Source organism: Xenopus tropicalis, chromosome 7 (assembly GCF_000004195.4).
Source record: "Xenopus tropicalis strain Nigerian chromosome 7, UCB_Xtro_10.0, whole genome shotgun sequence".
Classification (NCBI taxonomy): domain Eukaryota; kingdom Metazoa; phylum Chordata; class Amphibia; order Anura; family Pipidae; genus Xenopus; species Xenopus tropicalis.
Window position 1 is genome coordinate 6,877,749 of NC_030683.2, and position 144,179 is coordinate 7,021,927.

At 42.8% G+C, this 144,179-nt stretch overlaps 6 protein-coding genes across 10 annotated transcripts in view; 1 reads left to right on the plus strand and 5 right to left on the minus strand.

Moving 5' to 3' along the window:
• Window positions 1–12,233: 12,233 nt before the first annotated feature.
• LOC619594 (alpha-2-macroglobulin) lies at window positions 12,234–47,335 on the minus strand. Its single transcript, XM_031905385.1, has 36 exons — window positions 47,112–47,335; window positions 45,697–45,880; window positions 42,912–43,074; window positions 42,165–42,217; window positions 41,443–41,463; window positions 40,964–41,117; window positions 40,806–40,890; window positions 40,098–40,224; window positions 39,072–39,189; window positions 38,632–38,741; window positions 38,224–38,385; window positions 37,727–37,918; window positions 37,112–37,178; window positions 36,868–37,013; window positions 32,093–32,242; window positions 31,353–31,499; window positions 30,562–30,655; window positions 29,640–29,778; window positions 24,575–24,800; window positions 23,935–24,061; window positions 22,837–22,958; window positions 22,382–22,442; window positions 21,804–21,887; window positions 20,795–20,971; window positions 20,463–20,544; window positions 19,968–20,124; window positions 19,797–19,871; window positions 19,466–19,628; window positions 18,315–18,523; window positions 17,826–18,041; window positions 17,627–17,751; window positions 17,164–17,254; window positions 16,907–16,975; window positions 13,980–14,082; window positions 13,514–13,555; window positions 12,234–12,275 (listed from the first exon to the last, which is right to left on the minus strand). Exons 1-36 carry the CDS (start codon window positions 47,177–47,179, stop codon window positions 12,250–12,252), a joined length of 4,335 nt encoding a protein of 1,444 aa, XP_031761245.1. The 5' UTR covers window positions 47,180–47,335; the 3' UTR covers window positions 12,234–12,249.
• A 4,673-nt stretch (window positions 47,336–52,008) lies between these two features.
• Window positions 52,009–79,994, minus strand: LOC101735193 (alpha-2-macroglobulin-like protein 1). Of its 2 annotated transcripts, none has more exons than XM_031905387.1 (36): window positions 79,775–79,994; window positions 78,545–78,728; window positions 76,113–76,275; window positions 75,337–75,389; window positions 74,189–74,209; window positions 73,251–73,404; window positions 73,093–73,177; window positions 72,397–72,511; window positions 71,303–71,417; window positions 70,867–70,976; window positions 70,485–70,646; window positions 69,982–70,173; window positions 68,804–68,870; window positions 68,270–68,415; window positions 66,323–66,472; window positions 65,439–65,585; window positions 64,677–64,770; window positions 62,629–62,776; window positions 61,717–61,942; window positions 61,076–61,202; window positions 60,427–60,548; window positions 59,977–60,037; window positions 59,396–59,479; window positions 58,590–58,766; window positions 58,239–58,320; window positions 57,733–57,889; window positions 57,562–57,636; window positions 57,235–57,397; window positions 56,165–56,373; window positions 55,667–55,882; window positions 55,468–55,592; window positions 55,002–55,092; window positions 54,713–54,781; window positions 53,952–54,054; window positions 53,350–53,388; window positions 52,009–52,144 (listed from the first exon to the last, which is right to left on the minus strand). In XM_031905387.1, exons 1-36 carry the CDS (start codon window positions 79,840–79,842, stop codon window positions 52,119–52,121), a joined length of 4,326 nt encoding a protein of 1,441 aa, XP_031761247.1. In that variant the 5' UTR covers window positions 79,843–79,994; the 3' UTR covers window positions 52,009–52,118. The 2 variants fall into 2 exon arrangements, with proteins under 2 accessions (XP_031761247.1, XP_031761246.1); XM_031905386.1 differs by having other exon boundaries at window positions 53,350–53,391.
• Window positions 79,995–85,418: 5,424 nt separating this feature from the next.
• On the minus strand, window positions 85,419–88,504 carry LOC116412052 (murinoglobulin-2-like). 2 transcript variants are annotated; one of them, XM_031905428.1, is made up of 5 exons: window positions 88,415–88,504; window positions 88,126–88,194; window positions 87,365–87,467; window positions 86,763–86,801; window positions 85,419–85,554 (listed from the first exon to the last, which is right to left on the minus strand). In XM_031905428.1, the coding sequence occupies exons 1-5, from the start codon at window positions 88,454–88,456 to the stop codon at window positions 85,529–85,531; spliced, it is 279 nt and encodes a 92-aa protein (XP_031761288.1). In that variant the 5' UTR covers window positions 88,457–88,504; the 3' UTR covers window positions 85,419–85,528. The 2 variants fall into 2 exon arrangements, with proteins under 2 accessions (XP_031761288.1, XP_031761287.1); XM_031905427.1 differs by having other exon boundaries at window positions 86,763–86,804.
• Window positions 88,505–89,204: 700 nt separating this feature from the next.
• LOC116412049 (alpha-2-macroglobulin-like protein 1) lies at window positions 89,205–91,172 on the minus strand. The gene is made up of 5 exons (XM_031905420.1): window positions 91,141–91,172; window positions 90,968–91,042; window positions 90,640–90,802; window positions 89,579–89,785; window positions 89,205–89,294 (listed from the first exon to the last, which is right to left on the minus strand). Exons 1-4 carry the CDS (start codon window positions 91,144–91,146, stop codon window positions 89,631–89,633), a joined length of 399 nt encoding a protein of 132 aa, XP_031761280.1. The 5' UTR covers window positions 91,147–91,172; the 3' UTR covers window positions 89,205–89,294; window positions 89,579–89,630.
• Window positions 91,173–96,758: 5,586 nt separating this feature from the next.
• The window catches only part of LOC101734961 (alpha-2-macroglobulin-like), a 108,032-nt gene continuing 60,611 nt past the window's right edge, over window positions 96,759–144,179 (minus strand). The window contains 33 exon segments of the mRNA XM_031905388.1: window positions 96,759–96,890; window positions 98,055–98,096; window positions 98,703–98,805; window positions 99,468–99,536; window positions 99,756–99,846; window positions 100,227–100,351; window positions 100,426–100,641; window positions 100,924–101,132; window positions 101,995–102,157; window positions 102,322–102,396; window positions 102,493–102,649; window positions 102,999–103,080; window positions 103,350–103,493; window positions 103,496–103,525; window positions 104,155–104,238; window positions 104,736–104,796; window positions 105,185–105,306; window positions 105,954–106,080; window positions 106,595–106,820; window positions 107,508–107,655; window positions 109,319–109,412; window positions 110,081–110,227; window positions 110,904–111,053; window positions 112,878–113,023; window positions 119,835–119,901; window positions 121,013–121,204; window positions 121,516–121,677; window positions 121,898–122,007; window positions 122,334–122,448; window positions 123,457–123,571; window positions 124,153–124,237; window positions 124,311–124,464; window positions 124,835–124,855. Coding sequence (XP_031761248.1) covers window positions 96,865–96,890; window positions 98,055–98,096; window positions 98,703–98,805; window positions 99,468–99,536; window positions 99,756–99,846; window positions 100,227–100,351; window positions 100,426–100,641; window positions 100,924–101,132; window positions 101,995–102,157; window positions 102,322–102,396; window positions 102,493–102,649; window positions 102,999–103,080; window positions 103,350–103,493; window positions 103,496–103,525; window positions 104,155–104,238; window positions 104,736–104,796; window positions 105,185–105,306; window positions 105,954–106,080; window positions 106,595–106,820; window positions 107,508–107,655; window positions 109,319–109,412; window positions 110,081–110,227; window positions 110,904–111,053; window positions 112,878–113,023; window positions 119,835–119,901; window positions 121,013–121,204; window positions 121,516–121,677; window positions 121,898–122,007; window positions 122,334–122,448; window positions 123,457–123,571; window positions 124,153–124,237; window positions 124,311–124,464; window positions 124,835–124,855 — 3,858 coding nt within the window. The 3' untranslated portion in view covers window positions 96,759–96,864.
• pzp (pregnancy-zone protein) overlaps window positions 138,962–144,179 on the plus strand; it is a 37,489-nt gene continuing 32,271 nt past the window's right edge. For 2 of the 3 annotated variants that reach the window (XM_012953700.3, XM_031905160.1), the window contains exons 1-5: window positions 138,962–139,165; window positions 140,460–140,643; window positions 142,972–143,134; window positions 143,850–143,902; window positions 144,109–144,129. In XM_012953700.3, the coding sequence (XP_012809154.2) occupies window positions 139,098–139,165; window positions 140,460–140,643; window positions 142,972–143,134; window positions 143,850–143,902; window positions 144,109–144,129 (489 nt within the window). In that variant the 5' untranslated portion in view covers window positions 138,962–139,097. 3 annotated transcript variants of the gene reach the window in all.

Sequence of the window (144,179 nt, forward strand, 5' to 3'; positions counted from 1 at the left end):
GAAAAGGAACATTCCTGCATCTGTACCTTATGTATGTGTTAGTTTCAGTCTCCCGTGAATCTATGCCCCTTTTACTACAGCTCAATACCCTGTTTGCCCTACAGCTGCTACAGAAGAACAGGAACAGCACCTCTTGTCTTTGTAGATTAAAATGCCTTTATTGCAAAGTTTTCTGGGGCAAACAACAACAGCAGCAACGTTTCAGGTCACATAAGACCTTTTATCAAGCTGGAAAACCGGGATGTTCTTTGCAACATTTTACAGAGTGGGGTCCTTATTTCTGAGGGACCCAGCCTCTCTGGGATGTTCTTTTTACACCCGATCATGTTACAGACATGTTGACAATTAACCTAATGAGTTATAAGATGTTGCACCAAATATTTAGTTCAGCATTGCACAACTTTTCCGATCTCTCGTTGCCTCAACTTTTTATAAGCATCTCAGCCTCTGACATGCCACCTTTGTACTATTTGTAATTAAATATGGGGCTTAAATGGATTGCAAATCATCCCATTCTTTTTTTTATTTGCATTTTCCACACCAGAAAACCTTAGACCATGGGCCCATTCTCCAAACTATGTTCCCTCCACACCTCACTCAACCATTTTATTTTACTAGTCTTATATCATTACATACTATGATCTATTCTTCTATCTATTTAGTTTCTTGGTTCCCATAGAGAACTAGGGAATGCCCATGTCATAGGCCAAATGGTTAGAAGCAGGAGGTCCCACTGACACCTGGGCCCATCAGGAGTTTTCCTGGTATCCCATTGGGCCAGCCCGATACTGTCTATTCCTGTGGGTACAGACCCTCAAGGATCAATGGAACCAACTCATACACAGTGGCGTAACTAAGGAGACAGATCCCGCAGCAGCAGAGGGACCTGGTGACATAGGGGGCGCAGTAAGGACCCATGATCCCTGCTATCTCTTAGGCCAGGGTCTCTTTTCTGTCCCCCTTCTACTTACAATCTCTGTTCGTGCTGCTGACCAAAGCCAACTATTTTCCCCCTTACAGACCCCCTTCCACCTGCCTTTTACATCTAGTACTGGTGCAGGGGTTAGGGGGTAACTGGGGGCCCACAGGAAGGAGTATGGGGGCAGCCTGTGAGTGAGGGTTCAGGAGGGGCAGGTGGCAGATACTACGCCATGTGCTGAAACCTGGTCAAACAAGAAGTGGATGTTCAACCTTATATGGAATCTAGACTAGCCTCCAGCTAGACCCCCATTCACCGCTGTGGGCCAACATCCGATCATGTTACAGACATGTTGACAATTAACCTAATGAGTTATAAGATGTTGCGCCAAATATTTAGTTCAGCATTGCACAACGTTTCCGATCTCTCGTTGCCTCAACTTTTTATAAACGTGTTGCTGGGCATCAAAATCAGTCTCAGCATCTGACATGTCACCTTTGTACTATTTGTAATTAAATATAGGGCTTAAATGGATTGCAAATCATCCCATTCTTTTTTTTATTTGCATTTTCCACAGTGTTCCAACCATTTTTTGGAAGCGGGCTTGTCCATTACTTAAACCTGTCTTTGGGACAGTCGTATAATGTTTATTGCTGGAAAATGCTGGTATTGGACTGGGAACCAAATGGGATCCTACAAAAAATGAGCCACCTGTGCCCAACGTCTGAGAGAAAGAAAGGGACAGTCAAACAGCAAGTGTCACAATACATTTATTTTATTGTGAAATATCTCTGCACAGGTCTGTGTTCAGCTGTAGAATTTGTTAAGGACCAATGATATAGCAGGGCTCATCTGGATCCTATGTTCCATTGCCTGACGCTTTGTCTAGGAAACAAAATTCAGATGAATGTAAATAATTAAAAAACCCAACATATGTTAATCAGTAACAAGAAATTATTCTAGTCTAGGAACCCATAGAACCCTAGTCTATGAACCCATAGAACCCTAGTCTAGGAACCCATATAACCCTAGTCTAGGAACCCATAGAACCCTAGTCTAGGAACCCATAGAACCCTAGTCTAGGAACCCATAGAACCCTAGTCTAGGAACCCATAGAACCCTAGTCTAGGAACCCATAGAACCCTAGTCTAGGAACCCATAGAACCCTAGTCTAAGAACCCATAGAACCCTAGTCCAGGAACCCATAGAACCCTAGTCTATGAACCCATAGAACCCTAGTCTAGGAACCCATATAACCCTAGTCTAGAAACCCATAGAACCCTAGTCTAGGAAGCCATAGAACCCTAGTCTAGGAACCCATAGAACCCTAGTCTAGGAACCCATAGAACCCTAGTCTAGGAACCCATAGAACCCTAGTCTAGGAACCCATAGAACCCTAGTCTAGGAACCCATAGAACCCTAGTCTAGGAACCCATAGAACCCTAGTCCAGGAACCCATAGAACCCTAGTCTATGAACCCATAGAACCCTAGTCTATGAACCCATAGAACCCTAGTCTAGGAACCCATAGAAGATTCAGTGCAGATTGCTTGACTGGGTCACATGATCAGGGCAACAATTTGCCCCAATTACCACACAGATTAAAATGTATATCTTACATGTACAGTACAATGAAGAGCAGTTACAGCCCCGATATCATATATTCTGTACTGTATATAAACATTGAACCCAAGCATTAGCTTTAGGGAAAGATGGCGAAGCCTATTGGAGACCATTTTTATTGAACCCACTTTGGCAGCAGAATTTGATATATTTTACATATTTGAATTGGAAGGTGGTGACTGTCAGGCTGAGCTGCCAGTTAGGGTTTTGGCGAAACAAGTTCCATAAAAAAGGTTCAGGGAGCAAACAACACAGTTCAGTTTCATAAACCAATAATGTTACCAATGGGTAACATAGCGAGCCATTAGTATATAGTACACCGTATCGAGTTCATACTACCGAGAGTTGGCAAACCTTTCACATCTAGTAAATGGTTTATCACTCTCATGGTATTAATCAACTAAAGAACAGATCATTGCTCATATTTAGTGAACATTATATAGTGACCAAATGTGTCAGTAAGGCACCCACTGCACTCTATTATGGTTAACGATCAAAGTCATTCGTGAACTGCACAATAACTATGGTGCCCAGAGCTTTCATGGCTGTGCTGGTGTGAGTTTTAGGGTAAAGGCATCAGGTCTTGGGAAACATCTCCCAGTTGGAAGAGGCCTTGGGTTGATCCTTAGCACCAATTAAAATGCCTGGTATGGCAACTACACAGCTTCTGTGAAATTAGTCTACCCTTTCCTTAATGGGTCAGAACCATACCAGACCAATAATACAAGGACTTTCTCTCCTCACTCTCTGTTTCTTCCTTGTTTAAATTCTACAACTCTAAAGAACCCATTACTAGTACTTCCTGCTGAGAGAAAAACATAACTAGCCTTATAGCCCATAGCAACCAATCAACAGTTTTTAAAGAACAAGAGTAGATATAATAGCAAAACAAAACATCCGATTGGTTGCTATGCAATACAGGGCTAGGGAAACATTTCCTGTGGCTCTGCCTCATTTAATTTTTAGAACACGCACCCTACATGTCCTAATAATCTGATAAACCCATTCATTGGGAATATATAGAATAACTGCTTTTCTTACACCAAAATGGAAAAATCACAGAGTTTGTGGTTCAAAAGCTCAGTTCTTCTCAACTCAGCTTACCAAACACGCCCTTAAGTCTTGCAGCCAATGAAGAGATGACACTGCTGGTTTCCATAGAAACTCTGCTCCAGCTGTGCACCCTGCTGGAGAAACATGTTTTTTCTCCTAACCTCCTGTCCTGAGCTCAGTTTAACCATTACAGTGCTTAGTTCTGCCTGTGTAAGCCTGCATTCTTCACTGCATGAACTTTACAGCCCACTTGCAGATGTTAATATCACTGAAGATGGGTGAGATGGAAAATGGTCGCCTGGTGAAAACTGCTATTTGTTTTAGGAAAATGTGGTGGTGCTGCCAAAAAGAGGGGATATATGCAATTCAAATGGTGTTTGGGTGGGGGAGATGTGCCACACTCGGCGCTTTTACTAGTAACACTGGATCTTATTATGGTAGAGAAGCCCCTTACCTGTCTCATAATAATCATAGACCATTACTGTGGCCGGCTTTAGGTTCTTCACCTCAATGTCTTTTACTACCAGTAATGCGAGATGGACTGTATCACGTCGTAACTAGTGGGAAAAGGTGGAAGAATCATCTTTTGTCCTTGTCATGTGATTTACATCAGGGAAAACAGGACAGAGCATCATAGAAGCAAGAACTGAATGTATGGAGGTTATAACGCTGATAACACCAATTCTACCCAAGGTTTCTGTCCAAGTCAGAAAAAGTGCAAAAGAGTAATGCTGAGACACGGGGTCTGAAGTGACCCACTTCATTCAGGTAGAACATCACCGTATCGGTTTGGATCTCACTCCGCATTATCATATTGGTTTTGGCGAGCTGTGTAAAGGAAACCAAGTCTGAGATCAAGGTCCAAAACACATGAAAGATACCCCAAAAATCCCTTACACCTTACGAACTGATGTTCTGCACAAACCTGGGATCTAGAACAACCGTATCTAGAATGTAATAAGTCATTGAAGGATGTAAAGGAAGGCTTTTTACACAGAATTATAATACAAAAGAGTCAGGAATAATTTGTAAATGATTTCTTAGTAATGTCAACACTTCTAATCGGAGCTTAGTGATGTAATTTGTGTCACATGACTCGCAGAAACTTGTGTATTATAAATAATAATGATCCCCCTGTTGTAAAATATAAGGATAACTCACCTCAGAGTTTCGTGACTTTCTGAACTGTTATTTTTCTTCTGTTTACACAACTAAGGCTTCCTATTTAATAGACCCCATTCTGATAAATTAACCATTGATGGCTGGTTTGAATGAGGTTCAAAAGCAACTAGAACATGTGAAAGTAAATAAATGTCCAGGATCAGATGGTATTCATCCCTGGGTACTAATAGAGATTTGGCAAGCTCTGGGCTTGCCAAACCTCTTTCCTTAACTCCTCAGGATTCTTTAATGTCTGTCATGGTGTTGAGAGGGTATCCCCCTCATCAGTGGTGGTAAAGCTTTGGAGGGGGTAATAAGACATAAGAACCATAAGTTCATTTGAAATGCTGCTATGAGTTTTTGCCATCATGATTTTATGTGCAACAGATCTTGCCAGGTAATCAGAAGCCTAGACTTTGAGGTGGCAGTGGATGTGATCTAATTGGATTTTGCTAAAGAAGTATAGGGGGTATAGGGGTATAGATTCACGGGAGGAGGGCGTTATTATTCCCCTTTACAGAGCGCTGGTAAGGCCCCATCTAGAATATGCTGTTCAGTTTTGGTCTCCAGTGCTCAACCGGGACATTATTGAGTTAGAGAGGGTCCAGAGAAGGGCAACTAAGCTGGTAAAGGGTATGGAAAGTCTCAGTTATGGGGAAAGACTGGCCAAGTTGGGTCTGTTTACACTGGGGAAGAGGCGCTTAAGAGGTGACATGATAACTATGTATAAATATATAAGGGGATCATATAATAACCTTTCTAATACTTTATTTACCAGTAGGGCCTTCCAACGGACACGAGGGCACCCACTCCGTTTAGAAGAAGGGAGGTTCCATTTAAATATTCGGAAAGGATTTTTTACAGTGAGAGCTGTGAGGTTGTGGGATTCCCTCCCCGAATCAGTCGTACTGGCTGATACATTATATAACTTTATATAGGGGCTGGATGGATTCTTAGCAAGTGAGGGAATACAGGGGTAGGGGGGATAGCTCTCAGTACAAGTGAGGGAATACAGGGGTAGGGGGGATAGCTCTCAGTACAAGTGAGGGAATACAGGGGTAGGGGAGATAGCCCTCAGTACAAGTGAGGGAATACAGGGGTAGGGGAGATAGCTCTCAGTACAAGTGAGGGAATACAGGGGTAGGGGGGATAGCTCTCAGTACAAGTGAGGGAATACAGGGGTAGGGGGGATAGCTCTCAGTACAAGTGAGGGAATACAGGGGTAGGGGGGATAGCTCTCAGTACAAGTGAGGGAATACAGGGGTAGGGGGGATAGCTCTCAGTACAAGTGAGGGAATACAGGGGTAGGGGGGATAGCTCTCAGTACAAGTGAGGGAATACAGGGGTAGGGGGATAGCTCTCAGTACAAGTGAGGGAATACAGGGGTAGGGGGGATAGCTCTCAGTACAAGTGAGGGAATACAGGGGTAGGGAGATAGCTCTCAGTACAAGTGAGGGAATACAGGGGTAGGGGAGATAGCTCTCAGTACAAGTGAGGAAATACAGGGGTAGGGGGGATAGCTCTCAGTACAAGTGAGGGAATACAGGGGTATGGGAGATAGCTCTCAGTACAAGTGAGGGAATACAGGGGTAGGGGGGATAGCTCTCAGTACAAGTGAGGGAATACAGGGGTAGGGGGGATAGCTCTCAGTACAAGTGAGGGAATATAGGGGTAGGGGGAGATAGCTCTCAGTACAAGTGAGGGAATACAGGGGTATGGGAGATAGCTCTCAGTACAAGTGAGGGAATACAGGGGTAGGGAATATAGCTCTCAGTACAAGTGAGGGAATACAGGGGTAGGGGGGATAGCTCTCAGTACAAGTGAGGGAATACAGGGGTAGGGGGGATAGCTCTCAGTACAAGTGAGGGAATATAGGGGTAGGGGAGATAGCTCTCAGTACAAGTGAGGGAATACAGGGGTATGGGGAGATAGCTCTCAGTACAAGTGAGGGAATACAGGGGTAGGGAATATAGCTCTCAGTACAAGTGAGGGAATACAGGGGTAGGGGAGATAGCTCTCAGTACAAGTGAGGGAATACAGGGGTAGGGGGGATAGCTCTCAGTACAAGTGAGAGAATACAGGGGTAGGGGAGATAGCTCTCAGTACAAGTGAGGGAATACAGGGGTAGGGGGAGATAGCTCTCAGTACAAGTGAGGGAATACAGGGGTAGGGGAGATAGCTCTCAGTACAAGTGAGGGAATACAGGGGTAGGGGAGATACTCTCAGTACAAGTGAGGAATACAGGGTAGGGGGATAGCTCTCAGTACAAGTGAGGAATACAGGGGTATGGGAGATAGCTCTCAGTACAAGTGAGGGAATACAGGGGTATGGGAGATAGCTCTCAGTACAAGTGAGGGAATACAGGGGTATGGAGATAGCTCTCAGTACAAGTGAGGGAATACAGGGGTAGGGGGATAGCTCTCAGTACAAGTGAGGGAATACAGGGGTAGGGGGGATAGCTCTCAGTACAAGTGAGGGAATACAGGGGTAGGGGGGATAGCTCTCAGTACAAGTGAGGGAATACAGGGGTAGGGGATAGCTCTCAGTACAAGTGAGGGAATACAGGGGTAGGGGAGATAGCTCTCAGTACAAGTGAGGGAATACAGGGGTAGGGAGATAGCTCTCAGTACAAGTGAGGGAATACAGGGGTAGGGAGATAGCTCTCAGTACAAGTGAGGGAATACAGGGGTAGGGGGGATAGCTCTCAGTACAAGTGAGGGAATACAGGGTAGGGGGATAGCTCTCAGTACAAGTGAGGGAATACAGGGGTAGGGGAGATAGCTCTCAGTACAAGTGAGGGAATACAGGTGAGGGAATACAGGGGAGGGATAGCTCTCAGTACAAGTGAGGGAATACAGGGGTAGGGAGATAGCTCTCAGTACAAGTGAGGGAATACAGGGGTAGGGGATAGCTCTCAGTACAAGTGAGGGAATACAGGGGTAGGGGGGATAGCTCTCAGTACAAGTGAGGGAATACAGGGGTAGGGGAGATAGCTCTCAGTACAAGTGAGGGAATACAGGGGTAGGGGGGATAGCTCTCAGTACAAGTGAGGGAATACAGGGGTAGGGGGGATAGCTCTCAGTACAAGTGAGGGAATACAGGGGTAGGGGGGATAGCTCTCAGTACAAGTGAGGGAATACAGGGGTAGGGGAGATAGCTCTCAGTACAAGTGAGGGAATACAGGGGTAGGGGGATAGCTCTCAGTACAAGTGAGGGAATACAGGGGTAGGGGGGATAGCTCTCAGTACAAGTGAGGGAATACAGGGGTAGGGGAGATAGCTCTCAGTACAAGTGAGGGAATACAGGGGTAGGGGGATAGCTCTCAGTACAAGTGAGGGAATACAGGGGTAGGGGAGATAGCTCTCAGTACAAGTGAGGGAATACAGGGGTAGGGGAGATAGCTCTCAGTACAAGTGAGGGAATACAGGGGTAGGGGGATAGCTCTCAGTACAAGTGAGGGAATACAGGGGTAGGGGGGATAGCTCTCAGTACAAGTGAGGGAATACAGGGGTAGGGGAGATAGCTCTCAGTACAAGTGAGGGAATACAGGGGTAGGGGGAGATAGCTCTCAGTACAAGTGAGGGAATACAGGGGTAGGGGAGATAGCTCTCAGTACAAGTGAGGGAATACAGGGGTAGGGGAGATAGCTCTCAGTACAAGTGGGAAAGGGGGGAGATGCCAGTACAAGGGAAGGTAGGGGGATAGCTCTCAGTACAAGTGAGGGAATACAGGGGTAGGGGGGATAGCTCTCAGTACAAGTGAGGGAATACAGGGGTAGGGGAGATAGCTCTCAGTACAAGTGAGGGAATACAGGGGTAGGGGAGATAGCTCTCAGTACAAGGGAGGGAATACAGGGGTAGGGGGATAGCTCTCAGTACAAGTGAGGGAATACAGGGGTAGGGGGGATAGCTCTCAGTACAAGTGAGGGAATACAGGGGTAGGGGAGATAGCTCTCAGTACAAGTTGCCCCAGGGACTGGTCCGATTGCCATCTTGGAGTCAGGAAGGAATTTTTTCCCCTCTGCGGCAAATTAGAGAGGCTTCAGATGGGGTTTTGCCTTCCTCTTGATCAACTAGCAGTTAGGCAGGTTATATATAGGCATTATGGTTGAATGTGATGGACATATGTCTTTTTTCAACCCAGCTTACTATGTTACTATGTTACTAAGTAGTCCATCAGAAAATTTATAACAGAATTTAGCCCCCCAAAAAACAGCCATTGACTATGGGAGTCCATAACGGCAGGTACATTCTATACAGGTCCTGCTTGTGTCCTTTAGTAATGAAACATGATAATACTTTTATTTCTTCAGCCCATTATTGGCAGTTTTGCTGGAGAAGATGGAGGTGTGGGCGGCAGTGGAGAAACCACTCGGTTTGGCTGATATTGTCGTGTGAAGGCATCTGCTGCACCTTATTCTCTGCAGGACTTTGATTTAGCACCTTCTTCTAGTAAGTCACACACCTACTCACTATTATTTGCCTCTGTAACTGGCACTTTGGTCTTTCCCAGTGTCACCTGCTGTACCTCCCGCCCTCTTAGTGCTACTTCCATTACCTTCCACCCCCGCATCATATCCTTGTTACCCTTATATGTCATTTTAAAAGAAAACTCTACCAAAATTCTACCAGAATGAATACGTAACCGACAGACAGTTTTTATCGTATTAAGTGACCTATTAAAGAATCTCCCCAAACTGGAATATACTGTATATATCAGTAAATATTGCCCTTTTACATACTTTCCCTTGAGCCGCCATTTAGTGATGGGCTGTGTGCTCCCTCAGAGATCAGCTGACAGGAAGTGATGCAGCTGCAAATATGAAAATATAATATTTGTTGGATGCCCAAACATGGGTGGAGCCACAAACAGCCAATCTGATTTTACCTTTTGACTTTCAGTGGAGGAAATTCAACCTGCTGCCATTCTCACATTATTAACACCAGGGTCCCCAAACTCTGCACAGTTGGTCACTAGGGGACTGCAGTTGCAGGTTTGGAAAAGTGGGTGGAGCCACCAACAGCCAATCACATTTCACCTGTTGACTTTTAATGGTGAAATGTAAAATGATGTCAGTCCCACAAACAGTTTGCAGAGATGGTCGCTGGGGGACAGCAGTCCAAAAATAGGAAAAGTGGGTTGGGCCACTAACAGCCAATCAGATTTCATCCATTTCATTGGTTTAAATTTAAAATGCTGCCATTCTCACACTATTTATGCCAGGGTGCCCAAACTTTGCACAGATTTTCACTGGGTGACTTCGACTCAAGGTTAGAAAACTTGACTTTTATTGATTATTAAGTTGAAACTGCTGCCGTTCATTAACTAATAATCTTAGGGTCCCTAAACAAGATGAGAGCACAAATATGAGGGGGTAGAGGGGCTTATTCCACCCCCTTGATAATAATCTCCCCAAAGAATGTTCCCATCATTGCCACTTGGGTTGACGGGGAGCTGTATAGCTGTTGGATTCCACAGATAAAGGGAGGTGGGACCTGTAGTTACTTCTAATACTGTCATTGGGTATTTCCAGTTCAAGTTCCCCTTCCAAATGCTTTTTGGCATCTAAAGTCAGAAACATTTTCCTCCAGCGGATAGTCACTGCTGTCTGGTAAGGTTCATGTGCTTCTCTGGAACTATTTGCATTTGCTGTTTGTTATCTAAAGTTGCCTCCTATTTAGGACTTCTTCATAGTAACATAGTAACAAAGACACATGTCCATCAAGTTCAACCTTAAAGGAACACTGTCATGGGAAATATGTTTTTTTTTAATCAGTTAATAGAGCTTCTCTGGCAGAATCCTGCATTGTAATCTGTTTTTCCCATGGGGCTAGCCATATTCTTCATTTCCCAGGGTGCCACAGCCATGTGACCTGTGCTCTGATAAACTTCACTCACACTTTACTGCTACTCTGCAAGTTGGAGTGCCTATATATAACCTGCCTAACTGCCAGTTGATCCAATGGTGTCCTGGCTGTAGGTCAGGTAGCAGTAATTGCCCATTAACCCTTGCTGTCCTTGAAAGCCTACCTGAATGTTATGGGGGTTTCATTGATATCACTGAAAAGGCTACTAATGTTCCCAAGGCAGTGATTGCTGCAGCCCCAAGTCCTGTCCTGCAGCCGGTTCAGACAGGGGCCCTCGACACTGAATTCCCTTATAAATGTTGTGTTTCCAAGAGTCTCTGCCCTGCTGTATCTGTGGACACTCAGATTTTGGGAAAATATGGGCACCCTTGTATTAAAATCATTAAAGCCTTTCCCAATTCTTGTTCTCCCCCTGATTTCCCTGCTGATCAGTCTGCCCAGTTTATGGCTAATGACTGCCAAAGGGTGCGATAATCTGCTGGTGTCCACAAGAGGAAAGCTGCTGTTATAATACAGTTCCTGGTTACCAGGTAGGAGACAGGGTTTGGCTTTCTACTAAGAATGTCCAACCTCAGGTGCCCTCTGCTAAGATAGGACCTAGGTTTATTGGTCCATTAAAAGCTCTTAAATTGTAAACCCCACCAAGATTCTGATTCTTGGATATTCATGTCGGCGTGGCTTGTTTCACCCGTTGTTAATCTGCCCACAAGTGCTCAGTGTTAGCCATCAAGCTGCCTATATACCCCGTGCTATGCCACCATCACAGACCATTACAGGTCAAGCTTGCTCGTTCCTTGGTGCTCTGATTCCTGCTTCCCTGATCCTGTCCCCATGGGACTTCTTTGTTCTGACATGGCTTGTTCCTGACCTTGAGTTGCCTCATGATTCTGCTGCTGTTTTCTGGTACTGATCCGGCCTGCCTGCCTACTTTTAGTTCTGTCCTTACTGGCCACTTCCCTGCAGTAAATGATTGGCTCCCTTGCCTACCCCTGTGGGAGTGCCTGGATTCTCATGAGGTAAGACCTGGTGACATCCAACTAGTTGAGGGCCAGGCCTTTAGGGCTGTGACAGACGGGGAGATTAGTCGCCGGGCAACAAATCTTCCTCGTCGCGGGCGACTAATTTCCCCGGAATGCCTTCCCACCGGCTAGTATGTAAATCGCCGGTGGGATGGCATATGCAGTGCCGCGATTAATCTCCTCATCTGTCACAGCCCTTAATCAGAAGAGCACGCTTAGACAGGAGTCCAGTCACTGGGGTTTGGGTTCACCATATGCAACACCCAGCCCGTGAGTAGGGGACAGATAGAGGGTAAGTTCAGGGGCACCAGGAAGATTTGCCCAGTTATCACATCCATTATAGACATTTTGCTTCATGTTATACTTCAGACACTCTCCTAGTATCCAAGGTGCATAATCCAGGACATTCTTATATTCTGAATATTCTCTGCACTGGAGACACTTTTTATCAAATTGTAATTTTGTAGTTCTACATAAATGCCCACTCTCAAGAAAATAAAAGAGACAGATATGAAATATATTTCATTTTATTATGTGCAAATACACGGTAACATCTCTTTGATGTATTTGTTCAGCTTTTTGACCTGTAATAGGTGCCTGCTGGGATCTCATTTTGCGTTGCCTTTGTCTCCATCTGGGGAGAAACAGAGCCTGGGTGAGTGAGACAGATACTGCCCATACAGCTATAGGTTACTGGGCTGACTCCCAGGGGCCGGGCTGGGCCGGAGAACAACATATAGAATGGTTTAAACATTGATAGATTGAAAGATCCCTGGAGCTGGGCCAAAATGTTTTTGAAATTAGGATTTCAAGAAGTCAAAATTGTAATAATGCATTTCAAAACTATAACTTTGTAGATTAAAATCATCTTTTAATTTCACAATCAGGACTTAAAAAAGTCTGAATTTTGACATAATTTTCACATAGCCGAATGCGATATTTAGCGCGCAAAAGTTATAGTGAATCATGCGATCGTATTCTTTTCAGCACGAGAAATACCGCATGCGAAAATGAAAATACTATGATGAATCGCGCGCAAATGATAGATAGATAGATAGATAGATAGATGATAGATAGATAGATAGATAGATAGATAGATAGATGATTGATGATAGATGATAGATAGATAGATAGATAGATAGATAGATGATTGATGATAGATGATAGATAGATAGATAGATAGATAGATAGATAGATAGATAGATGATAGATAGATAGATAGATAGATAGATGATAGATAGATAGATAGATAGATGATAGATAGATAGATAGATAGATAGATGATAGATAGATAGATAGATAGATAGATAGATAGATAGATGATTGATAGATAGATAGATAGATAGATAGATAGATAGATAGATAGATGATAGATAGATAGATAGATAGATAGATAGATAGATAGATAGATAGATAGATAGATAGATGATAGATAGATAGATAGATAGATAGATAGATGATTGATGATAGATGATAGATAGATAGATAGATAGATAGATAGATAGATAGATAGATAGATGATTGATAGATAGATAGATAGATAGATAGATGATAGATAGATAGATAGATAGATAGATAGATAGATGATAGATAGATAGATAGATAGATGATTGATGATAGATGATAGATAGATAGATAGATAGATAGATAGATAGATAGATGATAGATAGATAGATAGATAGATATGGAAGCACATAGCAATGTATACAATATATCTCAACATGGTACTTTATATTACAGGCCGGCCATACCCAAACAATAGAAATACATTATTCCAGTCTGTTCTATCTATATATGGAGAGCCATTCATTTCAAGAGAATGTATATGAACTCCACAAAACACATGAACTGACATTGGCAGGGGGTTCTTACCAGCGCTGCAGGGGGAGTTGTACTCGGCAACTGTCTCTTCTCCTGGAAGTGGAGCAAGAACAGCACATAGATATAATGTGAAGATATTATTATACACAGCGCTGTACAGTTTTACAATACAGTTAAGGTTTATAGAAGGGAGTCACAGTGTAATGAGACAATATAAATATACAGAGATTATGCACCGTGGGGTGAGAGACATAGGAGGGAGGAGATTCCTGCCCCATAGAGCTTACAGTCTAACAGTCAGTAGGATAAGAAACCCAACATAGAGAATGATGTGATGTGTAATTAAAATAAGTTGCAATTTAATTTTTTCTCAAAGTGAGTTATTTAAACCCAACCCACATTGCACAGAAGGGTAGGGCGGGGGTTGGTTTGACAGATCTCAGCCCATTGTTCACCTTCATGGCAATAGGGGTTTTCCAAGTCCAAAAAGGGTTTCAGTCCCTGAGGAGCCCCTTACCTGTCTCATAATAATCATAGACCTTCACCGTGGCCGGCTTTAGGTTCTTCACCTCAATGTCTTGTTCCACCATGAAGGAGAGATGGAGCGGCTCATGTCCCAGCTGGGGGAGAGTGAGGGAGACACCAACATCTCACATTGCAAATGGACTTAATAACCATAACAGCATATTTTATTCTTGAGTCTACATGATTGAAAGGTGTAAAGGAAGAGTGAAGTAGAAAGTAATGTTGGCCCATTAGATGCTACCCAACTTGTGTTTGTCCCTTTGCTCCCTTAAAGGAGGGCACTACACCCTGTTGCTGCTAAACTAGAGTTCCTAGCGCCCCTAGTGGCTGAATCTTCCACCTATGTGCCCTGCTCATGTGCTGACCCTTACATGGTGGGTCACGAATTGACTTTATTCACAGCCAAGCACAAATCTATTTCATCCCAAGAACCAGTCACAATGACATTGGAATGATGAGAAAGACCAGTTCCCCGTGTGGCACCTATATTCAGCTCATTGACCCCTATACAGTAGGTACTAGATATTATCCCCATTAAATACTATGGGCCTGATTCACTAAAGTGCGATAAAAATTATCGCACACTTTTTTTGCGGTAAAAAAGACGCGATCATTTGCGCGCGATTCATCATAGTATTTTCATTTTCGCATGCGGTATTTCTCGTGCTGAAAAGAATACGATCGCATGATTCACTATAACTTTTGCGCGCTAAATATCGCATTCGGCTATGTGAAAATTAACACCTACTACAGGCAGACGATAATTATACAAAAGTACAGTAAATGAGTTTTTTGCAATAAAATATGGACTTACAGTGTTATTTATTCAAGTCTGTGTTTCCCCCAGAGTGACGCAGCCGCCAGTTTGCAGCGAAATGCTCATTTTTAATACAGTAATTTTCCGCAAGTATTGGCGTGTATGGCTAACATGGCGTGCGTTCATTTGCGCGACTATTTATATTTGGCTACAAGTGCTGAAATGTTTCGCCAGGCATGGATTCGCAGCGAATTTTTCGACGTGCGTTGAATTTTTTCGCGGCGGATTTTTTCATGCGTTGCGCAAAACAATCCGCCAATGGCAAAACGCATGAAAAAATTTGCCACGTAAAAATTCACCGCACGTCCAAAAATTTATACAAGCGTCGAAAAATAATAGTCACGGGCAACAATTTTTTTGCCCGCACAACAGTTTTGCCGTTTCGTGGATCTTTCGAAAGATTTGCTAATTTTTCACTAAAGATAACCAGAACACATTTGCTCATCACTAGTGGCTACTATTTATAAGCATCTACTATTTATATGATACCATTTATATGCTACTATTTATATGCTACCATTTATATGTGGCTACTATTTATATGCTACCATTTATATGCTACTATTTATATGCTACTATTTATATGCTACCATTTATATGTGGCTAATATTTTTATGCTACCATTTATATGCTACCATTTATATGCTACTATTTATATGCTACTATTTATATGCTACCATTTATATGTGGCTAATATTTTTATGCTACCATTTATATGCTACCATTTATATGCTACCATTTATATGCAACCATTTATATGCTACTATTTATATGCTACCATTTATATGTGGCTACTATTTATATGCTACCATTTATATGCAACCATTTATATTCTACTATTTATATGCTACTATTTATATGTGGCTAATATTTATATGCTACCATTTAAATGCTACTATTTATATGCTACCATTTATATGCTACCATTTATATGATACTATTTATATGCTACCATTTATATGCTACCATTTATATGTGGCTACTTTTTATATGCTATTATTTATATGCAACCATTTATATGCTACTATTTATATGCTACTATTTATATGTGGCTAATATTTTTATGCTACCATTTATATGCTACCATTTATATGCAACCATTTATATGCTACTATTTATATGCTACTATTTATATGTGGCTAATATTTATATGCTACCATTTATATGCTACCATTTATATGTGGCTACTATTTATATGCTACCATTTATATGCTACTATTTATATTCTACTATTTATATGCTACCATTTATATGTGGCTACTATTTATATGCTACCATTTATATGCAACCATTTATATGCTACTATTTATATGCTACTATTTATATGTGGCTAATATTTATATGCTACCATTTAAATGCTACTATTTATATGCTACCATTTATATGCTACCATTTATATGATACTATTTATATGCTACCATTTATATGCTACCATTTATATGTGGCTACTTTTTATATGCTACCATTTATATGCAACCATTTATATGCTACTATTTATATGCTACTATTTATATGTGGCTAATATTTTTATGCTACCATTTATATGCTACCATTTATATGCTACCATTTATATGCAACCATTTATATGCTACTATTTATATGCTACTATTTATATGTGGCTAATATTTATATGCTACCATTTATATGCTACCATTTATATGTGGCTACTATTTATATGCTACCATTTATATGTGGCTAATATTTATATACACCATTTATATGTGGCGACAATTTTTATACACTATTTCTATGCTACCATTCATATGTGGCGACTATTCGCGTGCGTAATTTAGCGCATGTACCGGCAAATACCGCATTGAAATAGTCTTCGCGAGTTAAATAACGCATGCAATATCGCGCGTAAAAAAGCGCAAGTATGCTTATAGTGAATCGTGCGAAAAATCGCCAAAATAAAGACGCGGTAAAATTTATAGCGCACACTAAAAATAGCGCACATTTTATCGCACTTTAGGGAATCAGGCCCTATGTGTTATGTGATGCCTATTAACATTAGCTGGGGGTATGGACATATGAACATATACACATATATCTATAATACTATGAACCTAAAGTTAAAGACCAGAGGCCCTAAAGTCACTCACCTCATCTAAGTATAATGTCACCATGTCTGTCTGCATCTCACTCCGCTTTATGGTTCTGCTCTTCTCCAGCTGTGAAAGGAACCCAAGTCTGAGAGCAAAGTCCAACAAAACAAACACTTTGACTACACAGACGTCTGACCCTATTGGTGCAATTCAACCCCCTGAGTAAATGGCTCTCAGGCCTCATAATCATTTGTACCCTAATGCATCTAATAGCATAAACCCATTTAATTGGGCTTCAGAGAACTGGGACTCACTTCTCTGACTGAGCTCTTCACTGGGATAAATCCAGAGAGCATCTTACACTCGATCACCGCCATGTTGGATTTCTCCCGAGATCCTGTATATCTGCATGAATACAAAGAACAAAGAACAACTTTATTAGGTAAATATTAGGGATAATACAGTGGGTTCAACTGAACATCAGTCATTTCTGTACAGAAGAATATACACTTTAATGTCATATTAAGGTTGTTACAGTAAAGACATTAAATGGTAATAATTGGCCGTATTCAGGTGAAGGTCCAAGAACCTCTTCTCTATCTAAACAGTAGACAGGACATGGGTATGGGTAGGCAATAAATAGGAACAGCTGGACACAGAGCACTGATTTACACCATATATTAGTGCATCACATGGCGTATGTAGCATTAGAAATATAGTAATGGCCAACTGTGGGACAGCCCAGTGTAAGTGTAACAATAAAAAGAGAATACTCACTGGGCAGTCACGCTCAACTTCAGCACTTTTAGTGGATCTTGAGGACATTTGTCTGGTTCAGTCTTCACTCGTACTGAGAAGGTGGCGTCACTTCTAGGTGGGGGAATGTTGTATCTCAGGACAGTCTGTGGGACAAGAACTGAATCAGACTGGGAATCTATCAGATTGAGGAATAGTAAGAGAGTGAGTGTCCCCTCACCTGTACATACACACAGCCGTTCCCAGTGGCTGACAGAGAGTACTCCTCAGGGATATCTGGCAGTGAGGCTTTCTGTAGCAGGAGCCGGTTAGTCTGATCCACATGGAACTGTTGATGGAACCCAGTCTTGGAAGTGACTGTGACTGTGACATCTCCCTTGTCAGAGAATGTGGCCTCGGCATACTCAGCAAGAGCCTGTAGCGCTACAACCGTGTCCTTATGGAAGTGTAGATAGATAAAGGTGTAAACAAAAACACAAGTTGCCTGATTTGAAAGAGCTGATGATGAAAGTCACAAACACACAGACACAAAGAAGAAGAATATTATTTTAAGAATGAAGATTTTTGAGATAAATCGGTGCCTGAGTGAGAATCTCAGTCTGGTATTGGGAACATTAGGAAACATTTATAAGATGTGAATAAGTGTTATAAAATGTATTAAAATTGCAGGTATCAGTTAGTACATTCATTTGATGTTTTCCACAGTTACCTGAGTAGAAGAGAACCCCCCATAAGGATTTTGCTGCTTGCTCAGCCAGTTGACTATCTCAGAAGCTTTGCCCAGGTCCTTGTTGGGGCCAGAGAGAAGGGCCAGCAGCACATAGGAGGTTAACTCCACCTCGGCTGAGGGAGCCCGGTACCAGTATGGGAGGGCAGAGGCCTCAGAGGCAGGTTTCCTCTCCCAGTGTAACTGCCCTTCTGTGGATAGAGAAGGGAACCATCTTGCCAGAATGTAAAGCTTGAGATATGGCACAGTAGCTTACACGCACACAATGGGCAAACACCAAAATATTTACAAGATATTAAGTGCCAACTAGGCCTCCGAGTGCAGAATATATATATATGCCTGCATTACAACTATTGCTGTCTTTGCTTGTTCCACCTTAATCTTTGTACCAGTCCATAACCATCTAACAACCCCCCACAGCAGTACACAGTGTGAATTATCTGCAAGTTGGGCCCAGTCTGGCCAATCATTTTTTTCTACTTTTAATGCTGCTCCTCATCCTCCTCTTCTGCCTCATGTTCCTTGTTTCAGTGTGGGGGCTGGTAGCCAGCCAAGAAATGATATTCATCCACTGCCTTCTAGTCCATTTCTATTCTTTGCAGTTTCTGAATCGGTTTATCATTTGGGACAGTTTAAAAAACAATGAACCAAGATAAACTATATGAGCTCCTCAGTCTTGGTCTCCTACTACTACAAGTTGCAATCTGATAGGTTCTAAGTGACCAACCATTTTTGTTTAAATGGTGTCTGGACATGGTGAGATAAAATGTGAGAACTCACTGGCTGCCTCTCTATGCCCCAGGGAAGCCACATAAATTACATTTTCAAAAAGTACCGCTGTAGTCCTTACTGTGATGCCATCTTGTTTTTGGGCTTCTCTTGACATTAAATACATGTATTAAATACATTGGAAGCGCATGTCTGGCGAGTGTAAAAATGTATTGCCACCTCTAGAAGTAGAAGAATTCAGAGTCTGGAGCAAGTGATCTGTTTTACCCCACCAGCACTGAACATCTAATGTACTTAATACAGCTCAGTGTATAAAGAGTGGATTAAAATGTGACCGCCCATTGGTGCACTCTAAAAATACCTATGTTGTTCTGAAATATACAGAGGTAAGATATGCTACATACCATTCCTTACAGCCTTCTCCTCCAGTTTAGCCAGCAGCATCTCCCTGAGTTCAGTATCGTTACTCAGAGTGAAAGTGTAGGCCAGCAGAGCCTGGGTGTACACACTGCTCACATCTTTGGCAGCCTTCCTCAGGCAGGATAAAGCATCTGCAACTACTGGGTCCTACAGAAAGAGACAGGGTTAACAGGATGTTTGTTCATTGCCTGTACAGAGAGAAATGATATAATTATGCCAATATATAGAGCAGAGAGACACCATAGCCATGGAGCACCTTGTAGGAAATAGGTAATAACTTAGGAATAACTCATTTCCTGCATCTGGACCACTTACCTGTACAGGTACCCCGACTTCCAGCAAAGCCATTGTTACATAAGCAGAGAGAGAGGTTTCATCATCTATTCCTCCCTGTAACACACACACATGTTGTTGGTACCATTGATACCGGCACAGAAGCCAACACTATAACACTTGGTACTGGCAGGTGTATCATGGCTGAAGTACCTTCATAGCATTATTGAAGAGTCTCCCCACACTCCGGAAGCAGCCGTTCTTGTTGCGAATTTTCTTCAACAAAGAGAAGGAATGGCTTAGGTGGCTTTCATCTATGAAGATGTAGGGACGAGCCTTGTTGAAGGACTTCACTACAAATGCAGTCAGCCTGTGCGGGGAGAAGGGCACCAGGGAACACACAAAGGAGTCAGAATTCAGAACATGCACAATAGAACTGATTATACCGACATATTCATATGATTACATAATAATATTTTATGGTGAAATTAGGGGCATGGAAAAGCTGCCTAGGGTAGATTCCAACACTTAAGTTTATGGATAGAGTTATATCTGCAGACATGTAATATATTTTTTACTAAAAAAAACCCCAGTAGAAAATGAATGGACAGATATAGTGTGATGTGTAAGGAGTATGAACCAGGCAATATCTTCCCCCCATGAGGTTTATGCCCTTCACAATACAGAAGTTGCTCCCTACGTACTCACCATGTGTTTCCTTCTTTGTCACTCTGCCCAAATGCGCTGTATGAGCCGTCATTGCGTTTGTATGTCAGCTGTCTCTGGTACCCTGAGCAGGAACAGGTTTTATAGCCCAATATAAATAGTTATACATTAGCTCTAATGATACTAGTAACAGGAGACAGCAGAAATGTTCCCTTTTGCTCAATACAGTGATCTTAGCCCCTTAGATCTTTCTTTATAAATAAAACATAACAAACTAAGAAAATGTAACCAGGACCTAATCAAGAAAGAGAGAAAAGGCAAACAGGGCCAGAGCTCAGGGAATAGGGGGAACTGAATGAAACTAAATCCCTCACCGCTTTCAAGGAACCGTTTGGCTTTGCTCTGGATCTCAGGAGTCAGTTGGTGAGTCTTTGTCAGATACTGAAGAATGAAGATATTGGGGGCAAAGAGAACCATGTTCTGCTCCCCACATCCATACGGCATGGCCAGGAGCCGGTCCAGGTTCTGCATGGCTGTTCCCATCAGGTCTCCTGTAGGATATAGATGAGAATCCAGCAGGTGCTTGACAAGATCAACACTTGGGTTAGTCAAGTTCTAGACTTTTTAAAACAAAATTCCAAAAAGAAGTCCTCACCCAATGGGACATTTAAGCTTCTCTGGTAGATATAGGACAGAATAATGGCCAGATAGCCAGCCAATAGGTTTGGCCCCATACAAAGGCCAATTGGTTTCCTAGTTTGGAGTGTTCAAATTGGCAGTGTATGCCCAGTTTATCCTTTGCTAATCTCCACCAATACCACCTCAGCCACACGTTGACCTTCAGAAGCAATTTTTTTTTATTTTTCTTAAAAATGTGCAAATTAAGGTTGAGATTGGGTTTGGGATTTAGCCAGATCTTATGTGGAGGATTCAGTATTTGGCTAAATCTAAAAATGCTACATTTGCTGCACCCCTACATGAAATTAGGGCCTGCTACAGCTCACCTGAGCTTTTTATTCACTTGTGTAGAATTATTATAGGAATATTTATAAAAAGCAAACTCTGTTATTACCCTTTGATAAATATACCCCTAATAATCCCATGAAATGAGAAGAGAACTGAAGAACTCTCTTTGCACTCTAGGAAATATAATCTTTTCTGTAACCCCTTGGAAACATAAAGTGCCTCTTTGAGACTACTAGTACTAGGGAGGTTTTTGGTTCAAGCCCCCACTTTGTCCAACAAATTGATAAAGATGGGCTTCTGGGGGTATCAAGTAGTGCATTCTAGCCACTGCTCTGTACCCCACTAAGGGAGGCGCCCCACAGTTTGAGGACATCAGCTTTGAAACTGTTAGAGAAATAGAATGTAGGGGACTCTTACCTAGGACTGTGGCATATGCTCTTTCTGAATCCTTCAGAATATTTTCAGGAACCTTAAGGGATATCTCCTCTGTTTTAGGGTGTTCTGGAACAAAACATCACAGAAATATTGTATATTCAGGAAAATGGAGCCCAGGCCTCCCATGCACATATAGCAATTATCAACAGTCAGGCACATTATATAGACAGAGCCGCCATGAAAGGTTTATCTGCCTCATACAGCTATGCCCTTTATGCCATATTCTGGGCACTGTGGGCATAAAGATGCTGTGAATGGGATCAATATTGGCAGGACTGTATCACTAATACATTTCTTTCTTCAGCAAATTACACAGCTGAATTTAGAAACTCAAAGAGCTTAAATGTGTTTATAAACTAGAAAAAAAGAGATTTTTTTATAGAAAACCTATGAAATCCTTGGATGTAGCGTGTTTTTCTGTAGAACCTCTAGTGAGAATGTGCCAACTCCCAAACTGGTACTGGCACAAACACTTTGTACTCACAAGAGTGATTTAAAGGGGCGGGGAAACAAATCCAGAACTAATAAACACATTCCCCATTGGCCAATCAACAACTTACCTTCTCCAGCTTGGCAGCAGAGCAGAGAGCTGTGAGATTTCTCTTCCAGGACTCCCCCCGGCTGCCGATACATATATATTAATCAGTTAACATATAGATATAAGAAATGATATACAAATTGAAATATGTTGGATTGACATCTATTATAAATCACCATAAAGAGGAATAAAAATTAATTAAGAGGATAACATGAGTTCTAACAGGACTAGTACATCATCGCTTGTGCCCCCTGTTCCCTATTACAACTCATATTTCCAATGAATTCCTGTACTTTCCACAAAGTTGTCAAATACTGTACATATTCAACCCCTGTGGCCAAAAGTAATCTTTGCACAGAGCTGCCCCAAACAAATACACTGATCCGGATCATATAAAACTCAGCAGCTGCTACAGAAACTCAGAAGATGACATTACGGTTGTACATTTCCAGAACCCAGAGCCCCCAGGAGCCGTACCTGCACCAGTAGGGGCTTAACCACAGTGTCTGACCTCCCCTGCTTGGGGACAATAGGGAATTCATTATTGCACAAGTCCTGAGTATCCAGAGCCTCCGTCTTTACCGTCACATTCACCTCCCCTGGTGACATTGAGAGGGAAAATAATGAGATGGTTTAGAGAATAAGGGAAGAGAAGGCAGAGAGATAAGCAGTGTAACAAGGGCATTCTGCACGAAGAGACCCAGTCCCACATTTACCCCTCCCAGTATATCAGATTTGGTTTTATTGTCATCACAACCATATACAGATACATAGGGGCAGATACATATCAAAGTGTGAAATTTGAGCTCACCAAAGAACATCTCACCCAGGTTGGAGGCTTTAAGGTTCTATATATATGTGTGTGTGAGAGCTCCTGAGCCATATCTCACCCAGGTTGGAGGCTTTAAGGTTCTATATATGTGTGTGTGTGTGTGTGAAAGCTCCTGAGTCATATCTCACCCAGGATGGAAGCTTTAAGGTTCTATATATGTGTGTGAGAGCCCCTGAGCCATATCTCACCCAGGTTGGAGGCTTTAAGGTTCTATATATATGTGTGAGAGCCCCTGAGCCATATCTCACCCAGGTTGGAGGCTTTAAGGTTCTATATATATGTGTGTGAGCTCCTGAGCCATATCTCACCCAGGTTGGAGGCTTTAAGGTTCTATATATGTGTGTGTGAGAGCCCCTGAGCCATATCTCACCCAGGTTAGAGGCTTTAAGGTTCTATATATGTGTGTGTGAGAGCCCCGGAGCAATATCTCACCCAGGTTGGAGGCTTTAAGGTTCTATATATGTGTGTGTGAGAGCCCCTGAGCCATATCTCACCCAGGTTGGAGGCATTAAGGTTCTATATATGTGTGTGTGAGAGCCCGTGAGCCGTATCTCACCCAGGTTGGAGGCTTTAAGGTTCATATATATGTGTGTGTGTGTGAGAGCCCCTGAGCCATATCTCACCCAGGTTGGAGGCTTTAAGGTTCTATATATGTGTGTGAGAGCCCCTGAGCCATATCTCACCCAGGTTGGAGGCTTTAAGGTTCTATATATGTGTGTGAGAGCCCCTGAGCCATATCTCACCCAGGTTGGAGGCTTTAAGGTTCCAGTAGAAGGTCTTGCTTTCCTCTGCACAGAGACAGCTGCTATACTGACAGTCGGCACATGGTTCCAGCTCTAACTCTTGTGAAGGCAGCAGGGTGGTCTGAACCTGTTAGCAAGGAAGAGATCAAATCTGAGGCTTATACCAAAAGAAAATACAATATACAGTAATTTTGTGGAGGGAGTGGCCCTGATAGTAACTCAAACATATGAGTAAATCTTGATGTAACCATTGGACATAAGTGGTTACAGACAAAAAAGTTACATGTCTTTAAATCTATAAATGGGCACTTTGTCCTATGCATTTGTTCCTTGACTATAGGAGTAATACTACCAGGTTATTTAACCAATTCCAATGATAAATCAGTACAAACTGTCAATGTAGTCTACAAAGCCCTCATTGGACATGGAAAATCTGTAGGCACCAAAAACTTTTGGATCGGAGTTATTTAAATGCTGATGCCTTGTGTGAGGGTCAGTCTCGGCCCGGCTGCCCCTGTACCTGCTCCTGATTGATGCTCATTGCCGGGGAGCCTGGGACTGAAAGTGAAATGGCCAAACATGGTGACCGCTAAAGGCTTGGAAGGAAAAGGCAAAGATTAGGCTCAGTGACTTTTGTCACCTTTATACACTGCTTGAGGTAGTTAAACACAGAGGCCTTGAGAGTGAATGACTCCCCTCGCACCACAGAGTACGGCAGAGTGAGCTCCACAAAGAAGGGCTGGAAGGCTCGAAGGGAGGTTGGTGGGGAGATGCCAAACCCACTGGGTCCCATACAGAAAGCTCCTGCATTCCATTCGGTGATGGTGTCTGGGGCTGAGCCATGGACCTCGGCTCTACCCGACTCACTGAGGGAGAAAGAAGACGTTACAGAGAAATAAACGACATCCTAGAGATTTTTCCATAGTTTTGCGCATTTTACGCCGAAGGGAAACGGGACAGATTCGCTCATCACTATGTGCAAGTTTATATGCTTGCTCTCAATGCTGAGCCTTTATTTTATTATAAGGATTTCCCCCAAGTGTCCCAGAGCAGTGAGTTATGGGGCTGCTGTGCTTCTTGGGTTGTTGCTATCTCAGGCCAACAGGGTTACTGGGTTTCTTTTTCTTTATTATAGTACTCAAGTCTCTTCTCCTACTCCCATGTAACTGGAGGGGTCCCAAGCCGGACTTGGATTTCTTACTATTGAGTGCTATTCTGATACCTACTGGGAGCTGCTATCTTGCTCCCTTCCCATTGTTCTGCTGATCGGCTGCTGGGGGTGAGGGGGGGATATCACTCCAACTTGCAGCACAGCAGTAAAGTGTGCCTGAGTCTGAGCTTTCAGAAGGAGCCGGCGCTACACAGTAGAACTGCTTTCAGCTAACCTATCGTTTCTCCTACTCCCATGTAACTGGAGGAGTCCCAAGCCGGACTTGGATTTCTTACTATTGAGTGCTATTCTGATACCTACTGGGAGCTGCTATCTTGCTCCCTTCCCATTGTTCTGCTGATCGGCTGCTGGGGGGGGGGAGGGGGGGGATATCACTCCAATTTGCAGCGCAGCAGTAAAATGTAACTGAATTTTATAAGAGCACAGGTCACATGGCTGTGGCACCCTGGGAAATGAAGAATATGGCTAGCCCCATGGGAAAAACAGATTACAACGCAGGATTCTGCTAGAGAAGCTCTATTAACTCATGGGTTTAAAAAAAAAACATGTTTTCCTGTGACAGTATTCCTATAAAGGACAAGTCAGCCCCCAAAACAATTCTTTGCCAATAAAGAAAACATAATTCCAAGCAACGTTCCAATGTGAATTTTTCTTAGAAATGATATTTTGGGTTGACTTGTCCTTTAAGCACAGTAGCAAGGTTGCTGTTACACTCAGACGGCCACCCCGGTGCAGTAGGGGGCAGACTTGTACATTGGCCCCTCGGTGCCACTGCCGTCTGAAGCAACAGGAAAACGTAAAGTCACATGTGCTTAACCAGTTCTTTTCTTCTGTGTATACAGTAGGGGGAGCCAGTGGGCCAAGTCCCACCCAATAGCTGCACTGTTGCCTCAGCTCCAACTACACAGTGGTTGGCACAGGATATGGTGCTTAAAGGGTTACACACGATAAATGTAAACAAGGCACCTGGGCCAGATGGAATACACCCTCGGGTACTGAGAGAGCTAGGGGCAGAATTGCAGTGGCCCTTGTTTCTGATATTCTCAGACTCTCTTTCATCAGGTATGGTACCTAGGGATTGGAAGAAGGCGAATGTCATTCCCATATTTAAAAAGGGAGTAAGATCTCAGCCTGGCAATTATAGGCCTGTAAGTCTGACATCCGTGGTGGGCAAGTTATTTGAAGGCTTGTTAAGGGATCACATTCAAAATTATGTAGCGGAGAATGGCATTATGAGCAGTAATCAGCATGGCTTTATGAAGGACAGGTCATGTCAGACCAATTTAATTGCTTTTTATGATGAGGTAAGTAAGAAGCTGGACAGTGGGGGGGGCAGTAGATATCATCTATTTGGATTTTGCCAAAGCATTTGATACCGTTCCCCACAAACGACTGCTTTCTAAGCTAAGGTCTATTGGTCTTAGTGAAGCCGTTTGCACATGGATAGAAAACTGGCTACAGGATCGGGTACAGAGGGGGGTTGTTAATGGTACATTCTCTACTTGGAGTAAGGTTCTCAGTGGGGTCCCTCAGGGTTCTGTACTGGGTCCACTTTTGTTTAATTTGTTCATAAATGACTTAGGGGAGGGTATTATGAGTAATGTATCAGTGTTTGCAGATGGCACAAAACTCTGCAGACCAGTCAATTCTATCCAGGATGTGACATCCCTGCAGCAGGATCTTGACCAACTGGCAATCTGGGCAGCTAAGTGGCAGATGAGATTTAATGTGGATAAATGTAAGGTCATGCACCTGGGATGTAAAAATATGCAAGCCCCGTATACCCTTAATGGGACTGCACTAGGCAAATCCATAATGGAGACGGACCTTGGAGCCTTGTAGATAATAAACTTGGCTGTAGCAAGCAATGCCAGGCAGCAGCTGCAAGGGCAAACAGGGTATTGAGCTGTATTAAAAGGGGTATAGATTCACGGGAGGAGGGGGTTATTCTTCCCCTTTACAGAGCGCTGGTAAGGCCCCATCTAGAATATGCTGTTCAGTTTTGGTCTCCAGTGCTCAAACGGGACATTATTGAGTTAGAGAGGGTCCAGAGAAGGGCAACTAAGCTGGTAAAGGGTATGGAAAGTCTCAGTTATGGGGAAAGGCTGGCCCAGTTGGGTCTGTTTACACTGGAGAAGAGGCGCTTAAGAGGTGACATGATAACTATGTATAAATATATAAAGGGATCATATAATAATCTCTCTAATGTTTTATTTACCAGTAGGTCCTTCCAACGGACACGAGGGCACCCACTCCGTTTAGAAGAAGGGAGGTTCCGTCTAAATATTCGGAAAGGATTTTTTACAGTGAGAGCTGTGAGGTTGTGGGATTCCCTCCCCGAATCAGTCGTGCTGGCTGATACATTATATAGCTTTATATAGGGGCTGGATGGATTCTTAGCAAGTGAGGGAATACAGGGTTATGGGAGATAGCTCTCAGTACAAGTGAGGGAATACAGGGGTAGGGGAGATAGCTCTCAGTACAAGTGAGGGAATACAGGGGTAGGGGGGATAGCTCTCAGTACAAGTGAGGGGAATACAGGGGAGAGGGGTAGGGGGATAGCTCTCAGTACAAGTGAGGGAATACAGGGGTAGGGGGATAGCTCTCAGTACAAGTGAGGGAATACAGGGGTAGGGGAGATAGCTCTCAGTACAAGTGAGGGAATACAGGGGTAGGGGGATAGCTCTCAGTACAAGTGAGGGAATACAGGGGTAGGGGGGATAGCTCTCAGTACAAGTGAGGGAATACAGGGTAGGGGGATAGCTCTCAGTACAAGTGAGGGAATACAGGGGTAGGGGATAGCTCTCAGTACAGGGGAATACAGGGGTAGGGGGATAGCTCTCAGTACAAGTGAGGGAATACAGGGGTAGGGGAGATAGCTCTCAGTACAAGTGAGGGAATACAGGGGTAGGGGGGATAGCTCTCAGTACAAGTGAGGGAATACAGGGGTAGGGGGGATAGCTCTCAGTACAAGTGAGGGAATACAGGGTAGGCGGGATAGCTCTCAGTACAAGTGGAGGGAATACAGGGTTATGGGAGATAGCTCTCAGTACAAGTGAGGGAATACAGGGGTAGGGGGGATAGCTCTCAGTACAAGTGAGGGAATACAGGGGTAGGGGAGATAGCTCTCAGTACAAGTGAGGGAATACAGGGGTTAGGGGGATAGCTCTCAGTACAAGTGAGGGAATACAGGGGTAGGGGAATAGCTCTCAGTACAAGTGAGGGAATACAGGGGTAGGGGAGATAGCTCTCAGTACAAGTGAGGGAATACAGGGGTAGGGGAGATAGCTCTCAGTACAAGTGAGGGAATACAGGGTAGGGGAGATAGCTCTCAGTACAAGTGAGGGAATACAGGGGTAGGGGAGATAGCTCTCAGTACAAGTGAGGAATAACAGGGGTAGGGGGATAGCTCTCAGTACAAGTGAGGGAATACAGGGTTAGGGGGGATAGCTCTCAGTACAAGTGAGGGAATACAGGGGTAGGGGGGATAGCTCTCAGTACAAGTGAGGGAATACAGGGGTAGGGGGGATAGCTCTCAGTACAAGTGAGGGAATACAGGGGTAGGGGGAGATAGCTCTCAGTACAAAGTGAGGGAATACAGGGGTAGGGGGATAGCTCTCAGTACAAGTGAGGGAATACAGGGGTAGGGGAGATAGCTCTCAGTACAAGTGAGGGAATACAGGGGTAGGGGGAGATAGCTCTCAGTACAAGTGAGGGAATACAGGGGTATGGGAGATAGCTCTCAGTACAAGTGAGGGAATACAGGGGTAGGGGAGATAGCTCTCAGTACAAGTGAGGGAATACAGGGGTAGGGGAGATAGCTCTCAGTACAAGTGAGGGAATACAGGGTAGGGGGATAGCTCTCAGTACAAGTGAGGGAATACAGGGGTAGGGAGATAGCTCTCAGTACAAGTGAGGGAATACAGGGGTAGGGGGGATAGCTCTCAGTACAAGTGAGGGAATACAGGGGTAGGGGGGATAGCTCTCAGTACAAGTGAGGGAATACAGGGGTAGGGGAGATAGCTCTCAGTACAAGTGAGGGAATACAGGGGTAGGGGGGATAGCTCTTAGTACAAGTTGATCCAGGTTCTGGTCCGATTGCCATCTTGGAGTCAGGAAGGAATTTTTTCCCCTCTGCGGCAAATTAGAGAGGCTTCAGATGGGGGTTTTTGCCTTCCTCTGGATCAACTTGTAGTTAGGCAGGTAATATATAGGTATTATGGTTGAACTTGATGGACGTATGTCTTTTTTCAACCAAACTTACTATGTTACTATGTTACTTGCCGAGATTCCCATTTCCTGGACTGAAACATGGCGGTGGGCACGGGCTTCCCGACCCCAGTGGGGGGAGCTCTTTGCTTACAGTCGATAAGATGGATGCTTGGGGGGGGCAGATTTATTGATTGCTTGCTAATCTCTGTCACATGATAGGGGATTAACCCATTGGTGCCCCTGCCACGTTTCAGTCCAGGAAACAAAAATGTCAGTCAGTTTGATTTTCCCTTATTCATTCCCTGTACCCCATGGCACTCACCCCACAGGCGCCAGCTCCCATATCCACGTCTCTGGGAAGTACGTTCGGATCATTTCAGCCGCCTCCGGCTCTGGTTCTTGGGTCACTCTTGGGACATTGTCACTTTCCATTATGGGTTTCCTAGCAACAGGGAAATCATCTGCAGCACAGGGAAGGGAATAAACAAATGGTTCACAGGCAGGGTTGGACTGGGGGATGCAAGGCCCACCACTGCTTCAGGGGCCCCTGCACCCCACAATGGGCCCCCACAGTAGCCACTGCCCCCACATGGGCCCCCACCACCTGTCCAACCCCCTCCCCCAATCGCGTGTAAGTAAAACTTACCTTTATCGAATCGGGGGTGGGAAACCAGCAGATTGGGGGAGGGGCCTGTGGGCATCGGGTCTGGGATGCAGGGTCCCACTGGGCCAAGTCCAACCCAGTTTACAGGTCAGTAAAGGTTGTTCATTATCCTACTCTACACAGTAGAACTGCTTTCAGCTAACCTATTGTTTCTCCTACTCCCATGTAACTGGAGGAGTCCCAAGCCGGACTTGGATTTCTTACTATTGAGTGCTATTCTGATACCTACTGGGAGCTGCTATCTTGCTCCCTTCCCATTGTTCTGCTGATCGGCTGCTGGGGGTGAGGGGGGGGGATATCACTCCAACTTGCAGCGCAGCAGTAAAGTGTGAAGTTTATCAGAGCACAGGTCACATGGCTGTGGCACCCTGGGAAATGAAGAATATGGCTAGCCCCATGGGAAAAACAGATTACAATGCAGGATTCTGCCGGAGAAGCTCTATTAACTGATGTCTCATGTAACAGAATAAAAATACCTGTGTGTAAATGGAACCCACAAGGGTACAACGTTATAGTTACATGCCATGTGTCCCTGTAGCTTTAAACTCTCAATACATAAGAATGTGTATAATGGCCTTACAATACACTCTGTCGTCATAAATTTCGTAATACAATGGTTCACAATCCGCTGGATTCCTAATCTCGGCGCTGGTGATTATTTTCAGCCGCAGATCCTAAAATTAAGAGGAACAGACAATAAGCAGCTGATAGTACTATATCATATACGGGGGGCATTTTTTCCACAGAATGCAGTGTTTTTTCCCAGAATGCATGTGTCATTTTGGGCACAAGGCAGCCAGTGAATTGGAGCAATCGCTCGAGGGGTTTTGATGCACATTGGGCGCAGTTGTGTTGGATATTGTCAGAGTCTGCCTGGCGTCACGTTCAGGGTTCACCAACGTCAGTTCTGGTATTTGCTGTGCGCAGGGTGTCTGTGCCTGGTTCTTTAGGCGCAAGTGTGTTGCATCTATTGGCGTCAGCCTCTGAGGGAATCCTGGGGCTCCTGCCTGGTCAGGGGGCGGGGCTAGTTCAAGGGTTGGGTGCGTCAATAGGCGTAGCGGAGCCCAATTTGGATCACAATGGAGGAAGGAGTGACTGGCGCCAAGCGCAACTATACGGAGATGTGAGGAACTGACTGTGGAGATAAGGGTGAGTTTACACCAGTGTCGGACTGGGGTGTCTGGAGCCCACCGGGGCTGCCCCCTCAGTCACAGACTCCTTAACATGCAGAATGGAGGGCCTAAGTTGTTGGAAGGGATTGGGTCTGGGTCGGGAGGGCCCACTGGTTTTATCCCGGTGTCCCAGTCCGACCATGGTTTGCACACTGAGGACATAAATGACCCCTGTGAAGTTTTGGGTTGAGCCTGGTACCTTAAAGAGACTGTAGACATCAACTCCCTCTCTGTTACGCCGCGATCGTCTATAGGGTCTGGAAAATCTACTGTGACCCCCACATAGATCATCAGCATCCTGAAGGCGATGGTCATTGTCTCTGGATTCAGGGAAGAGACCACGGATCTAGAAAACACAGAGAAAGAGGGAGGTTACCAGCGATTGTTCTCCGTTCTAGAGTATTTACTGCCGCTGCCAAGTCCGTGTGATGTTCTACTCAGCAGTGTCCGGCATCCTCCCAATATTCCATAATTATATAGAGAGACTTTATATATAATTGTATATAATTTACATGAAATTGCCAACCCACCAAAACTGGTCAAGGTTAAACCCATCTGGAGTTTCTAAATATTTAGGTCTGGTCATATCTTTCATAGGTGGCTCGGCCTTTTTTTCTGATTTTACCTTGAAAATCTAAGCACTTATACAGATACTAAATCACTTAGAAAACTTGGCGCCAGGGAATGTGCACTGATCCAACTTCTTTTATAAAAGTCCAGGTACATCAAAATGGATGCAAATACGGTGCTTATTGATGACACAGAGCCCTGTACATAACATTCACCTTAGCCAGGCTGTAAGTACATTGCTCCCTCTGTGCAGCACCCCTGGGAAAGCTACATTAGGCAAATCATGTGTATTTGTGGTGTGTAAGTGCTCACCCCTATCCCATTGCCGTACTGACCCTCAGGTTATGGGCGGTGAAGATTCCATCTTACCTTATCGGCCGTCAGTTCTTTGTCAGGTTTCATTAACACCACACTCTGATCCACCACTCTCAGGCCACACAGGGACCCGGCGGCTGCCTGGACTTGTAGGGAAACATCAGCTCCTGGGAGAACTTCATCTGGGGAGAACCCAACTGATACCTGGGCAGGGGGACAAATCATTCAAATTTAACCTGACCCAGATATTCACTCTCTTGGTTAAACATCATGAACTCACCCATATCTCTTCTACATGACTCACTGCCAAGTTCAACCCGACTTCTCTTTAGTCACAGTAATAAAGATCTGAGCAGCTTCTAACACTATGGATCAGCCTTTCCTCCTGCATTCTCTTCATTGGGTTGGACACTATGAGGCCCATTTACTAAACCACGAATGACCACGATTAAGTATTTTTGAGAAAAATTCATATTTTTTTTTAATTTATAGAACATTTTATAATTTCCATGATAATTTAGTTAAAATTCTTTTTTGTCGTTTTCTTTAACTTCCACGAAAAAGTCTTACTTTTCACATTTCATTATTCATTGAAGCTTTAGTATCGTGACTATCTTTTCACCAGGTTGGAGCTGCAGAATGCCATTGAGCCCTATGGGAGACTTTCCTTGGGCCGGGTTGGAGCTGCAGAATGCCATTGAGCCCTATGGGAGACTTTCCTTGGGCCGGGTTGGAGCTGCAGAATGCCATTGAGCCCTATGGGAGACTTTCCTTGGGCCGGGTTGGAGCCTGCAGAGTGCATTTGAGCCCTATGGGAGACTTTCCTTGGGCCGGGTTGGAGCTGCAGAGTGCCATTGAGCCCTATGGGAGACTTTCCTTGGCCGGTTGGAGCTTGCAGAGTGCCATGAGCCCTATGGGAGACTTTCCTTGGCCGGGTTTGGAGCTGCTAGAGTGCCATTGAGCCTATGGGAGACTTTCCTTGGGCCGGGTTGGAGCCTGCAGAAGTGCCATTGAGCCCTATGGGAGACTTTCCCTTGGCCGGTTGGAGCTGCAGAGTGCATTGAGCCCTATGGAGACTTTCCTTGGCCGGGTTGGAGCTGCAGAGTGCCATTGAGCCCTATGGGAGGCTTTCCTTGGGCCGGGTTGGAGCTGCAGAGTGCCATTGAGCCCTATGGGAGACTTTCCTTGGGCCAGGGTTGGAGCTGCAGAGTGCCATTGAGCCCTATGGGAGACTTTCCTTGGGCCGGTTGGAGCTGCAGAGTGCCATTGAGCCCTATGGGAGACTTTCCTTGGGACCGGGTTGGAGCTGCAGAGTGCCATTGAGCCCTATGGGAGACTTTTCCTTGGGCCGGGTTGGAGCTGCAGAGTGCCATTGAGCCCTATGGGAGACTTTCCTTGGGGCCGGGTTGGAGCTGCAGAGTGCCATTGAGCCCTATGGGAGGCTTTCCTTGGGCGGGTTGGAGCTGCAGAGTGCCATTGAGCCCTATGGGAGACTTTCCTGGGCCGGGTTGGAGCTGCAGAGTGCCATTGAGCCCTATGGGAGACTTTCCTTGGGCCGGGTTGGAGCTTGCAGGGTGCCATTGAGCCCTATGGGAGACTTTCCTTGGGCCCGGTTGGAGCTGCAGGGTGCCATTGAGCCCTATGGGAGACTTTCCTTGGGCCGGGTTGGAGCTGCAGAGTGCCATTGAGCCCTATGGGAGACTTTCCTTGGGCCAGGTTGGAGCTGCAGAGTGCCATTGAGCCCTATGGCAGACTTTCCTTGGGCCGGTTGGAGCTGCAGGGGCCATTGAGCCCCTATGGGAGAACTTTCCTTGGGGGCCGGGTTGGAGCTGCAGAGTGCATTGAGCCCTATGGGAGCTTCCTTGGGCCGGGTGGAGCTGCAGGTGCCATTGAGCCCTATGGAGACTTTCCTTGGCCGGGTTGGAGCTGCAGAGTGCCATTGAGCCCTATGGGAGACTTTCCTTGGGCCGGGTTTGGAGCTGCAGAGTGCATTGAGCCCTATGGGAGACTTTCCTTGGGCCGGGTTGGAAGCTGCAGAGTGCCATTGAGGCCCTATGGGAGACTTCCTTGGGCCGGGTTGGAGCTTGCAGAGTGCCATTGAGCCTATGGGAGGCTTTCCTTGGGCCGGTTGGAGCATGCAGAGTGCCATTGAGCCCTATGGGAGACTTTACCTTGGGCCGGGTTGGAGCTGCAGAGTGCCATTGAGCCCTATGGGAGACTTTCCTTGCGGCCGGTTGGAGCTGCAGAGTGCCATTGAGCCCCTATGGGAGACTTTCCTTGGGCCAGGGTTGGAGCTGCAGAGTGCCATTGAGCCCTATGGGAGACTTTCCTTGGGCCGGGTTGGAGCTGCAGAGTGCCATTGAGCCCTATGGGAGACTTTCCTGGGCCGGGTTGGAGCTGCAGAGTGCCATTGAGCCCTATGGGAGACTTTCCTGGGCCGGGTTGGAGCTGCAGAGTGCCATTGAGCCCTATGGGAGACTTTCCTTGGGCCGGGTTGGAGCTGCAGAGTGCCATTGAGCCCTATGGGAGACTTTCCTTGGGTCGGGTTGGAGCTGCAGAGTGCCATTGAGTTCTATGGAAAGCTTCCAAAATCCTGCGCAGAAGTTTCAAAGTCCGAAAGTGTTTCGCCACATTTATGATCGGACGGATATGAAAATTTCGGAATGGAAGGACAAAATATCTGTATGTCTATGAAAGGAATTTTTGGATTATTTAGGATCATCAGAAATTATTGTTTTGCTCAAATTTTTGCCAATAATACTTTTAAATATCGGAAATTCAGACTTTCATAAATGGGCCCCTTAAACTCATAATTATGACTTCAAAAAGTAGTCATAATTATTATTACATTTTGATTATTACTTTTGTTTACTTTTTATTATTTGTATATATTATTATGAATATTATTATTTAGTTAATTATTTATATTTAGATAAGTATTATTATTTTTATGTTTTGAATATTATTTTTATTACTACTACTACTACTAATGTTTTGACTATTAATTTAATTCAATTATTTGTATTATTATTATGGGTATTATTATGTTTTGAATATTATTTTTTATTTAACTATTATTATTATTGTTATTATTATTATGTTGCCTTGAATATTGTTTGTATTCAATTATTATTATTATTATTATTATTATTATTATTATTATTACTATTCATTTTATTCAATTATTTGTATTATTATTATTGGTATTACAGGTATAGGACCCATTATCCAGAATACTCGGGACCAAGGGTATTCCGGATAAGGGGTCTTTCCATAATTTGGATCTTCATACCTAAAGTCTATTAATAAATCAATAAAACATTAATTAAACTCAATAAGATTATTTTGCATCCAGTAAGGATTAATTATATCACAGTTTGGATCAAATACAAAGTACTGTTTTATTTTTACAGAGAAAAAGGAAATCAATTTTTAAAATCTGAATTATTTGCTTATAATGGAGTCTATGGCTTTCTGGATATCGGGTTTCCGGATAAGGGATCCCATACCTGTATTATGTTTTGAATATTATTTTTATTCAATTAATATTAGTAGTATTATTAATATGTTTTGAATATTGTTTTTTAACTATTATTATTATTACTATTATGCCTTGAATATTGTTTTTATTCACTTATTTGTAGTATTATTATTAGTAGTATTATTATTAAATTAATTTTATTCAATTATTTGTATTATTATGATTATACGTATGATTATGTTTTGAATAATATTTGTATTCAATTATTATTGTTTTAAATATTATTATTATTATTATTATTATTATTATTATTATTATTATTATTATTATTATTATTATTATTATTATTTATAGTATTATTTTATAATAATTATTATTTTTGAATATTAATTTTATTCAATTGTTATGATGAAAATTATTATTATTATTATTATGTTTTGAATATTTTTATTCTATTAGTAGTAGCAGTAGTAGTAGTATTTTTTTGGGATATTATTTTTATTCAATTATTATTATTATTATTAACATGTATTTATAAAATACCCACATATTCTGCAGCGCTGTAGGGTACCTGCTGCGGTCCGACCGTGGGGCTCCTCTGTGGCACCACCACCGTCTTTACGCCGGCGCACGCGCGCGACTTGACGCGAGCGCGCGTGCCTGACGCTCTACGCATGCGCATTGCGTTTTTAAGGACGCCTGAGGCCTGGGATCACTGCGAAGTGATCTTTTCTCTGAGAAACACTAAGCTTTATCTTCTACTACTGATTTCTTGGATTTTGACCCGGCCCGATCTCGGAATTGAACCTCACTGCCTGCACCGACTCACCGCCTGTCTGACTACGCCCTCTGCCTACTGTTTCTGCTCTGATGCTCCGGTTCAGCACTCCTGCCACTCCTCCACTAGTCCCAGTCCTGTCTCCTCAGTGGGAGGTGTAGGAGAGGTCCTTCCCCTATACGAACTCTTCCAACAAACTCCCCATTGGGTCCTGATAAGCGCTGTGCAATAATCCAAAGCAATCAGTAAGCAATACAAGGGGTAACGTATACCGAGAGTTCAGTATAGTAGAGAATAATGACAAATAGTGGGGGAGAGACTGAATACAAAGGGAAGGAATCAAATATAATAAATATATAGTAAATAACCTACTAAATAACCTTTACAGTCAGAGACCATTTTTATATTTCTAGTTAGAGGAAGTCACAATAGAAAAAAAAATTAAGGACAAAGAAAATAAAAGTCCATTTGTAATATTGCTTATAGGACTTTACTTTATAAGATACTAAACAGTTCTGTTTTGTTAGAATTGTCTTTAATCGAATATTAATATTTCTTATTCTAACTCACCTTATTCCTAAAACACCTTTGTAGCTTGATCGTTGCTGAATCTGCCGCCATCTCCCCCCCAGGGAGTAAAATGTAGGTAAGAACTCGAAGAGTCGGAGAGACGTCGGCGCTGAGATGGAGCTTGATGGAGACCTCACCCCTCAGGGCTGGAGAATGGGAAGAGAGAGAAGAGACAGCTTCAGTAACTGTTGGACTCAGAGGCAAGTGCGGCCCATCAGCTCTATATGATAAAAAACCCTCTCACCTTTCCTGCCATTAGTTACTGGGATTTCAAAAGAGCCAGAATCCTTTATTGCACCTTTAGAAACTGCCTGAAAAATAGATTTTATAAATGTTCTTCTGAGCATCTCAGAAATGACTGTAGTGGGAATAAAGGGCCAATGTGACACATACAGACACCGTATGGACCATTAATAGGAAGAGATTACAGCAAACCTTTCATCATTAATAAAAAGAAAGAAAGAAAGAAAAAACCCCCATTCCAGACTTTAATGTATCCAGTTAATAAAAAAAATTCCCTCTTCCCAGATAGAACTTCTTCAGTCAACTCTTATATGTCCTGAAAACCAGGCAACTCCAGACTGCTGCATAAAACAGGGATCCCCAACCTTTTTTCCTTGTGAGCCACATTCAGGTGGAATAAGTGTTGGGGAGCAACTCAAGCATGAAAAACGTTTTTTAGGGATGTAAAATAAGGGCTGTGATAAAATATATATATATAAATAAATTAATTGGTTGTTTAGATTTTGTGCAGGAATATATGAATAAAGTTTGCTCCATCTGTATCCCATGCACCTTATTTAATCCTCAGTTTTTGAAAATAATGCGTTAGTGGCAATACCATAGCCGTGCTCATTACCAGGTAGTGTAACTCCATGTGCTTTGCCCCCTCTCCCAGCTCAGTGCCCTTGATAAGATATTCCACCCGGACCTCTTGTTGCCCCTGACATGGCAGCTCCCCCTTCTGGGCGTGGAGCTTTAGGAAACTGTTGCTGCGGGAATAGAAGCGTTTGAGTGTAAGATGTGCTGAACTGTCTGTAGGAGTCTTGGCCTGTGGAGGGAACAAAATAAAACACAACTAGACAAACATAAGGGTTTCCTTGGATAATCATTCTTGCTTTCTAGTTGCGCTACTTGTTAGGGGCACTGGCACAAGCAGCAAGAGGGAGATCTGGGCATATTGTCTAGGCTGAAACTTCATTTTCTCCCCATGTTTTTTAAAGCTTCCTCCCCACTCCAAAACCACCAGGGTACAGGGTATTGATTGGTTGTCACACAAAATAAAATGTATTTTTTTGCAAGTTCCTTCCTTGTCATGAACAAACCGACATTACCGTTGCACTGCGCCGTACATACCTGCAGGTACATCTCTGCCTTCCACTTTGCTGTGTTCTCCAGCTTGAAGGGAGCGAGTCCTTTCTGATCTGTCTCCAAGTTCTGGTTCACCTTTCTGTCTCTGCTGGTGAGATACACTGGCTGGTTTGGGATGGGGACGTCATCTACATCTACCACCCTCACCTGTAGGGCGGCAAGGTGTAAAGTTAAGTCTTCTATATAGAACTTACCCACAAAATGTTGCTTCTCAGAGCCCATATAACAGACCTTCTAACATGTGAGGATAAATATTGGGGCGTTCTATGTGATTCCCCCAATCCACACCAGGCACACCCAATAAACCCTGATACGTCACATTCTGCCTGAAACTCTGCCCATTTAGCTGCATCAGGAAGTGATTTATGCCGAATATAAAAACGAGAGTCTTACTGTCCCGCTGTAGGGAATCCCAGGCTTATAAGCATCGTCAGCATCCAGGAAGGTCACACTGATGAGTTGGGTTGAGATTTTGGACTCACCAGATGCAGAAAACTCAATTCCTGTGAGAGAGAGAGTTAAACTCTCCAGGTTAAACTTGCTTTGTGTTAGTTCTTCAGAGCATTCGGGGCAAGATATTTAATCTGATTGTCTCTCCCAGTTTAACCTGTGTAAAATAGATCCTACTTCTCTCTTATTGGCCCTGCTAAGTGTCACACGTTTAACATTTGACAAAATTTGCATTTTGAGAATTTTCCTGCGAAGTGAAATGGGACAGATTCGCTCATCACTGGTAAAAATACCAAATAAAATCAAGATAGATGTTTAATTAAGAATTTGTAAAATGAAACTTGTTCTGCTTGGGAGTTCCATGGGCCCAGTGTGGCTCTCACCTGTCCCGTCTTCTGTAACTGAGCCCGTCCCCTCCACTCTCTTCTGATAAAACCACAACTGAGATAGACTGAGGTTAGAAGGCTTCACATCCAACATGGAGCAGCCGGACTGATTCAGCTGAGGGAGAGAAACTGGATTAAGGACAAGTTGTATTTCCCTGTAAGCCATATACAGGCTGGTCTGCTAAAACTGCCAACAATGTGACCTTTTTAAGTTTTTCCCACAGGGACCATAAATAATTTTCTTTTCTTTTAAGAGTAATATTCAGTATTTTCAACCCCAGTAGGTTTGTGTCTGTGTATTTAAGGGGGAGTAAAGTATATTGGGGTGATGGTTTCAATGGTGCAGGAAGGGCAAGAAGTAGTGATGGGTGAAATGTTATACCAGGCATTGATTTGCAGTGAATTTCTATGTTTCGCCATTGGCGGATTGTTTTGCAAAACGGATGAAAAAATTCACTGCGCCTCCAAAAATTGTAACCCGCATCAAAAGATTTGTCTTGACAATTTTTTTCGCTGTGCGTCATTTTCGCCATTTCATGAATATTTTGAAAGATTCATGAAATTTCTGCCAAAGCGAAACGGGCAGTTTCATTCATCACTAGCCAGAGGGTCAGTGCGGCCAATGTCATGGCAAAGATCAGATCCCAAATACTTCAGGGTACTGAGTTAAATAACAGGAGCACTGCCCTTGGCAGGAACATTAGGCCCCTAACTTGATAAAAAAAACTACATTACTTATGAGCAACCTTCCGCCAGCTATTAGTAAACTACAGTTAGGGGTCACATACCCCACATGCAACATGACTAGGCCATAACATGGGAACCCCTCTGGGTGTGCCAATAATTATTACAAGTGCTTGTTATTTTCAAACTCCCATGAAGACAACGCTAGGGTCCATCAAACTGGCTTCACTTTCTGCCCTAACACCAGAACTTACTGGTCATAAGTGTCTCCAACATCCCCTGACCCCCTGACTAGAACATATTCTTTCCATATAACACATCCGCTGCATGTTTCCTCACCTTCCCACTGAAATCAGCACATGGATCTTCTATCTGACCACTCCATGAGTAAATCTTGAAATATCCGGAAAACCTCTGGCACACATTGACCTTATAGGTTCCCTGCACTGGTTTCCCATAAGTGTACCTGCAGGAAGAAACACAAATCCCTTTCACAATAAAGTCCAACTATCCTTTTAAAAGAATGCATAAATATCTCAATATCCAGGAAACAGACTCCTTGTGAATTTTGCATCCAAATATTACTCATACCTTGGCACTGCCCCTAACTTAGTAGAAGTCGTTAACTTTAAATATGGCAAGAGCTTGAATTGGGTGGGGCTACTTGTGGCGCTGCCCATAAATATTCCAGTTATTAAATCAGGTCTGGTTTCATTTAAAATTGGACTTTCTCTAGTAGAGGTTAGTAGGGGATGCTGGGAATGTCCTATAGGCTAATTCAGATGGAAATTAGGATACATGGTGTTCCAGGTACCAGTGGAAATAGAGTGAGTGACTGTGAAGACAATAGTTCTCATTCTTCTTTGCATTATATCCATGGCTTTCTGTCCCCAGCCACACTTAGGCGGACACTTTATTACTGTATATACAGTATATTGTTAGTAAGCTTGAATACAGTTTAGGGCGGTTTCTGCAAAGGAAGCAAACTATGTTGAATTTCCCAGCTGTGAGTGTATTGGGCAATCCAAGAATTTCCCCAGATCTCACCTGGCACAGATCTTAACAGGGAATTGGTCAACGTTAAATGTAATAACTCTGGGGAGTTGGAGTGTGACCTCAAATCTGGGCAGAACTGTGGAAATAAATGGTATAACTGTGAGAATAAAGTAAAATTGTATGTGAGATAAGGTTGGGCTGGTCCTTACCGTATTCTTCCACACTGAAGCCATGGACAGTGTCCTTTACACGAATGGAATATTCTCCTAATGAGGGCTCGGAAGAGAGGGGCAGTGAGAGCTCAGCGATTCCTTGCTGGAGACTCACGTTCAGCCACTGGCCAATACGGTTCTTCCCTGGGTCCTTGAGGGAACAGCAAATCATCATTAATCTCTAGTATTTAGGTTGGTGCAGCATCAATTGTGGGGGTTCTTGTACATGAACTGTAGCTATCATCCATAAAATACATGCCCCAAAATGCAGGCAGGAAAAGCTGATCCGTTTCCATTCATCTTACAAGTGCGCTCATACATGGAATGGACTACAGCAAGGAAATGCAATAATATGAATCTTCACACCCAAATTCCCTCCTTGTGTGCTCATAGGCTGATAATGTGTCTGTCCTTGTAAGAATCTGGATCTGCAGCCCTATGTGCCACTAGCCCAGTATGTATTGTATTGTGCATACCTGTAATGTGATGGCTGGCAACTGCAAGAAAGAGAAAAAAAAGAGCATATTACAATTATTCTTCAATAACTAAAATTTCCAGCATTTTTGTGACCTGCACTGCCTGCCCCTCCCACTATTACCTGCACTGCCTGCCCCTCCCACTATTACCTGCACTGTCTGCAACTCCCACTATTACCTGCACTGCCTGCCCCTCCCACTATTACCTGCACTGCCTGCCCCTCCCACTATTACCTGCACTGCCTGCCCCTCCCACTATTACCTGCACTGTCTGCAACTCCCACTATTACCTGCACTGCCTGCCCCTCCCACTATTACCTGCACTGCCTGCCGCTCCCACTATTACCTGCACTGCCTGCCACTCCCACTATTACCTGTACTGCCTGCCACTCCCACTATTACCTACACTGCCTGCCACTCCCACTATTACCTGCACTGCCTGCCCCTCCCACTATTACCTGCACTGCCTGCCCTTCCCACTATTACCTGTACTGCCTGCCACTCCCACTATTACCTGCACTGCCTGCCCTTCCCACTATTACCTGTACTGCCTGTCCCTCCCACTATTACCTGCACTGCCTGCCACTCCCACTATTACCTGTACTGCCTGCCCCTCCCACTATTACCTGTACTGCCTGCCACACTGTCGCTCCCTATTCCTCACACTGTCTGTGAGTGCAGTTGTTACCGGATCTTTAGGTCACTATTAATCCTGTTCTTACCTGACTTTTTCCTGGTTGGAGGTTTTCTTTAAGGGAAACCACTCGGAATCTCACTGCAAAGAAAATGTCAAAATAAATCACCGGCCGCATTTCAGTTTCCTCCTAAAGATGAATTTCCATCCAAGCTTCACATTTGTTGAATTGAACTTGGTTCCATCAAACGACAACAAAATGGCCGCATTGCCGCTGGCTCACTTGTGCTTTGTGCAGTGGTTGCAGTTACAACAGACAAAGATGGAGTTAGAAAATGTGTGTTTTATCATTTCCAACTACCTATTAACCTGTTGTATTCATGATAGTTACCATTTAGCTCACTCTGCTCACAAAATGCAGATCATAGCGAGTATGAAGTTATATAGAGATCCGCCATATTGCACCGTGCCAATAGATGGGTAAGATATTGGGCCAACTCTGAGCCCAGAAGCCTTTTCAGAGATAATATTTTGTGACATTTAGAATGAAAGTGACCTGTTGTGACTCTTGGCTAGAGTGTCCATGGATTTCATATCCAGTAAGAAGGCTGTTATGTCCTGTTGGAATCTTATGAAGCAAAGGAATTGTAGTGAAGCCAAATTTACCGGTAACCGTGCCTGGATACATGAAGTGGGCACCATATTGAGTGTGTGATTGGTGGACAAGGGTGAGAGAGATTCAGATAAATACAAAGACAATATTTAGTTACTCATGGCTATGTATCCCAGTAAGCCCAACAATAGCCTGTAGGAAGCTCCCCCCATGGTAGGTTACCTGTCTGGCCTGGTTTGTATACAGCTTTGTCCGTCTGAACAAAAAGACTGGTTCTTGCTCTCTTCACCAGAACTTTACTGCTGTTGCTTATTGTCTCCCCTCCACTCTCAATGGAAACCTGCATGGTGGCCACTTCTTCATTCCCATCAGAGGGAGGCGGCACCTGAATTAGACAAATGGAATTACATTGCTGTTATTATTAAACTTTCTATACTAAATCCCATCTCTCATTTATGAAGAAACTGCAAAGGGAAATTTGCACAATTTGAAGGCATTTGGCAAAAATTATGCAACAAAGGAGACAGACTGGACCCTGCACCACATATTTATGGAGGGGATTATCTATGTCGGCCACAGACACAATTATAGGTTTGGCCTATGGAAACACCTTCTCTAAATTCAAGATTTTACCCTCAACATTAATGGTCATGAAAAGACACTGAATTCTGGGAAATAAATGAAGGATCCTAGGAAAAAAATAATCCCCATCCCTTAATGGAGCTGTACTCTCCTCCAGCTTCTTTTAACAGTTTATTCTATAAATTTATGGATTAGACTTTGCACATGAAACAATCAGTTCCTCATCTAATATTTTTGCCTTTCTGGTTGCTGCTTTGATATGCTTGTAGTATTTATGTCTGTCTCTTCATTCCTATTAACTTTTTGACATCTAAGTGACTACATTTAGAATTATCATGTTTTAAAATCATTTAAAATGAGAGCCATTTTTGTTCTGAGTTATTAACTGACAGGGCCACCATCAGGTCAGGAGACGAGGGACTGTCGGGTCCAGAGAAATCTTGCTCCAAAGTGAGAACCAGGTGTGAAGTGAAAGTAATGTAGGTTGTATAAATTATGTATAGGTATAGGATTAGTTATCCAAAAAACTCAAAATTAATGGAAGGCCATCCTCCAGAGACTATTTTAATCAAGCAATTTTTTAAAATCGATTCTCTTTTTCTCTGTAATAATAAAACAGTACCTGTACTTGATCCCAACTAAGATATAATTACCCCTTATTGGGGCAGAACAGCCCTATTGGGTTTATTTAATGGTTAAATGATTCCCTTCTCTCTGTAATAATAAAACAGTACCTGTACTTGATCCCAACTAAGATATAATTACCCCTTATTGGGGCAGAACAGCCCTATTGGGTTTATTTAATGGTTAAATGATTCCCTTCTCTCTGTAATAATAAAACAGTACCTGTACTTGATCCCAACTAAGATATAATTACCCCTTATTGGGGGCAGAACAGTCCTATTGGGTTTATTTCATGGTTAAATGATTCCCTTTTCTCTGTAATAATAAAACAGTACCTGTACTTGATCCCAACTAAGATATAATTACCCCTTATTGGGGCAGAACAGCCCTATTGGGTTTATTTCATGGTTAAATGATTCCCTTTTCTCTGTAATAATAAAACAGTACCTGTACTTGATCCCAACTAAGATATAATTACCCCTTATTGGGGGCAGAACAGCCCTATTGGGTTTATTTAATGGTTAAATGATTCCCTTTTCTCTGTAATAATAAAACAGTACCTGTACTTGATCCCAACTAAGATATAATTACCCCTTATTGGGGCAGAACAGCCCTATTGGGTTTATTTAATGGTTAAATGATTCCCTTTTCTCTGTAATAATAAAACAGTACCTGTACTTGATCCCAACTAAGATATAATTACCCCTTATTGGGGCAGAACAGCCCTATTGGGTTTATTTCATGGTTAAATGATTCCCTTTTCTCTGTAATAATAAAACAGTACCTGTACTTGATCCCAACTAAGATATAATTACCCCTTATTGGGGCAGAACAGCCCTATTGGGTTTATTTAATGGTTAAATGATTCCCTTTTCTCTGTAATAATAAAACAGTACCTGTACTTGATCCCAACTAAGATATAATTACCCCTTATTGGGGCAGAACAGCCCTATTGGGTTTATTTCATGGTTAAATGATTCCCTTTTCTCTGTAATAATAAAACAGTACCTGTACTTGATCCCAACTAAGATATAATTACCCCTTATTGGGGGCAGAACAGCCCTATTGGGTTTATTTAATGGTTAAATGATTCCCTTTTCTCTGTAATAATAAAACAGTACCTGTACTTGATCCCAACTAAGATATAATTACCCCTTATTGGGGGCAGAGCAGTCCTATTGGGTTTAGTAAATGTTTCTTTAGTAGACAAGATATAAAGATCCAAATTACAAAATAGACCCCATATCTGTATAAAGTTAAAACTTAATAAACCAAAATATTAAGACCAGGGGCACTAATCTAGTTTTAAAATACACACAGTGCCTGGAAAGCCTGTAGTGAGGGTTCATAACTGATTCACTAAATGCCTCTTCCAAAGAACACACTTCAAAAATATTTACCCCTGAGTGCCCCCTGATCCTCACCCACGTAGTAAGAGATGGACAAACAGACATTTGCACAACTTCTGGCTCTTTATCAAGTGAAAAATATACCAAAATCTTCTGTACAAAGCAAATGTTCAGGATGAGCAAAAGACTGATTGCAAGATGCCTATAATGGGCCGACGCTGTAGCGCTGTTACAGGGAACCCCCAATGATGGCTTTAATCCTAAATCACAGATCATTTAGCCCCGACAGGCAGGACACACAGATGCAGCCGGCAAGTTTTCACATTCTGTCTCACCATGTCCAGACACCCTTTTTTGAGTGTTAAATCCTGCCTCTAGATATCCTCCCCTGTGTTAACTGGAAAAGACTGCTTTGCTTTGCAGTATATGGGCTGCCATTCCATGCAGGGTACCTCAAATGTAACGCAGCTGAAGTAGGATTTCTGCTCTGATGTCTTCTCCAACACCGTTGTGTTACGTTTGCCCATCTCCAGGGTGATCTGTATCCTGCTGCCTCCATCTGCCCCCTCCAGGTGCACACAGGCTTGTTCCAAATGGGGGGAGACCATCTCTGAGGGGAAGATGACTGCATATTGCCTGTGGGAGGGTCAGAAGTTATAGGGATTCTGTCAGGATTTTATGGGGCACTTTGTATTTCTAAATGACTCTGTTACACAGCAAATAATTCCCTCTGCCATTTAACCTTTTATTCTTGTACCAACAAATGTATTTGTAGCTGTAATATTGGTGTGTAGGCGCCATCTCAGTGCCTTGTGCCTGAGTCTGAGCTTTCAGCCAGCGCTACACATTAGAACTGCTTTCAGCTAACCTATTGTTTCTCCTACTCCCATGTAACTGGAGGAGTCCCAAGCCGGACTTGGATTTCTTACTATTGAGTGCTATGCTGATACCTACTCGGAGCTGCTATCTTGCTCCCTTCCCATTGTTCTGCTGATCGGCTGCTGGGGGTGAGGGGGGGGATATCACTCCAACTTGCAGCGCAGCAGTAAAGTGTGCCTGAGTCTGAGCTTTCAGCCAGCGCTACACATTAGAACTGCTTTCAGCTAACCTATTGTTTCTCCTACTCCCATGTAACTGGAGGAGTCCCAAGCCGGACTTGGATTTCTTACTATTGAGTGCTATTCTGATACCTACTGGGAGCTGCTATCTTGCTCCCTTCCCATTGTTCTGCTGATCGGCTGCTGGGGGTGAGGGGGGGGGATATCACTCCAACTTGCAGCGCAGCAGTAAAGTGTGCCTGAGTCTGAGCTTTCAGCCAGCGCTACACATTAGAACTGCTTTCAGCTAACCTATTGTTTCTCCTACTCCCATGTACCTGGAGGAGTCCCAAGCCGGACTTGGATTTCTTACTATTGAGTGCTATGCTGATACCTACTGGGAGCTGCTATCTTGCTCCCTTCCCATTGTTCTGCTGATCGGCTGCTGGGGGTGAGGGGGGGGATATTACTCCAACTGCAGTGCAGCAGTAAAGTGAGACTGAATTTATCAGCGCACAGCTCACATGACTGTGGCACCCTGGGAAATGAAGAATATGGCCAACCCCCATGGGAAAAACAGATTACAATGCAGGATTCTGCCGGAGAAGCTCTATTAACTGATGGGTTTCCCATGAGCCCCTTCTCCCTCAGGTACAGTGCACACAAAGCATCATTACATATACATACAGTACCCAGATACAGACTAACAGTGCAGAAAGGTGCAATACATTGTATATCACATTGGGAACCAAAGAGCCATTTACAACACAAGACATGCAGTTTTGTTCCATACACTACAGACTCATAGCCAACTCCATAGAGATACTCACAGCTTTGCCCCCAGTGCCCCAGAGAGCTGCAGCAGGAGGAGCCCCACATGGAGGGCCCTTAGCAGCATTGTGTCTGTAGCTCCGTGCTGTCTGTCCTTCTGGGCCCCCAAACGGCACCGTTCTACTTAAACACCCAGCCCACCCACGTTCCAACACAACTCACTGTCACACACAGGGTGAGCAATGACTGCAGAATGGGAAGCGAGTGTTGGACTGGCCGGGTCAAGGTAATGAGTGGGGCCATGGGGGGGGGGGAGCAGCCAAAATAAACAGAGCTGTGTTATTGCCCTCCTTGTGTACTAAAGGTATCTGTGCAGCACAATAAGCTGGTACTAACTAGGGAGAATAGGCACAAGATAAGGACGTTACACAATAATCAGTTCATATAATCTGTAGATAAAGTGAGGGAATAGGGAATAGTGCCTTCCTCCATCTGCAAAGCCTCCCCTCCCTCTAGGGAAAGTAAATAGGAAATCATTTTCCCACCAGGCATTTCCCAGCGGCGGATTTCTTTGCAAAACTGCGGCGAGAATTCCCTGCAAAAAATTGCCAAAATAAAAAGTCGACAAGACAAAACAGTCGCCACAAAAAACATCCATTGACTTTAATGCGATTGGAGTAAGAAAATAAAAGTAGCAAGTAAAAATGATCCAAAAATAACATCTTTTATTACATATGAGGGAATGTAAAGTACAGGTACTGTTTTATTATTACAGAGAAAAGGGAATCATTTAACCATTAAATAAACCCAATAGGGCTGTTCTGCCCCCAATAAGGGGTAATTATATCTTAGTTGGGATCAAGTACAGGTACTGTTTTATTATTACAGAGAAAAGGGAATCATTTAACCATTAAATAAACCCAATAGGGCTGTTCTGCCCCAATAAGGGGTAATTATATCTTAGTTGGGATCAAGTACAGGTACTGTTTTATTATTACAGAGAAAAGGGAATCATTTAACCATTAAATAAACCCAATAGGGCTGTTCTGCCCCCAATAAGGGGTAATTATATCTTAGTTGGGATCAAGTACAGGTACTGTTTTATTATTACAGAGAAAAGGGAATCATTTAACCATGAAATAAACCCAATAGGGCTGTTCTGCCCCAATAAGGGGTAATTATATCTTAGTTGGGATCAAGTACAGGTACTGTTTTATTATTACAGAGAAAAGGGAATCATTTAACCATTAAATAAACCCAATAGGGCTGTTCTGCCCCCAATAAGGGGTAATTATATCTTAGTTGGGATCAAGTACAGGTACTGTTTTATTATTACAGAGAAAAGGGGCTCATTTTTAAAAATTGGAATTTGTTGCTATGGGACGCCATAGACTAGAGGATCCGGCTTCTGGTACATGACAACTCCCAGCTACTCCCAGAGTGTCAGTTGGAGAACCTGAGTGTAAAGGCCGTGTACATGAACAGAAGCAGCACTGAGCTACACATACACATGAGCACTCTTGGTTGCATTCATTCATAATTTCCTAATAATGAATCTGCCATAACATTTGCCACACTCCAGCGCTGTCAGAAGCACATTGTGATGTCTGTATAGGGTTCAATCAGACCAGTGCATAAGGCCATGGATATTGTCCTCATAGTATGGCTTTATACAGTCCCCTGTGGCTCTCAGGCTACTTGGGTAACAAAAATGGACAACGATACAATAATTTGGCATCAAGAACGCATGAATAGATCCTTTAGGTTCGGGATCCCCAAATTTTTTTACTCATGGACCACAATAAAATATAAAAAGAGTTGGTGAGCAACACGAGCATGCAAAGGGTGTGCATTAATTAACAAAGTGGAAAGCCTTCATCACCCTAGCTCACTTACATGTGTCCCAACAGTGTTTCTCACAATGCAGATGAAGTTTGTTCATGGCCCAAGGCTTGTTGTGACAGTAAATTCTTAGTTAATCCAAGTACAACCCGTGTGTGGCAGCGACTGTTATTGGTTTCCGTTGTTTTGGCCTCCAGCTGCTCTCATTGGCTTCTTACTGTTTTATTGCCAGGACCTTTCCTGGGAATCACGGTGATGATGAAACACTGAAATTGCTGCAATTCACCTTTTATTCTAGTGAATGAGCATCTGTTGGTTTATGGTAAATCAGAACAATTCCAATCCCAGTTTGTAGACCGATATATTTTTGGGTAAGACTTTTCCCCTTGAACCTTATGCCCTCCCCCACGTGCCCCTATTGCAGTGGGGAACAGACATGTTGGGGAAGCACTGTTTGAGCACTGAAGGCAAAAACTGCCCGGCATATTCAGATGGGGCCTTACCAGCGCTCTGTAAAGGGGAAGAATAACCCCCCCTCCCGTGAATCTACAGCTCAATACCCTGTTTGCCCTACAGCCGCTGCCTGGCATTGCTTGCTACAGCCAAGTATTATCTACAAGACTCCAAGGTCCTTCTGCTTTATTGAGCTGCCAAGTTCAGTCCCATTAAGGGTATAAGTGGGGGCATATTTGTACATCCCAGGTGCATGACCTTACATTTATCCACATTAAATCCCATCTGCCACTTAGCCGCCCAGATTGCCAGTTTGTCCTGCTGCACATACTTTATGTGAAAATATGGAAATTGGTAGTGATTTCCTGCTGATTCCTCCATACTCCTGGGCGGCCCACCGGCCTCTGGGTCTTTCTTTTATGTCCAAACTTGGGTTTGATTTACTGATATGGTGGAAAAGATGAAATTTGTTTATATTATGAGTTTAATATGCCTTATCTGGATAGTTTTATCATTTAGCATAAACTTTTTTTTTATTTCATGCTTAAGAACATTAAATGAGCTGAGCGCTGTGATTGCCAAACCTCTTCACTTAATTTTGAAAACTATAGGCCTGTTAGTCTGACATCAGTAGTAGGAAAGCTTTTGGAAGGGGTAATAAGGGATAGGGTACTTGAATACATTGCAGTTCACAATATTATAAGTTTGTGCCACATGGTTTTATGCGTAACAGATCTTGCCAGACTAATTTAGTCGCCTTTTATGAGGAGGTGAGCAGGAACCTTGATGCTGGAATGGCAGTGGATGGGATCTACTTGGACTTTGCTAAAGCGTTTGATACAGTACCTCACAGAAGGTTAATGATCAAATTAAGGAATATTGGCCTGAAACATGGTATTTGTAATTGGATAGAGAACTGGCTGAAGGATAGAGTACAAAGAGTGGGGTAAATGGAACATTTTCTAATTGGGCCAGTGTGGTTATTGGGTACCGCAGGGGTCAGTCCTTAGGCCTTTGCTTTTTAACTTGTTTATTAATGACCTGGAGGGGGGCATAGACAGTACTGTTATTTTTACCTATTTTTGCTGATGACACAAAATTGTGCAAAACTATAAGTTCCATGCAGGATGTGCCGCTTTGCAGAGCGATTTGATAAAACTGGAAAACTGGGCAGAAAATGGAAAATGAGGGTCAAAATTGGAAGATTATGCACTTTGGTAGAAATAATATAAATGCAAGTTATACACTAAATGGTAGTTTGTTGGGGGTTTCCTTAATGGGGAAGGATCTGGGGTTTTTTTGTGGATAACAAGTTGTCTAATTCCAGGCAGTGTCATTCTTGGCTACTAAAGCAAATAAAGTGCTGTCTTGTATAAAAAATGGCATTGACTCAAGGGATGAGAACATAATTTTGCCCCTTTATAAGTCCCTGGTAAGGCCTCACCCTGAGTATGGGGGGCAGTTTTGGGCTCCAGTCCTTAAGAAGGATATTAATGAGCTGGAGAGAGTGCAGAGACTGCAACTAAACTGGTTAAGGGGATGGAAGGGTTAAACTATGAGGTGAGACTGTCAAGGTTGGGGTTGTTTTCTCTGGAAAAGAGGCGCTTGCGAGGGGACATGATTACTCTGTACAAGTACATTAGAGGGGATTATAGGCAGATGGGGGGTTCTTTTTTCCCATGAAAACAATCAGCGCACCAGAGGTCACCCCTTTAGATTAGAGGAACAGAGCTTCCATTTGAAGCAGCGTAGGTGGTTCCTCACAGTGAGGGGGTTGGGGAATGCCCTGCCGGGGGATGTTGGGTAGGGGGTTCCTCACGGTGAGGGCAGTGAGGTTGGGAAATACCCTTCCTAGTAATGTGGTAATGGCAGATTCTGTTAATGCCTATAAGAGGGGCCTGGATGAGTTCTTGAACAAGCAGAATATCCAAGGCTATTGTGATACTAATATCTACAGTTAGTATTAGTTGTTGTATTTATAGTTTATGTATGTGAGTGTATAGCTATATATAGGTTTGTGGGTGCTGGGTTTACTTGGAAGGGTTGGCTTTTTGTGTAGTAGTGAGTGTAACTGGATGGTAGATGAAAAAGATAATTCTATATCATGGAAACATCTAGCTTAATTAATCATCTGAAGAAGTATTAGTATTCCTGATGCAAATCCAATCTCCAAAAAATCTTAGGTGCTGCCTCATTATATTCCTGTTTGGAAAATAGATCCCTCCACTGAGTTTAGGCTGCCGGAACTTAAACATAGCAATCTGGGGCTTCTCCCCCCCAAATGAATTCATGTAACATTCTGTTTATCAGGGTGAAATCTTTAGGTTTCATATAATAGGGAGGACTCTGAAGCCTGTAGAGTAATTTGGGAAAATTCAGGTATCATGTTGCTGAGATATGCACGATTAATTGCGCATTAACGGGTTGGTAAGAGACAAAGTTCAGGGGCACCAGGAGATGCGCCCATTAGTCACATCCGTTATAGACATTTTGCTTCATGTTATAGTTCAGCCTCTCTTTCCCAGTACCCAAGGTACCCAACCCAGGGCATTCTCATCAGCTCTGATATTGTCAGAATATTCTGCACTGGAGAAATTTCTATTGAATTGTAATTTTGTAGTTCTACATAAATGGCCACTCTCAAGAAAATAAAGAGACACATTTGGAAAGTGACAAAATATATTTAATTTTATTATGTGCAAATACATGGTAACATCTGTGTGATATTTTTGTTCAACTTAATGAATCTGCTAATGGTGCCTGCTGGGATCTCATTTTGCGTTGCCTTTGTCTCCATCTGGGGAGAAACAGAGCCTGGGTGAGTGAGACAGATACTGCCCATACAGCTATAGGTTACTCTACTAACCTTCATAGAGTTCCCCTGGTTGGAGGAGAAGATACAGAAGAGTAAAAACCATTGATAAAGATCAAAAGATCCCTGGAGCTGGGCCAAAATGTTTTTGAAATTATGATATCAAGAAGTCAAAATTATAATAAACGAATCTCAAAACTTTGAGATTTGACTTTGAAGATTAAAAGTGTCTTTTAATTTCCCCCAACATGTATATTATTGGGGGGAGGAATTAAGAAATAGTTGGATTATTTTTGGGTAGATAAGGAGACACACAACTAATCTTCTATGGAAGGTTACAATAAAACCCTACTAGAGACCTACAAACATCTGGAAATAGTTATAGAAGTTGGATAGGGAACAAAATCAATACACTGACTAATTTGCAATATAGCCACGAGGAGGCCCATTTATCAGCTATTTTTTGTGGTTTTAGTTGGTTTTAAAACTACGATTAAACTCACTTTCTCTAGAACCAATTGGCAACAGGGCAGCTGTCCATTGACTTCTATATGAACTCAACAACTTTTAATTGGAGACGTTTGTATAAGAGGTTTTTACTAGTTGAGACACACCAGCGATCACAAAAAAATCATGTTTTTTAACACAAACAATTTGAGATTTAGCTCAAAAAGACACAAATCGTGGGACAAAATAGAATATAAATAAATGCCCCCTGTAGTCTGAATGATTGACCCAAACGATGGACGAGGGGTTGAAAATGTAACATTAAAATGGCACAGTTGGGCAGGGTTGCCTTTAATGCTAAGTGTTGTGGTGGATAGATAGATAGATAGATAGATAGATAGATAGATAGATAGATAGATAGATAGATGATAGATAAATAGATGTTAGATAGATAGATAGATAGATAGATAGATAGATGAATAGATAGATAGATGATTGATAGATAGATGATAGATAGATAGATAGATAGATAGATAGATAGATAGATAGATAGATATGGAAGCACATAGCAATGTATACAATATATCTCAACATGGTACTTTATATTACAGACCGGCCATACCCAAACAATAGAAATACATTATTCCAGTCTGTTCTATCTATATATGGAGAGCCATTCATTTCAAGAGAATGTATATGAACTCCACAAAACACATGAACTGACATTGGCAGGGGGTTCTTACCAGCGCTGCAGGGGGAGTTGTACTCGGCAACTGTCTCTTCTCCTGGAAGTGGAGCAAGAACAGCACATAGATATAATGTGAAGATATTATTATACACAGCGCTGTACAGTTTTACAATACAGTTAAGGTTTATAGAAGGGAGTCACAGTGTAATGAGACAATATAAATATACAGAGATTATGCACCGTGGGGTGAGAGACATAGGAGGGAGGAGATTCCTGCCCCATAGAGCTTACAATCTAACAGTCAGTGGGATCAGAAACCAACATAGAGAATGATGTGATGTGTAATTAGAATAAGCTGCAATTTCATTAGTTCTCAAAACGATTCCATTACCAGTGAGTTATTTCAGTCCAACCCACATTGCACAGAAGGGCAGGGCGGGGGTTGGTTTGACAGATCTCAGCCCATTGTTCACCTTCGTGGCACTAAATATACACAATGGTGTGATCATGATTTGGTTAAATGTGGGGACACGGTGGGGCACAGTGAGGTCTCTATCTTAGTCTATTTTCCTTGTAAACTTTGCAAATCCCTTACATACATCTTGGGTTGGGGTTTTCTATGTCCAAAAGGGTTTCAGTCCCTGAGGAGCCCCTTACCTGTCTCATAATAATCATAGACCTTCACCGTGGCCGGCTTTAGGTTCTTCACCTCAATGTCTTGTTCCACCATGAAGGAGAGATGGAGCGGCTCATGTCCCAGCTGGGGGAGAGTGAGGGAGACACCAACATCTCACATTGCAAATGGACTTAATAACCATAACAGCATATTTTATTCTTGAGTCTACATGATTGAAAGGTGTAAAGGAAGAGTGAAGTAGAAAGTAATGTTGGCCCATTAGATGCTACCCAACTTGTGTTTGTCCCTTTGCTCCCAGCGCCCCTAGTGGCTGAATATTCTGCCTATGTGCCCTGCCCATGTGCTGACCCTTACACAGTGGGTGAAACTTAGTTGCAAATTGACTTTATTCACAGCCAAAACCAATTTTTTTTCATCCCAAGAACCGGTCACTATGACATTGGAATGATGACAAAGACCAGTTCCCTGTGTGGCACCTATATTCAGCTGATTGAAAATGACCCCTATACAGTAGGTACTAGATATTATCCCCATTAAAGTACTATGTGTCATGTGATGCCTATTAACATTAGCTGGGGGTATGGACATATGAACATATACACACATATCTATAATACTATGAATCTAACAGTAAAGTTAAAGAGAAGGTCCAAGTGCTGACCCATGTAACTCTGTTATTTAGCTTTGTGTTTATCTTACTATATCAGGCAGGTCACTATTTAACACAATGCAGAGGAATTAGATACACAGAGAAAGACCAGTGGGCCCTAAAGTCACTCACCTCATCTAAGTATAATGTCACCATGTCTGTCTGCATCTCACTCCGCTTTATGGTTCTGCTCTTCTCCAGCTGTGAAAGGAACCCAAGTCTGAGAGCAAAGTCCAACAAAACAAACACTTTGACTACACAGATGTCTGACCCTATTGGTGCAATTCAACCCCCTGAGTAAATGGCTCTCAGGCCTCATAATCATTTGTACCCTAATGCATCTAATAGCATAAACACATTTAAAACCCACCCAAGCAGGACACAGGGACTACTAATTGGGCTTCAGAGAACTGGGACTCACTTCTCTGACTGAGCTCTTCACTGGGATAAATCCAGAGAGCATCTTACACTCGATCACCGCCATGTTGGATTTCTCCCGAGATCCTGTATATCTGCATGAATACAGGGAGAGTCAAACAAAGAACAACTTTATTAGGTAAAGGGATAATACAGTGGGTTCAACTGAACATGAGTCAGTACTGTACAGAAGAATATACACTTTAATGTCATATTAAGGTCAGTTACAGTAAAGACATTAAATGGTAATAATTGGCCGTATTCAGGTGAAGGTCCAACAACCTCTTCTCTATCTAAACAGTAGACAGGACATGGGTATGGGTAGGCAATAAATAGGAACAGCTGGACACAGAGCACTGATTTACACCATATATTAGTGCATCACATGGCGTATGTAGCATTAGAAATACAGTAATGGCCAACTGTGGGACAGCCCAGTGTAAGTGTAACAATAAAAAGAGAATACTCACTGGGCAGTCACGCTCAACTTCAGCACTTTTAGTGGATCTTGAGGACATTTGTCTGGTTCTGTCTCCACTCGTACCGAGAAGGTGGCGTCACTTCTAGGTGGGGGGATGTTGTATCTCAGGACAGTCTGTGGGACGAGAACTGAATCAGACTGGGAATCTATCAGATTGAGGAATAGTAAGAGAGTGAGTGTCCCCTCACCTGTACATACACACAGCCGCTCCCAGTGGCTGACAGAGAGTACTCCCCAGGGATATCTGGCAGTGAGGCTTTCTGTAGCAGGAGCCGGTTAGTCTGATCCACATGGAACTGTTGATGGAACCCAGTCTTGGAAGTGACTGTGACTGTGACATCTCCCTTGTCAGAGAATGTGGCCTCGGCATACTCAGCAAGAGCCTGTAGAGCTACAACCGTGTCCTGATAGACGTATAGATAGATAAAGGTGTAGATAGAGGTGTCGATGATAAAAAAAACTAAAACACAAGTTGCCTGATTTGAAAGAGCTGATGATGAAAGTCACAAATACACAGACACAAAGTTGAAGGATAAATTTTTAGGAATGAAGATATTTGAGATAAATCGGTGCCTGAGTGAGAATCTCAGTCTGGTGTTGGGAAGATTAGGAAACATTTTTGTTATAAAATGTATTAAAATTGCAGGTATCACTTAGTACATTCATTTGATGTTTCCTACAGTTACCTGAGTAGAAGAGAACCCCCCATAAGGATTTTGCTGCTTGCTCAACCAGTTGACTATCTCAGAAGCTTTGCCCAGGTCCTTGTTGGGGCCAGAGAGAAGGGCCAGCAGCACATAGGAGGTTAACTCCACCTCGGCTGAGGGAGCGCGGTACCAGTATGGGAGGGCAGAGGGCACTGTGGCAGGTTTCCTCTCCCAGTGTAACTGTCCTTCTGTGGATAGAAAAGGGAACATCTTGCCAGACTAGGCCTCCGAGTGCAGAATATATATGTATGCCTGAATTACAACTGCTCCTGTCTTTGCTTTTCCACCTTAATCTCTGCTCTGTCTTCTCAGCAGGGCACAGTAGCATTCAAATATTGTACCAGCCCATAACCATCTAACAACCCCCCCAGCAGTACGCAGTGTGAATTATCTGCAAGTTGGGCCCAGTCTGGCCAATCATTTTCTTTTCTACTTTTAATGCTGCTCCTCATCCTCCTCTTCTGCCTCATGTTCCTTTATTCAGTGTGGGGGCTGGTAGCCGGCCAAGAAATGATATTCATCCACTGCCTTCTAGTCCATTTCTAATATTTGCAGTTTCTGAATCGGTTTATTATTTGGGACAGTTTAAGAAACAACGAACCAAGATAAGGTATATGAGCTGCTCAGTCTTGGTCTCCTACTACTACAAGTTGCAATCTGCTAGGTTCTAAGTGACCAACCATTTTTGTTTAAATGGTGTCTGGACATGATGAGAGAAAATGTGAAAACTCACTGGCTGCCTCTCTATGCCCCAGGGAAGCCACATAAATTACAAGTACCACTGTCATCCTTACTGTGATGCCAGTAGGGGGTATTAAATACATTAGAAGCGCATGGCTGGCGAGTGTAAAAATGTATTGCCACCACCAGAAGTAGAACAATTCAGAGTCTGGTGCAAGTGATCTGTTTTACCCCACCAGCACTGAACATCTAATGTACTTAATACATCTCAGTGTATAAAGAGTAGATTAAAATGTGACGGCCCATTGGTGCACTCTAAAAATATCTTTGTTGTTCTGAAATACACAGAGGTAAGAGATGCTACATACCATTCATTACAGCCTTCTCCTCCAGTTTAGCCAGCAGCATCTCCCTGAGTTCAGTATCGTTACTCAGAGTGAAAGTGTAGGCCAGCAGAGCCTGGGTGTACACACTGCTCACATCTTTGGCAGCCTTCCTCAGGCAGGATAAAGCATCTGCAACTACTGGGTCCTACAGAAAGAGACAGGGGTAACAGGATGTTTGTTCATTGCCTGTACAGAGATAAATGATATAATTATGCCAATATATAGAGCAGAGAGACACCATAGCCATGGAGCACCTTGTAGGAAATAGGTAATAACTTGGGAATAACTTCCTGCATCTGGACCACTTACCTGTACAGATACCCCAGCTTCCAGCAAAGCCATTGTTACATAAGCAGAGAGAGAGGTTTCATCATCTATTCCTCCCTGTAACACACACACATGGTGTTGGTACCAGTGATACCGGCACAGAAGCCAACACTATAACACTTGGTACTGGCAGGAGTATCATGGCTGAAGTACCTTCATAGCATTATTGAAGAGTCTCCCCACACTCCGGAAGCAGCCGTTCTCGTTACGATTGTTCTTCAGCCAAGAGAAGGAATGGCTTAGGTGGCTTTCATCTATGAAGATGTAGGGACGAGCCTTGTTGAAGGACTTCACTACAAATGCAGTCAGCCTGTGCGGGGAGAAGGGCACCAGGGAACACACAAAGGAGTCAGAATTCAAAACATGCAGAATAGAACTGATAATACCGACATATTCACAAGCTTTAATATGATTTCATAAAAAATATTTTATGGTGAAATTAAGGGCATGGAAAAGCTGCCTAGGGTAGATTCCAACACTTAAGTTTATGGATAGAGTTATATCTGCAGACATGTAATATATTTTTTACTAAAACACCCCCAGTAGAAAATGAAAGGGCAGATATAGTGTGATGTGTAAGGAGTATGAACCAGGCAATATCTTCCCCCCATGAGGTTTATGCCCTTCACAATACAGAAGTTGGCTCCCTACGTACTCACCATGTGTTTCCTTCTTTGTCACTCTGCCCAAATGCGCTGTATGAGCCGTCATTCCGTTTGTATGTCAGCTGTCTCTGGTACCCTGAGCAGGAACAGGTTTTATAGCCCAATATAAATAGTTATACATTAGCTCTAATGATACTAGTAACAGGAGACAGCAGAAATGTTCCCTTTTGCTGTACTGCAGAGGCCCTGCTCAATACAGTGATCTTAGCCCCTTAGATCTTTCTTTATAAATAAAACATAACAAACTAAGAAAATGTAACCAGGACCTAATCAAGAAAGAGAGAAAAGGCAAACAGGGCCAGAGCTCAGGGAATAGGGGGAACTGAATGAAACTAAATCCCTCACCGCTTTCAAGGAAGCGTTTGGCTTTGCTCTGGATCTCAGGGCTCAGTTGGTGAGTCTTTGTCAGATACTGAAGAATGAAGATATTGGGGGCAAAGAGAACCATGTTCTGCTCCCCACATCCATACGGCATGGCCAGGAGCCGGTCCAGGTTCTGCATGGCTGTTCCCATCAGGTCTCCTGTAGGAAACAGATGAGAATCCAGCAGATGCTTGACAAGATCAACACTTGGGTTCTTCTCCCACAGGTTAGTGAATTTTTAGACTTTTTAAAACAAAATTCCATGAAGAAGTCCTCACCCAAGATTCTTTGATAGATACAAGATGGATTAATGGCCAGCCAATTGGTTTGGCCCCATACAAAGGCCAATTGGTTTCCAGCTTAGTTTGGAGTGTTCCAATTAGCATTGTATGTCCACTGTAGAAAATATAATCTTTTCTGTAACCTCTTGGAAACATAAAGTCCCTCTTTGAGAGTACTAGTGCTTTTAAACAAGTAGATTTGGGACATTTTTGGTTCAAGCCCCCACTCTGTCCAACAAACTAGGCCCAACATTGCATCAGTTGCATCAGGCCCCATTCAGTTCATAACAATGTTTAGATATATGAAAACTTTACAGTTTCAAACAAAGTTCCAACAGCACATAACTATTCAAGTGAATGTTCCCCCTAATTGATAAAGATGGGTTTCCGGGGGTATCAAGGAGTGCATTCTAGCCACTGCTCTGTACCCCACTATGGGAGGCGCCCCACAGTTTGAGGGCATCAGCTTTGAAACTGTTAGAGAAATAGAATGTAGGGGACTCTTACCTAGGACTGTGGCATATGCTCTTTCTGAATCCTTCAGAATATTTTCAGGAACCTTAAGGGATATCTCCTCTGTTTTAGGGTGTTCTAGAACAAAACATCACAGAAATATTGTATATTCAGGAAGATGGAGCCCAGGCCTCCCATGCACATATAGCAATTATCAACAGTCAGGCACATTATATAGACAGAGCCGCCATGAAAGGTTTATTCTGGGCACTGTGGGCATAAAGATGCTGTGAATGGGATCAATAATGGCAGGACTGTATCACTAATACATTTCTTTCTTCAGCAAATTATACAGCTGAATTTAGAAACTCAAAGAGCTTAAATGTGCTTTTAAACTAGAAAAAAAGAACTAAAAAGAAATAAACTATAAACATTTTTTTTATAGAAAACCTATGAAATCCTTGGATGTAGCGTGTTTTTCTGTAGAACCTCTAGTGAGAATGTGCCAGCTCCCAAACTGGTACTGGCACAAACACTTTGTACTCACAAGAGTGATTTAAAGGGGCGGGGAAACAAATCCAGAACTAATAAACACATTCCCCATTGGCCGCACGTTCATCCAATCAACAACTTACCTTCTCCAGCTTGGCAGCAGAGCAGAGAGCTGTGAGATTTCTCTTCCAGGACTCCCCCCGGCTGCCGATACATATATATTAATCAGTTAACATATAGATATAAGAAATGATATACAAATTGAAATATGTTGGATTGACATCTATTATAAATCACCATAAACAGGAATAAAAATTAATAAAGAGGATAACATGAGTTCTAAATGGACTAGTACATCATCGCTTGTGCCCCCTATTCCCTATTACAACTCATATTTCCATTAGTTTCCTGTATTTTTCACAAAGTTGTATCACGCTATTCAACCACTGTGGCCAAAAGTAATCTTTGCACAGAGCTGCCCCAAACAAATACACTGATCCGGATCATATAAAACTCAGCAGCTGCTACAGAAACTCAGAAGATGACATTACGGTTGTACATTTCCAGAACCCAGAGCCCCCCAGGAGCCGTACCTGCACCAGTAGGGGCTTAACCACAGTGTCCGACCTCCCCTGCTTGGGGACAATAGGGAATTCATTATTGCACAAGTCCTGAGTATCCAGAGCCTCGGTCTTTACCGTCACATTCACCTCCCCTGGTGACATTGAGAGGAAAGATAATGAGATGGTTTAGAGAATAAGGGAAGAGAAGGCAGAGAGATAAGCAGTGTAACAGGGGCATTCTGCACTAAGGGAACCAGTCCCACATTTACCCCTCCCAGTATATCAGATTTGGTTTTATTGTCATCACAACCATATACAGATACATAGGGGCAGATTTATCAAAGTGTGAAATTAGAGCTCACCAAAGAACATCTCACCCATGTTGGAGGCTTTAAGGTTCTATATATGTGTGTGTGAGAGCCCCTGAGCCATATCTCACCCAGGTTGAAGGCTATAAGGTTCTATATATATGTGTGAGAGCCCCTGAGCCATATCTCACCCAGGTTGGAGGCTTTAAGGTTCTATATATGTGTGTGAGCTCCTGAGCCATATCTCACCCAGGTTGGAGGTTTTAAGGTTCTATATGTGTGTGTGTGAGAGCTCCTGAGCCATATCTCACCCAAGTTGGAGGGTTTAAGGTTCTATATATGTGTGTGAGAGCCCCTGAGCCATATCTCACCCAGGTTGGAGGTTTTAAGGTTCCAGTAGAAGGTCTTGCTTTCCTCTGCACAGATACAGCTGCTATACTGACAGTCAGTACATGGTTCCAGCTCTAACTCTTGTGAAGGCAGCAGGGTGGTCTGAACCTGTTAGCAAGGAAGAGATCAAATCTGAGGCTTATACCAAAAGAAAATACAATATACAGTAATTTTGTGGAGGGAGTGGCCCTGATAGTAACTCAAACATATGAGTAAATCTTGATGTAACCATTGGACATAAGTAGTTACAGACAAAAAAGTTACATGTCTTTATATCTATAAAGGGGCACTTTGTCCTATGCATTTGTTCCTTGACTATAGGAGTAATACTACCAGGTTATTTAACTGATTAGAATTATAAATCAGTACAAACTGTCACTGTAGTCTACAAAGCCCTCATTGGACATGGAAAATCTGTAGGCACCAAAAACTTTTGGATCGGAGTTATTTAAATGCTGTTGGCCTTGTGTGAGGGTCAGTCTCGGCCCGGCTGCCTCTGTACCTGCTCCTGCTTGATGCTCATTGCCGGGGAGCCTGGGACTGGGAGTGAAATGGCCAAACATGGTGACCGCTAAAGGCTTGGAAGGAAAAGGCAAAGATTAGGCTGAGTGACTTTTGTCACCTTTATACACTGCTTGAGGTAGTTAAACACAGAGGCCTTGAGAGTGAATGACTCCCCTCGCACCACAGAGTACGGCAGAGTGAGCTCCACAAAGAAGGGCTGGAAGGCTCGAAGGGAGGTTGGTGGGGAGATGCCAAACCCACTGGGTCCCATACAGAAAGCTCCTGCATTCCACTCGGTGATGGTGTCTGGGGCTGAGCCATGGACCTCGGCTCTACCCGACTCACTGAGGGAGAAAGAAGACGTTACAGAGAAATAAACGACATCCTAGAGATTTTTCTGTAGTTTTGCGCATTTTACGGTGAAGTGTAACGGGACAGATTCGCTCATCACTATGTGCAAGTTTATACGCTTGCTCTCAATGCTGAGCCTTTATTTTATTATAAGAATTTCCCCCGAGTGTCCCAGAGCAGTGAGTTGTTGGGGCTGCTGTGCTTCTTGGGTTGTTGCTATCTCAGGCCAACAGGGTTACTGGGTTTCTTTTTCTTTATTATAGTACTCAAGTCTCTTCTCCTACTCCCATGTAACTGGAGGGGTCCCTATCATGTGACAGAGATTAGCAAGCAATCAATAAATTCACCCCCCAAAGCATCCATCTTATTGACTGTAAGCAGAGAGCTCCCCCCACTGGGGTCGGGAAGCCCGTGCCCACCGCCATGTTTCAGTCCAGGAAACGGGAATCTCGGCAAGTGTCATGTGACTTTACGTTTTCCTGTTGCTTCAGAGGGCAGTGGCACCGAGGGGCCGCACACTGGGAGGGGAACATGAGAAACTGTCCCAATGTACAAGTCTGCCCCCTACTGCACCGGAGTGGCTGTCTGAGTGTAACAGCAACTGCCATGTTTGAGTCCAGGAAACAAAAATGTCAGTTTGATTTTCCCTTATTCATTCCCTGTACCCCATGGCACTCACCCCACAGGCGCCAGCTCCCATATCCACGTCTCTGGGAAGTACGTTCGGATCATTTCAGCCGCCTCCGGCTCTGGTTCTTGGGTCACTCTTGGGATAAATTCCCTTTCCCTTATTATGGGTCCCCTATTCCTAGAAAGGGAATGCAATACTGCACAGGGAGGGGAATAAACAAATGGTTTACAGGCAGGGACAGACTGAGGGGTACAAGTCCCACTGGGGCTACTGTTTCAGGGACCCCTACACCCCCCAATCGGCCCCCACAGGAGCCTTCACACTGTCCCTGCAGAGGCCCCCACCATGTGTAAGTGAAACTTACCTTCAGCGCATCAGGGGGAGGAGGAAACCAGTGGATCAGGGGAGGGGCCTGTGGGGATAGCGTCTGGGCTGCAGGGGACCCCCAGGGCTGGGGCCCACCGGGCCAAGCCCACCCAGTTTACAGGTCAGTAAAGGTTATTCATTATCCTACTCCCCAAATATTTATAGTTACTAAATGCGCTGCCCCAGGACTGTATCCACATTGTGCCGAGGAAACAGCAGTCCTGTTGTGCTTTATGGCAGGCTCAATTGCCCTGCACTTTAAAGGCTCACTGGGGGGCATTTATAAAGTTCGTGCAGAGAAAGATTTTATCGCAAATGATTGTTTTGCGCATTTGCAATTTGCAGAGTCAGTTTATCAAACATTTTTTTCCGCCACCAAACTTGTGGCATAATTCATGTGTGCGTGAATATACAATATTTAAAAACTATATATCTATATACAGAATATAAAGCTTTATAAATATAAAAATGGGCAGGGCAAATATTCACTGTGCAAATAATTCTGTGCATTTTATAAATGACCCCCCCACTGACATTTACAGCACTGCTGCCTGGGCTGCCTGGGAGTCCAGTTATTTGTCCATGCAATGAGAGTAACAGTTAAAGGGATACTGTTGTGATATTTATGGGGCACTGTTTATCTCTAAACGACACTGTTACACAGCAAATAATTCCCTCTGCCATTTAACCTTTTATTCTTGTACCAACAAATGTATTTGTAGCTGTAATATTGGTGTGTAGGCGCCATCTCAGTGCCTTGTGCCTGAGTCTGAGCTTTCAGCCAGTGCTACTCATTAGAACTGCTTTCAGCTAACCTATTGTTTCTCCTACTCCCATGTAACTGGAGGAGTCCCAAGCCGGACTTGGATTTCTTACTATTGAGTGCTATTCTGATACCTACTGGGAGCTGCTATCTTGCTCCCTTCCCATTGTTCTGCTGATCGGCTGCTGGGGGTGAGGGGGGGGGTATCACTCAAACTTGCAGCGCAGCAGTAAAGTGTGCCTGAGTCTGAGCTTTCAGCCAGCGCTACACATTAGAACTGCTTTCAGCTAACCTATTGTTTCTCCTACTCCCATGTAACTGGAGGAGTCCCAAGCCGGACTTGGATTTCTTACTATTGAGTGCTATTCTGATACCTACTGGGAGCTGCTATCTTGCTCCCTTCCCATTGTTCTGCTGATCGGCTGCTGGGGGTGAGGGGGGGGCGTATCACTCAAACTTGCAGCGCAGCAGTAAAGTGTGCCTGAGTCTGAGCTTTCAGCCAGCGCTACACATTAGAACTGCTTTCAGCTAACCTATTGTTTCTCCTACTCCCATGTAACTGGAGGAGTCCCAAGCCGGACTTGGATTTCTTACTATTGAGTGCTATTCTGATACCTACTGGGAGCTGCTATCTTGCTCCCTTCCCATTGTTCTGCTGATCGGCTGCTGGGGGGGGGGATATCACTCTAACTTGTAGCGCAGCAGTAAAGTGTGAGTGAAGTTTATCAGAGCACAGGTCACATGGCTGTGGCACCCTGGGAAATGAAGAATATGGCTAGCCCCATGGGAAAAACAGATTACAATGCAGGATTCTGCTGGGGAAGCTCTATTAACTGATGTCTCATGTAACAGAATAAGAATACCTGTCTGTAAGTGGAACCCACAAGGGTACAACGTTATAGTTACATGCCATGTGTCCCTGTAGCTTTGAACTCTTGTTACATAAGAATGTGTATAATGCCCTTACAATACATTCTGTCATCATAAATTTCGTAATACAATGGTGCACAATCCGCTGGATTCCTAATCTCGGCGCTGGTGATTAGTTTCAGCCGCAGATCCTAAAATTAAGAGGAACAGACAATAAGCAGCTGATAGTAATATAACATATAAGGGGGCCTTTTTTTCCCCACAATGCAGTGGTTTTTCCCAGAATGCATCCATTATTTTGGGTGCAAGGCAGGCAGTGAATTGTGTCACATATTCTCAAAGTCTGCCTGCTGGCATTTTTGGGGTTCACCAACATCAGTTCTGGTATTAGCTGTGCGCAGGGTGTCTGTGCCTGGTTCTTTAGGCGCAAGTGTGTTGTATGTATTGGCGTCTGAGGAAACCCTGGGGCTCCTGCCTGGTCAGGGGGCGGGGCTAGTTCAAGGGTTGGGTGCATCAATAGGCGTAGCGGAGCCCAATTTGGATCACAATGGAGGAAGGAGTGACTGGCGCCAAGCGCAACCATACGGAGATGTGAGGAACTGACTGTGGAGATAAGGGTAAGTTTACACCAGTGTCGGACTGGGGTGTCTGGAGCCCACCGGGGCTGCCCCCTCAGTTACGGACTCCTTAACATGCAGCACGTCTGCTCCAACCTCCACCCCCCCCACACATCCCCCATTGCATTCTTAGGGGGTTAGGACGGAGGGCCTAAGTTGGGATTGGGTCTGGGTTGGCAGGGCTCACTGGTTTCCCAGTCTGACCATGGTTTACACACTGAGGACATAAAAGAGCCTGGTACCTTAAAGAGACTGTAGACATCAACTTCCTCTCTGTTACGCCGTGATCGTCTATAGGGTCTGGAAAATCTGCTGTGACCCCCACATAGATCATCAGCATCCTGAAGGCGATGGTCATTGTCTCTGGATTCAGGGAAGAGACCATGGATCTAGAAAACACAGAGAAAGAGGAAGGTTACAAGCGATTGTTCTCCGTTCTAGAGTATTTACTGCCGCTGCTAAGTCCGTGTGATGCTCTACTCAGCAGTGTCCGGCATCCTCCCAATATTCCATAATTATATAGAGAGACTTTTTATATAATTGTATATAATTTACATGCAATTGCCAACTCACCAAAACTGGTCAAGGTTAAACCCATCTGGAGTTCCTAAATGTTTAGGTCTGGTCAATGATTTTACCTTGAAAACCTAAGCACTTATACAGATACTAAATAACTTATAAAACATGGGGCCAGGGAATGGGCACAGATCCAGCTTCTTATTTAATGTCCGGGCACCCCCCATATCCGCACAGGCTCTGTCCAATTTCCAGCGAGCTTGGCCCCTGTTTGGGAACGTCCCGGCTAAACTGGAACTACTGGGAGAGATAAAGGGGAATTCATGAACTCAGCCACAAGTGTGTTTGCACCAAAATGAATGCAAATATGGTGCTTATGGATGACGGTCATGAAAAGACTTGCACTCCCTTTTATTCAGGGTGACACAGAGCCCTGTACATAACACTCACCTTAGCCAGGCTGTAAGTACATTGCTCCCTCTGTGCAGCGCCCCTGGGAAAGCTACATTAGGCAAATCATGTGTATTTGTGTGTGTGTAAGTGCTCACCCCTATCCCATTGCCGTACTGACCCTCAGGTTATGGGCGGTGACGATAAGAATCCATCTTACCTTATCGGCCGTCAGTTCTTTGTCAGGTTTCATTAACACCACACTCTGATCCACCACTCTCAGGCCACACAGGGACCCGGCGGCTGCCTGGACTTGTAGGGAAACATCAGCTCCTGGGAGAACTTCATCTGGGGAGAAGCCAACTGATACCTGGGCAGGGGGGCAAATCATTCATATTTAACCTGACCCAGATATTTTTAACACTTCCTTCTCCATTAAAACAAAACTATTACCCCTGTCCTGTCACCTGTCCACTCCCCTACTTCCTACAGCAAACGTAACAACCCTAGAGCCTCTGGCTTCCGAACCAAAATGTGTTAAAGAGCCCCACACAACACAGAAAACCCTAATATCCCTATCCCTGTAATCTGTTCCTTCAAACAGTAGGAATAAATACCATTGTAACCCTTTCTTGGCACACTCATTTATTTTGGGCTATTGATGGCATGACCATTAACCCTGTTAATGCAGCACGCTGCCTTGGGGTTATCTTTGACCAGTCCCTCTCCTTCTCTAACCATATTAATAACACTGCCAAAACCTGACGCTTTTCCCTCCACAATATTGCCAAGATACGCCCCTTTCTTTCACAAGTAACAGCTAAAACACTAATCCATGCCCTTATCCTTTCCCGCTTAGATTACTGCAATCTCCTACTAACCGGCCTCCCAGACTCCCACCTCTCTCCCCTGCAATCCATCTTAAACTCTGCTGCCAGGATCCTCCTGCTCTCTCCTAAGAGGGATCCTGCTCAGCCTCAATTAAGCTCACTAGCATGGCTGCCTGTCAAGCAAAGGAGCTTACAGAATCCTCCTGCTGACATTCATATCCCCTCGCTCCTCTGCTCCTCACTCCATTCCCTCACTGGTCTCCCTACACGTTCCTGGTCGTCTCCTCCGCTCCTCTCAGAGCCTCCGTCTCCTTACACCATCCACACCTACTGCGCTCTCTCGTCTTAACCCTTTCTATCTCGCTGCTCCTTACCTCTGGAACTCTATCCCTGAATCCCTCTGTAGGGAAAACTCACCCACTCTCTATAAGATAAAGCTCAGCTGTTACCTTCTGGGGCACTAAAACATTATTTTGCCCAGTCCTGCGCTTAAGGGCAAATGCCCATACCTGATGCCTCTTACCTTCCAGTTTGTGCCTGTATGTTACCCAACCACTTAGAGTGTAAGCTCTACGGGGCAGGGACCTCCTTCCTACTGTGTCTCATACTACATGGCACTTACTCCCTGTGCATTTATATATATTTATTGTATTTATTATATCACTTGTCCTCCCTGTGTGTAATTCTGTATATTGTAAGATTGTACAGCGCTGCGTACCCTTGTGGCACTATATAAATAAAGTTATACATACATATATTATTATTATTATTATTATTATTATTATTATTGTTATTGTTATTATTATTATTATTATTATTATTATTATATTTGTATTCAATTAAAAATGTTATTATTATGTTTTGAATATTCTTTTTTTTTAAATTATTGTAAGTATTATCATGTTTTTAATATTATTTTTATGTAACTATTATTATTATTATTCCTTGAATGTTGTTTTTTTTCCAATTATTATTATTATGTTTTGAATATCATTTATATTCAATTATTAATTTTATTATTATGTTTTGAATATTTTTTTTCTTCACTTATTTGTAGTAGCAGCAGTATTATTAGTAGTAGTATAAGTAGTATTATTATGTTTTTAATATTAATTACATTTAGTTATTTGTATTATGATTATTATTATGATTATTAGTATGTTTTGAATATTATTGTTATGTAATTATTATTATTATTATTATTATTATTATTATTATTATTATTATTATTATTATTAAGAAACTGAATACAAAGGGAAGGAATCAAATAAAAATGTTAACAAATAACATTTAAAATTGCCTTTCATTGAATATTAATATTTCTTATTATAACTCACCTTATTCCTAAAACACCTTTGTAGCTTGATCGTTGCTGAATCTGCCGCCATCTCCCCCCCAGGGAGTAAAATGTAGGTAAGAACTCGAAGAGTCGGAGAGACCTCGGCGCTGAAATGGAGCTTGATGGAGACCTCACCCCTCAGGGCTGGAGAATGGGAAGAGAGAGAAGAGACAGCTTCAGTAACTGTTGGACTCAGAGCCAAGTGCGGCCCATCAGCTCTATATGGATATAACAGGCAGGGTACAGGGAATGGGCAGGGTACAGGGAATGGGCAGGGTACAGGGAATGGGCAGGGTACAGGGAATGGGCAGGGTACAGGGAATGGGCAGGGTACAGGGAATGGGCAGGGTACAGGGAATGGGCAGGGTACAGGGAATGGGCAGGGTACAGGGAATGGGCAGGGTACAGGGAATGGGCAGGGTTTGCAAAGTGGCAATGGAAAAAGGAAAACACAGAATTTCCCAACACATTGCGGCCGTTTAATGGTGTTGGAGAGTTTTATTTGGTAAGATAAACAAAAATACACTCTCACCTTTACTGCCATTAGTTACTGGGATTTCAAAAGAGCCAGAATCCTTTATTGCACCTTTAGAAACTGCCTGAAAAATAGATTTTATAAATGTTCTTTTGAGCATCTCAGAAATGACTGTAGTGGGAATAAAGGGCAAATGTGACACATACAGACACCGTATGGACCATTAATAGGAAGAAAGAAAAACAGAACAAGAAACCTGGAACCCCCATTCCAGACTGTAATGTATCCAGTAAATAAAAGAAAATTCCCTCATTCCAGATAGAACTTCTTCAGTCAACTCTTATATGTCCTGAAAACCAGGCAACTCCAGACTGCTGCATAAAACAGGGATCCCCAACCTTTTTTACTTGTGAGCCACATTCGGATGTAATAAGTGTTGGGGAGCCACACAAGCATGAAAAAAATATTTTGGGATGCCAAATAAGGGCTGTGATTGGCTATTTAGTAGCCACATGTGACTGCTGGCCTGCAGAAGGCTTTTCTTGGAGCAAAACTGTGTCTCTGGGCTTCCAAAACTTGCATCCAGGCCAGAAATATAAAAATGGCAGCAACATCCAATGGGATGGTGAGCAACATGTTGTCCCCAAGTCACTGGTTGGGGATCTCTGGCATAAAACATGGAAATCACCTATGACAATGTATTTAAACCAACCAAACCAAAGTTACACAGGTTACTACAGATTTTCTTGCAAATAAACTCAGTTCTCATCATGGATATACACAGAGACACAGCTCAGTAGTATTATTTGGCACAGACAGCCATAAGGAGAACATAATGAGGCGACCAACCAACAGCAATATATTATACCTCTGAGAGACCATCTCTGATACCTTTCCTATAATCCTATTGGAAAATCAGTGGTAACAAATATGGTGGCCCTGATGTGTCAGACTATTAATGGAGGAATTTCAGTATCAAACACAACCCAAGTCATATATTACAATAGTGGAGAGGGCAAGGGGTAAGGCATAAATATAGGCCCCATTTTGCATCCACAAAAATGCCAAACATTCATAACACTCAGAAATGTGCCATTAAAAATATAATTAAATGAATAGATTTTGTGCAGGAATACATGAATAAAGTTTGCTCCATCTGTATCCCATGCACCTTATTTAATCCTCACTTGTTTAAAATAATGCGTTAGTGGCAACACCATAGCCGTGCTCATTACCAGGTAGTGTAACTCCATGTGCTTTGCCCCCTCTCCCAGCTCAGTGCCCTTGATAAGATATTCCACCCGGACCTCTTGTTGCCCCTGACATGGCAGCTCCCCCTTCTGGGCGTGGAGCTTTAGGAAACTCTTGCTGCGGGAATAGAAGCGTTTGAGTCTAAGATTTGCTGAACTGTCTGTAGGAGTCTTGGCCTGTGGAGGGAACAAAATAAAACACAACTAGACAAACATAAGGGTTTCCTTGGATAATCATTCTTGCTTTCTAGTTGCGCTACTTGTTAGGGGCACTGGCACAAGCAGCAAGAGGGAGATCTGGGCATATTGTCTAGGCTGAAACTTCATTTTCTCCCCATGTTTTTTAAAGCTTCCTCCCCAGTCCAAAACCACCAGGGTACAGGGTATTGATTGGTTTTCATTCTACCACAAAATAAAACTTATTTTTTTGCAAGTTCCTTCCTTCTCATGAACAAACCGACATTACCGTTGCACTGCGCCGTACATACCTGCAGGTACATCTCTGCCTTCCACTCTGCTGTGTTCTCCAGCTTGAAGGGAGCGAGTCCTTTCTGATCTGTCTCCAAGGTCTGGTTCACCTTTCCGTCTCCGCTGGTGAGATACACTGGCTGGTTTGGGATGGGGGAGTCATCTACATCTACCACCCTCACCTGTAGGGCGGCAAGGTGTAACGTTAAGTCTTCTATATAGAACTTACCCACAAAATGTTTGCTTCTCAGAGCCCATATAACAGACCTTCTAACATGTGAGGATAAATATTGGGGTGTTCTATGTGATTCCCCCAATCCACACCAGGCACACCCAATAAACCCTGATACGTCACATTCTGCCTGAAATGATTTATGCTGAATATAAAAACGAGAGTCTTACTGTCCCGCTGTAGGGAATCCCAGGCTTATAAGCATCGTCAGCATCCAGGAAGGTCAGACTGATGAGTTGGGTTGAGATTTTGGATTCACCAGATGCAGAAAACTCAATTCCTGTGAGAGAGAGAGTTAAACTCTCCATGTTAAACTTGCTTTGTGTTAGTTCTTCAGAGCATTTGGGGCAGGATATTTAATCAGATTGTCTCTCCCAGTTTAACCTGTGTAAAATAGCCCCCACTTCTCTCTTATTGGCCCTGCTAAGTGTCACACGTTTAACGTGACAAAATTTGCATTTCGAGAATTTTCCTGCAAAGTGAAATGGGACAGATTCGCTCATCACTGGTAAAAATACCATAAAATCAAGATAGATGTTTAATTAAGAATTTGAAAAATGAAACTTGTTCTGCTTGTGAGTTCCATGGGCCCAGTGTGGCTCTCACCTGTCCCGTCTTCTGTAACTGAGCCCGTCCCCTCCACGCTCTTCACATAACTTCTCAACTGAAGACTGAGGTTAGAAGGCTTCACATCCAACATGGAGCAGCCGGACTGATTCAGCTGAGGGAGAGAAACTGGATTAAGGACAAGTTGTATTTCCCTGTAAGCCATATACAGGCTGGTCTGCTAAAACTGCCAACAATGTGACCTTTTCAAGTTTTTCCCACAGGGACCATAAATATATTTTCCTAAGGGTAATATTGAGCATTTTCAACCCCAGTAGGTTTGTGTCTGTATTTAAGGGGGAGTAAAGTATATTGGGGTGATGGTTTCAATGGTGCAGGAAGGGCCAGAAGTAGTGATGGGCGAAATGTTTCGCCAGGCATGGATTCGCCGCAAATTTCTGTGTCTTGCCATTGGCGGATTGTTTTGCAAAATGGATGAGAAAATTTGCCATAGAAAAATTTGGCGCGTGTCCAAAAATTGTTGCCCGCGTCAAAAGAATTGTCGTGGGCGTTAAAATAATCGTTGTGCATCAAAAGAATTGTCGCGGATAACAATTATTTTTTGATGTGCGTCATTTTCGCCATTTCTCAAATCTTTTGAAAGATTTGCGAATTTTTCGGCAAAGCAAAACGGGACAGATTCGCTCATCACTAGCCAGAGGGTCAGTGCGGCCAATGTCATGGCAAAGATCAGATCCCAAATACTTCAGGGTACTGAGTTAAATAAGAGGAGCACTGCCCTTGGCAGGAACATTAGGCCCCTAACTTGATAAGAGCAACCATCCTCCAACTATGAGAAAACTACAGTTAGGGGCGTAAGAAGAGGTCCTGATGGCCCCAACAGAAATATGTTTCTCGGTCACATACCCCACATACAACATGACTAGGCCATAACATGGGAACCCCTCATGGGTTCAAACTCCCATGAAGACAACGCTAGGGTCCATCAAACTGGCTTCACTTTCTGGCCTAACACCAGAACTTACTGGTCATAAGTGTCTCCAACATCCCCTGACCCCCTGACTAGAACATATTCTTTCCATATAATATAATAATATATATAATATAATAACATCCGCTGCATGTTTCCTCACCTTCCCACTGAAATCAGCACATGGATCTTGTTGCCGACCCCACCATGAGTATCTGTAAAACTTCCCGCACACCTTGACCTTATAGGTTCCCTGCACTGGTTTCCCATAAGTGTACCTGCAGGAAGAAACACAAAACCCTTTCACAATAAAGTCCAACTATCCTTTTAAAAGAATGCATAAATATCTCAATATCTAGGAAACAGACTCCTTGTGAATTTTGCATCCAGATATTACTCATACCTTGGCACTGCCCCTATCTTACTAGAAGTCATTAACTTTAAATATGGCAAGAGCTTGAATTGGGTGGGGCTACTTGTGGCGCTGCCCATAAATATTCCAGTTATTAAATCAGGTCTGGTTTCATTTAAAACTGGACTTTCTCTAGTAGAGGTTAGTAGGGGATGCTGGGAATGTCCTATAGGCTAATTCTGATGAAAATTAGGATACATGGTGTCCCAGGTACCAGTGGAAAAAGAGTGAGTGACTGTGAAGACAATAGTTCTAATTCTTCTTTGCATTATATCCATGGCTTTCTTTCCCCAGCCACACTTAGGCGGACACTTTATTACTGTATATACAGTATATTGTTAGTAAGCTTGAATACAGTTTAGGGCGGTTTCTGCAAAGGAAGCAAACTATGTTGAATTTCCCAGCTGTGAGTGTATTGGGCAATCCAAGAATTTCCCCAGATCTCACCTGGCACAGATCTTAACAGGGAATTGGTCAGCGTTAAATGCAATAACTCTTGGGAGTTGGAGTGTGACCTCAAATCTGGGCAGAACTGTGGAAATAAATGGTATAACTGTGAGAATAAAGTAAAATTGTATGTGAGATAAGGTTGGGCTGGTCCTTACCGTATTCTTCCACACTGAAGCCATGGACAGTGTCCTTTACACGAATGGAATATTCTCCTAATGAGGGCTCGGAAGAGAGGGGCAGTGAGAGCTCAGCGATTCCTTGCTGGAGACTCACGTTCAGCCACTGGCCAATACGGTTCTTCCCTGGGTCCTTGAGGGAACAGCAAATCATCATTAATCTCTAGTCTTTGTAGAAGCCACTTTCATGTAGCACCTCATTCATGTAAGGGCAGTGTCTACTGTAACGTACGTCTACTAACTGGCCCCAATGTCTGGTCTCACTGCAAACATGGAACTCGGACAAGAGATGATCATCTCCAGCACCATGAGTGGGGCACGTGTTTACCTGAGAACCTCAACTAGGGTCATATTTATTGATTATAATAAATAATTTTAATTTAAATTATTCATATATTAAAATCAGTCATTTCTCCTGACCTTTTCCTTAGGTAAATTTTAATTTCTCTGGCATTTACCATTGTTGGCCTTGATTACTAGGAGTGAGAAGGTGCAGAGTTCAAAAACCACTGCAATTTTTCGCATTTCTTCCTACAATCCAGTGTTTTCAAGTTTCTAGTATTTTTGCTCCAAGAGAGCTAGGGGCAAATTGTGTGTGGGTTGGTGCAGTATCAATATGGGCGCCACTTGGATGTATTGTGGGGGTTCTTGTACATGAATGTAGCTATCATCCATAAAAAAACATGCCCCAAAATGCAGGCAGGGAAAAGCTGATCCGCTTCCATCCTTCTTACAAGTGCGCTCATACATGGAATGGACTACAGCAAGGGAATGCAATAATATGAATCTTCACACCCAAATTCCCTCCTTGTGTGCTCACAGGCTGACAACGTGTCTGTCCTTGTAAGGATCTGGATCTGCAGCCAGATATACAGCCCTATGTGCCACTAGCCCAGTATGTATTGTATTGTGCATACCTGTAATGTGATGGCTGGCAACTGCAAGAAAGAGAAAAAAAAAGAGCATATTACAATTATTCTTCAATAACTAATATTTCCAGCGTTTTTGTGACCTGCACTGCCTGCCCCTCCCACTATTACCTGCACTGCCTGCCCCTCCCACTATTACCTGCACTGCCTGCCCCTCCCACTATTACCTGCACTGCCTGCCCCTCCCACTATTACCTGTACTGCCTGCCACTCCCACTATTACCTGTACTGCCTGCCCCTCCCACTATTACCTGCACTGCCTGCCCCTCCCACTATTACCTGCACTGCCTGCCCCTCCCACTATTACCTGCACTGTCTGCCCCTCCCACTATTACCTGCACTGCCTGCCCCTCCCACTATTACCTGCACTGCCTGCCCCTCCCACTATAACCTGCACTGCCTGCCTCTCCCACTATTACCTGCACTGCCTGCCCTCCCACTATTACCTGCACTGCCTGCCCCTCCCACTAAAACCTGCACTGCCTGCCCCTCCCACTACTATGTGCACTGCCTGCCCCTCCCACTAAAACCTGCACTGCCTGCCCCTCCCACTATAACCTGCACTGCCTGCCCCTCCCACTATTACTTGCACTGCCTGCCCCTCCCACTATAACCTGCACTGCCTGCCCCTCCCACTATAACCTGCACTGCCTGCCCCTCCCACTATTACCTGCACTGCCTGCCCCTCCCACTAAACCTGCACTGCCTGTCCCTCCCACTATAACCTGCACTGCCTGCCCTCCCACTATAACCTGCACTGCCTGCCCCTCCCACTATTACCTGCACTGCCTGCCACTCCCACTATTACCTGCACTGCCTGCCCCTCCCACTAAAACCTGCACTGCCTGCCCCTCCCACAATTACCTGCACTGCCTGCCCCTTCCACTATAACCTGCACTGCCTGCCCCTCCCACTATAACCTGCACTGCCTGTCCCTCCCACTACTATGTGCACTGCCTGCCCCTCCCACTATTACCTGCACTGCCTGCCCCTCCCACTATTACCTGCACTGCCTGCCCCTCCCACTTTAACCGTGTTTATTCCCAGAATGCCTGCACTGTCGCTCACTATTCCTCGCACTGTCTGTGAGTGCAGTTGTTACCGGATCTTTAGGTCACTATTAATCCTGTTCTTACCTGACTTTTTCCTGGTTGGAGGTTTTCTTTAAGGGAAACCACTCGGAATCTCACTGCAAAGAAAATGTCAAAATAAATTCCCGGCCGCATTTCTTTAATGTCATTTTGTCTTGTGTTTGGGATCAGTTTCCTCCTAAAGATGAATTTCCATCCAAGCTTCACATTTGTTGAATTGAACTTGGTTCCATCAAACAACAACAAAATGGCCGCATTGCCGCTGGCTCACTTGTGCTTTGTGCAGTGGTTGCAGTTACAACAGACAAAGATGGAGTTAGAAAATGTGTGTTTTATCATTTCCAACTACCTATTAACCTGTTGTATTCATGATAGTTACCCTTTAGCTCACTCTGCTCACAAAATGCAGATCATAGCGAGTATGAAGTTATATAGAGATCCGCCATATTGCACCGTGCCAATAGATGGGTAAGATATTGGGCCAACTCTGAGCCCAGAAGCCTTTTCAGAGATAATATTTTGTGACATTTAGAATGAAAGTGACCTGTTGTGACTCTTGGCTAGAATGTCCATGGATTTCATATCCAGTAAGAAGGCTGTTATGTCCTGTTGGAATCTTATGAAGCAAAGGAATTGTAGTGAAGCCAAATTTACCGGTAACCGTGCCTGGATACATGAAGTGGGCACCATATTGAGTATGATTGGTGGACAAGGGTGAGAGAGATTCAGATAAATACAAAGACAATATTTAGTTACTCATGGCTATGTATCCCAGTAAGCCCAACAATAGCCTGTAGGAAGCTCCCCCCATGGTAGGTTACCTGTCTGGCCTGGTTTGTATACAGCTTTGTCCGTCTGAACAAAAAGACTGGTTCTTGCTCTCTTCACCAGAACTCTACGGCTGTTGCTTATTGTCTCCCCTCCACTCTCAATGGAAACCTGCATGGTGGCCACTTCTTCATTCCCATCAGAGGGAGGCGGCACCTGAATTAGACAAATGGGATTAAATTGCTGTTATTATTAAACTTTCTATACTAAATCCCATCTTCTAGAAAGATAACGAGAGGTTAAAAGCATCAGGCGCATTTAGGAAGCAAGTGCAAAGGGAAAGTTGCACAATTTGGATGCATTTGGCCAAAAATACGTAACAAAGGGGAAAGACTGGACCCTGCACCACATATTTATGGAGGGGATTATCAATGCCAACCACAGACAAGATTGGCATTGGCAAAAATTCAAGATTTTACCCTCAGCATTAATGGTCATGAAGAGACACAGTACAGTACCTGTACTTGATCCCAACTAAGATATAATTACCCCTTATTGGGGGCAAAACAGCCCTATTGGGTTTATTTAATGGTTAAATGATTCCCTTTTCTCTGTAATAATAAAACAGTACCTGTACTTGATCCCAACTAAGATATAATTACCCCTTATTGGGGCAGAACAGCCCTATTGGGTTTATTTAATGGTTAAATGATTCCCTTTTCTCTGTAATAATAAAACAGTACCTGTACTTGATCCCAACTAAGATATAATTACCCCTTATTGGGGGCAAAACAGCCCTATTGGGTTTATTTCATGGTTAAATGATTCCCTTTTCTCTGTAATAATAAAACAGTACCTGTACTTGATCCCAACTAAGATATAATTACCCCTTATTGGGGCAGAACAGCCCTATTGGGTTTATTTAATGGTTAAATGATTCCCTTTTCTCTGTAATAATAAAACAGTACCTGTACTTGATCCCAACTAAGATATAATTACCCCTTATTGGGGGCAGAACAGCCCTATTGGGTTTATTTAATGGTTAAATGATTCCCTTTTCTCTGTAATAATAAAACAGTACCTGTACTTGATCCCAACTAAGATATAATTACCCCTTATTGGGGCAGAACAGCCCTATTGGGTTTATTTAATGGTTAAATGATTCCCTTTTCTCTGTAATAATAAAACAGTACCTGTACTTGATCCCAACTAAGATATAATTACCCCTTATTGGGGCAGAACAATCCTATTGGGTTTATTTAATGGTTAAATGATTCCCTTTTCTCTGTAATAATAAAACAGTACCTGTACTTGATCCCAACTAAGATATAATTACCCCTTATTGGGGCAGAACAGCCCTATTGGGTTTATTTAATGGTTAAATGATTCCCTTTTCTCTGTAATAATAAAACAGTACCTGTACTTGATCCCAACTAAGATATAATTACCCCTTATTGGGGGCAGAACAGCCCTATTGGGTTTAATTTTTGTTTAAATTTTTTAGTAGACAAGATATAGAGATCCAAATTACAAAAAGAAACCTTTTCAAAAGCCTGAGAATTCTGGATAATAGGTCCCATACCCGTATAAAGTTACCTTAAAATTTACTAAACCAAAAAATAAAGACCAGGGGCACTACTGTAGTTTTAAAATACACATAGAGCCTGGAAAGCCCCCCAAAAAAGGTGGTGCTTAGGTCACAACATAAAAAATAGCAAAACACAAATATTTGCCTCTAAAATAAACCAAAAAGAGCCCCTATTACCAAAGCATTTCCACATATAAAGATTCTCTGACACAGTTTACTGGACTGGTATTTACTTTCCTGTAGTGAGGGTTCATAACTGATTCACTAAATGCCTCTTCCAAAGAACTCACTTCAAAAATATTTACCCCTGAGTGCCCCCTGATCCTCACCCACGTAGTAAGAGATGGACAAACAGACATTTGCACAACTTCTGGCTCTTTATCAAGTGAAAAATATACCAAAATCTTCTGTACAAAGCAAATGTTCAGGATGAGCAAAAGACTGATTGCAAGAAGCCTATAATGGGCCGACGCTGTAGCGCTGTTACAGGGAGCCCCCAATGATGGCTTTAATCATAAATCACAGATCATTTAGCCCCGACAGGTAGGACACACAGATGCAGCCGGCAAGTTTTCACATTCTGTCTCACCATGTCCAGACACCATTTTTTGAGTGTTAAATCCTGCCATTAGATGGTGCTAGAGTGCAAAGACTTGCCAGCAAAACAGAATAGATAACGCCATAGACTCTGCGCCACCTGGTTGTGAATTTTGTTCCTCCCCTGTGTTAACTGGAAAAGACATAACTTGCCGACATGGTAAAGGGGCTTGGCTGCATCTGTACCTCGTTCTGGCACAGCAACACATGCACCAAGGACTGGGGAAGTGTAAAGGCTAACTAAAGCTGGTGTCATGGACTTTGCTTTGCAGTATATGGGCTCCATTCCATGCAGAGTACCTCAAATGTAACACAGCTGAAGTAGGATTTCTGCTCTGATGCCTTCTCCAGCACCGTTGTGTTACGTTTGCCCATCTCCAGGGTGATCTGTATCCTGCTGCCTCCATCTGCCCCCTCCAGGTGCACACAGGCTTGTTCCGAATGGGGGGAGACCATCTCTGAGGGGAAGATGACTGCATATTGCCTGTGGGAGGGTCAGAAGTTATAGGGATACTGTCAGGATTTTATGGGGCACTTTGTATTTCTAAATGACACTGTTACACAGCAAATAATTCCCTCTGCCAATTAACCTTTTATTCTTGTACCAACAAATGTATTTGTAGCTGTAATATTGGTGTGTAGGCATTGTTCTGCTGATCGGCTGCTGGGGGTAAGGGGGGGGATATCACTCCAACTTGCAGCACAGCAGTAAAGTGTGCCTGAGTCTGAGCTTTCAGCCAGCGCTACACATTAGAACTGCTTTCAGCTAACCTATTGTTTCTCCTACTCCCATGTAACTGGAGGAGTCCCAAGCCGGACTTGGATTTCTTACTATTGAGTGCTATTCTGATACCTACTGGGAGCTGCTATCTTGCTCCCTTCCCATTGTTTTGCTGATTGGCTGCTGGGGGTGAGGCGGGGATATCACTCCAACTTGCAGTGCAGCAGTAAAGTGTGCCTGAGTCTGAGCTTTCAGCCAGCGCTACACATTAGAACTGCTTTCAGCTAACCTATTGTTTCTCCTACTCCCATGTACCTGGAGGAGTCCCAAGCCGGACTTGGATTTCTTACTATTGAGTGCTATTCTGATACCTACTGGGAGCTGCTATCTTGCTCCCTTCCCATTGTTCTGCTGATTGGCTGCTGGGGGTGAGGGGGGGGGGATATCACTCCAACTGCAGTGCAGCAGTAAAGTGAGACTGAATTTATCAGCGCACAGCTCACATGACTGTGGCACCCTGGGAAATGAAGAATATGGCCAACCCCCATGGGAAAAACAGATTACAATGCAGGATTCTGCTGGAGAAACTCTATTAACTGATGGGTTTCCCATGAGCCCCTTCTCCCTCAGGTACAGTGCACACAAAGCATCATTACATATACATACAGTACCCAGATACAGACTAACAGTGCAGAAAGGTGCAATACATTGTATATCACATTGGGAACCAAAGAGCCATTTACAACACAAGACATGCAGTTTTGTTCCATACACTACAGACTCATAGCCAACTCCATAGAGATACTCACAGCTTTGCCCCCAGTGCCCCAGAGAGCTGCAGCAGGAGGAGCCCCACATGGAGGGCCCTTAGCAGCATTGTGTCTGTAGCTCCGTGCTGTCTGTCCTTCTGGGCCCCCAAACGGCACCGTTCTACTTAAACACCCAGCCCACCCACGTTCCAACACAACTCACTGTCACACACAGGGTGAGCAATGACTGCAGAATGGGAAGCGAGTGTTGGACTGGCCGGGTCAAGGTAATGAGTGGGGCCATGGGGGGGGGGGAGCAGCCAAAATAAACAGAGCTGTGTTATTGCCCTCCTTGTGTACTAAAGGTATCTGTGCAGCACAATAAGCTGGTACTAACTAGGGAGAATAGGCACAAGATAAGGACGTTACACAATAATCAGTTCATATAATCTGTAGATAAAGTGAGGGAATAGGGAATAGTGCCTTCCTCCATCTGCAAAGCCTCCCCTCCCTCTAGGGAAAGTAAATAGGAAATCATTTTCCCACCAGGCATTTCCCAGCGGCGGATTTCTTTCCAAAACTGCAGCGAGAATTCCCTGCAAAAAAATTACCAAGAAAAACATCCATTGACTTTAATGCGATTGGAGTAAGGAAAAAAAGTAGCATGTAAAAATGATCCAAAAATAACATCTTTTATTAGATATGAGGGAATGTAAAGTACAGGTACTGTTTTATTATTACAGAGAAAAGGGAATCATTTAACCATTAAATAAACCCAATAGGACTGTTCTGCCCCCAATAAGGGGTAATTATATCTTAGTTGGGATCAAGTACAGGTACTGTTTTATTATTACAGAGAAAAGGGAATCATTTAACCATTAAATAAACCCAATAGGGCTGTTCTGCCCCAATAAGGGGTAATTATATCTTAGTTGGGATCAAGTACAGGTACTGTTTTATTATTACAGAGAAAAGGGAATCATTTAACCATTAAATAAACCCAATAGGGCTGTTCTGCCCCCAATAAGGGGTAATTATATCTTAGTTGGGATCAAGTACAGGTACTGTTTTATTATTACAGAGAAAAGGGGCTCATTTTTAAAAATTGGAATTTGTTGCTATGGGACGCCATAGACTAGAGCAGTGCTGGCCAACTTCTGTGGTACCGAGGGCCGGAATTTTTCCGACCTACGTGGTGGAGGGCCGATAATGGAAGCCAGTTATGACCACTCCCCTTTTTGAAACTGCACCCACTTGAAACCACACTCGTGTTATCACATGGCCATAACCATATTAATGGTTGTAGTACAGCAAAAACCTGCCATACTCTGCCTTCCCTACCCTGGCTGTGTGTGCCATACTCTGCCTGCCCTACCCTGCCTGTGTGTGCCATACTCTGCCTGCCCTACCCTGCCTGTGTGTGCCATACTCTGCCTGCCCTACTCTGCCTGTGTGTACCATACTCTGCCTTCCCTACCCTGCTTGTGTGTGCCATACTCTGCCTTCCCTACCCTGCCTGTGTGTACCATACTCTGCCTGCCCTACCCTGCCTGTGTGTGCAATACTCTGCCTGCCCTACCCTGCCTGTGTGTGCAATACTCTGCCTGCCCTACTCTGCCTGTGTGTGCCATACTCTGCCTGCCCTATGCTGCCTGTGTGTGTCATACTCTGCCTGCCCTACCCTGCCTGTGTGTGTATGGCACACACAGGCAGCCTACAGTGACACAATGCTGGCACTGCTCCTACAGTCTGCACAATAACTCAGTAGTGTGCAGGGATTATTTATGGGTTTCTACTGCTCCAACAGTCTGAGGTGTGAACAGGGGAACAATGTGGGTGATTACAGCCTGAGCCTGAGGTGTGAACACTGCAGGGGGTAAACAATGCAGAAACTAAAAGGTGTGAACAACACAGGGGATTACATTTTTAAACAATACAGAGGGATTACAGCCTGCATCTGAGGTGAGAACCATACAGGGGGGGCAGTTAATCACAGTACTGATACCATTTAAAGCTTACACAAGAGTAAGCCATCAAAGCAGCCAGACAAGTGGGGGGCCACACAGAGGGGGGTCGCGGGCCACATGCGGCCCGCGGGCCACATGCGGCCCGCGGGCCGCCAGTTGGACAGCACTGGACTAGAGGATCCGGCTTCTGGTACATGACAACTCCCAGCTACTCCCAGAGTGTCAGTTGGAGAACCTGAGTGTAAAGGCCGTGTACATGAACAGAAGCAGCACTGAGCTACACATACACATGAGCACTCTTGGTTGCATTCATTCATAATTTCCTAATAATGAATCTGCCATAACATTTGCCACACTCCAGCGCTGTCAGAAGCACATTGTGATGTCTGTATAGGGTTCAATCAGACCAGTGCATAAGGCCATGGATATTGTCCTCATAGTATGGCTTTATACAGTCCCCTGTGGCTCTCAGGCTACTTGGGTAACAAAAATGGACAACGATACAATAATTTGGCATCAAGAACGCATGAATAGATCCTTTAGGTTCGGGATCCCCAAATTTTTTTACTCATGGACCACAATAAAATATAAAAAGAGTTGGTGAGCAACACGAGCATGCAAAGGGTGTGCATTAATTAACAAAGTGGAAAGCCTTCATCACCCTAGCTCACTTACATGTGTCCCAACAGTGTTTCTCACAATGCAGATGAAGTTTGTTCATGGCCCAAGGCTTGTTGTGACAGTAAATTCTTAGTTAATCCAAGTACAACCCGTGTGTGGCAGCGACTGTTATTGGTTTCCGTTGTTTTGGCCTCCAGCTGCTCTCATTGGCTTCTTACTGTTTTATTGCCAGGACCTTTCCTGGGAATCACGGTGATGATGAAACACTGAAATTGCTGCAATTCACCTTTTATTCTAGTGAATGAGCATCTGTTGGTTTATGGTAAATCAGAACAATTCCAATCCCAGTTTGTAGACCGATATATTTTTGGGTAAGACTTTTCCCCTTGAACCTTATGCCCTCCCCCACGTGCCCCTATTGCAGTGGGGAACAGACATGTTGGGGAAGCACTGTTTGAGCACTGGAGGCAAAAACTGCCCGGCATATTCAGATGGGGCCTTACCAGCACTCTGTAAAGGGGAAGAATAACCCCCCCTCCCGTGAATCTACAGCTCAATACCCTGTTTGCCCTACAGCCGCTGCCTGGCATTGCTTGCTACAGCCAAGTATTATCTACAAGGACTCCAAGGTCCTTCTGCTTTATTGAGCTGCCAAGTTCAGTCCCATTAAGGGTATAAGTGGGGGCATATTTGTACATCCCAGGTGCATGACCTTACATTTATCCACATTAAATCCCATCTGCCACTTAGCCGCCCAGATTGCCAGTTTGTCCTGCTGCACATACTTTATGTGAAAATATGGAAATTGGTAGTGATTTCCTGCTGATTCCTCCATACTCCTGGGCGGCCCACCGGCCTCTGGGTCTTTCTTTTATGTCCAAACTTGGGTTTGATTTACTGATATGGTGGAAAAGATGAAATTTGTTTATATTATGAGTTTAATATGCCTTATCTGGATAGTTTTATCATTTAGCATAAACTTTTTTTTTATTTCATGCTTAAGAACATTAAATGAGCTGAGCGCTGTGATTGCCAAACCTCTTCACTTAATTTTGAAAACTATAGGCCTGTTAGTCTGACATCAGTAGTAGGAAAGCTTTTGGAAGGGGTAATAAGGGATAGGGTACTTGAATACATTGCAGTTCACAATATTATAAGTTTGTGCCACATGGTTTTATGCGTAACAGATCTTGCCAGACTAATTTAGTCGCCTTTTATGAGGAGGTGAGCAGGAACCTTGATGCTGGAATGGCAGTGGATGGGATCTACTTGGACTTTGCTAAAGCGTTTGATACAGTACCTCACAGAAGGTTAATGATCAAATTAAGGAATATTGGCCTGAAACATGGTATTTGTAATTGGATAGAGAACTGGCTGAAGGATAGAGTACAAAGAGTGGGGTAAATGGAACATTTTCTAATTGGGCCAGTGTGGTTATTGGGTACCGCAGGGGTCAGTCCTTAGGCCTTTGCTTTTTAACTTGTTTATTAATGACCTGGAGGGGGGCATAGACAGTACTGTTATTTTTACCTATTTTTGCTGATGACACAAAATTGTGCAAAACTATAAGTTCCATGCAGGATGTGCCGCTTTGCAGAGCGATTTGATAAAACTGGAAAACTGGGCAGAAAATGGAAAATGAGGGTCAAAATTGGAAGATTATGCACTTTGGTAGAAATAATATAAATGCAAGTTATACACTAAATGGTAGTTTGTTGGGGGTTTCCTTAATGGGGAAGGATCTGGGGTTTTTTTGTGGATAACAAGTTGTCTAATTCCAGGCAGTGTCATTCTTGGCTACTAAAGCAAATAAAGTGCTGTCTTGTATAAAAAATGGCATTGACTCAAGGGATGAGAACATAATTTTGCCCCTTTATAAGTCCCTGGTAAGGCCTCACCCTGAGTATGGGGGGCAGTTTTGGGCTCCAGTCCTTAAGAAGGATATTAATGAGCTGGAGAGAGTGCAGAGACTGCAACTAAACTGGTTAAGGGGATGGAAGGGTTAAACTATGGGGTTAGACTGTCCAGGTTGGGGTTGTTTTCTCTGGAAAAGAGGCGCTTGCGGGGGGACATGATAACTCTGTACAAGTACATTAGAGGGGATTATAGGCAGATGGGGGGTTCTTTTTTCCCATGAAAACAATCAGCGCACCAGAGGTCACCCCTTTAGATTAGAGGAACAGAGCTTCCATTTGAAGCAGCGTAGGTGGTTCCTCACAGTGAGGGGGTTGGGGAATGCCCTGCCGGGGGATGTTGGGTAGGGGGTTCCTCACGGTGAGGGCAGTGAGGTTGGGAAATACCCTTCCTAGTAATTTGGTAATGGCAGATTCTGTTAATGCCTATAAGAGGGGGCTGGATGAGTTCTTGAACAAGCAGAATATCCAAGGCTATTGTGATACTAATATCTACAGTTAGTATTAGTTGTTGTATTTATAGTTTATGTATGTGAGTGTATAGCTATATATAGGTTTGTGGGTGCTGGGTTTACTTGGAAGGGTTGGCTTTTTGTGTAGTAGTGAGTGTAACTGGATGGTAGATGAAAAAGATAATTCTATATCATGGAAACATCTAGCTTAATTAATCATCTGAAGAAGTATTAGTATTCCTGATGCAAATCCAATCTCCAAAAAATCTTAGGTGCTGCCTCATTATATTCCTGTTTGGAAAATAGATCCCTCCACTGAGTTTAGGCTGCCGGAACTTAAACATAGCAATCTGGGGCTTCTCCCCCCCCAAATGAATTCATGTAACATTCTGTTTATCAGGGTGAAATCTTTAGGTTTCATATAATAGGGAGGACTCTGAAGCCTGTAGAGTAATTTGGGAAAATTCAGGTATCATGTTGCTGAGATATGCACGATTAATTGCGCATTAACGGGTTGGTAAGAGACAAAGTTCAGGGGCACCAGGAGATGCGCCCATTAGTCACATCCGTTATAGACATTTTGCTTCATGTTATAGTTCAGCCTCTCTTTCCCAGTACCCAAGGTACCCAACCCAGGGCATTCTCATCAGCTCTGATATTGTCAGAATATTCTGCACTGGAGAAATTTCTATTGAATTGTAATTTTGTAGTTCTACATAAATGCCCACTCTCAAGAAAATAAAGAGACACATTTGGAAAGTGACAAAATATATTTAATTTTATTATGTGCAAATACATGGTAACATCTGTGTGATATTTTTGTTCAACTTAATGAATCTGCTAATGGTGCCTGCTGGGATCTCATTTTGCGTTGCCTTTGTCTCCATCTGGGGAGAAACAGAGCCTGGGTGAGTGAGACAGATACTGCCCATACAGCTATAGGTTACTCTACTAACCTTCATAGAGTTCCCCTGGTTGGAGGAGAAGATACAGAAGAGTAAAAACCATTGATAAAGATCAAAAGATCCCTGGAGCTGGGCCAAAATGTTTTTGAAATTATGATATCAAGAAGTCAAAATTATAATAAACGAATCTCAAAACTTTGAGATTTGACTTTGAAGATTAAAAGTGTCTTTTAATTTCCCCCAACATGTATATTATTGGGGGGAGGAATTAAGAAATAGTTGGATTATTTTTGGGTAGATAAGGAGACACACAACTAATCTTCTATGGAAGGTTACAATAAAACCCTACTAGAGACCTACAAACATCTGGAAATAGTTATAGAAGTTGGATAGGGAACAAAATCAATACACTGACTAATTTGCAATATAGCCACGAGGAGGCCCATTTATCAGCTATTTTTTGTGGTTTTAGTTGGTTTTAAAACTACGATTAAACTCACTTTCTCTAGAACCAATTGGCAACAGGGCAGCTGTCCATTGACTTCTATATGAACTCAACAACTTTTAATTGGAGACGTTTGTATAAGAGGTTTTTACTAGTTGAGACACACCAGCGATCACAAAAAAATCATGTTTTTTAACACAAACAATTTGAGATTTAGCTCAAAAAGACACAAATCGTGGGACAAAATAGAATATAAATAAATGCCCCCTGTAGTCTGAATGATTGACCCAAACGATGGACGAGGGGTTGAAAATGTAACATTAAAATGGCACAGTTGGGCAGGGTTGCCTTTAATGCTAAGTGTTGTGGTGGATAGATAGATAGATAGATAGATAGATAGATAGATAGATAGATAGATGATAGATAAATAGATGTTAGATAGATAGATAGATAGATAGATAGATGAATAGATAGATAGATGATTGATAGATAGATGATAGATAGATAGATGATAGATAGATAGATAGATAGATAGATAGATAGATAGATAGATAGATATGGAAGCACATAGCAATGTATACAATATATCTCAACATGGTACTTTATATTACAGACCGGCCATACCCAAACAATAGAAATACATTATTCCAGTCTGTTCTATCTATATATGGAGAGCCATTCATTTCAAGAGAATGTATATGAACTCCACAAAACACATGAACTGACATTGGCAGGGGGTTCTTACCAGCGCTGCAGGGGGAGTTGTACTCGGCAACTGTCTCTTCTCCTGGAAGTGGAGCAAGAACAGCACATAGATATAATGTGAAGATATTATTATACACAGCGCTGTACAGTTTTACAATACAGTTAAGGTTTATAGAAGGGAGTCACAGTGTAATGAGACAATATAAATATACAGAGATTATGCACCATGTGGTGAGAGACATAGGAGGGAGGAGATTCCTGCCCCATAGAGCTTACAATCTAACAGTCAGTGGGATCAGAAACCAACATAGAGAATGATGTGATGTGTAATTAGAATAAGCTGCAATTTCATTAGTTCTCAAAACGATTCCATTACCAGTGAGTTATTTCAGTCCAACCCACATTGCACAGAAGGGCAGGGCGGGGGTTGGTTTGACAGATCTCAGCCCATTGTTCACCTTCGTGGCACTAAATATACACAATGGTGTGATCATGATTTGGTTAAATGTGGGGACACGGTGGGGCACAGTGAGGTCTCTATCTTAGTCTATTTTCCTTGTAAACTTTGCAAATCCCTTACATACATCTTGGGTTGGGGTTTTCTATGTCCAAAAGGGTTTCAGTCCCTGAGGAGCCCCTTACCTGTCTCATAATAATCATAGACCTTCACCGTGGCCGGCTTTAGGTTCTTCACCTCAATGTCTTGTTCCACCATGAAGGAGAGATGGAGCGGCTCATGTCCCAGCTGGGGGAGAGTGAGGGAGACACCAACATCTCACATTGCAAATGGACTTAATAACCATAACAGCATATTTTATTCTTGAGTCTACATGATTGAAAGGTGTAAAGGAAGAGTGAAGTAGAAAGTAATGTTGGCCCATTAGATGCTACCCAACTTGTGTTTGTCCCTTTGCTCCCAGCGCCCCTAGTGGCTGAATATTCTGCCTATGTGCCCTGCCCATGTGCTGACCCTTACACAGTGGGTGAAACTTAGTTGCAAATTGACTTTATTCACAGCCAAAACCAATTTTTTTTCATCCCAAGAACCGGTCACTATGACATTGGAATGATGACAAAGACCAGTTCCCTGTGTGGCACCTATATTCAGCTGATTGAAAATGACCCCTATACAGTAGGTACTAGATATTATCCCCATTAAAGTACTATGTGTCATGTGATGCCTATTAACATTAGCTGGGGGTATGGACATATGAACATATACACACATATCTATAATACTATGAATCTAACAGTAAAGTTAAAGAGAAGGTCCAAGTGCTGACCCATGTAACTCTGTTATTTAGCTTTGTGTTTATCTTACTATATCAGGCAGGTCACTATTTAACACAATGCAGAGGAATTAGATACACAGAGAAAGACCAGTGGGCCCTAAAGTCACTCACCTCATCTAAGTATAATGTCACCATGTCTGTCTGCATCTCACTCCGCTTTATGGTTCTGCTCTTCTCCAGCTGTGAAAGGAACCCAAGTCTGAGAGCAAAGTCCAACAAAACAAACACTTTGACTACACAGATGTCTGACCCTATTGGTGCAATTCAACCCCCTGAGTAAATGGCTCTCAGGCCTCATAATCATTTGTACCCTAATGCATCTAATAGCATAAACACATTTAAAACCCACCCAAGCAGGACACAGGGACTACTAATTGGGCTTCAGAGAACTGGGACTCACTTCTCTGACTGAGCTCTTCACTGGGATAAATCCAGAGAGCATCTACACTCGATCACCGCCATGTTGGATTTCTCCCGAGATCCTGTATATCTGCATGAATACAGGGAGAGTCAAACAAAGAACAACTTTATTAGGTAAAGGGATAATACAGTGGGTTCAACTGAACATGAGTCAGTACTGTACAGAAGAATATACACTTTAATGTCATATTAAGGTCAGTTACAGTAAAGACATTAAATGGTAATAATTGGCCGTATTCAGGTGAAGGTCCAACAACCTCTTCTCTATCTAAACAGTAGACAGGACATGGGTATGGGTAGGCAATAAATAGGAACAGCTGGACACAGAGCACTGATTTACACCATATATTAGTGCATCACATGGCGTATGTAGCATTAGAAATACAGTAATGGCCAACTGTGGGACAGCCCAGTGTAAGTGTAACAATAAAAAGAGAATACTCACTGGGCAGTCACGCTCAACTTCAGCACTTTTAGTGGATCTTGAGGACATTTGTCTGGTTCTGTCTCCACTCGTACCGAGAAGGTGGCGTCACTTCTAGGTGGGGGGATGTTGTATCTCAGGACAGTCTGTGGGACGAGAACTGAATCAGACTGGGAATCTATCAGATTGAGGAATAGTAAGAGAGTGAGTGTCCCCTCACCTGTACATACACACAGCCGCTCCCAGTGGCTGACAGAGAGTACTCCCCAGGGATATCTGGCAGTGAGGCTTTCTGTAGCAGGAGCCGGTTAGTCTGATCCACATGGAACTGTTGATGGAACCCAGTCTTGGAAGTGACTGTGACTGTGACATCTCCCTTGTCAGAGAATGTGGCCTCGGCATACTCAGCAAGAGCCTGTAGAGCTACAACCGTGTCCTGATAGACGTATAGATAGATAAAGGTGTAGATAGAGGGTGTCGATGATAAAAAAACTAAAACACAAGTTGCCTGATTTGAAAGAGCTGATGATGAAAGTCACAAATACACAGACACAAAGTTGAAGGATAAATTTTTAGGAATGAAGATATTTGAGATAAATCGGTGCCTGAGTGAGAATCTCAGTCTGGTGTTGGGAAGATTAGGAAACATTTTTGTTATAAAATGTATTAAAATTGCAGGGTATCACTTAGTACATTCATTTGATGTTTCCCTACAGTTACCTGAGTAGAAGAGAACCCCCCATAAGGATTTGCTGCTTGCTCACCCAGTTGACTATCTCAGAAGCTTTGCCCAGGTCCTTGTTGGGGCCAGAGAGAAGGGCCACAGCACATAGGAGGTTAACTCCACCTCGGCTGAGGGAGCGCGGTACCAGTATGGGAGGGCAGAGGGCACTGTGGCAGGTTTCCTCTCCCAGTGTAACTGTCCTTCTGTGGATAGAAAGGGAACATCTTGCCAGACTAGGCTCCGAGTGCAGAATATATATGTATGCCTGAATTACAACTGCTCCTGTCTTTGCTTTTCCAACCTTATCTCTGCTCTGTCTTCTCAGCAGGCACAGTAGCATTCCAAATGATTTACCAGCCCATAACATCTAACAACCCCCCCAGCAGTAGCAGTGTGAATTATCTGCAAGTTGGGCCCAGTCTGGCCAATCATTTTCTTTTCTACTTTTAATGCTGCTCCTCATCCTCCTCTTCTGCCTCATGTTCCTTTATTCAGTGTGGGGGCTGGTAGCCGGCCAAGAAATGATATTCATCCACTGCCTTCTAGTCCATTTCTAATATTTGCAGTTTCTGAATCGGTTTATTATTTGGGACAGTTTAAGAAACAATGAACCAAGATAAGGTATATGAGCTGCTCAGTCTTGGTCTCCTACTACTACAAGTTGCAATCTGCTAGGTTCTAAGTGACCAACCATTTTTGTTTAAATGGTGTCTGGACATGATGAGAAAATGTGAAAACTCACTGGCTGCCTCTGTATGCCCCAGGGAAGCCACATAAATTACAAGTACCACTGTCATCCTTACTGTGATGCCAGTAGGGGGTATTAAATACATTAGAAGCGCATGGCTGGCGAGTGTAAAAATGTATTGCCACCACTAGAAGTAGAACAATTCAGAGTCTGGTGCAAGTGATCTGTTTTACCCCACCAGCACTGAACATCTAATGTACTTAATACATCTCAGTGTATAAAGAGTAGATTAAAATGTGACGGCCCATGGTGCACTCTAAAAATATCTTTGTTGTTCTGAAATACACAGAGGTAAGAGATGCTACATACCATTCATTACAGCCTTCTCCTCCAGTTTAGCCAGCAGCATCTCCCTGAGTTCAGTATCGTTACTCAGAGTGAAAGTGTAGGCCAGCAGAGCCTGGGTGTACACACTGCTCACATCTTTGGCAGCCTTCCTCAGGCAGGATAAAGCATCTGCCACCACTGGGTCCTACAGGAAGAGACAGGGGTAACAGGATGTTTGTTCATTGCCTGTACAGAGATAAATGATATAATTATGCCAATATATAGAGCAGAGAGACACCATAGCCATGGAGCACCTTGTAGGAAACTAGGTAATAACTTGGGAATAACTTCCTGCATCTGGACCACTTACCTGTACAGATACCCCAGCTTCCAGCAAAGCCATTGTTACATAAGCAGAGAGAGAGGTTTCATCATCTATTCCTCCCTGTAACACACCACACATGGTGTTGGTACCAGTGATACGGCACAGAAGCCAACACTATAACACTTGGTACTGGCAGGTGTATCATGGCTGAATAAGACCTTCATAGCATTATTGAAGAGTCTCCCGGTTGGAGGAGAAGATACAGAAGAGTAAAAACCATTGAATAAGATAAAAGATCCCTGGAGCTGGGCCAAAATGTTTTGAAATTATGTATCAAGAAGTCAAAATTATTAAACGAATCTCAAAACTTTGAGATTTGACTTTGAAGTTAAAAGTGTCTTTTAATTTCCCCAACATGTATTTTATTGGGGGAGGAATTAAGAAATAGTTGGATTATTTTTGGGTAGATAAGGAGACACACACTAATCTTCTATGGAAGGTTACAATAAAACCTACTAGAGACCTACAAACATCTGGAAATAGTTATAGAAGTTGGATAGGGAAAAAATAATAAACTGACTAATTTGAATATGCCAATCAGCTCACGAGGAGGCCCATTTATCAGCTATTTTTTGTGGTTTTAGTTGGTTTTAAAACTACGATTAAACTCCCTTTCTCTAGAACCAATTGGCAACAGGGCTGTCCATTGACTTCTATATGAACTCACAACATTTTAATTGGAGACGTTTGTATAAGAGGTTTTTACTAGTTGAGACACACCAGCGATCACAAAAAAATCATGTTTTTTAACACAAACAATTTGAGATTTAGCTCAAAAAGACACAAATCGTGGGACAAAATAGAATATAAATAAATGCCCCTGTAGTCTGAATGATTGACCAAACGATGGACGAGGGTTGAAAATGTAACATTAAAATGGCACAGTTGGGCAGGGTTGCCTTTAATGCTGTGTTGTGGTGGATAGATAGATAGATGATAGATAGATAAAAAAAAAATAAGAATAGATAGATAGATAGATAGATGTTAGATAGATAGATAGATAGATAGATAGATGAATAGATAGATAGATGATTGATAGATAGATGATAGATTAGATAGATAGATAGATAGAATAGAAAGATAGATAGATATGGAAGCACATAGCAATGTATACAATATATCTCAACATGGTACTTTATATTACAGCCGGCCATACCAAACAATAGAAATACATTATTCCAGTCTGTTCTATCTATATATGGAGAGCCATTCATTTCAAGAGAATGTATATGAACTCCACAAAACACATGAACTGACATTGGCAGGGGGTTCTTACCAGCGCTGCAGGGGGAGTTGTACTCGGCAACTGTCTCTTCTCCTGGAAGTGGAGCAAGAACAGCACATAGATATAATGTGAAGATATTTTATCACAGCGCTGTACAGTTTTACAATACAGTTAAGGTTTATAGAAGGGAGTCACAGTGTAATGAGACATATAAATATACAGAGATTATGCACCGTGGGGTGAGAGACATAGGAGGGGGAGATTCCTGCCCCATAGAGCTTACAATCTAACAGTCAGTGGGATCAGAAACCAACATAGAGAATGATGTGATGTTAATTAGAATAAGTGCAATTTCATTAGTTCTCAAACGATTCCATTACCAGTGAGTTATTTCAGTCCAACCCACATTGCACAGAAGGAGGGCGGGGGTTGGTTTGACAGATCTCAGCCCATTGCACCTTCGTGGCATAAATATACACAATGGTGTGATCATGATTTGGTTAAATTGTGGGGACACGGTGGGGACAGTGAGAGGGTCTCTATCTTAGTCTATTTTTCCTTGTAAACTTTGCAAATCCCTTACATACATCTTGGGTTGGGGTTTCTATGTCAAAAGGGTTTCAGTCCCTGAGAGCCCCTTACCTGTCTCATAATAATCATAGACCTTCACCGTGGCCGGCTTTAGGTTCTTCACCTCAATGTCTTGTTCCACCATGAAGGAGAGATGGAGCGGCTCATGTCCAGCTGGGGGAGAGTGAGGGAGAACCAACATCTCACATTGCAAATGGACTTAATAACCATAACAGCATATTTTATTCTTGAGTCTACATGATTGAAAGGTTTAAAGGAAGAGTGAAGTAGAAAGTAATGTTGGCCCATTAGATGCTACCCCAACTTGTGTTTGTCCTTTGCCCCAGCGCCTAGTGGCTGAATATTCTGCTATGCCTGCCATGTGCTGACCTTACACAGTGGGTGAACTGTTGCATTGACTTATCACAGCAAACATTTTTTCATCCAGCAACGTATATGATTGGAATGAGAAGACCAGTTCCCTGTGTGGCACCTATATTCAGCTGATTGAAATGACCTATACAGTAGGTACTAGATATTATCCCATTAAAGTACTTGTGTCATGTGATGCCTATTAACATTAGCTGGGGTATGGACATATGAACATATACACACATATCTATAATACTATGAATCTAACAGTAAAGTTAAAGAGAAGGTCAAGTGCTGACCCATGTAACTCTGTTATTTAGCTTTGTGTTTATCTTACTATATCAGGCAGGTCACTATTTAACACAATGCAGAGGAATTAGATAACAGAGAAAGACCAGTGGGCCCTAAAGTAACTCACCTCATCTAAGTATAATGTCACCATGTCTGTCTGCATCTCACTCCGCTTTATGGTTCTGCTCTTCTCCAGCTGTGAAAGGAACCAAGTCTGAGAGCAAAGTCAACAAAACAAACACTTTGACTACACAGATGTCTGACCCTATTGGTGCAATTCAACCCCTGAGTAAATGGTCTGGCCTCATAATCATTTGTACCCTAATGCATCTAATAGCATAAACACTTTAAACCACCCAAGCAGGACACAGGGACTACTAATTGGGCTTCAGAGAACTGGGACTCACTTCTCTGACTGAGCTCTTCACTGGGATAAATCCAGAGAGCATCTTACACTCGATCACCGCCATGTTGGATTTCTCCGAGATCCTGTATATCTGCATGAATACAGGGAGAGTCAAACAAAGAACAACTTTATTAGGTAAAGGGATAATACAGTGGGTTCAACTGAACATGAGTCAGTACTGTACAGAAGAATATACACTTTAATGTCATATTAAGGTCAGTTACAGTAAAGACATTAAATGGTAATAATTGGCCGTATTCAGGTGAAGGTCCAACAACCTCTTCTCTAATCTAAACATAGAATCATTTAGCATAAACTTTTTTTTTATTTCATGCTTAAGAACATTAAATGAGCTGAGCGCTGTGATTGCCAAACCTCTTCACTTAATTTTGAAAACTATAGGCCTGTTAGTCTGACATCAGTAGTAGGAAAGCTTTTGGAAGGGGTAATAAGGAATAGGATAGTTGAATACATTGCAGATCACAATACTATTAGTTTGTGCCAGCATGGTTTTATGCGTAACAGATCTTGCCAGACTAATTTAGTCGCCTTTTATGAGGAGGTGAGTAGGAACCTTGATGCTGGAATGGCAGTTGATGGGATCTACTTGGACTTTGCTAAAGCGTTTGATACAGTACCTCACAGAAGGTTAATGATCAAATTAAGGAATATTGGCCTAGAACATAATATTTGTAATTGGATAGAGAACTGGCTGAAGGATAGAGTACAAAGAGTGGGGTAAATGGAACATTTTCTAATTGGACCAGTGTGGTTAGTGGGTACCGCAGGGGTCAGTCCTTAGGCCTTTGCTTTTTAACTTGTTTATTAATGACCTGGAGGGGGGCATAGACAGTACTGTTTCTATTTCTGCTGATGACACTAAATTGTGCAAAACTATAAGTTCCATGCAGGATGTGCCGCTTTGCAGAGCGATTTGATAAAACTGGAAAACTGGGCAGAAAATGGAAAATGAGGGTCAAAATTGGAAGATTATGCACTTTGGTAGAAATAATATAAATGCAAGTTATACACTAAATGGTAGTTTGTTGGGGGGATCCTTAATGGAGAAGGATCTGGGGTTTTTTGTGGATAACAAGTTGTCTAATGCCAGGCAGTGTCATTCTGTGGCTACTAAAGCAAATAAAGTGCTGTCTTGTATAAAAAATGGCATTGACTCAAGGGATGAGAACATAATTTTGCCCCTTTATAAGTCCCTGGTAAGGCCTCACCCTGAGTATGGGGGGCAGTTTTGGGCTCCAGTCCTTAAGAAGGATATTAATGAGCTGGAGAGAGTGCAGAGACTGCAACTAAACTGGTTAAGGGGATGGAAGGGTTAAACTATGGGGTTAGACTGTCCAGGTTGGGGTTGTTTTCTCTGGAAAAGAGGCGCTTGCGGGGGGACATGATAACTCTGTACAAGTACATTAGAGGGGATTATAGGCAGATGGGGGTTCTTTTTTTCCCATGAAAAACAATCAGCCGCACCAGAGGTCACCCTCTTTAGATTAGAGGAACGGAGCTTCCATTTGAAGCAGCGTAGGGGGTTCCTCACGGTGAGGGCAGTAAGGTTGGGGAATGCCCTGCCGGGGGATGTTGGGTAGGGGGTTCCTCACGGTGAGGGACAGTGAGGGGGTTGGGGAATGCCCTGCCGGGGGATGTTGGGTAGAGGGTTCCTCACGGTGAGGGCAGTGAGGGGGTTGGGGAATGCCCTGCCGGGGGATGTTGGGTAGGGGGTTCCTCACGGGTGAGGGCAGTGAGGGGTTGGGGAATGCCCTGCCGGGGGATGTTGGGGTAGGGGGGTTCCTCACGGTGAGGGCAGTGAGGGGTTGGGGAATGCCCTGCCGGGGGATGTTGGTAGGGGGTTCCTCACGGTGAGGGCAGTGAGGGGGTTGGGGAATGCCCTGCCGGGGGATGTTGGGTAGGGGGTTCCTCACGGTGAGGGCAGTGAGGGGGTTGGGGAATGCCCTGCCGGGGGATGTTGGGTAGGGGGTTCCTCACGGTGAGGGCAGTGAGGTTGGGGAATGCCCTTCCTAGTGATGGGGTAATGGCAGATTCTGTTAATGCCTATAAGAGGGGGCTGGATGAGTTCTTGAACAAGCAGAATATCCAAGGCTATTGTGATACTAATATCTACAGTTAGTATTAGTGGTTGTATATATAGTTTATGTATGTGAGTGTATAGCTATATATAGGTTTGTGGGTGCTGGGTTTACTTGGAAGGGTTGAACTTGATGGACTCTTTTTCAACCCTATGTAACTATGTAATTATATGTACAAATAAAGAAGGAGTTGGCTTTTTGTGTAGTAGTGAGTGTAACTGGATGGTAGATGAAAAAGATAATTCTATATCATGGAAACATCTAGCTTAATTAATCATCTGAAGAAGTATTAGTATTCCTGATGCAAATCCAATCTCCAAAAAATCTTAGGTGCTGCCTCATTATATTCCTGTTTGGAAAATAGATCCCTCCACTGAGTTTAGGCTGCCGGAACTTAAACATAGCAATCTGGGGCTTCTCCCCCCCAAATGAATTCATGTAACATTCTGTTTATCAGGGTGAAATCTTTAGGTTTCATATAATAGGGAGGACTCTGAAGCCTGTAGAGTAATTTGGGAAAATTCAGGTATCATGTTGCTGAGATATGCACGATTAATTGAGCATTAACGGGTTGGTAAGAGACAAAGTTCAGGGGCACCAGGAGATGCGCCCATTAGTCACATCTGTTATAGACATTTTGCTTCATGTTATAGTTCAGCCTCTCTTTCCCAGTACCCAAGGTAACCAGCCCAGGGCATTCTCATCAGCTCTGATATTGTCAGAATATTCTACACTGGAGAAATTTCGTATTGAATTGTAATTTTGTAGTTCTACATAAATGGCCACTCTCAAGAAAATAAAGAGACACGTATGGAAAGTGACAAAATATATTTAATTTTATTATGTGCAAATACACGGTAACATCTGTTTGATGTTTTTGTTCAACTTAATGAATCTGCTAATGGTGCCTGCTGGGATCTCATTTTGCGTTGCCTTTGTCTCCATCTGGGGAGAAACAGAGCCTGGGTGAGTGAGACAGATACTGCCCATACAGCTATAGGTTACTCTACTAACCTTCATAGAGTTCCCCTGGTTGGAGGAGAAGATACAGAAGAGTAAAAAACCATTGATAAAGATCAAAAGATCCTGGAGCTGGGCCAAATGTTTTTGAAATTATGATATCAAGAAGTCAAAAATTATTATAAACGAATCTCAAACTTTGAGATTTGACTTTGAAGATTAAAAGTGTCTTTTAATTTCCCCCAACATGTATTTTATTGGGGGGAGGAATTAAGAAATAGTTGGATTATTTTTGGGTAGATAAGGAGACACACAGCTAATCTTCTATGGAAGGTTACAATAAAACCCTACTAGAGACCTACAAACATCTGGAAATAGTTATAGAAGTTGGATAGGGAACAAAATCAATAAACTGACTAATTTGCAATATAGCCAATCAGCTCACGAGGAGGCCCATTTATCAGCTATTTTTTGTGGTTTTAGTTGGTTTTAAAACTACGATTAAACTCACTTTCTCTAGAACCAATTGGCAACAGGGCAGCTGTCCATTGACTTCTATATGAACTCAACAACTTTTAATTGGAGACGTTTGTATAAGAGGTTTTTACTAGTTGAGACACACCAGCGATCACAAAAAAATCATGTTTTTTAACACAAACAATTTGAGATTTAGCTCAAAAAGACACAAATCGTGGGACAAAATAGAATATAAATAAATGCCCCCTGTAGTCTGAATGATTGACCCAAACGATGGACGAGGGGTTGAAAATGTAACATTAAAATGGCACAGTTGGGCAGGGTTGCCTTTAATGCTAAGTGTTGTGGTGGATAGATAGATAGATAGATAGATAGATAGATAGATAGATAGATAAATAGATGTTAGATAGATAGATAGATAGATAGATAGATGAATAGATAGATAGATAGATAGATAGATAGATAGATAGATAGATAGATAGATATGGAAGCACATAGCAATGTATACAATATATCTCAACATGGTACTTTATATTACAGACCGGCCATACCCAAACAATAGAAATACATTATTCCAGTCTGTTCTATCTATATATGGAGAGCCATTCATTTCAAGAGAATGTATATGAACTCCACAAAACACATGAACTGACATTGGCAGGGGGTTCTTACCAGCGCTGCAGGGGGAGTTGTACTCGGCAACTGTCTCTTCTCCTGGAAGTGGAGCAAGAACAGCACATAGATATAATGTGAAGATATTATTATACACAGCGCTGTACAGTTTTACAATACAGTTAAGGTTTATAGAAGGGAGTCACAGTGTAATGAGACAATATAAATATACAGAGATTATGCACCATGGGGTGAGAGACATAGGAGGGTGGAGATTCCTGCCCCATAGAGCTTACAATCTAACAGTCAGTGGGATCAGAAACCAACATAGAGAATGATGTGATGTGTAATTAGAATAAGCTGCAATTTCATTAGTTCTCAAAACGATTCCATTACCAGTGAGTTATTTCAGTCCAACCCACATTGCACAGAAGGTTAGGGCGGGGGTTGGTTTGACAGATCTCAGCCATTGTTCCCACCTTCGTGGCATAAATATACACAATGGTGTGATCATGATTTGGTTAAATGCAGTGACACGGTGGGGCACAGTGACGGTCTCTGAGCTGAATGTCTAGATAATGTCTGATCTGTCCAATCCTTATTCATATTTTATATCTCAGTCTGTTTCCTTGTAAACTTTGCCAAATCCCTTACATACATCTTGGGTTAGGTTTTTCCAAGGGTTTCAGTCCCTGAGGAGCCCCTTACCTGTCTCATAATAATCATAGACCTTCACCGTGGCCGGCTTTAGGTTCTTCACCTCAATGTCTTGTTCCACCATGAAGGAGAGATGGAGCGGCTCATGTCCCAGCTGGGGGAGAGTGAGGGAGATACCAACATCTCACATTGCAAATGGACTTAATAACCATAACAGCATATTTTATTCTTGAGTCTACATGATTGAAAGGTGTAAAGGAAGAGTGAAGTAGAAAGTAATGTTGGCCCATTAGATGCTACCCCAACTTGTGTTTGTCCCTTTGCCTCCCAGCGCCCCCTAGTGGCTGAATATTCTGCCTATTGCCCTGCCCAATGTGCTGACCCTTACACAGTGGGTGAAACTTAGTTGCAAATTGACTTTATTCACAGCCAAAACCAATTTTTTTCATCCCCAAGAACGGTCACTATGACATTGGAATGATGAAAGACCAGTTCCCCTGTGTGGCACCTATATTCAGCTGATTGAAAATGACCCTATACAGTAGGTACTAGATATTATCCCATTAAAGTACTATGTGTTCATGTGATGCCTATTAACATTAGCTGGGGGTATGGACATATGAACATATACACACATATCTATAATACTATGAATCTATAACAGTAAGTTTAAAGAGAAGGTCCAAGTGCTGACCCATGTAACTCTGTTATTTAGCTTGTGTTTATCTTACTATATCAGGCAGGTCACTATTTAAACACAATGCAGAGGAATTAGATACACAGAGAAAGACCCAGTGGGCCCTAAAGTCACTCACCCTCATCTAAGTATAATGTCACCATGTCTGTCTGCATCTCACTCCGCTTTATGGTTCTGCTCTTCTCCAGCTGTGAAAGGAACCCAAGTCTGAGAGCAAAGTCCAACAAAACAAACACTTTGACTACACAGATGTCTGACCCTATTGGTGCAATTCAACCCCCTGAGTAAATGGCTCTCAGGCCTCATAATCATTTGTACCCTAATGCATCTAATAGCATAAACCATTTAAAACCCACCCAAGCAGGACACAGGGACTACTAATTGGGCTTCAGAGAACTGGGACTCACTTCTCTGACTGAGCTCTTCACTGGGATAAATCCAGAGAGCATCTTACACTCGATCACCGCCATGTTGGATTTCTCCCGAGATCCTGTATATCTGCATGAATACAGGGAGAGTCAAACAAAGAACAACTTTATTAGGTAAATATTAGGGATAATACAGTGGGTTCAACTGAACATGAGTCAGTACTGTACAGAAGAATATACACTTTAATGTCATATTAAGGTCAGTTACAGTAAAGACATTAAATGGTAATAATTGGCCGTATTCAGGTGAAGGTCCAACAACCTCTTCTCTATCTAAACAGTAGACAGGACATGGGTATGGGTAGGCAATAAATAGGAACAGCTGGACACAGAGCACTGATTTACACCATATATTAGTGCATCACATGGCGTATGTAGCATTAGAAATATAGTAATGGCCAACTGTGGGACAACCCAGTGTAAGTGTAACAATAAAAAGAGAATACTCACTGGGCAGTCACGCTCAACTTCAGCACTTTTAGTGGATCTTGAGGACATTTGTCTGGTTCAGTCTTCACTCGTACCGAGAAGGTGGCGTCACTTCTAGGTGGGGGAATGTTGTATCTCAGGACAGTCTGTGGGACGAGAACTGAATCAGACTGGGAATCTATCAGATTGAGGAATAGTAAGAGAGTGAGTGTCCCCTCACCTGTACATACACACAGCCGCTCCCAGTGGCTGACAGAGAGTACTCCCCAGGGATATCTGGCAGTGAGGCTTTCTGTAGCAGGAGCCGGTTAGTCTGATCCACATGGAACTGTTGATGGAACCCAGTCTTGGAAGTGACTGTGACTGTGACATCTCCCTTGTCAGAGAATGTGGCCTCGGCATACTCAGCAAGAGCCTGTAGCGCTACAACCGTGTCCTGATAGACGTATAGATAGATAAAGGTGTAGATAGGGGTGTCGATGATAAAAAAAACTAAAACACAAGTTGCCTGATTTGAAAGAGCTGATGATGAAAGTCACAAATACACAGACACAAAGTTGAAGGATAAATTTTTAGGAATGAAGATATTTGAGATAAATCGGTGCCTGAGTGAGAATCTCAGTCTGGTGTTGGGAAGATTAGGAAACATTTTTGTTATAAAATGTATTAAAATTGCAGGTATCACTTAGTACATTCATTTGATGTTTCCTACAGTTACCTGAGTAGAAGAGAACCCCCCATAAGGATTTTGCTGCTTGCTCAGCCAGTTGACTATCTCAGAAGCTTTGCCCAGGTCCTTGTTGGGGCCAGAGAGAAGGGCCAGCAGCACATAGGAGGTTAACTCCACCTCGGCTGAGGGAGCCCGGTACCAGTATGGGAGGGCAGAGGGCACTGTGGCAGGTTTCCTCTCCCAGTGTAACTGTCCTTCTGTGGATAGAGAAGGGAACATCTTGCCAGACTAGGCCTCCGAGTGCAGAATATATATATATGCCTGAATTACAACTGCTCCTGTCTTTGCTTTTTCCACCTTAATCTCTGCTCTGTCTTCTCAGCAGGGCACAGTAGCATTCAAATATTGTACCAGCCCATAACCATCTAACAACCCCCCCAGCAGTACGCAGTGTGAATTATCTGCAAGTTGGGCCCAGTCTGGCCAATCATTTTCTTTTCTACTTTTAATGCTGCTCCTCATCCTCCTCTTCTGCCTCATGTTCCTTTATTCAGTGTGGGGGCTGGTAGCCGGCCAAGAAATGATATTCATCCACTGCCTTCTAGTCCATTTCTAATATTTGCAGTTTCTGAATCGGTTTATTATTTGGGACAGTTTAAGAAACAATGAACCAAGATAAGGTATATGAGCTGCTCAGTCTTGGTCTCCTACTACTACAAGTTGCAATCTGCTAGGTTCTAAGTGACCAACCATTTTTGTTTAAATGGTGTCTGGACATGATGAGATAAAATGTGAAAACTCACTGGCTGCCTCTGTATGCCCCAGGGAAGCCACATAAATTACAAGTACCACTGTCATCCTTACTGTGATGCCAGTAGGGGGTATTAAATACATTGGAAGCGCATGGCTGGCGAGTGTAAAAATGTATTGCCACCACCAGAAGTAGAACAATTCAGAGTCTGGTGCAAGTGATCTGTTTTACCCCACCAGCACTGAACATCTAATGTACTTAATACATCTCAGTGTATAAAGAGTAGATTAAAATGTGACGGCCCATTGGTGCACTCTAAAAATATCTTTGTTGTTCTGAAATACACAGAGGTAAGAGATGCTACATACCATTCATTACAGCCTTCTCCTCCAGTTTAGCCAGCAGCATCTCCCTGAGTTCAGTATCGTTACTCAGAGTGAAAGTGTAGGCCAGCAGAGCCTGGGTGTACACACTGCACACATCTTTGGCAGCCTTCCTCAGGCAGGATAAAGCATCTGCCACCACTGGGTCCTACAGGAAGAGACAGGGGTAACAGGATGTTTGTTCATTGCCTGTACAGAGATAAATGATATAATTATGCCAATATATAGAGCAGAGAGACACCATAGCCATGGAGCACCTTGTAGGAACTAGGTAATAACTTGGGAATAACTTCCTGCATCTGGATCACTTACCTGTACAGATACCCCAGCTTCCAGCAAAGCCATTGTTACATAAGCAGAGAGAGAGGTTTCATCATCTATTCCTCCCTGTAACACACACACATGGTGTTGGTACCAGTGATACCGGCACAGAAGCCAACACTATAACACTTGGTACTGGCAGGAGTATCATGGCTGAAGTACCTTCATAGCATTATTGAAGAGTCTCCCCACACTCCGGAAGCAGCCGTTCTCGTTACGATTGTTCTTCAGCCAAGAGAAGGAATGGCTTAGGTGGCTTTCATCTATGAAGATGTAGGGACGAGCCTTGTTGAAGGACTTCACTACAAATGCAGTCAGCCTGTGCGGGTAGAAGGGCACCAGGGAACACACAAAGGAGTCAGAATTCAAAACATGCAGAATAGAACTGATAATACCGACATATTCACAAGCTTTAATATGATTTCATAAAAAATATTTTATGGTGAAATTAAGGGCATGGAAAAGCTGCCTAGGGTAGATTCCAACACTTAAGTTTATGGATAGAGTTATATCTGCAGACATGTAATATATTTTTTACTAAAACACCCCCAGTAGAAAATGAAAGGGCAGATATAGTGTGATGTGTAAGGAGTATGAACCAGGCAATATCTTCCCCCCATGAGGTTTATGCCCTTCACAATACAGAAGTTGGCTCCCTACGTACTCACCATGTGTTTCCTTCTTTGTCACTCTGCCCAAATGCGCTGTATGAGCTGTCATTCCGTTTGTATGTCAGCTGTCTCTGGTACCCTGAGCAGGAACAGGTTTTATAGCCCAATATAAATAGTTATACATTAGCTCTAATGATACTAGTAACAGGAGACAGCAGAAATGTTCCCTTTTGCTGTACTGCAGAGGCCCTGCTCAATACAGTGATCTTAGCCCCTTAGATCTTTCTTTATAAATAAAACATAACAAACTAAGAAAATGTAACCAGGACCTAATCAAGAAAGAGAGAAAAGGCAAACAGGGCCAGAGCTCAGGGAATAGGGGGAACTAAATGAAACTAAATCCCTCACCGCTTTCAAGGAAGCGTTTGGCTTTGCTCTGGATCTCAGGGCTCAGTTGGTGAGTCTTTGTCAGATACTGAAGAATGAAGATATTGGGGGCAAAGAGAACCATGTTCTGCTCCCCACATCCATACGGCATGGCCAGGAGCCGGTCAGGTTCTGCATGGCTGTTCCCATCAGGTCTCCTGTAGGAAACAGATGAGAATCCAGCAGATGCTTGACAAGATCAACACTTGGGTTCTTCTCCCACAGGTTAGTGAATTTTTAGACTTTTTAAAACAAAATTCCATGAAGAAGTCCTCACCCAAGATTCTTTGATAGATACAAGATGGATTAATGGCCAGCCAATTGGTTTGGCCCCATACAAAGGCCAATTGGTTTCCAGCTTAGTTTGGAGTGTTCCAATTAGCATTGTATGTCCACTGTAGAAAATATAATCTTTTCTGTAACCTCTTGGAAACATAAAGTCCCTCTTTGAGAGTACTAGTGCTTTTAAACAAGTAGATTTGGGACATTTTTGGTTCAAGCCCCCACTCTGTCCAACAAACTAGGCCCAACATTGCATCAGTTGCATCAGGCCCCATTCAGTTCATAACAATGTTTAGATATATGAAAACTTTACAGTTTCAAACAAAGTTCCAACAGCACATAACTATTCAAGTGAATGTTCCCCCTAATTGATAAAGATGGGTTTCCGGGGGTATCAAGGAGTGCATTCTAGCCACTGCTCTGTACCCCACTATGGGAGGCGCCCCACAGTTTGAGGGCATCAGCTTTGAAACTGTTAGAGAAATAGAATGTAGGGGGCTCTTACCTAGGACTGTGGCATATGCTCTTTCTGAATCCTTCAGAATATTTTCAGGAACCTTAAGGGATATCTCCTCTGTTTTAGGGTGTTCTAGAACAAAACATCACAGAAATATTGTATATTCAGGAAGATGGAGCCCAGGCCTCCCATGCACATATAGCAATTATCAACAGTCAGGCACATTATATAGACAGAGCCGCCATGAAAGGTTTATTCTGGGCACTGTGGGCATAAAGATGCTGTGAATGGGATCAATAATGGCAGGACTGTATCACTAATACATTTCTTTCTTCAGCAAATTATACAGCTGAATTTAGAAACTCAAAGAGCTTAAATGTGCTTTTAAACTAGAAAAAAAGAACTAAAAAGAAATAAACTATAAACATTTTTTTTATAGAAAACCTATGAAATCCTTGGATGTAGCGTGTTTTTCTGTAGAACCTCTAGTGAGAATGTGCCAACTCCCAAACTGGTATTGGCACAAACACTTTGTACTCACAAGAGTGATTTAAAGGGGCGGGGAAACAAATCCAGAACTAATAAACACATTCCCCATTGGCCGCACGTTCATCCAATCAACAACTTACCTTCTCCAGCTTGGCAGCAGAGCAGAGAGCTGTGAGATTTCTCTTCCAGGACTCCCCCCGGCTGCCGATACATATATATTAATCAGTTAACATATAGATATAAGAAATGATATACAAATTGAAATATGTTGGATTGACATCTATTATAAATCACCATAAACAGGAATAAAAATTAATAAAGAGGATAACATGAGTTCTAAATGGACTAGTACATCATCGCTTGTGCCCCCTATTCCCTATTACAACTCATATTTCCATTAGTTTCCTGTATTTTTCACAAAGTTGTATCACGCTATTCAACCACTGTGGCCAAAAGTAATCTTTGCACAGAGCTGCCCCAAACAAATACACTGATCCGGATCATATAAAACTCAGCAGCTGCTACAGAAACTCAGAAGATGACATTACGGTTGTACATTTCCAGAACCCAGAGCCCCCAGGAGCCGTACCTGCACCAGTAGGGGCTTAACCACAGTGTCCGACCTCCCCTGCTTGGGGACAATAGGGAATTCATTATTGCACAAGTCCTGAGTATCCAGAGCCTTGGTCTTTACCGTCACATTCACCTCCCCTGGTGACATTGAGAGGAAAGATAATGAGATGGTTTAGAGAATAAGGGAAGAGAAGGCAGAGAGATAAGCAGTGTAACAGGGGCATTCTGCACTAAGGGAACCAGTCCCACATTTACCCCTCCCAGTATATCAGATTTGGTTTTATTGTCATCACAACCATATACAGATACATAGGGGCAGATTTATCAAAGTGTGAAATTAGAGCTCACCAAAGAACATCTCACCCATGTTGGAGGCTTTAAGGTTCTATATATGTGTGTGTGTGAGAGCCCCTGAGCCATATCTCACCCAGGTTGAAGGCTATAAGGTTCTATATATATGTGTGAGAGCCCCTGAGCCATATCTCACCCAGGTTGGAGGCTTTAAGGTTCTATATATGTGTGTGAGCTCCTGAGCCATATCTCACCCAGGTTGAAGGCTATAAGGTTCTATATATGTGTGTGAGCTCCTGAGCCATATCTCACCCAGGTTGGAGGTTTTAAGGTTCTATATGTGTGTGTGTGAGAGCTCCTGAGCCATATCTCACCCAAGTTGGAGGGTTTAAGGTTCTATATATGTGTGTGAGAGCCCCTGAGCCATATCTCACCCAGGTTGGAAGCTTTAAGGTTCTATATATGTGTGTGAGAGCCCCTGAGCCATATCTCACCCAGGTTGGAGGTTTTAAGGTTCCAGTAGAAGGTCTTGCTTTCCTCTGCACAGATACAGCTGCTATACTGACAGTCAGTACATGGTTCCAGCTCTAACTCTTGTGAAGGCAGCAGGGTGGTCTGAACCTGTTAGCAAGGAAGAGATCAAATCTGAGGCTTATACCAAAAGAAAATACAATATACAGTAATTTTGTGGAGGGAGTGGCCCTGATAGTAACTCAAACATATGAGTAAATCTTGATGTAACCATTGGACATAAGTAGTTACAGACAAAAAAGTTACATGTCTTTATATCTATAAAGGGGCACTTTGTCCTATGCATTTGTTCCTTGACTATAGGAGTAATACTACCAGGTTATTTAACTGATTAGAATTATAAATCAGTACAAACTGTCACTGTAGTCTACAAAGCCCTCATTGGACATGGAAAATCTGTAGGCACCAAAAACTTTTGGATCGGAGTTATTTAAATGCTGTTGGCCTTGTGTGAGGGTCAGTCTCGGCCCGGCTGCCTCTGTACCTGCTCCTGCTTGATGCTCATTGCCGGGGAGCCTGGGACTGGGAGTGAAATGGCCAAACATGGTGACCGCTAAAGGCTTGGAAGGAAAAGGCAAAGATTAGGCTGAGTGACTTTTGTCACCTTTATACACTGCTTGAGGTAGTTAAACACAGAGGCCTTGAGAGTGAATGACTCCCCTCGCACCACAGAGTACGGCAGAGTGAGCTCCACAAAGAAGGGCTGGAAGGCTCGAAGGGAGGTTGGTGGGGAGATGCCAAACCCACTGGGTCCCATACAGAAAGCTCCTGCATTCCACTCGGTGATGGTGTCTGGGGCTGAGCCATGGACCTCGGCTCTACCCGACTCACTGAGGGAGAAAGAAGACGTTACAGAGAAATAAACGACATCCTAGAGATTTTTCTGTAGTTTTGCGCATTTTACGGTGAAGTGTAACGGGACAGATTCGCTCATCACTATGTGCAAGTTTATACGCTTGCTCTCAATGCTGAGCCTTTATTTTATTATAAGAATTTCCCCCGAGTGTCCCAGAGCAGTGAGTTGTTGGGGCTGCTGTGCTTCTTGGGTTGTTGCTATCTCAGGCCAACAGGGTTACTGGGTTTCTTTTTCTTTATTATAGTACTCAAGTCTCTTCTCCTACTCCCATGTAACTGGAGGGGTCCCTATCATGTGACAGAGATTAGCAAGCAATCAATAAATTCGCCCCCCCAAAGCATCCATCTTATTGACTGTAAGCAGAGAGCTCCCCCCACTGGGGTCGGGAAGCCCGTGCCCACCGCCATGTTTCAGTCCAGGAAACGGGAATCTCGGCAAGTGTCATGTGACTTTACGTTTTCCTGTTGCTTCAGAGGGCAGTGGCACCGAGGGGCCGCACACTGGGAGGGGAACATGAGAAACTGTCCCAATGTACAAGTCTGCCCCCTACTGCACCGGAGTGGCTGTCTGAGTGTAACAGCAACTGCCATGTTTGAGTCCAGGAAACAAAAATGTCAGTTTGATTTTCCCTTATTCATTCCCTGTACCCCATGGCACTCACCCCACAGGCGCCAGCTCCCATATCCACGTCTCTGGGAAGTACGTTCGGATCATTTCAGCCGCCTCCGGCTCTGGTTCTTCCATCACTCTTGGGATAAATTCCCTTTCCCTTATTATGGGTCCCCTATTCCTAGAAAGGGAATGCAATACTGCACAGGGAGGGGAATAAACAAATGGTTTACAGGCAGGGACAGACTGAGGGGTACAAGTCCCACTGGGGCTACTGTTTCAGGGACCCCTACACCCCCCAATCGGCCCCCACAGGAGCCTTCACACTGTCCCTGCAGAGGCCCCCACCATGTGTAAGTGAAACTTACCTTCAGCGCATCAGGGGGAGGAGGAAACCAGTGGATCAGGGGAGGGGCCTGTGGGGATAGCGTCTGGGCTGCAGGGGACCCCCAGGGCTGGGGCCCACCGGGCCAAGCCCACCCAGTTTACAGGTCAGTAAAGGTTATTCATTATCCTACTCCCCAAATATTTATAGTTACTAAATGCGCTGCCCCAGGACTGTATCCACATTGTGCCGAGGAAACAGCAGTCCTGTTGTGCTTTATGGCAGGCTCAATTGCCCTGCACTTTAAAGGCTCACTGGGGGGCATTTATAAAGTTCGTGCAGAGAAAGATTTTATCGCAAATGATTGTTTTGCGCATTTGCAATTTGCAGAGTCAGTTTATCAAACATTATTTTCCGCCACCAAACTTGTGGCATAATTCATGTGTGCGTTAAATATTCGTGAATATACAATATTTAAAAACTATATATCTATATACAGAATATAAAGCTTTATAAATATAAAAATGGGCAGGGCAAATATTCACTGTGCAAATAATTCTGTGCATTTTATAAATGACCCCCCCACTGATATTTACAGCACTGCTGCCTGGGAGTCCAGTTATTTGTCCTTGCAATGAGAGTAACAGTTAAAGGGATACTGTTGTGATATTTATGGGGCACTGTTTATCTCTAAACGACACTGTTACACAGCAAATAATTCCCTCTGCCATTTAACCTTTTATTCTTGTACCAACAAATGTATTTGTAGCTGTAATATTGGTGTGTAGGCGCCATCTCAGTGCCTTGTGCCTGAGTCTGAGCTTTCAGCCAGCGCTACACATTAGAACTGCTTTCAGCTAACCTATTGTTTCTCCTACTCCCATGTAACTGGAGGAGTCCCAAGCCGGACTTGGATTTCTTACTATTGAGTGCTATTCTGATACCTACTGGGAGCTGCTATCTTGCTCCGCTTCCCATTGTTCTGCTGATTCGGCTGCTGGGGGTGAGGGGGGGGATATCACTCCAACTTGCAGCGCAGCAGTAAAGTGTGCCTGAGTCTGAGCTTTCAGCCAGCGCTACACATTAGAACTGCTTTCAGCTAACCTATTGTTTCTCCTACTCCCATGTAACTGGAGGAGTCCCAAGCCGGACTTGGATTTCTTACTATTGAGTGCTATTCTGATACCTACTGGGAGCTGCTATCTTGCTCCCTTCCCATTGTTTCTGCTGATCGGCTGCTGGGGGTGAGGGGGGGGGGGATATCACTCTAACTTGTAGGCTTGGCAAGTGGCTGGTTATCAGAGCACAGGTCCATGGCTGTGGCACCTGGAAATGAAGAATATGGCTAGCCCCATGGGAAAAACAGATTACAATGGCAGGATTCTGCTGGAGAAGCTCTATTAACTGATGTCTCATGTAACAGAATAAAAATACCTGTCTGTAAGTGGAACCCACAAGGGTACAACGTTATAGTTACATGCCATGTGTCCCTGTAGCTTTAAACTCTTGTTACATAAGAATGTGTATAATGCCCTTACAATACATTCTGTCATCATAAATTTCGTAATACAATGGTGCACAATCCGCTGGATTCCTAATCTCGGCGCTGGTGATTAGTTTCAGCCGCAGATCCTAAAATTAAGAGGAACAGACAATAAGCAGCTGATAGTAATATAACATATAAGGGGGCCTTTTTTTCCCCACAATGCAGTGGTTTTTCCCAGAATGCATCCATTATTTTGGGTGCAAGGCAGGCAGTGAATTGTGTCACATATTCTCAAAGTCTGCCTGCTGGCATTTTTGGGGTTCACCAACATCAGTTCTGGTATTAGCTGTGCGCAGGGTGTCTGTGCCTGGTTCTTTAGGCGCAAGTGTGTTTTATGTATTGGCGTCTGAGGAAACCCTGGGGCTCCTGCCTGGTCAGGGGGCGGGGCTAGTTCAAGGGTTGGGTGCATCAATAGGCGTAGCGGAGCCCAATTTGGATCACAATGGAGGAAGGAGTGACTGGCGCCAAGCGCAACCATACGGAGATGTGAGGAACTGACTGTGGAGATAAGGGTAAGTTTACACCAGTGTCGGACTGGGGTGTCTGGAGCCCACCGGGGCTGCCCCCTCAGTCACAGACTCCTTAACATGCAGCACGTCTCCTCCAACCTACACCCCCCCCACACATCCCCCATTGCATTCTTAGGGGGTTAGGACGGAGGGCCTAAGTTGGGATTGGGTCTGGGTTGGCAGGGCTCACTGGTTTCCCAGTCTGACCATGGTTTACACACTGAGGACATAAAAGAGCCTGGTACCTTAAAGAGACTGTAGACATCAACTTCCTCTCTGTTACGCCGTGATCGTCTATAGGGTCTGGAAAATCTGCTGTGACCCCCACATAGATCATCAGCATCCTGAAGGCGATGGTCATTGTCTCTGGATTCAGGGAAGAGACCATGGATCTAGAAAACACAGAGAAAGAGGAAGGTTACAAGCGATTGTTCTCCGTTCTAGAGTATTTACTGCCGCTGCTAAGTCCGTGTGATGCTCTACTCAGCAGTGTCCGGCATCCTCCCAATATTCCATAATTATATAGAGAGACTTTTTATATAATTGTATATAATTTACATGCAATTGCCAACTCACCAAAACTGGTCAAGGTTAAACCCATCTGGAGTTCCTAAATGTTTAGGTCTGGTCAATGATTTTACCTTGAAAACCTAAGCACTTATACAGATACTAAATAACTTATAAAACATGGGGCCAGGGAATGGGCACAGATCCAGCTTCTTATTTAATGTCCGGGCACCCCCCATATCCGCACAGGCTCTGTCCAATTTCCAGCGAGCTTGGCCCCTGTTTGGGAACGTCCCGGCTAAACTGGAACTACTGGGAGAGATAAAGGGGAATTCATGAAGTCATGAAAAGACTTGCACTCCCTTTTATTCAAGGTGACACAGAGCCCTGTACATAACATTCACCTTAGCCAGGCTGTAAGTACATTGCTCCCTCTGTGCAGCGCCCCTGGGAAAGCTACATTAGGCAAATCATGTGTATTTGTGTGTGTGTAAGTGCTCACCCCTATCCCATTGCCGTACTGACCCTCAGGTTATGGGCGGTGACGATAATCCATCTTACCTTATCGGCCGTCAGTTCTTTGTCAGGTTTCATTAACACCACACTCTGATCCACCACTCTCAGGCCACACAGGGACCCGGCGGCTGCCTGGACTTGTAGGGAAACATCAGCTCCTGGGAGAACTTCATCTGGGGAGAAGCCAACTGATACCTGGGCAGGGGGGCAAATCATTCATATTTAACCTGAACCAGATATTTTTAACACTTCCTTCTCCATTAAAACAAAACTATTACCCCTGTCCTGTCACCTGTCCACTCCCCTACTTCCTACAGCAAACGTAACAACCCTAGAGCCTCTGACTTCCGAACCAAAATGTGTTAAAGAGCCCCACCCAACACAGAAACCCCTAATATCCCTATCCCTGTAATCTGTTCCTTCAAACAGTAGGAATAAATACCATTGTAACCCTTTCTTGGCACACTCATTTATTTTGGGCTATTGATGGCATGACCATTAACCCTGTTAATGCAGCACGCTGCCTTGGGGTTATCTTTGACCAGTCCCTCTCCTTCTCTAACCATATTAATAACACTGCCAAAACCTGACGCTTTTCCCTCCACAATATTGCCAAGATACGCCCCTTTCTTTCACAAGTAACAGCTAAAACACTAATCCATGCCCTTATCCTTTCCCGCTTATTTTACTGCAATCTCCTACTAACCGGCCTCCCAGACTCCCACCTCTCTCCCCTGCAATCCATCTTAAACTCTGCTGCCAGGATCCTCCTGCTCTCTCCTAAGAGGGATCCTGCTCAGCCTCAATTAAGCTCACTAGCATGGCTGCCTGTCAAGCAAAGGAGCTTACAGAATCCTCCTGCTAACATTCATATCCCCTCGCTCCTCTGCTCCTCACTACATTCCCTCACTGGTCTCCCTGCACGTTCCTGGTCGTCTCCTCCGCTCCTCTCAGAGCCTCCGTCTCCTTACACCACCCACACCTACTGCGCTCTCTCGTCTTAACCCTTTCTATCTCGCTGCTCCTTACCTCTGGAACTCTATCCCTGAATCCCTCTGTAGGGAAAACTCACCCACTCTCTATAAGATAAAGCTCAGCTGTTACCTTCTGGGGCACTAAAACATTATTTTGCCCAGTCCTGCGCTTAAGGGCAAATGCCCATACCTGATGCCTCTTACCTTCCAGTTTGTGCCTGTATGTTACCCAACCACTTAGATTGTAAGCTCTACGGGGCAGGGACCTCCTTCCTACTGTGTCTCATACTACATGGCACTTACTCCCTGTGCATTTATTTATATTTATTGTATTTATTATATCACTTGTCCTCCCTGTGTGTAATTCTGTATTCTGTAAGACTGTACAGCGCTGCGTACCCTTGTGGCACTATATAAATAAAGTTATACATACATATATTATTATTATTATTATTATTATTATTATTATTATTATTATTATTATTATTATTATTATTATTATTATTATTATTATTATTATTATTATATTTGTATTTAATTAAAAATGTTATTATTATGTTTTGAATATTCTTTTTTTTTAAATTATTGTAAGTATTATCATGTTTTTAATATTATTTTTATGTAACTATTATTATTATTATTCCTTGAATGTTGTTTTTTTTCCAATTATTATTATTATGTTTTGAATATCATTTATATTCAATTATTAATTTTATTATTATGTTTTGAATATTTTTTTTCTTCACTTATTTGTAGTAGCAGCAGTATTATTAGTAGTAGTATAAGTAGTATTATTATGTTTTTAATATTAATTACATTTAGTTATTTGTATTATGATTATTATTATGATTATTAGTATTAGTATGTTTTGAATATTATTGTTATGTAATTATTATTATTATTATTATTATTATTATTATTATTATTATTATTATTATTATTATTAAGAAACTGAATACAAAGGGAAGGAATCAAATAAAAATGTTAACAAATAACATTTAAAATTGCCTTTCATTGAATATTAATATTTCTTATTATAACTCACCTTATTCCTAAAACACCTTTGTAGCTTGATCGTTGCTGAATCTGCCGCCATCTCCCCCCCAGGGAGTAAAATGTAGGTAAGAACTCGAAGAGTCGGAGAGACGTCGGCGCTGAAATGGAGCTTGATGGAGACCTCACCCCTCAGGGCTGGAGAATGGGAAGAGAGAGAAGAGACAGCTTCAGTAACTGTTGGACTCAGAGCCAAGTGTGGCCCATCAGCTCTATATGGATATAACAGGCAGGGTACAGGGAATGGGCAGGGTACAGGGAATGGGCAGGGTACAGGGAATGGGCAGGGTACAGGGAATGGGCAGGGTACAGGGAATGGGCAGGGTACAGGGAATGGGCAGGGTACAGGGAATGGGCAGGGTTTGCAAAGTGGCAATGGAAAAAGGAAAACACAGAATTTCCCAACACATTGCGGCCGTTTAACTCTTTTACTGCCAAGCACGTATGGCATACGTGCTGGCAGTAAAAGGGCTTAAACGCCAACGACGTGTCTCATACGTCGTTGGCGTTTAAGCGCTGCCCTCTGCAGCGGCGGCATGTGCCGCCGCTGCAGAGGGCTTCTAACAATGACAGCCCCCCTGGGCAATGTGCCAGGGGGGCTGTCATCAGGGTCCTGCGAACCGATCGCTCGCAGGACCCTCCAGGAAGCAGCAGATGCGATCGCGATCTCCCCCAGCGCCGGCCCAAATGACGAAGGAGGCGATCGGTCTTCAGGAACAGGTAAGGACTTTTTTTTTTTATTGCATTTACACACTTTTACACACATTTACATACATTTATACACACTTACATACATTTACACACACTTACAGCACACATTTTAGCATTTTTTTATTTTTTTTTTTTCTTCATTTTTCACACTTTTATACACTTATTTACACTCATATACACACTTACACACTATCACACAACTTTTACACATGTACACACATGTATACACAAACACTTTGGTTTTTTTTTGTTTTGCTTTTTTTTTTTTTTTTTTTTCATATTACCACTTTGTTTTTATTTTCTTTTACCTAAAAACTGTTTATTTTGACAGCGTAACTATTGGATCAGATATTCTGGCCACTAATTACACTGTCATGTAACTTATTTTGTTGTTTCACTGATTTGCACAATTTTTGTGGTTTTATCACATTTTATCCCTATATAAGTGTTCCTGATCTGTTTTTAGCGTAGCTTTGCCAGGTGTAACTTTGGTGTACAAAAATAACTTTACCTATTTTGAATTCATCAGAATGTGTACTTTCCAAAAATATATGGTTTTCTGGGGGTCACTGTATAGTTAGGGGGGGGTTACTGCACATAATACACTGACGGGGCTCTGTGTGCAAAAGCTGAGCTGGCAGGCGAGAAATCCTTATGCGCTATTTTCATTTAGGGTTCAGTACATACCGCAGACTTGGTATATCTATGCATATTGGGCATCAAACTGTTCAGTAGGCCTCTGGTGTTCCTATTTGGGGTGACTTGCCTTTGTACGCAAGAAATTGTGTGAGATAAATGCGGCAAATTGCAACATTTTTAGGCGATTTTCTGAAATCTCATAAAAACCGATAACTTTAGGAAAGCTTTGCGGCTTGGTACTTTGGTGTAGAAAGGACTCTTTACCCTTGTTGGATTTGTCAGAATGTGTACTTTCCAAAAATATATGGTTTTGTGGGGGTCTCTGTATAGTTAGGGGAAGTTTTGGCACATAATACACTGACAGGGGGCTCTGTGTGCAAAAGCTGAGCTGGCAGGCGAGAAATCCTTATGCGCTATTTTCATTTAGGGTTCAGTACATACTGCAGACTTTGGTATATCTATGCATATTGGGCATCAAACTGTTCAGTAGGCCTCTGGTGTTCCTATTTGGGGTGACTTGCCTTTGTACGCAAGAAATTGTGTGAGATAAATACGACAAATTGCAACATTTTTAGGCAATTTTCTGAAATGTCATAAAAACCAATAACTTTAGGAAAGCTCTGCAGATTGGTACTTTGGTGTAGAAAGGACTCTTTACCCTTGTTGGATTTGTCAGAATGTGTACTTTCCAAAAATATATGGTTTTGTGGGGGATCTGTATAGTTAGGGGAAGTTTTGGCACATAATACACTGACAGGGGGCTCTGTGTGCAAAAGCTGAGCTGGCAGGCGAGAAATCCTTATGCGCTATTTTCATTTAGGGTTCAGTACATACCGCAGACTTTGGTATATCTATGCATATTGGGCATCAAACTGTTCAGTAGGCCTCTGGTGTTCCTATTGGGGGTGATTTGCCTTTGTACGCAAGAAATTGTGTGAGATAAATGTGACAAATTGCAACATTTTTAGGCAATTTTCTGAAATGTCATAAAAACCAATAACTTTAGGAAAGCTCTGCAGATTGGTACTTTGGTGTAGAAAGGACTCTTTACCCTTGTTGGATTTGTCAGAATGTGTACTTTCCAAAAATATATGGTTTTGTGGGGGATCTGTATAGTTAGGGGAAGTTTTGGCACATAATACACTGACAGGGGGCTCTGTGTGCAAAAGCTGAGCTGGCAGGCGAGAAATCCTTATGCGCTATTTTCATTTAGGGTTCAGTACATACCGCAGACTTTGGTATATCTATGCATATTGGGCATCAAACTGTTCAGTAGGCCTCTGGTGTTCCTATTTGGGGTGACTTGCCTTTGTACGCAAGAAATTGTGTGAGATAAATGCGGCAAATTGCAACATTTTTAGGCGATTTTCTGAAATGTCATAAAAACCGATAACTTTAGGAAAGCTTTGCGGCTTGGTACTTTGGTGTAGAAAGGACTCTTTACCTTTGTTGGATTTGTCAGAATGTGTACTTTCCAAAAATATATGGTTTTGTGGGGGTCTCTGTATAGTTAGGGGAAGTTTTGGCACATAATACACTGACAGGGGGCTCTGTGTGCAAAAGCTGAGCTGGCAGGCGAGAAATCCTTATGCGCTATTTTCATTTAGGGTTCAGTACATACTGCAGACTTTGGTATATCTATGCATATTGGGCATCAAACTGTTCAGTAGGCCTCTGGTGTTCCTATTTGGGGTGACTTGCCTTTGTACGCAAGAAATTGTGTGAGATAAATGCGACAAATTGCAACATTTTTAGGCGATTTTCTGAAATGTCATAAAAACCAATAACTTTAGGAAAGCTCTGCAGATTGGTACTTTGGTGTAGAAAGGACTCTTTACCCTTGTTGGATTTGTCAGAATGTGTACTTTCCAAAAATATATGGTTTTGTGGGGGTCACTGTATGGTTAGGGGAAGTTTTGGCACATAATACACTGACAGGGGGCTCTGTGTGCAAAAGCTGAGCTGGCAGGCGAGAAATCCTTATGCGCTATTTTCATTTTGGGTTCAGTACATACCGCAGACTTTGGTATATCTATGCATATTGGGCATCAAACTGTTCAGTAGACCTCCGGTGTTCCTTTTTGGGGTGATTTGTCTTTATCTGATCTTTATCAAGAAATTGTGAGAGATAAATGCGGCAAATTGCAACATTTTTATGCGATTTTCGAAAATGTCATATAAATCTGCAAACTTAGGAAAGCTTTACAGCTTGGTACTTTGTAGCAATAAGAAATATTTACCCATTATAGATTCGGGGGGATGTGTATTTTCCAAAAATATATGGCTTTCTGGGGTGAATGTACTTTTTTTGTAGCATTATCCCACATAAAGGATGTAAATGTGTTGATTTTGCAGGAGCTGAAATGATAGATCATATGGGGGTATGTTCCCATTGGGGCCCCTACATGCCACATACTTAGGTAAACCTATACATATTGGGCATCAAACTGTTCAGTGGACCCCTGGCGTTCAAATTTAGGGTGTTTTATCTTGGTACCTAACACTATGTGGGAGATAAGATGCTGCAAAGTGGAAGCTTTGAGGGGATTTTTGGAAATGTCATCAAAATTGCTAACTTTAGAAAAGCTGTGCGGCTTGGTACTTTGGAGTAGAAAGACATGGGTACCCATTTTAGATTCGGGGGAATGTGTACTTTCCAAAAATATATGGCTTTCTGGGGTGAGCGTACTTTTTTGTAGCTTTATCTCACATATAATGATGTAAATGTGTTGATTTTGCAGGAGCTGAAATGACAGAAATGACAGTATATATGGGGGTATGTTCACATTCGGGCCCCTACATGCCACATACTTGGGTAAACCTATACATATTGGGCATCAAACTGTTCAGTGGACCCCTGGTGTTCAAATTCAGGGTGTTTTATCTTGGTACCTAATGCTATGTGGGAGATAAGATGCTGCAAAGTGGAAGCTTTGAGGGGATTTTTGGAAATGTCATCAAAATTGCTAACTTTAGAAAAGCTGTGCGGCTTGGTACTTTGGAGTAGAAAGACATGGGTACCCATTTTAGATTCGGGGGAATGTGTACTTTCCAAAAATATATGACTTTCTGGGGTGAGCGTACTTTTTTGTAGCTTTATCCCACATATAATGATGTAAATGTGTTGATTTTGCAGGAGCTGAAATGACAGAAATGACAGTATATATGGGGGTATGTTCACATTGGGGCCCCTACATGCCACATACTTAGGTAAACCTATACATATTGGGCATCAAACTGTTCAGTGGACCCCTGGCGTTCAAATTCAGGGTGTTTTATCTTGGTACCTAATGCTATGTGGGAGATAAGATGCTTCAAAATGGAAGCTTTGAGGGGATTTTTGGAAATGTCATCAAAATTGCTAACTTTAGAAAAGCTGTGCGGCTTGGTACTTTGGAGTAGAAAGACATGGGTACCCATTTTAGATTCGGGGGAATGTGTACTTTCCAAAAATATATGGCTTTCTGGGGTGAGCGTACTTTTTTGTAGCTTTATCTCACATATAATGATGTAAATGTGTTGATTTTGCAGGAGCTGAAATGACAGAAATGACAGTATATATGGGGGTATGTTCACATTCGGGCCCCTACATGCCACATACTTGGGTAAACCTATACATATTGGGCATCAAACTGTTCAGTGGACCCCTGGTGTTCAAATTCAGGGTGTTTTATCTTGGTACCTAATGCTATGTGGGAGATAAGATGCTTCAAAGTGGAAGCTTTGAGGGGATTTTTGGAAATGTCATCAAAATTGCTAACTTTAGAAAAGCTGTGCGGCTTGGTACTTTGGAGTAGAAAGACATGGGTACCCATTTTAGATTCGGGGGAATGTGTACTTTCCAAAAATATATGACTTTCTGGGGTGAGCGTACTTTTTTGTAGCTTTATCCCACATATAATAATGTAAATGTGTTGATTTTGCAGGAGCTGAAATGACAGAAATGACAGTTCATATGGGGGTATGTTCACATTGGGGCCCCTACATGCCACATACTTAGGTAAACCTATACATATTGGGCATCAAACTGTTTAGTGGACCCCTGGCGTTCAAATTCAGGGTGTTTTATCTTGGTACCTAATGCTATGTGGGAGATAAGATGCTTCAAAGTGGAAGCTTTGAGGGGATTTTTGGAAATGTCATCAAAATTGCTAACTTTAGAAAAGCTGTGCGGCTTGGTACTTTGGAGTAGAAAGACATAGGTACCCATTTTAGATTCGGGGGAATGTGTACTTTCCAAAAATATATGACTTTCTGGGGTGAGCATACTTTTTACTAGCTTTATCCCACATATAATGATGTAAATGTGTTGATTTTGCAGAAGCTGAAATGACAGAAATGACAGTATATATGGGGGTATGTTCACATTCGGGCCCCTACATGCCACATACTTGGGTAAACCTATACATATTGGGCATCAAACTGTTCAGTGGACCCCTGGTGTTCAAATTCAGGGTGTTTTATCTTGGTACCTAATGCTATGTGGGAGATAAGATGCTTCAAATTGGAAGCTTTGAGGGGATTTTTGGAAATGTCATCAAAATTGCTAACTTTAGAAAAGCTGTGCGGCTTGGTACTTTGGAGTAGAAAGACATAGGTACCCATTTTAGATTCGGGGGAATGTGTACTTTCCAAAAATATATGACTTTCTGGGGTGAGCATACTTTTTACTAGCTTTATCCCACATATAATGATGTAAATGTGTTGATTTTGCAGAAGCTGAAATGACAGAAATGACAGTTCATATGGGGTATGTTCACATTGGGGCCCCTACATGCCACATACTTAGGTAAACCTATACATATTGGGCATCAAACTGTTCAGTGGACCCCAGGCATTCATATTTAGGGTGTTTTATTTGGTTACTTTATGACCTGTAGGAGATAAGATACTATAGACTAGAAGCTTTGAAGCGATTTTTTTAAAAAATCACAAATTTTGATAAAAACCAATAACTTTAGGAAAGCATTGCGACTTGATAGTTTGGAGTAGACAGACAGTTGTGCCTATTCTGTATTCCCCAGAATCTGTTCTTTCCAAAAATGTACAATTTTCTGGGATAAACCTTCTGTTAGTGGAATTTTGGCCTTGAAATCCAAAGTATGCAGTTTTTTTGGAGCAGTGCTTTGGGAATTTGGTAGTGTACTGCTGGGAGTTTTTGACCTATACAAGTGAGAAATCTCCATAAAACTATATATATTTGGTATTGGCACGTTCAGGAGACATGGGACTTTCCAAATCAGTTGTATATTCGTGCATAAAATAATTTTTGTTTCTAGTATGTGTGATTATATTATGGAAAATTTGATTTTTTTTGCATTTTTAGACATTTAGAAGCCTATATCTTGTTACAGAATTGGAATTACACAAAAATTCTACCATATTTTGAAAGCTTAGGTTGTTCTGAAAAAAACGATATATTGTTTTCCTTGGTAAACTAAAAGTCCCCCCGAGGAAAGGCCCCTAAAGTGAAACAGTGCAAAATGTTCAAAAACTGTCTGGCAATACAAGTTCCGCTTTGACGAAAATGGCTGGCAGTAAAAGGGTTAATGGTGTTGGAGAGTTTTATTTGGTAAGATAAACAAAAATACACTCTCACCTTTACTGCCATTAGTTACTGGGATTTCAAAAGAGCCAGAATCCTTTATTGCACCTTTAGAAACTGCCTGAAAAATAGATTTTATAAATGTTCTTTTGAGCATCTCAGAAATGACTGTAGTGGGAATAAAGGGCAAATGTGACACATACAGACACCGTATGGACCATTAATAGGAAGAAAGAAAAACAGAACAAGAAACCTGGAACCCCCATTCCAGACTGTAATGTATCCAGTAAATAAAAGAAAATTCCTTCATTCCAGATGGAACTTCTTCAGTCAACTCTTATATGTCCTGAAAACCAGGCAACTCCAGACTGCTGCATAAAACAGGGATCCCCAACCTTTTTTACTTGTGAGCCACATTCGGATGTAATAAGTGTTGGGGAGCCACACAAGCATGAAAAAAATATTTTGGGATGCCAAATAAGGGCTGTGATTGGCTATTTAGTAGCCACATGTGACTGCTGGCCTGCAGAAGGCTTTTCTTGGAGCAAAACTGTGTCTCTGGGCTTCCAAAACTTGCATCCAGGCCAGAAATATAAAAATGGCAGCAACATCCAATGGGATGGTGAGCAACATGTTGTCCCCAAGTCACTGGTTGGGGATCTCTGGCATAAAACATGGAAATCACCTATGACAATGTATTTAAACCAACCAAACCAAAGTTACACAGGTTACTACAGATTTTCTTGCAAATAAACTCAGTTCTCATCATGGATATACACAGAGACACAGCTCAGTAGTATTATTTGGCACAGACAGCCATAAGGAGAACATAATGAGGCGACCAACCAACAGCAATATATTATACCTCTGAGAGACCATCTCTGATACCTTTCCTATAATCCTATTGGAAAATCAGTGGTAACAAATATGGTGGCCCTGATGTGTCAGACTATTAATGGAGGAATTTCAGTATCAAACACAACCCAAGTCATATATTACAATAGTGGAGAGGGCAAGGGGTAAGGCATAAATATAGGCCCCATTTTGCATCCACAAAAATGCCAAACATTCATAACACTCAGAAATGTGCCATTAAAAATATAATTAAATGAATAGATTTTGTGCAGGAATACATGAATAAAGTTTGCTCCATCTGTATCCCATGCACCTTATTTAATCCTCACTTGTTTAAAATAATGCGTTAGTGGCAACACCATAGCCGTGCTCATTACCAGGTAGTGTAACTCCATGTGCTTTGCCCCCTCTCCCAGCTCAGTGCCCTTGATAAGATATTCCACCCGGACCTCTTGTTGCCCCTGACATGGCAGCTCCCCCTTCTGGGCGTGGAGCTTTAGGAAACTCTTGCTGCGGGAATAGAAGCGTTTGAGTCTAAGATGTGCTGAACTGTCTGTAGGTGTCTTGGCCTGTGGAGGGAACAAAATAAAACACAACTAGACAAACATAAGGGTTTCCTTGGATAATCATTCTTGCTTTCTAGTTGCGCTACTTGTTAGGGGCACTGGCACAAGCAGCAAGAGGGAGATCTGGGCATATTGTCTAGGCTGAAGCTTCATTTTCTCCCCATGTTTTATAAAGCTTCCTCCCCAGTCCAAAACCACCAGGGTACAGGGTATTGATTGGTTTTCATTCTACCACAAAATAAAACTTATTTTTTTGCAAGTTCCTTCCTTCTCATGAACAAACCGACATTACCGTTGCACTGCGCCGTACATACCTGCAGGTACATCTCTGCCTTCCACTCTGCTGTGTTCTCCAGCTTGAAGGGAGCGAGTCCTTTCTGATCTGTCTCCAAGGTCTGGTTCACCTTTCCGTCTCTGCTGGTGAGATACACTGGCTGGTTTGGGATGGGGGAGTCATCTACATCTACCACCCTCACCTGTAGGGCGGCAAGGTGTAACGTTAAGTCTTCTATATAGAACTTACCCACAAAATGTTTGCTTCTCAGAGCCCATATAACAGACTTTCTAACATGTGAGGATAAATATTGGGGTGTTCTATGTGATTCCCCCAATCCACACCAGGCACACCCAATAAACCCTGATACGTCACATTCTGCCTGAAATGATTTATGCTGAATATAAAAACGAGAGTCTTACTGTCCCGCTGTAGGGAATCCCAGGCTTATAAGCATCGTCAGCATCCAGGAAGGTCACACTGATGAGTTGGGTTGAGATTTTGGATTCACCAGATGCAGAAAACTCAATTCCTGTGAGAGAGAGAGTTAAACTCTCCAGGTTAAACTTGCTTTGTGTTAGTTCTTCAGAGCATTTGGGGCAGGATATTTAATCAGATTGTCTCTCCCAGTTTAACCTGTGTAAAATAGCCCCCACTTCTCTCTTATTGGCCCTGCTAAGTGTCACACGTTTAACGTGACAAAATTTGCATTTCGAGAATTTTCCTGCGAAGTGAAATGGGACAGATTCGCTCATCACTGGTAAAAATACCATAAAATCAAGATAGATGTTTAATTAAGAATTTGAAAAATTAAACTTGTTCTGCTTGTGAGTTCCATGGGCCCAGTGTGGCTCTCACCTGTCCCGTCTTCTGTAACTGAGCCCGTCCCCTCCACGCTCTTCACATAACTTCTCAACTGAAGACTGAGGTTAGAAGGCTTCACATCCAACATGGAGCAGCCGGACTGATTCAGCTGAGGGAGAGAAACTGGATTAAGGACAAGTTGTATTTCCCTGTAAGCCATATACAGGCTGGTCTGCTAAAACTGCCAACAATGTGACCTTTTCAAGTTTTTCCCTCAGGGACCATAAATATATTTTCCTAAGGGTAATATTGAGCATTTTCAACCCCAGTAGGTTTGTGTCTGTATTTAAGGGGGAGTAAAGTATATTGGGGTGATGGTTTCAATGGTGCAGGAAGGGCCAGAAGTAGTGATGGGCGAAATGTTTCGCCAGGCATGGATTCGCCGCAAATTTCTGTGTCTTGCCATTGGCGGATTGTTTTGCAAAATGGATGAGAAAATTTGCCGTAGAAAAATTTGGCGTGTGTCCAAAAATTGTTGCCCGCGTCAAAAGAATTGTCGTGGGCGTTAAAATAATCGTTGTGCATCAAAAGAATTGTCGCGGATAACAATTATTTTTTGATGTGCGTCATTTTCGCCATTTCTCAAATCTTTTGAAAGATTTGCGAATTTTTCGGGGACAGATTCGCTCATCACTAGCCAGAGGGTCAGTGCGGCCAATGTCATGGCAAAGATCTCAGATCCCAAATACTTCAGGGTACTGAGTTAAATAAGAGGAGCACTGCCCTTGGCAGGAACATTAGGCCCCTAACTTGATAAGAGCAACCATCCTCCAACTATGAGAAAACTACAGTTAGGGGCATAAGAAGAGGTCCTGGTGGCGCCAACAGAAATATGTTTCTTGGTCACATACCCCACATACAACATGACTAGGCCATAACATGGGAACCCCTCTGGGTGTGCCAATAATTATTACAAATGCTTCTTATTTTCAAATTCCCATGAAGACAACGCTAGGGTCCATCAAACTGGCTTCACTTTCTGGCCTAACACCAGAACTTACTGGTCATAAGTGTCTCCAACATCCCCTGACCCCCTGACTAGAACATATTCTTTCCATATAATATAATAATATAATAATATATATAATATAATAACATCCGCTGCATGTTTCCTCACCTTCCCACTGAAATCAGCACACAGATCTTGTTGCCGTACCCACCATGAGTATCTGTAAAACTTCCCGCACACCTTGACCTTATAGGTTCCCTGCACTGGTTTCCCATAAGTGTACCTGCAGGAAGAAACACAAAACCCTTTCACAATAAAGTCCAACTATCCTTTTAAAAGAATGCATAAATATCTCAATATCTAGGAAACAGACTCCTTGTGAATTTTGCATCCAGATATTACTCATACCTTGGCACTGCCCCTATCTTACTAGAAGTCATTAACTTTAAATATGGCAAGAGCTTGAATTGGGTGGGGCTACTTGTGGCGCTGCCCATAAATATTCCAGTTATTAAATCAGGTCTGGTTTCATTTAAAACTGGACTTTCTCTAGTAGAGGTTAGTAGGGGATGCTGGGAATGTCCTATAGGCTAATTCTGATGAAAATTAGGATACATGGTGTCCCAGGTACCAGTGGAAAAAGAGTGAGTGACTGTGAAGACAATAGTTCTAATTCTTATTTGCATTATATCCATGGCTTTCTTTCCCCAGCCACACTTAGGCGGACACTTTATTACTGTATATACAGTATATTGTTAGTAAGCTTGAATACAGTTTAGGGCGGTTTCTGCAAAGGAAGCAAACTATGTTGAATTTCCCAGCTGTGAGTGTATTGGGCAATCCAAGAATTTCCCCAGATCTCACCTGGCACAGATCTTAACAGGGAATTGGTCAGCGTTAAATGCAATAACTCTTGGGAGTTGGAGTGTGACCTCAAATCTGGGCAGAACTGTGGAAATAAATGGTATAACTGTGAGAATAAAGTAAAATTGTATGTGAGATAAGGTTGGGCTGGTCCTTACCGTATTCTTCCACACTGAAGCCATGGACAGTGTCCTTTACACGAATGGAATATTCTCCTAATGAGGGCTCGGAAGAGAGGGGCAGTGAGAGCTCAGCGATTCCTTGCTGGAGACTCACGTTCAGCCACTGGCCAATACGGTTCTTCCCTGGGTCCTTGAGGGAACAGCAAATCATCATTAATCTCTAGTCTTTAGGTTGGTGCAGCATCAATATGGGCGCCACTTGGATGTATTGTGGGGGTTCTTGTACATGAATGTAGCTATCATCCATAAAATACATGCCCCAAAATGCAGGCAGGGAAAAGCTGATCCACTTCCATCCTTCTTACAAGTGCGCTCATAAATGGAATGGACTACAGCAAGGGAATGTACAAATATGAATCTTCACACCCAAATCCCCTCCTTGTGTTCTCATAGGCTGACAACGTGTCTGTCCTTGTAAGAAGGAACGGATCAGCTTGGATCTGCAGCCAGATATACAGCCCTATGTGCCACTAGCCCAGTATGTATTGTATTGTGCATACCTGTAATGTGATGGCTGGCAACTGCAAGAAAGAGAAAAAAAAGAGCATAATACAATTATTCTTCAATAACTAAAATTTCCAGCATTTTTGTGACCTGCACTGCCTGCCACTCCCACTATTACCTGCACTGCCTGCCACTCCCACTATAACCTGCACTGCCTGCCACTCCCACTATAACCTGCACTGCCTGCCATTCCCACTATAACCTGCACTGCCTGCCATTCCCACTATTACCTGCACTGCCTGCCACTCCCACTATAACCTGCACTGCCTGCCATTCCCACTATAACCTGCACTGCCTGCCACTCCCACTATAACCTGCACTGCCTGCCACTCCCACTATTACCTGCACTGCCTGCCATTCCCACTATAACCTGCACTGCCTGCCACTCCCACTATTACCTGCACTGCCTGCCACTCCCACTATTACCTACACTGCCTGCCACTCCCACTATTACCTGCACTGCCTGCCACTCCCACTATTACCTGCACTGCCTGCCACTCCCACTATTACCTGCACTGCCTGCCACTCCCACTTATTAACCTGCACTGCCTGCCACTCCCACTATTTACCTGCACTGCCTGCCACTCCCACTATTACCTGCACTGCCTGCCACTCCCACTATTACCTGCACTGCCTGCCAATCCCACTATTACCTGCACTGCCTGCCCCTCCCCACTATTACCTGCACTGCCTGCCACTCCCACTATTACCTGCACTGCCTGCCACTCCCACTATTACCTGCACTGCCTGCCACTCCCACTATTACCTGCACTGCCTGCCAATCCCACTATTACCTGCACTGCCTGCCACTCCCACTATTACCTGCACTGCCTGCCACTCCCACTATTACCTCTTTGAGTGCAGTTGTTACCGGATCTTTAGGTCACTATTAATCCTGTTCTTACCAGACTTTTTCCTGGTTGGAGGTTTTCTTTAAGGGAAACCACTCGGAATCTCACTGCAAAGAAAATGTCAAAATAAATCTCTGCCCACATTTCTTTTATGTCATTTTGTCTTGTGTTTGGGATCAGTTTCCTCCTAAAGATGAATTTCCATCCAAGCTTCACATTTGTTGAATTGAACTTGGTTCCATCAAACGACAACAAAATGGCCGCATTGCCGCTGGCTCCCTTGTGCTTTGTGCAGTAGTTGCAGTTACAACAGACAAAGATGGAGTTAGAAAATGTGTGTGTTTTATCATTTCCAACTACCTATTATCCTGTTGTATTCATGATAGTTACCCTTTAGCTCACTCTGCTCACAAAATGCAGATCATAGCGAGTATGAAGTTATATAGAGATCCGCCATATTGCACCGTGCCAATAGATGGGTAAGATATTGGGCCAACTCTGAGCCCAGAAGCCTTTTCAGAGATAATATTTTGTGACATTTAGAATGAAAGGGACCTGTTGTGACTCTTGGCTAGAATGTCCATGGATTTCATATCCATTAAGAAGGCTGTTATGTCCTGTTGGAATCTTATGAAGCAAAGGAATTGTAGTGAAACCAAATTTACCGGTAACCGTGCCTGGATACATGAAGTGGGCACCATATTGAGTGTGTGATTGGTGGACAAGGGTAAGAGAGAATCAGATAAATACAAAGACAATATTTAGTTACTCATGGCTATGTATTCCAGTAAGCCCAACAATAGTCTGTAGGAATCTCCCCCCATGGTAGGTTACCTGTCTGGCCTGGTTTGTATACAGCTTTGTCCGTCTGAACAAAAAGACTGGTTCTTGCTCTCTTCACCAGAACTTTACTGCTGTTGCTTATTGTCTCCCCTCCACTCTCAATGGCAACCTGCATGGTGGCCACTTCTTCATTCCCATCAGAGGGAGGCGGCACCTGAATTAGACAAATGGGATTAAATTGCTGTTATTATTAAACTTTCTATACTAAATCCCATCTTCTAGAAAGATAACGAGAGGTTAAAAGTATCAGGCGCATTTAGGAAGCAAGTGCAAAGGGAAAGTTGCACAATTTGGATGCATTTGGCCAAAAATATGCAACAAAGGGGAAAGACTGGACCCTGAACCACATATTTATGGAGGGGATTGTCTATGCCAACCACAGACAAGATTGGCATTGGCAAAAATTCAAGATTTTACCCTCAGCATTAATGGTCATGAAGAGACACAGTACAGTACCTGTACTTGATCCCAACTAAGATATAATTACCCCTTATTGGGGGCAAAACAGCCCTATTGGGTTTATTTAATGGTTAAATGATTCCCTTTTCTCTGTAATAATAAAACAGTACCTGTACTTGATCCCAACTAAGATATAATTACCCCTTATTGGGGCAGAACAGCCCTATTGGGTTTATTTAATGGTTAAATGATTCCCTTTTCTCTGTAATAATAAAACAGTACCTGTACTTGATCCCAACTAAGATATAATTACCCCTTATTGGGGGCAGAACAGCCCTATTGGGTTTATTTAATGGTTAAATGATTCCCTTTTCTCTGTAATAATAAAACAGTACCTGTACTTGATCCCAACTAAGATATAATTACCCCTTATTGGGGGCAAAACAGCCCTATTGGGTTTATTTAATGGTTAAATGATTCCCTTTTCTCTGTAATAATAAAACAGTACCTGTACTTGATCCCAACTAAGATATAATTACCCCTTATTGGGGCAGAACAGCCCTATTGGGTTTATTTCATGGTTAAATGATTCCCTTTTCTCTGTAATAATAAAAACAGTACCTGTACTTGATCCCAACTAAGATATAATTACCCCTTATTGGGGGCAGAACAGCCCTATTGGGTTTATTTAATGGTTAAATGATTCCCTTTTCTCTGTAATAATAAAACAGTACCTGTACTTGATCCCAACTAAGATATAATTACCCCTTATTGGGGCAGAACAGCCCTATTGGGTTTATTTAATGGTTAAATGATTCCCTTTTCTCTGTAATAATAAAACAGTACCTGTACTTGATCCCAACTAAGATATAATTACCCCTTATTGGGGCAGAACAGCCCTATTGGGTTTATTTAATGGTTAAATGATTCCCTTTTCTCTGTAATAATAAAACAGTACCTGTACTTGATCCCAACTAAGATATAATTACCCCTTATTGGGGGCAGAACAGCCCTATTGGGTTTAATTTTTGTTTACATTTTTTAGTAGACAAGATATAGAGATCCAAATTACAAAAAGAAACCTTTTCAAAAGCCTGAGAATTCTGGATAATAGGTCCCATACCCGTATAAAGTTACCTTAAGATTTACTAAACCAAAAAATAAAGACCAGGGGCACTACTCTAGTTTTAAAATACACATAGAGCCTGGAAAGCCCCCCAAAAAAGGTGGTGCTTAGGTCACAACATAAAAAATAGCAAAACACAAATATTTGCCTCTAAAATAAACCAAAAAGAGCCCCTATTACCAAAGCATTTCCACATATAAAGATTCTGTGACACAGTTTAGTGAACTGGTATTTACTTTCCTGTAGTGAGGGTTCATAACTGATTCACTAAATGCCTCTTCCAAAGAACACACTTCAAAAATATTTACCCCTGAGTGCCCCCTGATCCTCACCCACGTAGTAAGAGATGGACAAACAGACATTTGCACAACTTCTGGCTCTTTATCAAGTGAAAAATATACCAAAATCTTCTGTACAAAGCAAATGTTCAGGATGAGCAAAAGACTGATTGCAAGAAGCCTATAATGGGCCGACGCTGTAGCGCTGTTACAGGGAGCCCCCAATGATGGCTTTAATCATAAATCACAGATCATTTAGCCCCGACAGGCAGGACACACAGATGCAGCCGGCAAGTTTTCACATTCTGTCTCACCATGTCCAGACACCATTTTTTGAGTGTTAAATCCTGCCATTAGATGGTGCTAGAGTGCAAAGACTTGCCAGCAAAACAGAATAGATAACGCCATAGACTCTGCGCCACCTGGTTGTGAATTTTGTTCCTCCCCTGTGTTAACTGGAAAAGACATAACTTGCCGACATGGTAAAGGGGCTTGGCTGCATCTGTACCTCGTTCTGTCACAGCAACACATGCACCAAGGACTGGGGAAGTGTAAAGGCTAACTAAAGCTGGTGTCATGGACTTTGCTTTGCAGTATATGGGCTGCCATTCCATGCAGAGTACCTCAAATGTAACACAGCTGAAGTAGGATTTCTGCTCTGATGTCTTCTCCAGCACCGTTGTGTTACGTTTGCCCATCTCCAGGGTGATCTGTATCCTGCTGCCTCCATCTGCCCCCTCCAGGTGCACACAGGCTTGTTCCGAATGGGGGGAGACCATCTCTGAGGGGAAGATGACTGCATATTGCCTGTGGGAGGGTCAGAAGTTATAGGGATTCTGTCAGGATTTTATGGGGCACTTTTATTTCTAAATGACACTGTTACACAGCAAATAATTCCCTCTGCCATTTAACCTTTTATTCTTGTACCAACAAATGTATTTGTAGCTGCAATATTGGTGTGTAGGCGCCATCTCAGTGCCTTGTGCCTGAGTCTGAGCTTTCAGCCAGCGCTACACATTAGAACTGCTTTCAGCTAACCTATTGTTTCTCCTACTCCCATGTAACTGGAGGAGTCCCAAGCCGGACTTTGATTTCTTACTATTGAGTGCTATTCTGATACCTACTGGGAGCTGCTATCTTGCTCCCTTCCCATTGTTCTGCTGATTGGCTGCTGGGGGTGAGGGGGGATATCACTCCAACTTGCATCGCAGCAGTAAAGTGAGACTGAAGTTTATCAGAGCACAGGTCACATGAAGAATATGGCTAGCCCCATGGGAAAAACAGATTACAATGCAGGATTCTGCCGGAGAAGCTCTATTAACTGATGGGTTTCCCATGAGCCCCTTCTCCCTCAGGTACAGTGCACACAAAGCATCATTACATATACATACAGTACCCAGATACAGACTAACAGTGCAGAAAGGTGCAATACATTGTATATCACATTGGGAACAAAAGAGCCATTTACAACACAAGACATGCAGTTTTGTTCCATACACTACAGACTCATAGCCAACTCCATAGAGATACTCACAGCTTTGCCCCCAGTGCCCCAGAGAGCTGCAGCAGGAGGAGCCCCACATGGAGGGCCCTTAGCAGCATTGTGTCTGTAGCTCCGTGCTGTCTGTCCTTCTGGGCCCCCAAACGGCACCGTTCTACTTAAACACCCAGCCCACCCACGTTCCAACACAACTCACTGTCACACACAGGGTGAGCAATGACTGCAGAATGGGAAGCGAGTGTTGGACTGGCCGGGTCAAGGTAATGAGTGGGGACATGGGGGGGGGGAGCGGCCAAAATAAACAGAGCTGTGTTATTGCCCTCCTTGTGTACTAAAGGTATCTGTGCAGCACAATAAGCTGGTACAGGTATGGGATCTCTTATCCGAAAATCCGTTATCCAGAAAGTTCCGAATTACGGAAAGACCATCTCCCATAGACTCCATTATAAGCAAATAATTCTAATTTTAAAAAATGATTCCCTTTTCTCTGTAATAATAAAACAGTACCTGTACTTGATCCCAACTAAGATATAATTACCCCTTATTGGGGCAGAACAGCCCTATTGGGTTTATTTCATGGTTAAATGATTCCCTTTTCTCTGTAATAATAAAACAGTACCTGTACTTGATCCCAACTAAGATATAATTACCCCTTATTGGGGCAGAACAGCCCTATTGGGTTTATTTAATGGTTAAATGATTCCCTTTTCTCTGTAATAATAAAACAGTACCTGTACTTGATCCCAACTAAGATATAATTACCCCTTATTGGGGGCAGAACAGCCCTATTGGGTTTATTTAATGGTTAAATAATTCCCTTTTCTCTGTAATAATAAAACAGTACCTGTACTTGATCCCAACTAAGATATAATTACCCCTTATTGGGGCAGAACAGCCCTATTGGGTTTATTTAATGGTTAAATGATTCCCTTTTCTCTGTAATAATAAAACAGTACCTGTACTTGATCCCAACTAAGATATAATTACCCCTTATTGGGGGCAGAACAGCCCTATTGGGTTTATTTCATGGTTAAATGATTCCCTTTTCTCTGTAATAATAAAACAGTACCTGTACTTGATTCCAACTAAGATATAATTACCCCTTATTGGGGCAGAACAGTCCTATTGGGTTTATTTAATGGTTAAATGATTCCCTTTTCTCTGTAATAATAAAACAGTACCTGTACTTGATCCCAACTAAGATATAATTACCCCTTATTGGGGGCAGAACAGCCCTATTGGGTTTATTTAATGGTTAAATGATTCCCTTTTCTCTGTAATAATAAAACAGTACCTGTACTTGATCCCAACTAAGATATAATGAATCCTTACTGGAGGCAAAAAAATCCAACTGGATTTATTCAATATTTACATGATTTTTAGCAAATTTAAGTTATGGAGATCCAAATTACGGAAAGATCCCTTATCCAGAAAACCCTAGGTCCTGAGCATTCTGGATAACAGGTCCCATACCTGTACTAACTAGGGAGAATAGGCACAAGATAAGGATTTTACACAATAATCAGTTCATATAATCTGTAGATAAAGTGAGGGAATAGGGAATAGTGCCTTCCTCCATCTGCAAAGCCTCCCCTCCCTCTAGGGAAAGTAAATAGGAAATCATTTTCCCACCAGGCATTTCCCAGCGGCGGATTTCTTTCCAAAACTGTGGCAAGAAGCATTCTTGACACCGATAAGGGGTAATTATATCTTAGTTGGGATCAAGTACAGGTACTGTTTTATTATTACAGAGAAAAGGGAATCATTTAACCATGAAATAAACCCAATAGGGCTGTTCTGCCCCAATAAGGGGTAATTATATCTTAGTTGGGATCAAGTACAGGTACTGTTTTATTATTACAGAGAAAAGGGAATCATTTAACCATTAAATAAACCCAATAGGGCTGTTCTGCCCCCAATAAGGGGTAATTATATCTTAGTTGGGATCAAGTACAGGTACTGTTTTATTATTACAGAGAAAAGGGAATCATTTAACCATGAAATAAACCCAATAGGGCTGTTCTGCCCCAATAAGGGGTAATTATATCTTAGTTGGGATCAAGTACAGGTACTGTTTTATTATTACAGAGAAAAGGGAATCATTTAACCATGAAATAAACCCAATAGGGCTGTTCTGCCCCCAATAAGGGGTAATTATATCTTAGTTGGGATCAAGTACAGGTACTGTTTTATTATTACAGAGAAAAGGGAATCATTTAACCATGAAATAAACCCAATAGGGCTGTTCTGCCCCAATAAGGGGTAATTATATCTTAGTTGGGATCAAGTACAGGTACTGTTTTATTATTACAGAGAAAAAGGGAATGATTTTTAGAAATTGGAATTATTTCCTTAAAATGGAGTCTGTGGGAGATGGCCTTTCCATACTTCTGGTTAATGGGTTTCCGGATAAAGGATCTCAAACCTGTACAACATTTGTGGTGCTTTCTTTGTTTTGTGTCATAACCGTGCTGCTAGTCATTAACCAGAGCCATTAGTAATCACAGGCCCATACTATTAAAGGAAAACTATACCCCCATATAAAATATATTGCATAAACAGCTCATATGTAAAACCCTGCTTCATCTAAATAAACCATTTTCATATAAATATACTTGTTTAGTAGTATGTGCCATTGGGTAATCCTAAATAGAAAACTGCCATTTTAAGTATTAAGGGCCGCCCCCTGGGATCATAGGATTCCCAGTGCACACAAACAAGCCAAGGCACACATACATGCTAGGTCCCATCAGCCAATGAATGGGCAGAGTTCTGCCTTTTGCTCCCACACTACTTCCTGTTACAGTTAGAGCTGCATCACTTCCTGTCAGCTGATCTCTGAGGGAGCACACAGCCCATCACTAAATGGCGGCTCAAGGGAAAGGATATAAAAGGGCAATATTTACTGATATATATATTCCAGTTTGGGGAGATTCTTTAATAGGCCACTTAACATAATATAAACTGTCTGTTGGTTACGTATTCATTCTGTTACTAAAGCAGCAAGACCCAGTGGCGACCGTCGGCATACATTGGGTTTGTACCCACTTATAGTAAAAGAGACAGATGTTTCTATTGATGACCACAAGAGAGCGCTGTATATTAAGGGATTTAAACATTTGCATTTGTGATGCTGATGTTTTAAAGGAGAAGGAAAGTCACAATGACAAAGTGCTTGGCACCCCCAGTGATTGTTATTGCTCACCTTATACCCCGGTCGGGTGTGTGCAACAGAGTGGGGGGTGCCTAACATTTGGTACCCCCAGTGATTTTTACCTTTCCTTCTCCTTTACCCAGGTCTTGTTACCCATAGCAACCAAGCTGATGACCAGTAAATGCTACCTGCTCACTGGCTGCTGTAACAATACTTAAATATTTTAATTTATTTGTAAAATTATTGCCCCCATGAGTGCAAACAAGGATTACAGATTAAAAATGGGATCAGGGGGCTCTGCTTAAAAGAGATTACAATTTAAAGGGCATATATTACAGAGCCGTACCAGTCAACATGTCTGTCGTCCAACCTCGGGTCAATAAGTCCAATTTGGTCTTCAAAAGTGCCCAATTTGTTTTTGTCCCTCAGAAAGATTACATTGGATACCCATATTGTAAACTGCTTATCAGGAGCAAATAGCCCTCAGCATTAAGGATGAAGACACACAGAGCTACTAGTAGCAGCTACATGTCATGGCTACAGAAGCAGACGATGCTGATCATTTACTGATAATTGTCCCTACGTGTGTTTAGCAGAGGCAATTCTCAGTGTTGTCTATGGCAGGGGATTTTCTGGTCTGATGATATATTTTTTTAAGGTATACATAATAGATCTTCTGAGCAAAGTCCTGAAGGTATCCATAATAGATCTTCTGAGCAAAGTTCCTTCTGTCTCACTAGAATGAGATGATATTTCTCAGTAGACCCCAATGTAGTTCACAATCCGGGTACAGATGCCCTATGATGACAATTAGACAAAATCTAGGGTCTACAGCAGTGATCTCCAACCACAAGAGAGCGCTGGGATGTTGCTCCCAGTGGCCTCAAAGCAGGGGATTATTTTTGAATTATGGAAATTTGGTTGCATAAATCCCAAGATGTACTGCCAAACAGAGCCTCGTGTAGGCTGCCAGTCCACATAGGGGCTACCAAATCACAAATCAGAGCCCCTATTTATAACTCCAGGAACATGTTTCATGCTTGTGTTGCTCTTCAACGCTTTTTACATTTAAATGTGGCTCACAGGTAAAAAAGGTTGGGGATCCCTGGTCTAGAGGACCCTGGTACATGACAATTCCTAGAGGTGTGTGAAGCCAATGTCCCACTCTGACCGACAAACAGAAGCTGCACACATACAAATAAGCACTCTTGGTTGCATTCATTCATAATATCCTAATAATGAATCTGCCATAAACATTGACATTCTCCACCACTGTGAGAAGCACATTTTGATGTCTGTATAGGGTTCAATCAGACCAGTGCATAAAGCCATGGATAGTGTCCTCATACTATGGCTTTATACAGTCTCCTGTGGCTCTCAGGCTACTTGGGTAACAAAAAGGGCAACGATACAATCATTTGGCATCATGAACACATGAAGAGATCCTTTAGGTTAGGTATCCCCAACCTTTTTTTACTCATGGACCACAATTAAATATAAAAAGAGTTGGTGAGCAACACAGGCATGTAAAGGGTTCATAGGAGTGCAAAATATGGGCTGTGATTGCCCCTATGTGGACTAATAATATTGAGGAGGCTCTGTTTGGCAGAACACCCAAGACTTATGCAACCAAAACTTGCCTCCGAGCCAGGAATTCAAAAATAACAACCTGCTTTGAGACCACTTGGAGCAACATCCAATGGGTTAGTGAGCAACATGGTGCTCGCAAGCTACTGGTTGGGGGATCACTGCTTTAAGTGTGGGTCCATTTTTATCTTGGCTTATAGGTATTGCAGACATGGAATGAATTTCTTCTAGTTGTGCTGCTCCTCAACCCTATGGTACTTGTGCTGCTCCTCAACCCTATGGTACTTGTGCTGCTCCTCAACCCTATGGTACTTGTGCCGCTTCTCAACCCTATGGTACTTGTGCTGCTCTTCAACCCTATGGTACTTGTGCCGCTTCTCAACCCTATGGTACTTGTGCTGCTCTTCAACCCTATGGAACGTGTGCTGCTCCTCAACCCTATGGTACTTGTGCTGCTCCACAACCCTATGGCACTTGTGCTGCTCCTCAACCCTATGGTACTTGTGCTGCTCCTCAACCCTATGGTACTTGTGCTGCTCCTCAACCCTATGGCACTTATGCTGCTCTTCAACCCATTGGTACTTGTGTTGCTCCTCAACCCTATGGTACTTGTGCTGCTCCTCAACCCTGATAGAGGTTAAGGTACTTGTGCTGCTCTTCAACCCTATGGTACTTGTGTTGCTCCTCAACCCTATGGTACTTGTGCTGCTCCTCAACCTATGGTACTTGTGCTGCTCCTCAACCCTATGGTACTTTGTGTTGCTCCTCAACCCTATGGTACTTGTGCTGCTCCTCAACCCTATGGTACTTGTGCTGCTCCTCAACCCTATGGTACTTGTGCTGCTCCTCAACCCTATGGTACTTGTGCTGCTCTTCAACCCTATGGTACTTCTGCTGCTCTTCAACTCCTCTAGTGTAAATGAACAAACACACACAGAAAAAATGTTTACCAACATCATACAAGGTTACTAGTATTAGTGTGTATCATAATGTGTTGACCCGAGGCTTTGGTCACTGTTTTTTGCCTTCAACTACAAGAATATGGAGCTACTACTATGGAACACATGGAGCTACTTCATAGCAGCTACTTGTTGTGGCTACTAAACTCCAGAAAATCCCCTGCCATAGAAAATACTGAGAATTGCCTCTGCTAAACACACGTAGAGACAGTTATAAGTTAATGATCAGCATTGTCTGTTTTAGTAGCTATGACATGTAGCTGCTTCTAGTAGCTCCATGTGTCTTCGCCCTAAAGCGCATAATGTGAGTATAATAGAGAGTCAATACATGGTGATGTTCATGGATTGTCATTGGTGACGTGAATGGAGAAATAGTTCCTTCCAAACATTTCCCAGCACTCACCCTACCCACACACCAAAGTCACTGCCCATTTTCTTGTTTATAAGCACAGCAAGAGGTTAATTAACAAAGTGGAAAGCCTTCATCACCCTAGCTCACTTACAGGTGTCCAAACAAACAGTGTTTCTCACAATGCAGATGAAGTTTGTTCATGGCCCAAGGCTTGTTGTGACAGTAACTCCTTAGTTAATCCAAGTACAACACCTGTGTGGCAGCAACTGTTATTGGTTTCCATTGTTTTGGCCTCCAGCTGCTCTCATTGGCTTCTTACTGTTTTATTGCCAGGACCTTTCCTGGGAATCACGGTGATGATCCCAGTCCCAGTTTGTAGACTGTTATGTTTTTGGGTAAGACTCCCCCACGTGCCCCTATTGCAATGGGGAACAGACATGTTGGGGAAGCACTGGCAGAACAACATTGTTTTGTTAGTATTTGGGGTTAAAAGAATGAAAGTTAAAGACTTGTTGATGGGAAGGGACATGATGCTACACATGGAACCAACCCAACTCAAGGCGGCATTTGATGCAATACTGTAGGAGTATCATTGAGAAATCTACAGATATCCGATGAGTCAGAACCAGTAGGATGAACATGTGGTTTCAGTCATGACCATGTGGCATCAACATATTAAGAACAAAATGATACATCTGATTTAAAAGACCTGACTAAGCCTGACTCTTAGTTTGGGTTTAAACATAGTTACTGCACTCTGCATGCACATCTTTTTTTAAGGGTTTCATACTTCAAAATTGTGATTTATTTACATATAAACATAGTAACATAGTAAGTTAGGTTGAAAAAAGACACAAGTCCATCAAGTTCAAACTTATTTTTCTATATACAGTATAACCTGCCTAACTGCTAGTTGATCCAGAGAAAGGCAAAAACCCCATCTGAAGCCTCATTAATTTGTCTGACTACAAGATGTCAATGGGACCAGTCCCTGAATCAGCTTCTACTAAGAGCTATCGCCCCTACCCCTGTATTCTCTCACTTGCTAAATACCACCCAACCCTTAACTTTCCCCATAACTGAGACTTTCCATGCCCTTTACCAGATTAGTTGCCCTTCTCTGGACCCTCTCTAACTCAGTAATGTCCCGTTTGAGCACTGGAGACCAAAACTGAACAGCATATTCTAGATGGGGCCTTACCAGCACTCTATAAAGGGGAAGAATAACCCCCCTCCTGTGAATCTATACCCCTTTTAATACAGCTCAATACCCTGTTTGCCCTACAGCTGCTGCCTGGCATTGCTTGCTACAGCCAAGTTTATTATCTACAAGGCTCCAAGGTCCTTCTGCTTTATTGAGCTGCCTAGTGCAGTCCCATTAAGGGTATAAGTGGGGGCATATCTTTACATCCCAGGTGCATGACCTTACATTTATCCACATTAAACCTCATCTGCCACTTAGCCGCCCAGATTGCCAGTTTGTCCTGCTGCACATACTTTATGTGAAAATATGGAAATTGGTAGTGATTTCCTGCTGATTCCTCCATACTCCTGGGCGGCCCACCGGCCTCTGAGTCTTTCTTTTATGTCCCAACTTGGGTTTGATTGATTGATATGCAGGACTTTATAGAAATAGGAAGCTAAAAGATAATTACATTTGATATTATGAGTTCAATATGCCTTATCTGGATAGTTTTAACCATCATTTAGCACCATCTTCTTTATTTCATGCTTAAGAACATTTTATTGGTCCAATTGTCTGTTTTTTTAAATAAACTTGCCCCACATAGTGATAAATGGTTGGTGACAAGTGGTTGTTCCCCTTCATTGACCTTTATGTTAGATCCTTTCTCTATAGTATAACTGACATTGGACTGTAGTTGATCTCTAACTGAAGTGACTACCATTGGTGTGTAAGGGTAAATCACTGGTTAGTGCAAAAATGAGGGGGTCTGAACCCCCAACCTTCACAATCACTCAGCACTAGGCCTACATTATCTGGGCCAATCTAGCTGTGCTTCCCACCTCTGTGGTCCAATGTCTTGTTCTTGTTATATGGACACTGGGCCAAACAAAGGAGTATTCTGTTGGTCAGTACATATATAGGGGCTTGAGGTTCTTTCTCTCCTCAACTTTAGAAAACACCCCATGATGCAGAGAATTAAACCATATTAACTATTCCTGCTTTGAAAAAAAAATACTTTTAGACACTCATGTTTGGACCCTTGGCAGGACAACCTGTGATCTTTGGTGCCCAACTGGACTGTCTGCAAGGGGATCCCATATCAACACCAAGGGGAACTGGAATGTGTATCAGGAGTCAGATACATACAGCTGGGAAGTATTTCCAACACACAGTTTGTGTTCACTTTTTCAGAGAGGGGAAACTTTGCAGGTTGAGGTTTGTGCACTTTATCTACAGATTATTATCTTGTGTCTATTCTCCCTAGTTGTAAGGGTTAATCTCTTTAACTCCGTCTGTGCTTCTCTGCACTATATCTAAGCAGTCACGAACCGGTTCGATTTAATCTGTGCGTCGGCGAAACATCTGATATCGTCTGCGCATGTGCGCTGATCAGGGAACTTGTACAAACGATACAACCAGTATGTGTATTGCAAACAAGTTCAAATTTATTTTGTTTTGATATTACTTATATAGTAGATAGAAAAACACATCCCAATATGCTTACGTATCATGGGTGGGTACATATGCCTTGCAATTATTAGTAGAAATACAGAAATTATTTAATTAGCTGCTGAAGCTTTATTATGATCTCTTAGCCTTGAATATTAGCTGAGATAATCAAGGCCGGAGCAACTTGGACAAGGAACAAGATAATGAGGATAATCATAACAACTGAAGTAATACATACACAGGCCTTCATGATTCAAAACAAAATTGTGTAAATTCAGCATTTAGCAATTTAAACCCTATCACTAGTTAGTACCAGCTTATTGCTGCTGCACAGAAACCTTTAGTACACAAGGAGGGCAATAACACAGCTCTGTTTATTTTGGCCGCTCCCCCCCCCATGGCCCCACTCATTACCTTGACCCGGCCAGTCCAAACACTCGCTTCCCATTCTGCAGTCATTGCTCACCCTGTGTGTGACAGTGAGTTGTGTTGGAACGTGGGTGGGCTGGGTGTTTAAGTAGAACGGTGCCGTTTGGGGGCCCAGAAGGACAGACAGCACGGAGCTACAGACACAATGCTGCTAAGGGCCCTCCATGTGGGGCTCCTCCTGCTGCAGCTCTCTGGGGCACTGGGGGCAAAGCTGTGAGTATCTCTATGGAGTTGGCTATGAGTCTGTAGTGTATGGAACAAAACTGCATGTCTTGTGTTGTAAATGGCTCTTTGGTTCCCTTTAGCCCTTCTCCCTCAACCATGATGGTTTCTGTGCATTTGTTTCATTTGACCTGAGTACTTGTCTCTCATTGTGCGATTTTCCCTTTAGTTGCCTTCAAGGGGCTGACGTTTAGTATGATATAGACATTGATATTGTGAGACAGTTTGTAATTGTCTATGAAGATTCTCATTCATCCAGGTCATTATATACAGTACAGGTTTGGGAACCCTTTTTCGGAGACCCATTCTCCAGAAAGTTCCAAATATCTTCCATTAGACTGTGTTATAAGCAAATAATTCAATTTTTAAAAATAATTTCCCTTTTCTCTGTAATAATAAAACAGTACCTGTACTTGATCCCAACTAAGATATAATTACCCCTTATTGGGGCAGAACAGCCCTATTGGGTTTATTTAATGGTTAAATGATTCCCTTTTCTCTGTAATAATAAAACAGTACCTGTACTTGATCCCAACTAAGATATAATTACCCCTTATTGGGGCAGAACAGCCCTATTGGGTTTATTTAATGGTTAAATGATTCCCTTTTCTCTGTAATAATAAAACAGTACCTGTACTTGATCCCAACTAAGATATAATTACCCCTTATTGGGGCAGAACAGCCCTATTGGGTTTATTTCATGGTTAAATGATTCCCTTTTCTCTGTAATAATAAAACAGTACCTGTACTTGATCCCAACTAAGATATAATTACCCCTTATTGGGGGCAGAACAGCCCTATTGGGTTTATTTAATGGTTAAATGATTCCCTTTTCTCTGTAATAATAAAACAGTTCCTGTACTTGATCCCAACTAAGATATAATTACCCCTTATTGGGGGCAGAACAATCCTACTGTGTTTATTTAATATGTAAATCATATTTTAGTAGAAACCCAGGTCCCGAGAATTCTGGATAACAGAATCCCATACCTGTAACTAGTAGAATTAAGTCTAAAACAACTAGACTTTTCTGAGTTTTCTTGAAAACATTTTGCCACTCACAGTGCCTAGACCTAAATACGCCCCTGCTCCTGGTGAGTGAAATGACCCTGGAGTTCTGGGAAAACGTTGCACTGTGGGGGGAAAAACATGGCGATTGCACCCAATGTTGCATTTTGCTGCACTTGCAGTCGTAAATAGCCTGTGTATGTATGTATATATAATTATGCACTTTGTGCCCCTTCTCCTAAGTGTTCAACTGCATTAACTTCTGACCCTCCCACAGGCAATATGCAGTCATCTTCCCCTCAGAGATGGTCTCCCCCCAATCTGAACAAGCCTGTGTGCACCTGGAGGGGGCAGATGGAGGCAGCAGGATACACATCACCCTGGAGATGGGCAAACGTAACACAACGGTGCTGGAGAAGACATCACAGCAGAAATCCTACTTCAGATGCATTACATTTGAGGTACTCTGCATGGCTATATGATATAGACAATATACAACCCATACACTGCATAGTGGGGCAGAAGGGGCAGGTTCAACACCTACAAACACAGCCCCACTCTCTTTTCCTGGTGGGCTACATCTCAGTGTGTCCCAGAGGTCTCAATAAAGCCATGTACTTAAATGTAACCAATCCTTGCCAGATATTTTAGGGCTCCATTCATTCTAAGTGACACCAATGGAAGCCATCAGTGAGCCTTCAGTGATGTTGTAGAACTGGGCATTTTCTCTGGTATACTTGGCACCTTGTCTACACACATGCAAAAATAGGTCTTGACAATACATGTTCTTTATCAGTTGTTCTGAACGCCAGATTGCCACACCAACAGGAGGAGAATAGTCTAGTCCGACCGACCAGGAGTTATTTCATGTATGATTAAAGGAATACTGTCAGGGGAAAACATGTTTTTTTCAAAACCCATCAGTTAATAGAGCTTCTACAGCAGAATCCTGCATTGTAATCTGTTTTTCCCATGGGGCTAGCCATATTCTTCATTTCCCAGGGTGCCACAGCCATGTGACCTGTGCTCTGATAAACTTCAGTCACACTTTACTACTGCGCTGCAAGTTGCAGTGATATCCCCCCTCACCCCCAGCAGCCGATCAGCAGAACAATGGGAAGGGAGCAAGATAGCAGCTCCCAGTAGGTATCAGAATAGCACTCAATAGTAAGAAATCCAAGTCCGGCTTGGGACTCCTCCAGTTACATGGGAGTAGGAGAAACAATAGGTTAGCTGAAAGCAGTTCTAATGTGTAGCGCAGGCTGAAAGCTCAGACTCAGGCACACTTTACTGCTGCGCTGCAAGTTGGAGTGATATCCCCCCCCTCCCAGCAGCCGATCAGCAGAACAATGGGAAGGGAGCAAGATAGCAGCTCCCAGTAGGTATCAGAATAGCACTCAATAGTAAGAAATCCAAGTCCGGCTTGGGACTCCTCCAGTTACATGGGAGTAGGAGAAACAATAGGTTAGCTGAAAGCAGTTCTAATGTGTAGCGCTGGCTGAAAGCTCAGACTCAGGCACACTTTACTGCTGTGCTGCAAGTTGGAGTGATATCCCCCCCCCTCCCAGCAGCCGATCAGCAGAACAATGGGAAGGGAGCAAGATAGCAGCTCCCAGTAGGTATCAGAATAGCACTCAATAGTAAGAAATCCAAGTCCGGCTTGGGACTCCTCCAGTTACATGGGAGTAGGAGAAACAATAGGTTAGCTGAAAGCAGTTCTAATGTGTAGCGCTGGCTGAAAGCTCAGACTCAGGCACAAGGCACTGAGATGGCGCCTACACACCAATATTACAGCTACAAATACATTTGTTGGTTCAAGAATAAAATGTTAAATGGCAGAGGGAATTATTTGCTGTGTAACAGTGTCATTTAGAGATACAAAGTAGCCTATAAATATCATGGCAGTGTCCCATTTGAATTCATTGTCGGGGGCTTTCTCTCCCAGTACTGCCACTCAGGTTACAGACATCTTGCAATCAACTGTGTGCCCATTACTAAACACAATATGCCAGCTATTATGCAAATGTCTGTTTGTACATCTCTTACTACATATTTAAAGATCAGGGGCACTAATGGGTAAATAGTTTTGAAATGTGTTCTTTGGAGCATTTAGTAAATCAGTTATGAAGTCCTCACTACAGGAAAGTAAATACCAGTTCAGTTCAAACAATGCCTGGACATCCAGTGAAATCTCTTCTCCAGCTGAACTTTTAGTATGTTACAGAATGGCCAGTTCTAAACACACCTTTTCAATCGGTCCTCACTATTTTTTTTTTTTTATAGATTTTTAAACTATTTGCCTTCTTCTTCTTACTCTTAGCAGCTTTCAAATGGGGGGGTCACTGACCCCGGCAGCAAAAACACTATTGCTCTGTGAGGCTCCAGTTTTATTGTTATTGTTTCTTTTTATACCTTCTTTTTCTATTCAGGCCTCTCCTATTAATTTAAACCCTTTCATTTAAATGGTTGCTAAGGTAACTTGGATCCTAGCAACCAGATAGCTGCTGCAATTCCAAACTGCAGAGCTGATGAACAAAAAGTGAAATAACCAAAAAAAATACAAATAATATCAAATGAAGACCAATTGCAATAATACTCTCTACATCTTACTAACAGTTAACTCAAAAGTGAACAACCCCTTTAATAGATGTGTTTCTTTTGATAGAGGACTCAGTGCAGCGTTTCTGTGAGTGCTTATGGCTGTATTTACATAGACCTTTCTGATAAAGCTTATTGAGTTTTTTACCTTTAGTATAGAACAATATAATAATGACATTTGTCCAATACAGGTGCCGCCTCCCACTAATGGGAATGAAGAAGTGGCCACCATGCAGGTTTCCATTGAGAGTGGAGGGGAGACAATAAGCAACAGCCGTAGAGTTCTGGTGAAGAGAGCAAGAACCAGTCTTTTTGTTCAGACGGACAAAGCTGTATACAAACCAGGCCAGACAGGTAACCTACCATGGGGGGAGCTTCCTACAGACTATTGTTGGGCTTACTGGAATACATAGCCATAAGAAACCTCAGGCCACATTCATATTATGCCCCATTGGATGTAAAGATGGCCCAGTACATCTATATTCCCTAAGGATAAGGGGCAATATGGTGGACCTCTATACAACTTAATGCACCCTATGCTGGATATACTGCGAGTAGAGTTTCTTAAATGGTAACTACCATGAATACAGCTATTTATAACTAGTCTAGTTGCAATGTGGACATTTTGTTTTGGTTAAATGGGATCGCTTTCAATGCCCAAACCATAATATACACCATACCTGCAGTGAAGTATAGTGGTAGTGTCATAATGCTGTGGGGCAGCTTCTCATCAGGGACTGGGCATGATGACCAAGATGACCAAGATCAGCAAGATGATCACCATGATGATGGTCCATGATGATCATAATCCATCTCCTTGATCACCACGATGATCATCTTGGTCATCCTCAAGATGGCACAAGTATGGATGGTCCAAAATTCCAGTAAAAACACTTATTTCAGGCTTTGAAATAAAAAAAAGATCCAGAAGAACAAACCTTTACTTTACAATTCATTATTCAGTATTACAAAATAATTCAATACGGACCTTTATACTTTTGCAAGGTTCTGTATATAAGAAATATGGAGCCGTCACTATATTAATTTGACATTTTCTTATTTCTTCCAGTGAGATTTCGAGTGGTTTCCCTTAAAGAAAACCTGCAACCAGAAGAAAGTCAGGTAAGAACAGGGTTAAGAGAATATAATATATACAAGAATATAATGTAACAGACGGAGTTATAGACATTAGAGGAAACAGCAGAAAGCTCTCAAAGCAAGAGGTATTGGGTACATGAGTCTGAACCAGCAGTGACTTACATAGATGTCTAACCCAAGTGAAAAGATCTTTTTTTTTTTAATGCTCTTCTTTTTTGTCTTTATTACAGGTGCCAACCATTGAATTACAGGTATGTATAAAGCTATAAATATACCGTGAATCAGTAGCCATTGTCTGATG

Coding starts and splice junctions, on each gene's coding strand:
- LOC619594 (XM_031905385.1), bottom strand. CDS start 47,179: ATGCTGCTAAGGGCCCTCCATGTGGGGCTCCTCCTGCTGCAGCTCTCT. Junction 20,545..20,794: donor CAAACGGTTCCTTGAAAGCG/GTGAGGGATTTA, acceptor GTTCCTGCTCAG/GGTACCAGAGACAGCTGACA. Junction 17,752..17,825: donor ACGGCTGTGTGTATGTACAG/GTGAGGGGACAC, acceptor CTTGTCCCACAG/ACTGTCCTGAGATACAACAT.
- LOC101735193 (XM_031905386.1), bottom strand. CDS start 79,842: ATGCTGCTAAGGGCCCTCCATGTGGGGCTCCTCCTGCTGCAGCTCTCT. Junction 60,549..61,075: donor CCTTAAAACCTCCAACCTGG/GTGAGATATGGC, acceptor CAATGTCACCAG/GGGAGGTGAATGTGACGGTA. Junction 60,038..60,426: donor TTAAGCCCCTACTGGTGCAG/GTACGGCTCCTG, acceptor ATGTATCGGCAG/CCGGGGGGAGTCCTGGAAGA.
- LOC116412052 (XM_031905427.1), bottom strand. CDS start 88,456: ATGCTCTCTGGATTTATCCCAGTGAAGAGCTCAGTCAGAGAA. Junction 87,468..88,125: donor TGACATTATACTTAGATGAG/GTGAGTGACTTT, acceptor ACTCTCCCCCAG/CTGGGACATGAGCCGCTCCA. Junction 85,555..86,762: donor CAACTCCCCCTGCAGCGCTG/GTAAGAACCCCC, acceptor GTTTCTCCCCAG/ATGGAGACAAAGGCAACGCA.
- LOC116412049 (XM_031905420.1), bottom strand. Junction 90,803..90,967: donor AAGCTGGGGTATCTGTACAG/GTAAGTGGTCCA, acceptor CTCTTCCTGTAG/GACCCAGTGGTGGCAGATGC. Junction 89,786..90,639: donor GGAGAAGGCTGTAATGAATG/GTATGTAGCATC, acceptor TTCTATCCACAG/AAGGACAGTTACACTGGGAG.